The 128,802-nt window shown below is 40.0% G+C and overlaps 4 protein-coding genes and 1 long non-coding RNA gene across 6 annotated transcripts; 3 read left to right on the top strand and 2 right to left on the bottom strand.

Annotated features, from left to right (window-relative positions):
- Window positions 1–9,896: 9,896 nt before the first annotated feature.
- Window positions 9,897–15,449, top strand: LOC124270152. Of its 2 annotated transcripts, XR_006896690.1 has the most exons (5): window positions 9,897–10,001; window positions 12,233–12,335; window positions 12,784–12,884; window positions 14,244–14,391; window positions 15,171–15,449. It is a non-coding gene; the product is annotated as an uncharacterized LOC124270152 (long non-coding RNA). The 2 variants fall into 2 exon arrangements; XR_006896689.1 differs by lacking the exon at window positions 9,897–10,001 and having other exon boundaries at window positions 11,837–12,335.
- Window positions 15,450–18,496: 3,047 nt separating this feature from the next.
- Window positions 18,497–40,291, bottom strand: LOC124270150. Its single transcript, XM_046705178.1, has 6 exons — window positions 38,971–40,291; window positions 33,612–33,761; window positions 26,661–26,795; window positions 21,868–22,013; window positions 20,211–20,359; window positions 18,497–19,393 (listed from the first exon to the last, which is right to left on the bottom strand). Exons 1-6 carry the CDS (start codon window positions 40,248–40,250, stop codon window positions 19,280–19,282), a joined length of 1,974 nt encoding a protein of 657 aa, XP_046561134.1. The 5' UTR covers window positions 40,251–40,291; the 3' UTR covers window positions 18,497–19,279.
- Window positions 40,292–45,630: 5,339 nt separating this feature from the next.
- Window positions 45,631–65,462, top strand: LOC124270149 (proton myo-inositol cotransporter-like). The gene is made up of 9 exons (XM_046705177.1): window positions 45,631–46,258; window positions 47,136–47,295; window positions 48,397–48,608; window positions 54,723–54,834; window positions 57,230–57,414; window positions 59,668–59,779; window positions 61,462–61,703; window positions 63,277–63,429; window positions 64,195–65,462. The coding sequence occupies exons 1-9, from the start codon at window positions 45,784–45,786 to the stop codon at window positions 64,383–64,385; spliced, it is 1,842 nt and encodes a 613-aa protein (XP_046561133.1). The 5' UTR covers window positions 45,631–45,783; the 3' UTR covers window positions 64,386–65,462.
- A 3,339-nt stretch (window positions 65,463–68,801) lies between these two features.
- Window positions 68,802–95,142, top strand: LOC124270148 (serine/threonine-protein kinase TBK1-like). The gene is made up of 20 exons (XM_046705176.1): window positions 68,802–68,845; window positions 70,368–70,440; window positions 74,205–74,351; window positions 74,891–75,028; window positions 75,738–75,864; window positions 76,953–77,043; window positions 77,950–78,040; window positions 78,836–78,996; window positions 79,706–79,816; window positions 81,012–81,191; window positions 81,583–81,788; window positions 82,253–82,403; window positions 83,131–83,317; window positions 85,184–85,287; window positions 86,125–86,241; window positions 86,965–87,066; window positions 89,255–89,351; window positions 89,691–89,755; window positions 91,275–91,340; window positions 94,977–95,142. The coding sequence occupies exons 3-20, from the start codon at window positions 74,238–74,240 to the stop codon at window positions 95,050–95,052; spliced, it is 2,184 nt and encodes a 727-aa protein (XP_046561132.1). The 5' UTR covers window positions 68,802–68,845; window positions 70,368–70,440; window positions 74,205–74,237; the 3' UTR covers window positions 95,053–95,142.
- A 5,179-nt stretch (window positions 95,143–100,321) lies between these two features.
- On the bottom strand, window positions 100,322–103,174 carry LOC124270098. Its single transcript, XM_046705117.1, has 2 exons — window positions 102,389–103,174; window positions 100,322–101,604 (listed from the first exon to the last, which is right to left on the bottom strand). The coding sequence occupies exons 1-2, from the start codon at window positions 103,164–103,166 to the stop codon at window positions 101,045–101,047; spliced, it is 1,338 nt and encodes a 445-aa protein (XP_046561073.1). The 5' UTR covers window positions 103,167–103,174; the 3' UTR covers window positions 100,322–101,044.
- Between the last annotated feature and the right edge of the window lie 25,628 nt (window positions 103,175–128,802).

The following is a 128,802-nucleotide window of genomic DNA, read 5'->3' as shown; positions in this document are numbered from 1 at the left end:
AAACCAAACCAAAACAAAACAAAAAAAAAGCAAACTTCATAATCTCTCTTTCTCTCTCACACAGAACGGTCCGTTAAAACTGAATTTACTTATATCTCACAGGATTACGGCTTTTCATGCATTGATCAAAACTGTAAAGGCAGAGAATCAGAATTGGCACGCTAAAATTACCGTCTTCACCACTTCTGAAACACTGTTTACATTAAAGTCAATACTCGGTAGCGAGTCGGAGAAATACATCATGGCGTTATGCCCGAATAAACACCTTTTCCGAATATTATGTAAATTCATATGTCTCAGCCAGAAACTCAGAAATGAACGGTTTCATTACAATGATAAAGTCAATAAATGTAGTTATAATACAATTGAAGATGAATACCATTATATTTCCTCTTAGTTCGGCCATTTTATTTGGAAAATAGGAAACTGCACATCCCCAGGTCCTAATACATGTATCCATCGCGAGCAAAATGGAATTTGTTATTGGCAACCAAAATGTGTAGCATATTGAATATGTTGGAATATATATATAGAAACCTGCCAGTTTAATGCAATTTAAGTATTATATTAGGATAGCAGAAGATTTGTCCCTCAAATCCTTGTGCACATGTGTGATCTTACGAATTGTACCAATGTGACCTCTAATACTGAATAAATTTGTAATACCCCGGGGTATAGACGGACTTGTTCATGCCAAGACAGCACGCTCATCTCTAAGTGCGATGCTTGGTTTTATTTTCACTGGGCCGTGTGTTACGGATGGGATGAGATCTACGTGGTAAGTGGTTCGATTGAGGATCAGCAGAGGTCAAACTACAGAACTGCTGTATGCAACTTGGAGTGAGTGAGTGTGTTTGGTTTTACGCCACTTTTATCCGTATTCCAGCAATATCACAGCGGGGGACACCAGAAATTGGCTTCACACATTGTACCCATGTGGGGAATCGAACCCGGGTCTTCGGCGTGACGAGCGAACGCTTTAACCACTAGGCTACCCAACAGCCCCTTGGAATTGGCGACAGGGACACAAGTCAACGACTCTAACTCAACAGCGATGAATCTTATGGAGTGGAATGGTCAATATTCTAAGTTAAGTATGCTTCATGTTTAGGCAGGCATTTCTTGTCCGAGCTCAAAATAGTTTGTTTTTCGACAGCTAAGTGTAAAAGTTTAATGTAACGATTGTTTGTGTCCCCGAATCTTTATGAAAGCAGGGGGATATATTTCCACTTGTACAGTTTTAAGTTAACTTCGAAGCTAATATCATTATTGATGAAGTTTTCAATTGTACTGAGGGCCCTAGTGAAAATTGTTTCAGAGGCAGTTCAGCACAGGGACGAGTCGTCTTGGATGTATACGAGGCTATTAATGGATTCGATCCGACATCATTACCGTGTAGAGATGATGACGCTTTCTCGCTCCTTTCCCTGGGGAGTCTGAGGAGTGTAAGATCATTGGCCTTCATCGATATATTGCAGTTATCGTACGCAAATTCAAGGATGCATGAATATTTTGTGAACTGTTGAAGGACATTGGACATTGTATAAAGGACATCATTTGCTTGATAACGGTGTTAGTAGCTACACCGAAACGTCGCTCATACTATATTAAAGAAGTTGTATATCCATAGAACTCTCCTCGTTGTTCATCACACCAACTTCTAAATGCCTCTCAAACAAGTTAGAGGACATCTGATGGGCTCTCGCATTTGTCGCATTTCTTCATCTATGATCCAGACCACGTGTCGATCGATGTATACTTGCAGTGAGTGAGTGTAGTTTTACGCCGCACCCAGCAATATCCCTGGTATATGGCGGCGGTCTGTAAATAATCGAGTCTGGACCAGACAATCCAGTGATCAACGGAATGAGCATCGATCTGCGCAATTGGGAACCAATGACATGTGTCAACCAAGTCAGCGAGCCTGACTACTCGATCCCGTTAGTCGCCTCTTACGACAAGCATGGGTTACTGAAGATCAATATTCTAACCTGGATCGTTACGGGTATGTATACTTGCAACGTATACTTCAGAAATAAACCTGCTCGCTCGAACACAGCACCTTATATTAAGAGTATGTTGTACTTTGTAATTATTTTATGTTCGTTTAAGCGAAGCGAATTAGAACATAACAGTACTGAACTCGTACTGTACTAATTAATGTAGAAATATTTTTGTAGGGCTACATAAAGTTGGTGACAATACCAGCTACACCTTGAACATATAGGCAATACAGTGGCCATCCTATAATGGTGAACATGCCGGTCGTACAGAAAACATGCCTACCACACAGTGAATGTCACTGCCATATAGTCAACATGCCCGCCACATGTGGACCAGTTTGAACCTGAATGAGCAGCAAAGCAGTCTGGTTCTCAGGGTCTGCTGCGCTTCGCTTCGACACTATTGAAGCGTAGTGCAGCAGACCGCGAGAACCAGCTGTCCACAAATCAATGTATAGCTTTCGTTTCCTCTTCCACGACAAATTTCCTACAACTGATTTTCTACAACCCTGTAGATCTCCTTTGGACTGAGGTGTAGGAGTATCGACTCATTATCGAGTAAGTATGTGTATCCAGTTGCTTCTGTCGGTGGTTCGGGGACGCCATTGTGTTGTTTCTTAAATATTTCGATATATATTGATATTGTACTCTAATGGAAGAAACGCACTCTCTATGCACTTCACATATCATCAGTCACTCTAGCCGCGATGTGGTCCTATACAGTTCAAACATCTCTTAAAGATCAGATATACTCTAGGGGGGTACAAATACGTAAATCATTTATTGGCATCGTTATAAATGAAACCCCGTCATTAAAACTACTCATTTCGAAATTTAATTAACTTAAATCGACCTTTTTGACAACATTGCACAATGCTGAAAAACCTTCCTCACATTACATCACATCCGGTTCGCTGCAGATTTCTCTGTTGACAGAGTTACGTAACGTGTCTGTGGTTTCGTTGGCGGGCGAGAGTGAAGCAGGCGGCTTTTTGGCAACTTTTAATCGCTCGGTATTAATTAACCACAAGGTTTTTAAAAATGAATTTGGTGTTCCGCTTAAGAATAACCACAAGTCTTTCATATGTAATGGTTAAAAGTGTACAAAATACAAAGTTTATTCGCTCTTTAACAGGTACCGTCACCGCGGTTCTCGGCTACAGTCACTTCATACAGCACTTGTATCGCCATTTCCAGCGCAAAATCACTCATTAATTTAAGTTCAACCTGGTCTTAAGGTGTACCTGGTTTAGGGTGATATTTCTCTCACCATAACACAGACACTCCAGATTTTAAATATATGAGACGGTCCACTTTGATTCCAACTCGTTACGAATCGATACAGTACAACCAGAAATTATTGAGAATTTAAGATTATAATTTTTTAAAAAAATTTTCACTTATTACTCACGTATTAAATGTGAATATTAGCAGAACATAACACCAGATTCAAAGACAGGTGAACAGTTAGTATTTTGTCAAGTCACCATGGGCAGTAATGCAGGCTTCAATGCGGCGGGGCATACAACTGATCAAAGAAGTTAGAAAGTCGTGGTCCCTGCACTGTCCCAATATCGGACTACCTCTTCTTTCATTTCAGCAATATTTGTCAGATTTTTCTTATTGACACTTTCCTTCACAAGTCCCCAAACATTTTCTATTTGATTTAGGTCAGGGCTATAGCTTGGCCAATCTAATAATGTCACATTTTAGGTCCGAAACAAGGCCTGTTAATGCTTTGAACAATGTTTTGGGTCGTTGTCCTGCTGGAAAATCCAAAAATTTGCATAGAACACGTGAGCAGATGGAAGTAAATGTCCCTCGAGAATATCTGTGTACCGCTCACTGTTCATATTCCCTTCAGATACACAGAGGGGCGTTGCCCCTAACACAGATATGCTACCCCACACGTTAATTCTCGGACCTTACTTTGGGCGCTGATACAAAGGTTTTTCAGTTTGTTTGTTCCAGAATTTCAGTGCATTAGGAAACAGCCACACAGAAATGAGATCTGAGAAAATCACATTGTCCCAGTTAAAATTTCTATGCTGTAAGCACCAGTTCAACCTTCGCTCCTTTTGTTCAGGTTTTCAAGTATGATCGGTGATGGAATTCCTCGACTTTTCTGCCAACCCATTGCATGCAGCTCAGTTCTAATTGTCTCCTTACAGACAGCCACAGTTCCACTATCAATCATATCCAGCCTTAAGTTTTCTAAACTCCTTCGTTTGTTTTTAGAAACAAGAATACCAAGCCGCCTCCTGTCACCGACAGTCAATTTTCTGGGCCTACCTGCGCCTCCCAGGTGCTCATTACCATGTCCATTTGCAAGATCTTTAAAAAAAAAAGATAAACAGTGGACAAAGGCAAAGGCATGCCTGTTCTACTTGAAATCACTTTAGCTGATCTGATGTCCTTGTTATAATACTCTAAAATCAACTTCCTCTTCTCTAAATCATTCACACGGAGGATCACTGAAAAAACCTGCTAGCAAGTAATCAAAGGGGGATAACTCTTCACAAACTAATGAAAAAGGATTAACGGAGTTGTCTCTCTTGAATGAAAACGCGCACTTGATAGCTGGTCAAAGTTGTTTATACTAGAAATCCAATTAAATATATTCCTAAAATTCTCAATAATTTCTGGTCATACTATATGTGTCGAAAAGCAACTCTCTGATTTGTTGGGTATTTTGGTTACTGCTAGCATGTCAGGATAATATATTTGCGGATTTGTTTGTAAAACCTGATCCACTAAGCCTGTATACCTTGAAGACAATTAAAAAGCAAATATTTCCCGTTCAGGTGTCAAGGTGTGCCAAAAGTATGCACTACCATACAACGACTGGTTTTTCCATTATAGAAGCCCGATGAAATAAATTGATTTTCTTCTTTCTTCTGTGTGAATATCCCGATTCCACCTTTGAAATATATTATACTGGTAATAAGCACATTTTGAATGCACACCTACTTGAATTAAATGTTAGTAATGAGTTGCATAGTTCCTAACAAATGCAAATGGTTGGCATGAAATAATCATTTGATTTCCGGGTGCTGCGGACATTGTAGCATTTTATTTCATCAAATGAATGTATTAAATACTGGGAAGAAGGTTTCTGTCCAGTATTTCAGTCTTTAAAATCCAATTTTAGTATTTTTTGTAATTTTTGTAAGCAACCGACATCAAGCATTTACTGGAATTGTACCATCCCCATGACTATTAATTATCTTCGAAATTATTAAAAACAATCATGAATTGAAATTACATCAAAATACAGTCTATATTGTGGGAAAGAGCCACAGTCGTCAATATTCAATACATGACTTAAAATATCTTTATTCACCCGGATTCTATCAATTCTCTAAACTCTAAAAAAGTGTCTTGGCTGTAATCGTGGACATATTGACATACGTCCATATCCGCTTCTGACAATCCAAACCTGTTTATGTTTTTAGGATTATCAATAACATAATCTGTGCTCATGGATATAACAAAAGTGTTAAACGGACGTAATGTCCCCCTACACCTCGCTGCCTAGCATCACTGAACTACCAATTAGTGCGGCGTAAAGCAACAATCACTCACTTTCCACTGCAGCCATCTTCACCATGGGTTTCCAGTGGCGTGTTATCTCTACTATTCTCTATGTTGAAATGTCGTTCACTGTTCTGCTTCTCCTCCCTGGGATTCCGCCGCAGTTGTAAGTGCAAACATTTCTGAAATATACCCTCTATATAACGAACACTCCCCACATACACTGATCACTGGATTGCCTGGTTCAAACTCGTTTATTTACAGACCGCCGCCATATAGCTGGGATATTGCGATGACATGAATAAATTGTAAACAAATACTAGTATGTGATCTTAAGAATCTTTATTTTCTAAATGTAAACACAGGTTAAGGAGTGTTTTCTGCTACCCAGCGGTGATGATGCTGTGGCGGCACTGTAAGGCGAGGACCAGATAATCCAGTGATCAACAGCATGAGCATAGATCTGCGCAACTGGGATACGATGACATATGTCAGCGAGCCTGACCACCGGATCCCGTCAGTGGCCTTTAACGACAAGCATGGGTTACTGAAGATCAATTCTAACCCAGATCTTCACGTGTGGTTACTTAAAGGAAATGTTAATCAACGATAATGGAGATAGGCTACATTGTTTCGATTTTTATAAATATTCCTGAACAAACTGTACTGCAACACAAACATGAGACGGAAACATATTCTAACCTTTATGTAATACATACCATTACGTGAAACTAACTCCTGATGATGGTGTCTCTGATAGGGAGGTCCTGAATTCGATCCCCAGCCGTGTCATATCAAAATGCGTAAAGGGTTGGTGCTTTTTGTTTTCCTGCCTGGCGCTCCAGGTTCTAAAAAAAGGTCGGGTCGTCTTGGAGTCGTGTAGGGTATCCTAGTTAAACTGGTGAATGGGATCCCCCGTGTTGCTCGTTAAGGGCGAGTGTGTGAGTTGGGTTTTACGGCGCTTTTAGCAATATTCCGGCAATATCACGGCGTGGGACACCAGACATGGGCTTCACACATTGTAACCTTGTGGGGAATCGAACCCGGGTCTTCGGCGAGACCAGAGAACGCTGTAACCACTACGGTTGCCCCACCGCCCCTGCTCGTTAAGGGAAATGAACGCGACATTAACCCACCAAGCCACCCCTATACCACATGGGACCGTGATCAGGAACTGCTTGAGGACTGTATCGAATACGAGTTTTTTAAAAAATATTTTCTTTCGTGGGGTTGGGGGCGCACCCCTGCACACACACACACACACACACACGATCCGCCCATGCAGGCTAATGTTTTAATCCAGCTGTTGCCTGGCCGTCAGTTGGCTATGTGGTCAAATCCACACTGTAATGACGTTGCAGTTTGAAAAAAACGTATACATTGTACAAACACACACCACGTAAACCAAGTAACCAAATTGTACGACATTCAACATGATTCGTTCGTCTTTCAACAGTATCGTTTTTCACAAAAACTAAAACGTTTATGCACTATATCAAACTTGCCATCGGTGAATGTGCCGGCATTCTACGTTGGTTACTTAATTCCTACATATATCGTACAATATATTTCCCTCCTCTTCCACTCTCCCCACCTATCGATACCATATCCAAATACATCACGAAGATCAATGCAGTAAGCAGTTTTTAATTCGGTTTGAAATTCGTGTTTCTATGACATCCGCTCAATGTAATGCAAATATACTGAAAATTACATGCACTGTAAATCTGGCCAGTTTTGACACATTACGAAATCCCCATTCACATTCACTGTTCTTTTGCGTAATTTATAATATGTCTTATTCAAATGTCAAATTTAGCTGGGAGAATTGAATTTAAAAGACAGCCCCCAAAAAACAAAACAAAAACAACTACAAAACAAAAAAACAAAACAAAAAACAAAACAAAAACAACCACACACCAATTAACAAAAAAAACAAAAACGAATCATTGTGATCAGCAGTATTTTCGTTGTTGTTTGATCGAATCACCAATGCTCTTTCTGAAACATTGTCGATGAACCGAGAATCGCTGAGAATGTTGTGAATTTTCAGCCATATTGCTGAGTGTTTATAAAATCACGTCACACGCACACAAATACCTGAATTCCTCACACAGTTCAAAATAAACTGACAAATGGTCTTTGTCACCAATACCAAGTGTTTCAGTGAAATCTAACGAAATATCTATCAGATGCCGCGCTGGGAAAGGACCACTTGTCTCAGATTTCACTCTGTGTATCTGTTCCCCTACTTTTGTTGCAAACACTTGCTCATTAGTTTTAGACCATGCATCGGAAAGGTATCGTAGCAAGCGATAGTAAAACAAAATAGGTGTATTCCAATGATTTCCGAAATTCATCACAACATATTGTACAGTTTCTGAAAGCGTGACGCCATGACTGACGCAAACTCACACACACCGACGATAAAAGTTCCTCTCATTTCTGGCTATTTCCCTTGGTCACAATTAAAACCAAAAGAAAATAAGAATAAGCAGACTGTCAGAAAGTTTCGGACTACCTACATGTCACATTTATGGATATACATTGCTTGAAACAACGAAATTTTCCGTCGAAAAATCCGGCGTACTCGTGTCAGTGAACACGCCATTTTGAGAGTGTCGCTTCCCGATAGTGATGTCAATATTTGGTATTTTCATTGACACGAGGTTATGAATGGAAATACACACGATCAATCTGTCCTGCTGCTTACATTTTCTGTTCTGATGCTTCTTTCGTATTTTCACAAACTTTTCTTACGTGACTATTTTTCAGCTTTATTATCTTTTGATTTGGGACAAGACAGGAGACCAGTTTAAAATCAAGTGGCACCAATTATAAGTCATAATCAAAGGGAGGTAGCTCTGGCCTGTTTAGCGCGGCAAACAAGGGCCGCATAATGGCATAACATTTTAGCCCCTATTTTGAGGGTTATACTTTCATTGCAAGAAATAAGTACATCAATCAAAGCTGAGTATCTGTCAGATGAGTGGGATCAGAGCAGATGGAATGCTGTAGTCCGTACTTTCGAGGAAAGGAGGCAATTTCCACATTGTCTCGGTGCGCTTGATGGCAAGAACATATGCATCAAGAAGCCTCCCAAAGCGGGTCCCTTTTCTACAACTACAAGAACTTCTCCATTGTCTTGCTGGCACTCGCGGATGCCGACTACAAGTTCCTGTGGGTCAACGTCGGAGCCGAGGGATCAGCATCATCTTCAGCTGCAGGTAATTGTTCCTTTTCATAACTAAATCAAATTATAATTTACTATCTTTAGGTGTATGCAATATTATATCAAAGTAAATGTTTTTGAATTTTGAATGCATTTGACTTAAAAATGTTTAATTTGTGACTTTTGCAGACTGTCTCGGGCCAGACGAGTGGTGGAGAATACCTTCGGGATTCTGCCAATGAGGTTCCAACATACATACGACCCTGGTTTTAGATCAAGACAAACATCTCACTGCTGTGGCCGAAGTTGTTACCACCGCATGTTGAGAAGGACGTAGAAGTGCTATCAGGTCAACTCTGCCCAAATTCATACAGTGCACGATTCAAGTACCGGTGTTTTTATCTCTTGATTTATGCTGTGATTTCTTAAATATGAGGGGCGGTTTGGTAGCCTTGTGGTTAAAGGGTTCGCTCGTCACGCCACGTCACCCGGGTTCGATTCCCCACATGGGTACAATACGTGAAGTCAATTTCCGGCGTCCCCAACATGTTATTGCTGGAATATTGCTAAAAGCGGCGTAAAACTAAATACACTCACTCACTCTTTAGATATTATGCTGTATCAGTTTCCACATGAAGATTAAGCCAGGACGTACATCGATACTGATCCTGCCATACAGCAGCCAGTTGTCATTCTTTGGTTATTTAAACCTCCAGCCTGAGGGAGGTATTTTCTTGGTTTTATCAAACTTGCAGCCATATCATGGCAAAGATCTGAGAAGTGGCTGCGGACAGTATTCACATGAATAGAACCGAACGCGTGCTGTAGTAAGTAATGTAGAAATATTTACATAGCTTCATAAAGTTGGTGAAAATACCAGCTACATCTTGAACACATAGGCTTCACAGTGACCATCCTATAATGGTGAACATGTTGGTCGTTCAGTAAACATGGCTACCACACCGTGAATATCACTGCCATATAGTAAACATGCCCGCTACATGCATCCTCGATAATCTCCAGGGTATACTTTCGATAAATCTCCACTACACTGGAGATTTATCGGAACGTATACCCTGGACATTATCGAGGATGGCGATATGTGGCCAAGTTTGAATCTCAATGATCAGCAAAGCAGCTTGGTTCTCGGGATCAGCTGCGGTACGCTTCGACGCGTAGCTGTCTACAAATATATTTATAGCTTTTGGAATACCTACTTTCGTTTCTTCTTCCACGAATCAAGACTGCTTTCCTACAATCGTGTAGCAGTTTCCGCACGTCACCCACCATCAGTAAGTACCTTTGAACATGATGATTTATGTGCAAACCCCTCTCCCCGCTACTCCAAAATCATGAATCCGGCCCTGTATATTCTTAATATACATTCACCTTAGCTCTGAAACGTCGTATGAAGAAATGAAAAAAGTATTTATGCAACGTGTCATGTATACAGGCCATTGTGTGGTTTACTTATCAGACATGTCTTGACTGGTTACGTCTTCGCGGCTCATGTTAGTGACCGCTATGTATCTTAATTTAATAATTTATGATGATTTTAAGGGTGTGTGGGGTGGGGTGTGTGGTTCACCCATTTTGTTCTGGGAGCTAGGGGGGGTCAGCAATTTTGTACACACGTACTGGGGGTGGGGGTGGGGGTGGGGTGGGGGTTCTGGTGTCAGGAATTTTGTACATAAAACTATATTTAAAGTTATGCTTAGAAATGATGGGTAGGGGAGGGGGGTCATTGATTTTGTACATGACATGCAGGGGGTCACTTATTTTGTACATAAATTTTTAGGGGGGGGGGCATTCACATTGTACATGCTTCTCCATAGAAATCATCAGCACCCCCCCCCCAGCCATAAATTATGAACGGTCCCTAAGCTATGCAGCTCATGTCAACATGTTATAATATAGTCCGTTTGGCTCAAAAGCCGTCCGATGAATTGCAATCTAACTCGAAAACTACTAAACATATAATACTCAATGAAACACTGATCATAATCAAAACATCAGACCAACTCTGTGATTATATTTTGCAGAAATTGTCCTAAAATTAAAAAAGTTGTTTAACAAACGATCATTAAAATTTTGGCACAGTTCACTATTTGTTACGAGGGAGGACTGCAAAGAGTGGAACAGCCAGGTGTACGCGGAGCACATGCACAAGGGCCGACAAAGTTATTGAATCATTTACTATCTGTGCTGTGCTCTCTCCATCCTTTCTCGCACACTTGGCTGTTCCTCTCTTTGCACCACTCCCTCGTAACAAATAGTGAACTGTGTCAAAATTTTAATGATCGTTTGTTAAACAACTTTTAATTTTTTATATATTTTAATCACTCTTTAATTCATGATCTACATCGTTTAGGGTGATATATTTCTCACCACAACACAGACATTCGATATTTTAATTGCTATGAGCCGGCCCACTTTGAATCCAACACCGGCAGAAATCGAAAGGCAGCTCTCTGATTTGTTGGGTATTTTGGTTACTGTCAGGATAATGTATTTGCTGATTTGTTTGAAAACTTGATCCACTAAGCCTGTATATCTTGAAGACAAGATAAAAGTAAGTATTTCCCGTTCAAGTGTCAAGGTGTTCAAAAATATGCATTACCGTGCAAAACTTAGGATATAAGCTCGACGAATTAAATTGATTTCTTTCTATTACATGTAAATATCCAACTTTCTAATACATTATGCTGGTATTAAGCACATTTTCAATGAAGACCCACTTGAATTAATTTTTAGTAATGAGTTGCATATATACTCATGCCAATAATGGTTGTCACCCCCTTCAATTTTTTTAATTGGAGAGGAGGTGTGGGGTGGGGCTGTGAGGTGTGTGTGGGGTTGGGGTTGGGAGGGGGGTGACAACCATTATTGGCATGAGTATAGTTACAGACACATGGAAATGGTTGGCATGAAATAATCATTAGATTTTTGGGTGCTGTGGGTTTTATTTTCAATTGGGGAAAATGTTACTATCAACTCAGAAATACATTCTAATATTCTATTTCATCGAATGAATGTATTAAATACTGGGAAGACAGTTTCCATGCAGTATTTTAGTCTTTAAAATCCAATTTAAATTGTGTGTTTTTTTTAAAAAATTATTGGAAGCAACCAATATTAGGGCATCTACTGGAATTGTAACACCCCCTTGACTATTAATTATCTTCGAAATTATCAAAAACAATCATGAAATTAATTTTATCACAATATTTCGTCAATATTTAACACTCGACTTAAAATAACTTTTCACCCGGATTCTATCAATTCTCTTAACTTCTAAAGAAATGCCTTGGCTATAATCGTGGAAATATTGACACACGTCCATATCCGCTTCTGACAATCCAAACCTGTTTATGTTTTTAGGATTATCAATAACATAATCTGTGCTCATGGATATAACAAAAGTGTTAAACGGACGTAATGTTCCCCTACACCTCGCTGCCTAGCATCACTGAACTACCGTTTAGTGCGGCGTAAAGCAACAATCACTCACTTTCCACTGCAGCCATCTTCACCATGGGTTTCCAGTGGCATCTTATCTGTACTATTCTCTATGTTGAAATGTCGTTCACTGTTCTGCTTCTCCTCCCTGGGATTCCGCCGCAGTTGTAAGTGCAAACATTTCTGAAATATACCCTCTATATAACGAACACTCCCCACATACATTATCTGTTGTTCAACCTATGATTGATAATTCCACCTTATTCGTTCCAAACCATAGAGCCCAGGGTTAGAATTGGGCTTCAGCAAATTATGCTTGTCGTAAGAGGCGACCAACGGGATCGGGTGGTCAGGCTCGCTGACTTGATCGACACATGTCATCCTATCCCAGTAAATCAAGTCATGATGTTGATCACTGGGTTGCCTGGTTCAAACTCGATTATTTACAAACCGCCTCCATATAGGTGGAATATTGCGATGAGCATCGATCTACGCAATTGGGATACTTACTTTTCAGCAAAATATTTTTTAAAATTTGAAAGTAAATAATACTGATAAGACGAGTAAGTGATGTTTTATTTGCCATTAAGACTTTAAATGTACATTAACATACAGGTGGTGCTACTTCTTGACGTCATTTCCGTTCCAGTGGATCACAGAAAATATTTGGTTTTTCATTTTGAGTGGAGGCTTCACCCTCATTGTTGTATTTGGAGGTGAGGTGATACATTACTAGTGTTGGGAATTGGTTAAAATCTCATAATTGATGATTGGTTCATTACAACCGATCAATGATCGATAATAATTGGTTATCGTCATTTATGAAATGTTCCTGGTTATTTTTGTTAATGCTCAAATAAGGAAAAAAACCATGTAGTTCTTTGGGTATTTTTTGTGCAAAATTTCATATCTTTAAAGGATGACAAGTATGTAAGGAACATAAATTTCTTAGAGTCTTTAAGATATATTCAATCATGACTTGGAACGAGCTTGTAGTGCTTATGAAATGTAACAGACCAAATCAACCTTGTGAAATATATTGTTTATGAAAACAAGTGTTCCAGAATTGTTTGTGTTCGATTATGAGAAAACATGATCGATTGCTTGGTCGTATAGTCACTGCGACCAATCTTCGATTATTTCAATTAATCGGACCGCCACTAGTTAGAACACAGTGTCATTTGGAGGTGAGGTGATACATTACTGATTACGGTCTTAATCATCTGACCTATCACTGTAGTGTAGTGAGTGAGTGTGTTTAGTTTTCCGCCGCTTTTAGCAATATTCCAGCAATTTCACGGCGGGGGCACCGGAAATGGGCTTCACACATTAAACCAATGTGGGGAATCGAACCCGGGACGTCGGCGTGACGAGCTAACACTTGAACCACAAGGCTACGCCTGAGGCCCTGTAGTGTTGTGCTTTTGAAGGACAAAATGCTTCTTAACTACCATCTTGACTGTTTGTTCATGTTTATGAATGAGTAGTCAATATGTAAAAATTGTCAGCTGAAAATGCCCATCCTGTGAAGGATGTTTTTAAATGCTTGTATGAAAATTATCAAACATGTAGATGGCTGCCTTTCCTTCTGCTTTGAGCAAGTCCGAAGTTCGAGACAAACGTTCATGTTCGAACTCGTATTGTTCATCTTGCTGGCCAGATACTTGTTCGTGTTCAAATGCTTCCCGAAAACCGTTAAAATGAGCCTTTTTCTTAATTTTATGTGTAGGATTTATGTTATCATTTAGAACTGTTCCAAAACATGCATGCGTACGTGTTATAGACTACCCGTTGTCAGACTTCATTTTGGGAGGAAGCCTCGATTGCTGAGTGGATTAGATGGCTGAATTTGTGTGCCAGCGACGTGGTGCCTCTCTGTGCCCGGATGTTGAACAATCCCAAAAACGTACTGGAACTGAGTTGAGTGAGTGAGTTTAGTTTTACGCCGCACTCAGCAATATTCCAGCTATACGGCGGGTACTGGAACTGCTTTACGATGACAGTGTAATACCAACTACAAAACGTGTTACGTCTGTGTTGATTTCTGTGTTGATTTCACTGGGTTTCAACCATAGATGCTGTTTGGAGGCACCACAAGTGCAGATCTCTATTGCCCAAGAAGATTACGAACGCACATTAGGAGATCATTTTGTCGACATGGGCCGAAATATTCCGGGCTCAGAGGAATCTCCACATCTCCGGATTCCTTCTTCTGTTGGCTTTGTAAGTTCTGTTGCTGATAGTACACCTTCTGTTTCCTTCTTTCGCTGGCGTTGTAAGTTATGTTGCTGATAGTCTGTACATCTCCTGGTTGCTTCTGCTGGCTTTGTAAGTTATGTTGCTGATAGTCTGTACATCTCCTGGCTGCTTCTGCTGGCTTTGTAAGTTATGTTGCTGATAGTCTGTACATCTCCTGGTTGCTTCAGCTGGCTTTGTAAGTTCTGTTGCTGACTAAAAACAAACACTAACAACTGTGTGATGCAAGCTGATTGTCAAAATTAATGGTCTACAGTGGTTTATCGACCTTCTTGAAAACCGTCAAAATCAAGAATACCACCCCATGCACGTGTATGGGGCTACTGCGTTGTACACGTGCATCCCATGCATTGTGTTTAGGGGTGGTGATAAAGATAAATGGTGATGCGTTCACAAGTTGTCTCTCTTTGAAAAGTTTGTTAACGCTTATAGTGAGTGAGTGAGTGAGTGAGTTTAGTTTTACGCCGCACTCAGCAATATTCCAGCTATATGGCGGCGGTCTGTAAATAATCGAGTCTGGACCAGACAATCCAGTGATCAACAGCATGAGCATCGATCTGCGCAATTGGGAACCGATGACATTTGTCAATCAAGTCAGCGAAACTGACCACCCGATCCCGTTAGTCGCCTGTCAACGCTTATACTTCCTGTCCAAATTGAAAGTTCCCTATCTTTTTTTTAAAAGAGTACACGTTGGAATGATTGAAAGCTATTGATTTCTGCAGCGACAGTCTTGTGTCTTTCAGTGTGAACAAACGCCTGGTTGATCTATTGATATACACGGCCCATGAGACACAAGAAGACGGAAACACACATGGTAGACATCTTCACTGAGGAGGATAGACAGGCTGGTCAAGCCCAGTTATTTGGTTAGTTGCAAGCCGCACCCAGCAGTATTTAAGTCTGTCTCACAGTCCCTGAACCGCATTATCTTCCCTTCCGCCCAGCCCTTTCTGCTATGCTAAAGCCCTAATTGAAACAAGTATAGATGTCCTCAGGTTCTGGAGTGGATTTGATTTTACGCCGCTTGTAGCAATATTCCAGCAATATCACGGCGGGGGACACCAGAAATGGGCTTCACACATTGTACCCATGTGGGGAATCGAACACGGGCCCTTGGCGTGACGAGCGAACGCTATAACCACTAGGCTACCCCACCGCCCCCCTCAGGTTCTGAATCTCCCATATCTCTCGAGGCTCTTGTTTCATTTTAATAGGAGTTTCTCTTTGTTTATATTATACATGTTAAGATACCAAGAGTTATTTTAAGCAGTATTCCAGCTAGATAACGGTGGTCTGTAAATAATCGAGTCTAAGCCAGTGATTGACATAACGAGCATCAACTTATGCAAATGGGATACGTCATGTCAACCAAGTCAGCGAGCCTGACCCCCCGATACCGTTAGTCGCCTCTTACTACAAGCCTGGATTGCTGAAGGCAAGTTCTAACCCAGATTTCACAGGTACCTAGTTTTTTGGGTGACTGGCGTTAATCGGCACCTGGTGATTACGTGGGATAATGGGAATGGCGCCGGATGGACCTCTGGAAGTGGTGTCGTTTCCCTTTAATGTACTGATGTCGTCATACGAGTACATCTTTATACTTCGTTATTACTTTATTGTATATATTACACACCTCTCCTTGTTTCTTTGTGGTTCGGCTCGCTGACTTGGTTGACACGTCATAGTATCCCAGTTGCGTAGATTGATGCTTATGATGTTGATCACTGGGTTGTCTGGTCCAGATTATTTACAGACCGACGTCATATAGCTGTGTGCGTGGTTAAACAAGAAACCAACCCAACCAACCAACCAATCTTATGTCTTTAGGGACCGTTCATAATTTATGGCTAGGGTTGGTGATGATGATTTTAAGTGTGTGTGTGTGTCAGAGAGACCCATTTTGGGGAAAGAGAGAAAGGAAAGAAGAAACCCAGCAACAGAAGGGGAGTGTCATTGATTTTGTACATGCAGGGGGGTCACTTATTTATTTTCTGTGTGTGGGGTGTGTGTGTGTGTGTGCTTCTCCACTGTTTTACATTCTCGAGCCAGAGAAAATACATTATGGCGTTGTGCACACCTTTTCTGAATGTTATGCCTGCACCATAAACTGGGATATGAGCAGTTTCGTTACAATAAGACATTTACAATTTTTGAAAGATGAGGTTTCAAGACATTTACAGATTTGAATATATGAGATTTCCAAAAACTTTCAATTTGGGAAATGTCCACAAGGGGAGATAACTGGTGGGTGATGGTAAATGAGTGTTCTTTGTACACTCCAAGTCCTAATCTCTTGTGTATTGATGAGTGAGTCAAGTCAGTTAAGATTCACCAATTAACAAGGCCTACTGCCTTGATAATGATAAAGTCGACGTCAATTCTGATTTACTTATGAGCAATAAATGTTGTTATAATACAACTGAAGTTAAATACTATTAAATTTATCCTGGCTTGGCCATTTTATTAGGAAAGTTAGAAACTGCACATCCCCAGGTACACATGCATGTATCCATGATGAGCAAAATGTAATCAACTATTGAACCAAAATGTGAAGCATATTAAATATGTTGTAATAAATCTGAAAAGAAACTTGCCCATTCAATGCAATTTAAATATTAGGATAGCAGAAGATTAGTCCCTCCATTCCTTGTGCACATGTGTGATCTTATGAATTGTACTCTTGGCAATGTGGCCCTCTAACACTGAATAAATATCTTTGTCTTTGTCACACTTGACATCTTATCATTTTCATGTTTTTCAAATACATCTTAGAGCAGCAAGAAATCTCACAAACCATTGGGGGAGTGATCATGGTTTTAGCAATAGTCCAGCAATATTATGGCAGGGGACACCAGTGAACGCCTTAACAACTAGGCTATCCCACCAGCCCTAACCCTATGGAGCATATCTGGGACATGATTGGTCCTCGTGTGCAACAAAGGGATCCTCCTGTACAGAACCTGGCGCAATTTACACGAGGAATGGTGTAGACTGCCCCTTCAGAGCATCAGGAGGCTGACAGGGGGTATGAGGAGGAGGGTGCTGGCTATCATACAATCACATGGAGGTTACACTCGGTATTGACCTTGAATCGTGTAAGACATGCAAAATGGCATTTTGAAGGTTCACATTCACCAATAAATTCAACATTAAACATTCCAACACTTCCCCCAATCTCCATCACAAAAATGCATCATTGCTATTATTATTTGTTTGTTGTTTAACACTGCAAACAGCAATATGCTCTGTAAATAATTGAATTAGAGATAACGTCATGTGTTGGCCAATTTCCGGGTGTTATTGAGTATTTGAAGCACGGAATTCATTTGGAACCGACGGCATCAGCCGGAGGTTTCAAATGAAATATTCCCGTGTTTCAAATACTCAATAACACCCGAAATTGGCCAACACATGATGTTTATCGACATTGTAAACACAAAAGTAAACCAAAAGGTCCACACACGTTTTTGTGTCTGCTCTCATTGACATCGAGTAGTACGGGTACAGCAGTGAAATGTCATCAGCCGGACGTTTCGGCTGTCTCCCATGGTAGCATCTGGAACTGCTCATTTGTGATGTCATTCGGACTTTACGTCACAATATGATTTTAATGACGTCATCACAGCTGACGACGTAACAATACAATGGTGTGAGCGATGTTTGTATGTATTAATACGCAAAGAATTTCCGGGAATCAAATACCATTTGATCACGTTTTTCAACCAATCAGATTAAAGAACACAGTGACTTTAATTTTACAATCTGGACTAGACAATCCTGTAATCAGCAGCATGAGCATCGATCTATACAATTGGGATACGATGACATGTGTCAACCAAGTAAGCAAGCCTGACCACCTGATTCCGACAAGCTTGGTTGGTGAAGACTGATTCTAACCCAGACCTCAATCCAATAAAACTGTGACAAGAACGTGTTATCCATTAAATGTATTTTTCCTTATTTACTAACCAATGATGAAGAGAGTCTAAATGAAGAGTGTATTCCTTGTAATTTCATCACCAATCGTACTGCAGAGATATTCCTAGAACAAAACAAATCACAAAACTCATTCACTTTAACTGTTTATCCAATACAAACATTTATTTACATTCCTACTGTCCATCATAAACTTCAATTTATGCATTATGTTACAAATAGGAATTAATTCTGATCATCTTGAGTTCATAACAACATAATGAAATAACAAAACACAGCACAATTATATCTGTAAAAGTTAACAGGCCACCTGCTAAGTATAAACAGAGATAAAAATTTATAATTTTAAAAAGTATAACAGCTTAATGTCATACAGGTGACGTCAAATTAGATGAGGTAAAAGTGTACCTGAAATGTCTGCTTAAGTAGAAAAAAACTCAACATACAGCGGATGTTGGCGTATTAGCCAAATCATCAAAACAATAACATCTAACCCTTTCAATGACATAGCGCTAAAATATATGATTAAACTTTCTTGGACATTTCCGAACATTTATACTTGATGAAAACTAATTCGTAATTACAACCTGGGAATTACTTTTATTGAAATCATACCATTTACTAATTGACAACTTATGACTGAAGATTAGCCTATCACATAGATAAGCCGATGTCCTAACTTGACCCTTAAAATCAGTATGAGAATAGTATGTCTTGTCCAAAAGCCGAACGTCCAACCTTCCTTCATCTTCTCAATATGATTGGTAACTTTTTTCCATGTGCTCCCATCTGTATGATCATTGCAACAAATATAAGATCATTTAAAGCGATAAAAGATAATTTAAACAAATATAAGATCATTTAAACAGATATAAGAAATGGTGCAATACTGGGTGATGTCTAACACTGTTATCAACTAGCTAGCTGAGTTGAGTTCTGTGATTAGTTCCTGAAAGTCTGTGACAAACCATGCAGCTCTGGACTTGACGCTTTCCCGGACCACATTCCCTCCATATCCAATGAACGCATCCTGGAAAGACAAGATGAATGTGACCAGGTGCATTAATAACAGGGAGGGTTCCTTTCTTGAATTGTTTTCATGCACTTTGTACACACGCCCAAACCTTGTTGTTACTGCAATTACACAATCTGGTTAAAAAAAAAGTGTTTAAACTAGTTCAATAATTGTATTAAAAAATCACTCATTACTGTTTGAAATTAATGAACCTGACCACCCGATCCTGTTAGTCACCTCTTACGACAAGCATGGATTACCGGGATCTTCACAGGTCACATACGATCAGGTGTTGAATTGATGTCAATTTTTTGTTTCCAAGCACAAGAGACATACTTGTGTTTTTCACCAAAATGGTCCACAGTTCTACCTTGACGTACAAAGGTAGGGGTCCAAGCCACCCAAGTATATCTGTAGTATTGTGTAACGTAGTGTACTGTAAATATTTCAATGAATCAATGATCATGTGAACTGTGTCCATGACTGATGGATGAGTGAGCATGGTTTTACACCGCTTTTAGCAATATACCAGCAATATAATGGTGGGGGACACCAGAAATGGGCTTCAAACATCGTACCCATGTGGGGAATCGCACCCAGGTCTTCAGCATTTTACCATTAGTCTACCCCACCACCACTGATTGATGAAATAAAAGACACCCATGATCGTTCTTCTAGATACACTGTAGATACAATGACTATTATTATGCATCCCTCAGGACACAGTATTTGTTTTTGTGTTCTCTACATTTTTTCGATGCATATAAAGCTGGTTGTCAATTTCAAACCCAGATCATTCAATCTCTAATCACAAACCTAAGACAACACTTACAGCAGGTGGAGCTGCTTCCAGATCTGTGGCTCCGTCCCCTATCATCACCAGTTTGTTGTCTTTATGACGATCCTTGATCATCTGCATCACGCGGGGCTTGCCGCCTGAGTCCGATGTTGGCTGGTCTTCATCAAATCCTGCATAGTCCCCTGTCAACAGAGTTTGGTCATAATGTTAAACCAGATAAAGTTTGTTGTTTAACACCACACTCGGCAGTATTCCAACTATATGGTGCCTGACTGTAAATAATCAAGTCTGGACCAGACAATCCAGCGATCAACAGCACGAGCATCGATCTATATGCAGTTGGGATACAATGACATGTGTCAACCAAGTCACCTAACCACTTGATACCATCTGTCATCTCTTACGACAAGCATGGGATTCTAACCCGGATCTTCAGCAGTAGGCATTACTTGTGTTGCTAAGAGTTACCGGTAAGTTAAACACATTTATCTCAACTTGCCAGGTAAAACTAAAAATCAGGTGAGTACGGTTTTATGCCACTTTCAGCAATGTTCCAGCAATATCACGGTGTTGGACACCAGAAATGGGCTTCACACATTGTACCCATGTGGGGAATCGAACCCAGGCCTTCGGTGTAACGAGCGAATGCTTTAACCATCAGGCTACTCCCAAGTTATCAGGTACTCAAGTAAGTTAATTTAGCTGGATGGAAAACTTGAGTGCCATTATCAAACCACCCTCAATCTTTCTTTAAATGTTCTGAATGAAGATTTATATTTGACATTAAAATTTGAACTAGTCGATGAACAATTCTGAGTTCATTTCCATCTCCAGTGGCCGGAGTTACAGCCCTTAGGTATGGATTAAGTAAGTAGATGAGTACAGTCACATCAGCAGTGTTTCAGCAAAATAGATACACTGTTGATGGTAGAATTGTAACGAAACTATAGAGGGAATTTCTGCCTGTAGAATGGAAGATCCAGTGTTCCATTACTGGTCATCCCAGAATAACAGTACTTGTTGTTACCCTGCCTGGCTCTTGTCATTTAAGGGACTGGCCAGATCAGAATCAGGATACTGTGTTTCAGAGGGGTATTCGTGTTATACTGTAGCAAGGACTCTGAGTGGGCTAACTCTATAAAACCAGAATTAGACCAGACTAACACCTACCTGCCCGCCTGCTCATCTGCAGGTACCCGCCTGACCGCCCACCCCCTACCTGCCTGCCTGCTCATCAGCAGGTACCCGCCTGACCGCCCACCTGCCTGCTCATCTGCAGGTACCGCCTTACCGCACACCCCCTACCCACCCGCCTGCCTGCTCATCTGCAGGTACCCGCCTGACCGCCCACCCCCTACCCGCCTGCAGACTCATAGCTCCAAATTGATCCAACTGCTGGCCTCCAGCCGAAAGTGTGACTCAATATTACTGTTACTTCCCTAGATGGATGCTCTAGCCCCAGTGGTTTCTGTAGTTATAACATGACTTTGGCGAGATTTACAGGAGATGTATTGGAGCCTACCTTTATCCAAGCTTACGCTAATCCTATCAAACAGCAAATAGCTTTGCTTATTACATCAGTGTAACATACATCTGCAAAGAAACGTTTAAAACCATGAAAAAACAACATTTCACTGATTGGCTCACACAGGTCTAGTCACCAGTCAATGTATAACTGAAAAAGTCTCACCTGTAAAACTGAACTTGAGTTGGTTGGCGAAGATATTTTCGGTGGGAATTGATAAAAGATGAGCTGCTGGTTCAATAATAGGCTTGAACCCTCCAGAAACCAGATACACGATTCGACCCTTTTGTCTTAGAGCACTCACCAAGTCACTGAAAGTAACACATTAACTGTCATTAACATAAGAGTCCAAGGAATCTTGTGAAATGAAAATACAGAAATATATAACACAGCACTTGAACACTGTTAAAGGGGAAGTGTACACGAATAAATCACAGTTATTCTTATGTGAATCAAAGTGAACTGTTTTAATTAGTTAATACCAATGTTTGAAAATATACACTCATTTTTCTTACAATGTAAGTATAACCCTCAAAATAAGTGCTGAAATGTTATGCCAATATGAGGTATTTGTTTGCCGAGCTAAACAGGCCAGAGTTACCGCCCTTTGATTATGACGTAATTGGTGCCACTTGATTTTAAACTGGTCTCCTGTCTGGTCCCAAATCAAAAGATAAGAAAACTGATATTAATCACGGGAAAAAAAGTTTGTGAAAATACGAAGAAGCATAAGAACAGAAAATGTAAGGAGCAGGACGGATTGGTCGTGTGTATTTTCATTCATAACCTCGCCTCAATGAAAATACCAAAGATGTATAATAATGTTGACGTCCGTATGACATCACTATCGGGAAGCGACTTTTTCAAAATGGCGTGTTCACTGACACGAGTACGCCGGAGTTTTCGAAGGAAATTTTCGTTGTTTCAAGCAACGTATATGCATAAATGTGACATGTAAGTAGTCCGAAACTTCTGTCAGTCTGCTGGTTGTTATTTACTTTTTGTTTTCATTGTCACCAAGGGAAATAGTCAGAAATTAAGAGAAGTACCGTCATCATCAAGCAGCGTGAGTTTCGCCAGTTATGGCGCCATGCTTTCAAAACTATAATATGTTGTGATGAATCTAGCAAATCATTGGAATACACCTGTTTTATTTAACTATCGCTTGCTACGATACCTTTCCCATGCATGTTCTAAAACTCATGAGCAATTGTATGCAGCAAGTAGGCGAACGGATACACAGTGTAAAATCTGAGATTGGCTTTGTATACATTTCAAACAAGTATTCTTTCACAGCCCGGCATCTCATATCCTCGATATATTTCATTAGATTTCACTGAAACACTTCGTATTGGTGACAAAGTCCATTTGTCAGTTTATTTTGAACTGTATGAGGAATTCAGGGACTCATGTAAGGAAGATGGTGTTGAATTTTATGGGCGAAACATAACCGACATACATGTGACGTGATTTTATAAACACTATATGTAATATGGCTGAAAATTCACTTTGACATTTGCGTATTTTCCAAAACATCCTCAGCGATTCTCGGTTCATTGATGTTTCACAACGAGCATTGTGATTCGATCATACAACAACAAAACTACTGCTGATCACAATGATCACGCCTTTTTCTTTTAAATTCAATTCTCCCAGTAAAATTTGACATTCGAATTAAGACATACCATAAATTACGCAAAACGCAGTGAATGGTGATTTAGTAATGTGTCAAAACTGGCGAGATTTACGATGCATGTAATTTTCAGTAAATTTTATCTACAATGAGCGGATGATATCATAGAAAAACGAATTTCAAACAGTGTTCAAAACTGCAAATTGCATTTATCTGCGTGATGTATTTGGATATGTACTATCGATATCAAAGTGAATTAGGTGGAAGAGGAGTGACATATCGTACGATTTATGTAAGAACTAGTAACAAACGTAGAATGCCGGCACATTCACCGATGGCAAGCAAGATGTAGTGCATATACGTTTTAGGTTTCATGAAAAAAGACACTGTTGGAAAGGCGACCGACTCAGGTTGAATATGTTATACAATTTGGTTACGTGGTAACACTTTTAGTACAGTGTATACGTTTTTTCAAACTGCAACGTCATCACAGTGTAGAACTGACCACATAGTCAGTCACTTAAATGTCAAGGCCATCTATGGCCGACAAGTGAGCATGATTGCCGATGGTTTTGGAGAAAGTGCCTGCTTACTGTCGAGGAAATGATTTGTAGATGTTGCAATAAGTTTTTAGACCCGTGGAATGCCGCTGCCGATCGAATCTAGCCCGACATAGGTGCTGTCAACGTGGCTGGAATTAATAAACGAATTTAAAAGGTGAGTTTTCGCTGTCTTGGGTGATCCATAATTTTGGCAATGTCATATCAATTACGGAGGTAGCTGTTTTCGGTGAGTCGTGTCGTATAACTTTTGAAATAATGATCCGATTGTGACCATTTATAGCTCATTTTGTAGGGAAATCATCTCGCTTTCGATCCGTAGGCCTTGACGGGGCCTTAAAAATAGTTTACGTGGTGAAATCTAACTTTGATTGAGGAGGGGGTGGTTCCGTCGTTACATCCCTTTCCTTTTATATAGTACTAGGGTAGGGTCTATGTACCTATATGTCTTTCTAACGCTGTTTCTAAGCGTGACACGCCCCTGTGTACGGGTTTGGATATAAAACAACTTGATAAACACTTTTTATGAAGAAAAAGTGCAAGACAAAAAGGTTAATTTTCGTGTACACTTGCCCTTTAAGACTGCAGTAGTAATTGTGATTGTTGATGAATTTTTATTGACATTGCCTTGCAATGACACTGCTTGGCTATGATATGACAGTGCCCAGCTATGATATGACACTGCCTAGCTATGATATGACATTGCCTAGCTATGATATGACATTGTCTAGCTATATGACAGTGCCCAGCTATGATATGACATTGCCTAGCTATGATATGACATTGCCTAGCTATGATATGCCATTGCCTAGCTATATGACAGTGCCCAGCTATGATATGCCATTGCCTAGCTATGATATGCCATTGCCCAGCTATGATATGACATTGCCTACCTATGATATGACATTGCCTAGCTATGATATGACATTGCCCAGCTATATGACAGTGCCCAGCTATGATATGACATTGCCTAGCTATGATATGACATTGCCTAGCTATGATATGACATTGCCTAGCTATGACATTGCCCAGCTATGATATGACATTGCCCAGCTATATGCGGTGCCTAGCTAAGCTATGATATGACATTACCTAGCTATGATATGACATTGCCTAGCTATGATATGACATTGCCTAGCTATGATATGACATTGCCCAGCTATGATATGACATTGCCCAGCTATGATATGACATTGCCTAGCTATGATATGACATTGCCTAGCTATGATATGACATTGCCTAGCTATATGACAGTGCCCAGCTATGATATGACATTGCCTAGCTATGATATGACATTGCCCAGCTATGATATGACACTGCCTAGCTATGATATGACATTGCCTAGCTATGATATGACACTGCCTAGCTATGATATGACACTGCCTAGCTATGATATGACAGTGCCTAGCTATGATATGATACTGCCTAGCTATGATATAACACTGCCTAGCTTTGATATGACACTACTTGGCTATGATATGACACTGCCTAGCTTCGATATGACACTGCTTGGCTATGATATGACACTGCCTAGCTATGATATGATATTGCCTAGCTATGATACAACATTGCCTAGCTGTGATATAACACTGCCTAGCTTTGATATGACACTGCTTGGCTATGATATGACACCGCCTAGCTATGATATGACATTGCCTAGCTATGATATGACATTGCCTAGCTATGATATGACACTGCCTAGCTTTGACAGACACTGCTTGGCTATGATATGACACTGCCTAGCTGTGATATGATATTGCCTAGCTATGATACAACATTGCCTAGCTATGATATGACACTGCCTAGCTATGATATGACACTGCCTACCTTTGATATGACACTGCTTGGCTATGATATGACACTGCCTAGCTATGATATGACATTGCCTAGCTATATGAAACAGTTGAAACCATAATAGGAAGGTGAAAATATGCTCCCACATGCATACCTACATTCAAGAAGGCACACCTGATCATCTTTTTGAGTGTCCTGTAGCTCATTTGAAAGAAACTCAGTTGGGAGACTACCATATTACAACCAGCGCACGGATTACTAGTACCTGTTGACTTGGATATTGTACCTAGTTACTACCCATCAAGATCCAGTTAGAATTTATCTTCAGCAACCCATGTTTGTCGTAAGAGATGACTATAGGATCGGGTGGTCAGTCCCGCTGACTTGGTTGATACATGGCATTGCAATCGATGTTCATGCTGTTGATCACTGGATTGTCTAGTCCAGACTAGATTATTTAAAGACCGCCCAATGTAGCTGGAATATTTCTGAGTGCAGAGTTAAACAACAAACCAACCAACCAACCAAGTTTAGTCGTATACAACATGTCCAGGAGTCATTCGAAGATAGCAGTTGACATCCACGTTGACACATCACCACAAGGATATCAACCATCCTCGCACATGCCATAGTTTGTGAAGTGCAACCTGTCAGTACTGGAGATACAATGATACTCAGGAGCACCAAATGAGGAGACATCATCAATAAATGGACTTTGAAGCAGCTGTGACTCCTGAAGAGTGAGTGAGTGATTCAGTTTAGTTCTACTGAGCTTTAACAATATTCCAGCAGTATCATGGCAGGGACACCAGAAATGGGCTTCACACATTGTACAAATGTGGGGAACTGAACACGGGGTCTTCAGCGTGATGAGTGAACACTTTAACCACTAGGCTACCCCACCGTCCCGACTCCTGAAGAACTTACTCAAGGCAAGACAGTATCTGGCCCTTGAAATGTACCCATCTTACCTCATGCCATCACTAAGTTGAGGGGGATGGTTGGCTATAAAGTCCTGGAGCTGTTGTCGTGATGGTTTCACAATATTCAGCCTCTCACTCAGTGCCACACGAAACGAGACGTCTCCGCCCATGGCCTTTCTTGTCCTACAACAATTTTATGAATGATGCTGTTAGAGCTGCTTCAACAAAATGGCATCAATGGATGTCTTCTAGGTGTGAAATGATACACCAGTGCATGAAGAAAATGATGTGTTTTCTGTATTGATATGATATATAGTTCGGTCTCCTATTCTCGCGGTAAACACGTTTCCTGCCGATTTCGCGATGCAAGACACCGAGTGGTTGTTAACCTTGCAAATTGCCGACCGGTAACTAGGAAGTGGCCCAAGTCTGCCAGTGATCAAAATCTTGTAATGTCATGAATATTGGTGAGTTTATACCAGCTTTGACATATCATAACTTTTTCCCACCCTTTCCGGCAGGATTGCTCTTCCATACACTCCATAACGTTACTTCCTCGTTATACAGCGAGAATGGGAGAAGCCTCGTTTCGTCAATGGCGGATGGCATTGTTTATCGCCGGGCTCACGAGTGGTAATTCACCTGATGGATCTAGCAGCTGATAGATGCAGATGATAGGGGAGAAGACCCTTCATTTAAAAACAACAAGCATTCATACAATAAGACTTCTTTGTGTTATTTTTTCAGCCGATATCCGTAAGTACCATGAGAAAGGAAACGTCTTCATACTAGCTAAATTACTTACAACATCTTTTTTGACATCCTCACTGCTAGTGTTCTGTTTGCCTAGTCTGTCGTACAGACCCTGGCACATATATCCACGCAAGTCTAGAAAATGTGGCAAGTTTAGATTTCCTCAGCTTCAGAAAATGAAGAAAGTCTCAGGGCTCCTTTTCATTTTATTATTTTTTTTTTACTATGAATTTTTTTTTAGTAAAATATGTTCATTTCAGAGACAAGTTGTTAGTCTACTATTTGCCAAATGTTGTAAAATGAATTGTATGCAGCAGTGAATGAGTGAGTTTAGACTTACGCCACACTCAGCAACATTCAAGCTATATGGTGGCAGTCTGTAAATAATAGAGTCTGGACCAGACAATCCAGTGATCAACAGCATGAGCATGGTTGGTTGGTTGGTTGGTTGGTTGTGCGTGCGTGTATTGCAAGAGTGCGTGTGCTCTTTGATGTATTATTTGAATCAAAGGTCTACTGTACAAAGTCACATCAATGTCTGGCTAAGGCCACAAAGTAAAACTAAAACCTCTTTTTGGTTTTTTGTTCTGCTATCAGTGAAATTCAAGCCACAAAAAACATTAAGCATTCATAAAACATGACTTGAATAACATTATATATATTGGCTTAAATATACATTGTATTATATTCAGAAAAGAGGAATAGGATTATCAAACAAGCCTAAATGGCTCATATAAATGCCACACCATAACACGTGAACTGGTTCACATTTACGCATAATGTTGTATAATATTTATAACAAGCTGTGACAATAAGAACAAGTTATTTCTGAATGATAACAATCGGGGATACCAACACATTACGTAGTTTTGTCTCGTGGCCAGTTGATGCAAATAAGTAAATAATAGAAACTACAGAACTTTTATGACTCAAATTATTTTGATGTAATAATGAATTGATGGACTGACCGTAGAATATCGATATTCGTCTGATATGATACTAAGTTATTACCATTTAGCACATCCTGCAGGGAGAAACCTTTTGTATAGAAATGTGATTCAAATGCGATCATATTTAGGACACATGAAGAAATAGTGGAATACATCCTCATAGTCATGCGAGCAGGAACAAGAAGCATTATATTTATCACTGTTTAAGTCACTGCATCCCAGTGTCTAAGACAACAGTGTATTATCTAGTGTTGGAAATTGGTTAAAATCTCACAATTGATGATTGTTTCATTACAACTGATCAATCAACGACAATAATTCATCAGCATCATTTATCACATTCTACTGGTTATGTTTGTAAATGCACAAAAATATAGAAAAAATATGTAGTTCCTTCAGGGTTTTTTAAAGCAAATTTCACAAAATGCATTTGCAAATTTCACATCTTTAAAGGATGATTAGTGTGTTGGGAACATAAATTTCCTGGAGTCTTTAAGATAAATTCAATCATGACAAGGATCAAGCTTGTAGTGCTTCTGAAATGTAACAAACAAAACCAACCTTGTGAAAAATGTTGTTAATGCAGAGCTACAGATAACTTTTTGGATCATTGAGTTATGTACTCGCTTGTGTTCATCTCAATTGGGTATCCTACTTTTCCTTTGAGTAACCAAATAAATTGTACTCGCCTCACAAAACTCAATTGGGTATTTTGCCATTTCCCATTAATTTTTTAAATATAATAAAGTTTAAATGTTAGTCAAACAAGATTTGACATTGAGTATTGACAAAAATTCAAGCGTACTTGTACGCAAATAGACTTAATAGGAATTGAGTTTTCACATAAATATTTGCGTAATTTACGCAGATACGCAGCTTATCTGTACCTCTGTAATGCAAACAAGTGTTCCAAAATTGTTCGTGTTCGATTATGGGAAAACATGATCAAGTGCTTGGCTCTTTAGTCATTCGACCAATCTTGGATTATTTCAATTAATCGGACCACCACTAGCATTATCTGATAGATCAACTAGCAACATCTAGATCGAAGATTGTATTGGTATCAACTCATGGTGTGAAAAGATTCCCGAACTGTCCAACAGAGGAAGCAATTGTCATATTTGTAGGTAGTTATTTCATAGTTAAATTGTATCAGGCAAAACAAATTGGCATAATTAGTAGATTTGAATTTTTGAATGATAATTTTCATTATTCCTAAGATTGCAATTACTGTTGTCAGACATTCCCTGGAACAAGATCAGAAAGATAGTTGGGAACCATATATGGTTTACCATTTCATAAAATAAAGTTAATTTGGAAGTTTCTCTTTGTTTCGCTAAGGTGAGGTGAAATTGGGTTTAACGTCGTGCTTGAGAATATTTCGCTCATATGACAACATGCATGCGTGTGTATGTGTATGTGCAGCTGCTTGTACTAGCCCAGGCTGAAGCTGGTTTTATAGTGCTAGCCCACTGAGATATCATGCCGCAGTGAAGCCTCAATACCCCACTCAGACACATTATACCGACTCCCGAGCCGACCAGTCCTTGTTATACCCATTAATGCTGAGCGCCAGGCAGGGACCAAAAAGTACCATATTTTAACGTCTTTTGGTATGACGCGGTCGCGGATCGAACCCGCGACCATCCGCTCTCCGGGCGGACGCTCTAACCGCTACACCACGGAGGCGGTCGTTTCGCTAAGAAGGTCTGGTTTGTCTCATTATATAGTTTGTCTCATATATTGAATATATTATGACCATACTTGTGATGTGATGCATGTGTATAGTCTTCTATTCTGATGATATTCGCTTCAGACTTGGGGCAGAATATCACCCTCGAAGTAGTGGTCGTAGTGACCAAATCACCAAGCAATCAATCACATTTTCTCATTATTGAACACAAACGATTTTGGAACTTCTGTTTTAGTGCTTGAAACACTTGACGATGGAACATATCTTAGAAGTTGTCAGGGCCTTAAAACATGTTTAATTCTTAGAAAACTCACTTCACTTACTGAAAAGTCATGACTGAATATTTCTTGAAGACCCCAGGAAGTTTATGTTTATGATATTAGTCATCACTTTAAAGTAGCAAGTTGCATCAATTTTTCAAATGCAATATTTGCAGAGTCTAAACAAAAAACAACAACAAAGAACCATGTTATACTTATAGTATGACCAGAAATTATTGAGAATTTTAGGAATATGTTTAATTGGATTTCTAGTGTAAACAACCTTGACCAGCTATCAAGTGCTTGGTTTCATTCAAGAGAGAAAACTCTGTTAATCCTTTTTCATTAGTTTGTGAAGAGTTATCCCCCTTTGTTTACTTGCTAGCAGACAACATTTTCAGTGATCCTCAGTATGGGTGATTTAGAAAAGAGGAAGTTGATTTTAGAGTATTATAACAAGGACATCAGATCAGCTAAAGTGATTTCAAGTAGAACAGGCATCCCTTTGTCCACTGTTTATCGTGTTTTGAAAAATATTGCAAATGGATATGGCATTGAGCACCGGGGAGGCGCAGGTAGGCCCAGAAAATTGACTGTCGGTGACAGGAGGTGGCTTGGTATTCTTGTTTCTAAAAACAAACGAAGGAGTTCAGAAAACTTAATGCTGGATATGATTGATAGAGGAACTGTGGCTGTCTGTAAGGAGACAATTAGAACTGAGCTGCATGCAATGGGTTGGCAGAAAAGTCGAGGAATTCCATCACCGATCATGAAACCTGAACAAAAGGAGCAAAGGTTGAACTGGTGCTTACAGCATAGAAATTTTAACCGGGACAATGTGATTTTCTCAGATGAAAGTTGTGTGTGGCTGTTTCCTAATACACTGAAATTCTGGACCAAACAAACTGAAAAACCTTTGTATCAGCGCCCAAAGTACAGTCCGAAATTTAACGTGTGGTGTGGCATATCTGTGTTAGGGGCAACGCCCCTCTGTGTATTTGAAGCGATTATGAACAGTGAGCGGTACACAGATATTCTCGAGGGACATTTACTTCCATCTGCTCACGTGTTCTATGGAAATGTTTGGATTTTATAATAATGTTAAAATTTGTATAGCGCCTGAATCCAAGGTCTGCTCTAAGGCGCTTGGTCGAATGCTCTGTGGAAAAGAACTGTTTTTAGTTCTTTTTTGAATGGAATTATGTCTGACAAGTTTTTCAAGTTTTCAGGTAGTTGGTTCCATAACAGAGGACCTGCTTTGGCGAAAGCTCTATCGCCATAACTCGCTCTGCGGGTAGAGGGCACTACTGCTTGTTTTAAAGAGGCTGATCTCAGGGTTCGTGATGGCTGATACCATGACACTAGTTCAGTCAGGTATTCTGGAGCTTGGTTGTGAAGGGCCTTGTGCACAAACACCAACACCTTGAAGACAATTCTTTGTCTGATTGGCAGCCAATGCAGTGTACGTAATGTTGGCGTTATGTGTTCATATTTGCCTGCACCAGTGATGAGTCTTGCTGCTGCATTTTGTACTCTGGTGAGTTTGTTGAGAGTTTGCTCTGATATGCCAAACATCAGGGAGTTGCAATAGTCCAATCGTGAGATAACCAGTGCTTGGACTAATCACTGGATAGCTGATCTGTCAATGAAGTGCTTGATTTGGCTGATGTTTCTCAGATGGAAAAAGGCGGATTTACAGACAGTGTCTGCATGCCGATCCATACTCAGGGAGGAGTCAAAGATAACTCGAGGTTTCGAGCTTGATCACTTGGTGATATTGTGCTGTCTCCTATCTTTAAGGTTGGGAAATCCATTTTCCCTGATAGAGACCTTGGCCTCAGGATCAAAAGTTCTGTCTTGTCATTGTTCAACTTCAGATAGTTGGTAGACATCCAACATCTTATGTCGTCGATAGCTTTACTCATTAATGCAAATGTCGACTCAGCAGATGATATTTGCAGAGGCTTGAAGCCTAGGTACAACTGTGTGTCGTCTGCATAAAGGTGAAACGATAGGTTATGCCGTCTTGCAATGGCCCCTACAGGCAGTGTATATACAGTAAACAAGACAGGTCCCAGGACCGAGCCTTGTGGAACTCCGTATCTAAGTTTATGCCTTTGTGATTTACATCCATCTATTGTCACTGACTGGTAGCGGCCAGAAAGAAAGGATTCAAACCAGTAGGACAACGACCCAAAACATTGTTCAAAGCATTCACAGGCCTGGTTTCGGACCCAAAATATGACATTATTAGATTGGCCAAGCTATAGCCCTGACCTAAATCCAATAGAAAATGTTTGGGGACTTATGAAGGAAAGTGTCAATAAAACAAATGTGACAAATATTGCTGAAATGAAAGAAGAGGTGGTCCGATATTGGGACAGCATGGACCACGACTTTCTAACTTCTTTGATCAGTAGTATGCCCCGTCACATTGAAGCCTGCATTGCTGCCCATGGTGACTTGACAAAATACTAACTGTTCACCTGTCTTTGAATCTGGAGTTATGTTCTGCTAATATTCACATTTAATACGTGAGTAATGAGTGAAAAAATAAAATAAAATAACAATCTTTAAATTCTCAATAATTTCTGGTTGTACTGTATTTGCAATAACAAACTGAATAGGAAAATCTGAAAAATGACGCTAACCAAATTTTTTCAATGATTGCTCGTGGGTAATGAACCAATTATCAATTTATAAGATTTCAACCAAATTCCCAACACGACCTCTAAGCAAGTCTACATAAATCTCTGGTACAACTTTCCAACAGATATTTTACAAGCTTCTTAACGTTTCAAATATTCCTACGAGAGCTGGTTTTGCTCACATCATGTAGGTTGATAATCGAAGCTTAACTGATTGTAATCATAAACACCACCTCAAAACTCATATGGTCAATAATGGGACACAATTGACATTGTGCCTATGAATTCAGAACTGATTGATGCCATGATCAAGACGATCGAGGGTACTTCCTGTTGAAACACACAAGCAAGTATGTTGTTTACACTGCAGTTTTAGAAGTCAGGAAACTGCATCAGTTGTTTATGTCTTGATTGAACAAACATAACAATAAGAAACATACTTTCCAAAGTTTAATTTGATGATTAATTATTCATGAATAACGATTAGTCTCCCGAGCTCGTTGATAATTGCTGATGCAAGTGAGATCTTTCGACTGACTGATTATTAGATCAATCACTCCAACTCTAATTCTTACCATAGTTATCAATACAGCTTGTGACCTACTGACCATGGCGCCATGTTATACATGCTGACATGCCATAATCTAAAAGTACTAAAAAGGATCTTTGAGAAATTATATATTCCACGAGTTTACCATGCTGCTACTTGCTCCCCGACACCGCAAAAACCTGCCAGTTCATCCAGACCCTCATCTTTACATACGGTTGAATCGACATCAAAACAAACGATATCAGCCGTCCGCCATGTGGCTTTCACTTCTTCTAAGGACATTGTGTGCGGCTTCCTGGAAACAGAGTGAATGAATACTTTGAACAACCTGTAATGATGATAACAATAGTGAGTGAGTGAGTGAGTGAGTGAGTGAGTGAGTGAGTGAGTGAGTGAGTGAGTGAGTGAGTGAGTGAGTGAGTGAGTGAGTGAGTGAGTGAGTGAGTGAGTGAGTGAGTGAGTGAGCGAGCGAGCGAGTCTGGGCCCTTGTATTGTAAGGAAAGGTAAAAACCTGTAAAGACAATGTTAATTTTGAAAGGGTGTCTAAACTCAGCAGGTGGATATCGGCTTATCATAATTAACCAACTTGTCAGCTTGGTTAAATACTGTAGCCGCAGGAAGAATTTGTTTCACAAACGAAAAAATTATTCTTGGTTTTGAAGGGAAACATAACAATCCATTGAATGTGATCAGTATTATTACCAAACAAAATATCTATAAATGCAGTAAAAAGAAAATCAAACCATGTTTTAAACATGTTAAGAGGGAGATACTTAACTATTATGAGGCAACAAAGATAAATTATTTTCAGAACTGTCAGTTCTCCAACTTTTTCAGTTTCTGGTCTTCTTTTCATACTCTGTTTGCAGACATGACAAATCTTCCCTAGGGGTAAAATTATCCCAAAAATCTCTTCACATGTTTGAAAATTGCAAACACTCTACACAGTTATTAGCATTTTCTGTACATCAGTCTAAAGAATAACTATAAACACATTATGACTGTATAACACTTTTCATGTGCCATGTGGTACATTATCATGCATGATGTAGGTATATAATGTTACCTACTCAAAAAATTATTCTTCACCTGTTAAAACTGACAAATACTCCACACAATTATTGAATTTTCTGTACATCATTACAATTCAAAAGAATAATTATAATATATTACGACATGTATAATACATTTTATGTGCTATCCGTAGTACATTATCATTCATATTGTACATATCTAATGCTATCTTTTCACTTGCTGAAACTGTCAAATACTCTATACAAGTATCGATATACTATGTACATGCACTACATTATCATCCATGTGGTATGTATCTAATGCTATCTTTTCACTTGCTGAAACTGTCAAATACTCTATACAACTATCGATATACTATGTACATGCACTACATTATCATCCATGTGGTACATATCTAATGCTATCTTTTCACCTGTTGAAACTGTCAAATACTCTATACAACTATCGATATACTATGTACATCATTGCAAGTCAAGATAATAGGTACAACATTCTATGATTTGTAAAACACTTCTAAGTGTCATCTGCTGTACATTATCATACCTGTTGAAACTTAGTGCTTTGTGTACATCATAACTTAAAATCTCACTAAAATATCATATACTACCATGCCCCAAAAAATGATGTTATCCAGATTTATACACATTACTGTATACCTACTTTTGTAATATATGAAAATGGGAAACAAAAGACTTATATTATAAAAAAAATAAAAATAATTAACCAAATAGTCAGCTTTTCTCAAGGCACTGAAGACAAAGTTCAGATCAAGACTAACACTGGTCACCTTACCAGTTCATCCCACCGGGTACCTATTCACTGCTGGGTGAACAGAAGCATATTTTCAGCAGTCACTTGCCTAAGGATACACCACTTATGCCACTTGTGCAGAGATTGAGCCTGAGTCCTAGAAACTCCAAGCAGCAAATCGCAGTCACCTGACCTACTCTCTCTACGACCAATATTGTTCAACCCACAAATAGGTGACTTGTGTGCTCAGCACAGTACCATGTGCTACCATGAATATAAATTACATCATTGATAATATCAGGGTATATAAGTCGAAAACTTATGTGAATGGAAAAATTAATGATGATAATACGATAATATATTATGACCATACATGTGATGTGATGCATGTGTATAGTCTTTTGACGCGGTCGGGGATCGAACCCGCGACCTTCCGCTCTCTGGGCGGACGCTCTAAGCACTACACCACGGAGGCGGTCCCAACATTTGTATTCATTACCCAAAATGTATGATACACGTCATGTTCACCTCATTCTGGACTCATTGTTGCCCTACCAATTATTAAGGGTGACTATTGAAGGGGAAACAACTATTGCGATAACGATAGTCAATTGCAACATACTATTGCGACCAACTATTGCATTACTATTACAATAGTGTTTTCTCCTTGAATTGTCTTATTTGAAGTCTGTATAGCTTATATGAAATAATTACAAGTTGAAGTAGTTTCAGTCTCTCTTAATAACTGACAAGAAACTAGAGCTCCATGCATGTTTAAGAGGTAACAGGGGTGGATAACTCTAAATCAAAGTGAACAAATCTGCTACTTCCTGTATTTTGCGCTGTGCATTTATCAATGGAAGTCAATTACTGAACTATCGATAGTCACACATTCTATCGATGCATCGATAGTTTTTTCGTTTCTACCATCCATTAATTGCTATTGGATGGAGACTCAAGAATTGCAATCCATCGATAGTTCGATGCATCGTTACAGCACTACTAATTAGGGATGTAAGAATTGACTACAGCTATAATAATAATACTGAAAATTTACATAGCGCGCTAAATCCAACCACAAAGAGGGTGCTCAAAGTGCTATCCAATAAATATCTCAGTAGGAAGGTGATAAGCAAAGCTCTTGCATATGTGAGTGAGTGAGTTAGTGATTTTAGTTTTACGCCGCTTTTAGCAATATTCCAGCAATATCATGACAGTGGACACCAGAAATGAGCTTCACGCATTGTACCCGTAAGGGGGATCGAAACAATCGAACACTTTACCCACTAGGCTACCCCACCGCACCCCTTGCATATGTAATGGGTGTGGCTCAGAAGAGAACTTACTGGAATTATTTCCAGTCAGTGTTTTGACTAAAAGTGAAATCTGTCTAGCTGTGTCCTAATAATCTAGAACATGTACAAATGGGTAGCCCTTTCGAAAATATACTCAGCAAAAAAAAAAGAAACACAAAAGTAGAAAAATGGCAATTTGACAATCAATCAGAGTTTTCCATATATTCATAGAAAATGAATACCAAATTTGACTTTCTCATGTCTACATGCATCAGGAATGATTTGTGCAGGTTGCATGAAGTACGGCCCAAAAATACGGAAAAGGTGGGGGGTAACGGAAAATCACTATCTCGTGGGACCATGGCAGCCAAACACACCTCCATGAAAAGAATGTGCAACATGAATTATTGGGCTATGAAAACTATGGGGATTCATTTATTGGTCATGGCAATCGTACAGCAAGTGAAAAGTGAAAAGTGAAAATGTGCAACAACTGACAGTAGCCACTGGTGAACTGCAGACAGGAGACTCGACTTCGGCCATGCCCACATCTCCAGTACAGGTAGAACAGACTGGGTACATTGAACACATATGGGATGCTCCAGCACACAATTTGTAATCTGATTGGTTCCATGGAGCGACATTGCCAGGCAGTTCTGGAATCTCATGAGGGCCAAACAAGACATTGAGAACAGATTACCTTCACCTTGACATTTGATTGTTTCATGTGAACCATGATGAACCTCGGTCAGTGACAGTGACTCCAGTCAAATTTCAACAGTTTATTATGGCCTGTTGATTTTTTATATACCAGTAACACATAAATTACATATCTGATTTTGCATTTTTCTTTTTGCAGAGTATAGTTAATGCAAGTCCTTAAAAATTTGAAAGGAGAACTTATATATAATGAGATACATATATACATAAATACTTTATGCCAATATTTATCAAAATTTGGTCATTTGGTTAATTCTTTTTATGCATATTTTGTTGTCATTTAGTAAAATGTGTACTTCTCCATCCCTAGATAAGACATTATGCACTTCGTGTATGAATAAATCTTCAAAAATAGTTTATGTGTAAGATATTTGGGTCAGGAAACCACAGGGACTAGTGAGCCAGAAGAATTGCTTGAAAAACTAAATGTATTGTCAGCATGTCTGGGAAATAATAGTTTTGTATTGCACTGAATGTATCATCACACAAATACCAGACCTCAACTTTTGTCCATCTTTAACAAGATTACACCACAAGCACAATCAGACTGATTATCAGATCAAACCAAACACAACTGACCCTGGAAAACAATATTCTCCCATGGGACAATGACATGTTAAACATCATGTTCATGTTAGACAATAATGACACTTGAGATGAACTGAAGTCCTCTTGTTTTGTTAAAAGTAAATATACAGGGCTTTGTGTTGGCAAATATATCATATTGTAATATCATAGGTACAGATAAGCTGCGTATCTGCGTAAATTACGCAAATATTAATGTGAAAACTCAATTCCTATTAAGTCTATTGCGTACAATTATGCTTGAATTTTGTACTCACGAAAAGGTCAAATCTTAGCTTGCGTACCGGTGGATAGATAAAGTAACTGAGGTATACTGAGAGGTTCTATTTCAGGACATGAACTTGACAACTTGCAGTCTTTATAGTTTCTCATATTACAGATCAAATGTAAATAACAAACACTAACATTTGAACTTTATTATATTTTTAAAAGTAATGGAAAATGGCAAAATACCCAATTGAGTTGAGTGAGGCGAGTACAATTTATTTGGTTCCTCAAAGGAAAATTAGGATACCCAATTGAGATGAACTCTAGTAAGTACATAACTCAATGACCCAAAAAGTTATCTGTAGCTGTGTAATATATTGCAATTCTGGTACCCGTATTCCTATACATATTTTCATATATTGGGAGCTTCAGTGTTTGACAGTGAGTGACATTGATTATACATGCAGAGCCTATTTTGACATACTAAACTTACTAGCCTTAAACTACATGCTATGTTTGTAGATTTACAAAAATCTCTAATTTAGATTTGATTTTGAGGGATTGTAGTTTCTTTTTTTATGAAATTTATGCATGTAAAGAATGCTGTTTTGTCAATTAGTTACCATGTAACACTTGAATGAAAGTCTGTGTAGATCGTAACTTAAACCATAGAGATAATCACAAAACTTCAAATATTTGTATTACTCAATATACCAGTTCTGAGAAAAAAACATTGCATTACATATTGTTTCCAAGATGTGCTGCAATATAGTGGTATACAGGTAATGCTGTGCAGACCCATAAATAAACATCACTGTTAACATGGTTCATTTTCTATCGCTAAAACATAATCTGGAAAATTACTAAGTATTCATAACAGTTTCAATAATGATTTTAGAAGACACTGCATACCCTGGAAATGTTGTTTGTGGTGAGTTTGGAGTACTGGCTCTGTGTTTAGCGACCATATTATTTCCAAGTTGATGGTTTAACTGGTTTCCATGTTGATGGAGGGAGCTGACCATCAGCTGGAACATGTCCATCTCATGTTTCCTTTCTGCCTCTCTATGCCTATTTTCAATCTCTTGTCTCTGCAGTTCAAAATTGAAATGTTGCTGCTGCTGTTTCTCATGGGAGGCTAGGAAACGGTCTTGCAAGTCTTTCTGAATTTGAGATACTTTGTTCAACATCAAATCAAAAGTCTGCTCGAGTCGAGCTCTCTTCCTTCCTCCCCCTCTTCCCCCTCTATGCAACCTATGTCCATGGCCCATATAGGGGTTAAAATGGTGATGCATCATTCCAAAACCTCTATCAAACCCAAATCCTCCTCTCATACAGTCTCCCCGTCTTCTCATTGTCATTCGAGCAGCATTGAGTGGTCCTGTGTTCATTTGTTGCCAAAACGTGGCAGGATCATCTTTTGGCACACTGTCGGTTTTACTGGATGATGCAAATCTACCTGTCCCACTAGGTCCTCCTCCGTGCATAAACATATTACCATAGCTACCAGCTCCTCCACTGTCATGCACTGGGTTTGCTGTTTGTTGTGTTGCACTAGATGATGGCTGAGCCTCACTATATTGAGATGACATTTCCTCGTGGACATAATCATCATCTGATAAATCCCCTTTCAGATAATCATACTCACTTTCAGAATCAGAATCACTCAAGACGGTGCTATTATTGTCATTGCTTATTACACTTGGGCTAAATCTTGATTTGTCATATTCTTGAGGATAGTAATGTGATCCGTGTCCATTAGCCTGATCACCATGGTGGGGATGTGGGCGTGGCTGATGAGGCACATGCTGTGGGTACCCATCCCCTCCTTCCTCGATGTTGTCTCCCAACACAGACCGAAGAATGTCATAGAATTTAAAACTACTCTTCCTGTAGCCCTTTTTCTCTCTTATTCTTCTGTACTTGAACTTAAGTTTCTTGATTTTATCTCGACAACTTATCGCTGATCGATTGATTCCAAGTGAAGCAAGTTGAGTGGAAATTTTTTCGTAGACAGGCAAGTTTTGATGCATGTTACCCAGTTCATTTTGAATATCCTTCTTCGACCATATATTCAGTAAACTCTCAATTTCGTGGTTCTGCCAGTTGGCAGTTTCAGATAAATCAACACTCGTCATCTTTCCATGTAAATTAATCACAGCGTACAGAAGAAACAAACATACTCTTCTCATACAAGCGTCTGCACTTCCGGGACCAAACGCTTTTGCGCAGGTACAAAACTACTCTAAACTGGTTCAACTGTTGGCACACGACTGAATTACTCAGACTGGTACCCTGCCTTTCGACTCCTTAAAAGTGCGTCGAGGAGCGCAAGCGCACCAGCGCAGGTAAACCACTCTACTGATTTAGATAGACATGACCCAGTCAATTAATACTCCCTACAGGGTTATACGGAAACGCGTTTGTGACGATGAAGAAACCGGTCTCAGAATAATTACTAGTTTTCGGGTGTCCACGTCTCAAGAACGCTGATTTAGAGCTAAAGATATGAAGTCCGTTGTCAGTCGGTTTAAATGTGATGTGCATGAATATCACGGTAAACATGTATACGTCATGATAGTATTTTGTGACCTGAAGATATACTGCTCTCTTAAGAATCTGTTCTCACTCACAAAATCAGCTGTGTTCCACAAGGCCGGCAAACTGTTGAAAGGAGAGATCACGTGATGTAAGGAGTGACACGTGTGTACCAGCCCATATACATACAACTTGACAGATGGCACCTACGGTAATGATATGGAAGCAGATGTTTTTAGTGAGGTCTATAGTGCGGCACCGAGGCCAAAGGCTGGGTCAAATCAATTTACAATTGTGCAAGATATATATGCAATCAGAGACCCCAAAAAATGGTCTCTGATGCAATTATGCGGTTAACTTTCAAGATAGGCTACTCGTATTTCTCTGACCATGGCAAAAATGAACATGTCATTAAACTCCACGGTCACCTGATTCAAAGTAATTGAAAAGATATACAGTTTTCAGGAAACCGGCTCCATTTTAGTGTAATTTCATTGAGTATCTTTTTGCAGTATCGACAGGTGCATATCCTCGAAAGAAAGAAACAACCTTTGAGAATGAATTATTGTACTGTTTTTGGCCTACGCCACTTTAGACAATACTGCAACAATACTACGGTGTGGGACACCAGAAATGTGCTTCACACGTTGTATCCATGTGGGGAATCGAACCCAGGCCTCTGGTCTAACGAGGGAAAGCTTAGGGACCGTTCATGATTTATGGCTAGGGGGGGTGGTGATGATTTTTATGGAGATGCATTTACAACGTGAATGGACCCCCCCCCCCCCTAAAATTTATGTACAAAATAAGTATAATTTTAAACATATTGTATGTACAAAATTGATTACCTCCCAAGTATGTGTGTACACAATGGAGCTCGCCAGAACAAAATGGGTGGGGAACACCCCCCCCCACCTTAAAACATCATCACCCCCCTAGCCATAAAGTATGAACGGTCTCTTTAAGTTAACCACCGGGCTACCACACCGCAAAGTGAGTGAGTGAATATCGCTAAACGCCGCAACAGCAATCTTGCAGCTGTTCGTATTTTACAGTATGAAATACACAAAAAAACTGATGATGAAAATCAATACAATCTCAAATATCACATTCATGGAGAACATCTGTTTTTTATAGAGTCTGCATGATTTCATTTAAATGTGTTTGGGTACTGTAACAAACATTTAGTGAGTGAGTGAGTTTAGTTTTACGCTGCACTCAGCAATATTCCAGCTATATGGAGGCGGTCTGTCAATAATTGAGTCTGGACAATCCAGTGATCAACAGCATGAGTATCGATCTGCGCAATTGGGACACGATCACGGGCATCAACCAAGTCAGCGAGTCTGATCACCCGATCTCGTTAGTCGCCTTTAACGACAAACATGGGTTATTGAAGATTAATTCTAACACGGATCTTCACGGGTACACAAATGTTTAGATGAGGTTGGAGCGTCATATTGAAAACGTTGTCTGATATGTGCAAAGTCAACGCATTCAAGCAAAATCATATGTGCTATGATAGGAGATGCATTGAAGTGGATCTTCTCATATTAATGAAATTCGACTGGCTGAGTTTAGTTTTACGCCGCTTTTAGCAATATTCTAGTAATATCACGGCGGGGGACACCAGAAATGAGCTTCACACGTTGTGCCCATGTGGGGAATCGAACCCGAGTCTTCAGCGTGACAAGCGAACGCCTTATCCATTAGGCTATCCCACCGCCCCTTCTTGTGCCAGAGCGGCTAGGAATCCAATATCAGAACACGATAACCTTCGTGAGTGACTTTTAGCTTTACGTCGATCGCTTTTAGCAATATTCCAGCAATATCACGGCTGGGGACACCGGTTGTACCACGTTCCCAGGTTGCAGATAAACCTTTTTTGGTCTCATTACATGTTTAACTGTTTTTTCCAGGGGTGTGTGCGTGTGTGTGTGTGTGTGTGTGTGTGTGCATGCCTATTGATATGCATGTATGCCCATGAGATGCACTTCATTTGGCAATGATAATGGCTATATGAAATGTCAATATAAAATGCAGACAGCTGTGATGGAATGTTGGAATAATCCATGGGAGAACAGTTTGTGTTAACTGACCGTAAAGTGCATAACTATAAGTACTTTTTTATAACAGAAATGTGAAGAATGTATTATCAGTGGTATATATTAGTGGTTTTATTTACACAATGTGTCAAATGCTATAGGGGTAAATACTTTCAGCACACGTGTCTAATGTTTCAGATGTAAATACCTTTATATGTGTGCCAAGCACATTTTCATGATATGCGTGTGACTATTATAGGTCTCTAATTAATACTACAGTGTAAATACTTTTAGCATATATGTCAAATGCTACATGCGTAAAAACCTTCAGAATATGTGTCTAATGCATGTTCAGTGTTACAGACACAACACCTTTCAGCGGATATCCTAAGTTACAAGTATAGCTGTACTTTTCGTATATATAGGCGTCTAATGCTACAGGTGCAGAAACGTTCAGCAAATTCGTATATGTTACAGGCGTTATGAGTGAGTGAGTGAGTTTAGTTGGTTATCATGACTTCTTCGAGTTCAATACATCGGGTCGAATGCTACCTCGTTAGGATGAGAAAGCCACAATAACTCGGTGCGCCTAGTGGCTGCAAGAGTTGTATACTCCCCAGGGAGTCGAGATTGATAATGCGATGTGCCGTTGAGATTGACATCCAATGATCGAGGGAAAAAATACCAGCGCCTTGAGCATGCACTAGTGCGTGGATATGTGCGCTATATAAACATCCTATAATAATAATAATAAAAAATAGTATGTCCTATATAGGTATACTTTGTATACAACCAGCTGTTGTATCAGCAATGAGACTTGTATTATCAGCTGATAGCAACAGATGACTGGGCAGATAATATCCGCTGACAACGGACGGACGCAAAACACAGGTCGTACATGTGTATTGATTAACAGAACATGAAAAAATGTTGGTCTATGTCCCTTAAGAGACGCTGTCAGTAACTGTCAATATTGTTTAATATTGATACATGGAACCGTTACAGGGGCCGATAGAGCTTCTTTGAGAAAGTGGGGGTGCACAGTTACTTTTCACCCGTTTTCACGAGCGTTTCAATGGTCATTTAACAAATCCCCCCCCCCCCGATTCCGCCTATGCATTATATACTAGCATACTTTCTAAACGATTTAACTTTATAAAATTAATTATGTGTATATGGCAGGGGGATTTACAGACCGCCGCCATATAGCGGGAATATTAATTGCGGTGTAAATCTAAACTCACTCACAGCCGAGAGTCCCGCTCTCCGCCGTGACTCAACATTAGGGACGGTCGTTAGTTAGGGTCATGTCTTGACTATAAACATGGCGGTTTTTGCTCCCGAAAACAGGACTATATATCCACGGACATTATCTGCAGTATACTTATGATTCTTTTTCACAGTTCGTATTTTTCGCAGTCGTAATGCAAGTTTGAAAAATAGTCTGGCTATACAGATTGAACATACTCACAGTTCAACTACTTAGCTGTACATGTGTTGTATTCAAGGTCCCCGATCTTTCTGGTCTGTAAACATGAATGCGGCATTGACTGATTGCGGGCGATCAAGGCCAAAGTCACAGTTACGCATGCATACACTGATACAGCTGCAAAAAACCAGTTTGGTGACAATTGTTGCGTACAAGGTTTATTATTATTATTCGTCTGTTCAAACCGCCAAGCTCTTACAAACAGTTCATATCCCGCGGGTAGGTTGTAGGATCCAGACAATATCTGGCCTTTATACCGGCTTGTGTACAGAAGAAAATTAAGGAAAATAAATGATGCGTAAACATACGGTTGCGTAACAGAGAGAAAAATGACCAGTCTTCCCATATGCGAGCGAAGGAAGACTGGTAATTTTTTCTGGATGAAGACTGGATGAAATATCACCCAACAAAAAAACTCCATACCTTTCCCACCATAAAATATCCTAGTTATCATTGAAATAAACCTAATTGTACGTTCATTCCCTTTTCGTGTTATTTTCAGTTACATAGAAAGAAAAGAGAGTATTACATTCATGATTTTTTTTGTTACATCCCATTATTGAATCATTCACAAATTCACAGGAATAATCATATCGTGTCCTGGACGTACACGGAAAGTCGATTACACGTGAAACTGCACCGGAACACACCCAATATTAATTTGTTTCATGGACCATTATAACAGTTTTTCATAGTGCCTACATTTCTGTGTAAATATGGTGCCTACATTTTTATGTAAATATAGTGCTTACATTTCTATGTAAATATATAGGGCCTACATTTCTATGTATATATAGGGCCTACATTTCTATGTAAATATAGTGAGTGAGTTTAGTTTTACGCCGCACTCAGCAATATTCCAGCTATGGCGGCGGTCTGTAAATAATCGAGTCATGACCAGCCAATCCAGTGATCAACATCATGAGCATCGATCTGCGCAATTGGGAACCGATGACATGTGTCAACCAAGTCAGCGAGCCTGACCACCCAATCCCGTCAGTCGCCTCTTACGACAAGCATGGGTTACTGAAGGCCAATGTTCTAACCCGGACCTTCACGGGTCATGTACAGATAGATTTAACTTTCAAGTTCTTAATTTTCCGGGGCGTTGCCTGGTAGCCTAGTGGTCTAAGCGTTCGCCCCTTACGCCGAAGATCAGAGTTCCATTCCCCAGATTGATCTCATTTCTGGTGTCCCCTGCCGTGATTTATTGCTGCAAGCTGCGTAAAACTATACTCACTCACTCTTAATTTTCCCTAAAGGCTCTGTCAATTCACAAAATGTGTACATTATCCATGGAGATTGTTTACAACCATTGAGCGATAAAGAGTTCGCTACGACCGGTTATTGTCTAATTTTTAAGTGTAAGTAATGCAATAGACGTAGCATAAAAATGCGTTGATGAACGAGTCTCTGGTCATATAAACAATTTAATATAGAATAATAAGCCAAACATGCAAAGGGACGTAGCTCTGCAGTGGCACATTCATTCACGCGGAAATAGGCTCAGCCACAATCACTCCGATGAACGAACTAATCATACTGGACGTCGCCTGTTTAATCAGCTGTACGTCGCCTGTTGTGATGAAAAAATGCGATGGCGGGACGTGTTGACAGTTGCGGGAATCGACGTGATTTAGGTCATCTAAGATAATGGACACTGGAGATACAGATATTGACGAGATGAGTCTTGACGATACCTCGGAGACTACAAACTTAGTCGGACGTTATCGCCCGAAGATGGACCTGGCGGAAGAAAAGCTCGAAAATGGCTCTTCAGGTGGCTCTGAACAGCCAAAAACGACACTTTTTATATGGATTCTGGCAGTTTTCTCAGCCATCGGTGGATTTCTGTTCGGTTATGACACCGGTGTAGTATCGGGAGCTATGTTATTAGTCAAAAACGACTTCACATTGACATCCGTGGGAGAAGAAGTTGTCGTGAGTGTGACGATAGGCTCCGCTTTTGTGGCAGCGTTGTGTGGTGGAGTTCTGAATGATAAATTTGGACGAAAGTCAACAACTATTTTAGCTAGCTTCGTGTTCACTGTAGGAGGAGTGATACTTGGAGCCGCACAGAACTTTGCCATGTTAGTGACTGGCAGGCTCATACTCGGGATTGGCATTGGTATGGTGATGATGATGATGATGATGATGATGATGATGACACACTTCTTTGTTGCATATATAATAATTATAATAATAATAATATCGATCAGATGTGTAAAACTATTTGCTATATTGTATTGTACAGATGAAATAAACGTGACTTTCTTTTTTGAATATACTTAAACAACTAATATTGTCTCAAATAATTTATATTTCCAAGTTCAAATTTAAAAAAACAAGTAATTTTAAGTTTTAGATGATAAAAATAACCTGTATGTATGTGAACTAAAACTAACTTCAGCTAATGCTGCTATTATCAGTGACAGTTCTGGAATTAATATATTGCATGAAAGTCCAATTAGTACTTAGATTATATAATCATAAAATTTGATATTAATTTCAGCTTTCGTTGTACCCAATAATATGGTAATATGACCCAGAACATACTGTTTTGCACCTTGAATTTCATCCCTGTGTATATACTGTTTAAAAGAAGTAAAGAAACCAGTGATTCTTTCACATTACCATAGTTAGGCTCCGTTCATAATTTATGGCTAGGTGGGGTGGTGATGATTTTTATGGAGAAGCATGTACAATGTGAATGACCCCCCTAAAATTTATGTACAAAATAAGTGACCCCCCTGCATGTCATGTACAAAATCAATGACACCCCCCCACCCCCCACCCCACACACATGTTACCTTAAAAAGGCTCTACGTTTTTTTGAGCTTTGAAAAGGAACAAATTTCCAAAAGTTTGCCTTGAAAAGGCCCTAAATTTTGCAAGCTGGTCAAGTTTTGATTTTACAGGCCATAAATGTTTTTATTTGATGGCTGGTAATTTGTATGAACCCTGTTTTATCAGTGTAATGTCAGACAATGATTACATCTCCCCAGGTCTTGCATCAATGACAGTTCCGATGTACATCGCTGAGTGTGCACCTTCACATCTGCGAGGTCGCCTGGTGACGGTCAACGTCCTCTTCATCACGGGAGGTCAGTTTGTCGCCAGTGTGATGGACGGCGCCTTCAGCTATGTGGAGAAGGATGGCTGGAGGTAGACCATTCTTTTGTATTTCAAGAAAAATATGTTTGAGACTTTTAAACGATTCCCTGTTAGGGTTCTGTAGTGCATGCCTGTTAAATGGTGATAGATCAGACTATATGACTGTCCTTATTTTCGGAAGTCTCAGGAAATATGAACAATCATCTGGACCATTGTTGTTTTTTTTCTGTTTGTTTGTTTGGTGTTTAACACTGCACTCAGCAATATTTCAGCGATATGTCGTCTGTCTGTAAGTAATCAACAGTCCAGTGATCAACAACATGAGCATCGATCTACGCAATTTGGATATGATGACATGTGTCAACCAAGTCAGCGAGCCTGACCACCCGATCCCGTTAGTTGCCTTTTATGACAAGTATTGTTACTGAGGACTAATTCTAACCTGGATCTTAGCGGGTCTTGTTTTTTTAAAAAGTCATTTGTCCTCTCTGGAATATTTACGGCCAGTTTGAATCAGCTGGGATATTGACAATGGACCATGTTAAGGGTGGAATAAGTGGTCAGGTTCAAAGCAGCTTTGATCAGTATTCTAGTTCTATCACAGCGGGTCAGCTTAATGTGGCAAGAAAGGCTGATGGTGGTCTCAGACATTTACTTCTTTGGTAAAAAACATGGTTTTAGTGTTGACAAACCTGCAGACTTAAGTGAGTGCAGCCGGGATTAGAACTCACAATCACAGGCTCCTGGCATGCCAAAGGGAAGTAACTCTGTACTTCTGACTTACACATCTGCAGCACCCTTGACCCATACTGTTAGGGGACAATATGAGTTGAAGTGATATTTTACAATTTATGCTGCAATAGCTGTTATGGCTTTGTAAAAGTCATTTGTATTACTCTGAAATTATTGAATACAAATTTTGAAAAAAACTCTGAATTTAGGAATATATGAAGCATAAAAAATTCCCAATTTTTGAAGAGCATAACTGCTTTTTCCAACTTGTCTGCCACTGGAACTGAATCCAAGACAAATCCCTGCCCACTACGGTGATATGAAATTAAAAAAAACACCTGTGAAATGTCTAACAAAATTACACATACCGGTAAGTGTATTCAAAATAAGTACCTTTTTGTCCGAATTTGTTTTTTACAGATACATGTTTGGCTTGGCAGCGGTGCCAGCATTTGTTCAGATGATAGGCTTCCTGTTCCTCCCAGAGTCACCCCGCTGGCTGATGAAGAAGGGATACGAGGAGAAGGCGTACTCGGTGCTGGCCAGAATCCGCGGTACCAAAAACGTGGACGAGGAGGTCAAGATTCTGAGGCGAGTCTGTGACGAGGATGAGGAAATCAAACAGCAACAAGGTGTGATATTTGCACAAGTCTTTAATGCAATACTCATTACTTGAATAATTTAGGTCAGTTTAGTTTTATAATTCCTTTATTAAGCAAATGAAAATACAAGATGATGCTATTAAAGACTCGTGTCCTTATTGTTCTCTGGGGTATAGATGTTAGATTAAAGAAATCTGCTTCTGATAGCCAAAACATTGAGTGTATTTCTTAAAGGAATTGAAATACCTGTTAAAACACATGTCACTTGCAGTTTATGGTATCTATTAGTTTTATGATGGTATAAACAGCCACTCTCAATTTGTTTCCCCCCAGGACCCGTGAAGATCCAGGGTAGAATAGGTCTTCAGCAACCCATGCTTGCCACAAAAGGCGACTATGCTTGTCGTAAGAGGCGACTAACGGGATAGGGTGGTCAGGCTCGCTGACTTGGTTGGCACATGTCATCGGTTCCCAATTGTGCAGATCGATGCTCATGCTGTTGATCACTGGATTGTCTGGTCCAGACTCGATTATTTACATACCGCAGCGTAAAACTAAACTCACTCACTCACCCTATGTAAATTATCACATCCATTCTCATTTTTTATGTGAATAGGATGCATTTTTCTGTAAATCTTGTAAAACCCTTAAAATGAATGATATCACTATATTCATCATGTTGGTGAAATTATATAATTAGATTTAAATTGATTTTTACCCATGTTGCATTGATGAGCATGGGATGAATTATAATGCCAGAAAAAAGGTGTGGACAAGTCCAAATTTATTACCCAAGTACCTGAACCCCTGCACCTATCTCTTACCTGGTGCCTGCTGTAGACCTCAAGGGTTGGGTACAAAACCTCTGATAAGGATGTGTTACAGGAGCTCTGGCAAAATGTTTGTAGATGTATGTCTCAAAAGGTCTAATTATGCATACACTGAAGCTGGGACTTTGCTCATACATAAAAGTAAAAAAGAATCCAATCATAGCTTGGTAGAAATGCCAACATTAGAGACTTGTCGTGTAACCATGGCGTTACCTGTATATTGTTATTGTTAGGAAGGTATGGGTAGTACGTCGGGTACCTGGGCCTAGATTTTCGAAGCTCTCTTAGCGCTAAGATAGTCATAAGTTAATGTTAATGTATGGCACTTACGACTATCTTAGCTCTAAGAGAGCTTTGAAAATCTAGGCCCTGGGCTGTATGATCCACCTGTCACAAGTATGTACTTGAGTACCTGAGGTGAGGTGAGGTGAAATGGGGTTTAACGTGGCACTTTAGAATATTTCGCTCATATGACGACATGCTTGCGTGCGTATGCTCTGGCTACTTATAAATACCCCACTCAGACACATTATACTGACTCTGAGCCGACCAGTCCCTGTTGTACCCATTAATGCCGAGCACCAGGCAGAGACCAACAAGTACCATATTTTAACGTCTTTTGGTATGATGTGGCTGGGATCGGACTTGCGACCTTCCGCTCTCCGGGCGGACGCTCTAACCACTACACCGCGGAGACGTTAAGCCCAATTTCACCTCACCTATTTCTGTACAGCCGAAAGTAAGGGCATATAAGCAGATAATGACATCATCACCTAAATTGATTCTGTGCATAGTAAACAGTCTGTCATAACACAACACCGGCATCTAGTGATCCTTCTCAGCTGGTAGTGTATGTTTACATGTTCTATATTGATCTACACAGTGTAGTCCAGAGACATAGTCAATATTCTCAAGTACAAGACTCCTTGAAGTGGCTGTAAAACATACTTAGGGACCGTTCATAATTTATGGCTGGCGGTGGGGTGGGGTGATGATGATTTTTATGGAGAAGCATGTACAATGTGAATGACCCCCCTAGAATATATGTACAAAGTAAGTGACCTCCCTGCATATGTCATGTACAAAGGCAATGACATCCCCCCAAAATGTTAAGCATAATTATTGAATATATTTAAGTACAAAATTGCTGCCCCCATCCCCGTACATGTGTACAGAACTGATGACCCCCCTACCTCCCCAGAACAATGTGGGTGACAAACACCCACCCCTCTTAAAATAATCACCACCACCCCAGCCATAAATTAGAAACGCTCCCTTATATGAGAGCCAGTAACATCACAGAAAAGAATGTTATTATACACGACATCAGCCATGGTCCTACTTTGTTTTAAACAGGGAGTACTTTTTCTTATTTAAGGAAATCTGTATGAACTTTTCTATTTAGTCTGATATATTCCATAACCAAGTACTTCTGATGCATAAGTTAATATTGGCACTTCTGTTTTCTTAAATGACTTCAGTGACAGTACATTCAGATTTCTAATTCTCACATACAGTAAATATGAAAACATTTTGGCCTGTGCTATAAGTGCAGATTTTGCTGTTCGATATCTAACTTCTAAATTACACTTCTATAATAATTATATGAGTCAACAATTTCTGAAGCATAACTGCATAAAATAAAATTATCCCTGGTCTTTTTTTTTTCCAAAGATGACTACTCATGTTTAATTTTCAATTACAGAAAAGTTCCAGGTTTGACAGTAACTTAAAACTTGTGCTGTAAACCTGAAATACTTAATCAAACAGTACGATGTCATCAGAATATAGAGTGGGTGAGTTAGTTAGTTAGTGCTGCCTTTAGCAATATTCAAGCAATATCACAGAGGGGGACACCAGAAATGGGCTTCACACATTGTACCTATTTGGGGAATTGAAACGCTTTAACCATTAGGCTACCCTACCACCCCTCAGGCCGATAATTTTTTTTAAAAAAGTGGTATGAATAAAAAAGCTTTCAGATACCATTGTTTTTTTTCTGGCACCGATGGACATTGGTCATTCTGAAAGTCGACATAATGGCTGCAAGCTTGATTGAATAAACAATTACACATTGATAAATGTGTTATAAGTTCCTACTTTACTTCTAAAAAAAATGTAAAAACATAATCCCACCTACCTACCCTAATCGAACCACAACATTTTTTTATTTCAGAATATAGATGTAATAACATGTTTTTACATAATTCTATAGAACTGTCATCTAATATTTTCCCAGTACATTATTGTTTGTATATACATGTATATATAAATCTTCTAAATCATTCAAATTAAATGCCAACAACATAATTTCATAGTGGAAAAAGTAAAAGATTCACTTTTATGATAAATACTAGAGTTTGATATCCTTTTAAATATTATGCTTCCAAATTTAACATGTTCCTTGTATGTGAGACTTGGTAATTTGTTGCCCTAGTCCAACTTGCTGTACTCATCAGTAAAAGTACAATATAGTTTTCTCTTTCATACTCTTAGACACTGAGGGGAGGTGGGGTAGCCTAGTGGTTAAGGCGTTCACTTGTCACTTGATCACAAGATCCGGGTTTGATTCCCCACATGGGCACAATGTGTGAAGCCCATTTCTGATGTCCCCTGCTGTGATATTGCTAGAATATTGCTTAAAGTGGAGTAAAACTAAACTGACTCACTCTTAGACACTGACAAGACATTAATGGGTTGTGATGGGTTGAATAATCATGGCATATTCTGTCCAGTATTTTGTCTATCGGTTTATTGGTATCCTAGAAACATTTATATTACTTGCTGTGGGAAGAAAATAGCTTCCCAAAACAACTTACCTTGTAGTTGGCCTGTATGACTGACCAACAAGTTTCACTCTTTATACTGGTATATATTGGTTCAATATGCCCTAGGAGACTTGATAGTGGCATTATATGCGTTTCTAAGAAAACATTAAAATATCTTTCATATGTAAAAATGTATTTTAAACTTTCATCAGCTTTCTGTTTAATGCTTTCACCTCTTGCCCGGTTCGGGTGTGTGTATATATTGTTTTAAGTGTTACCATGATCACTATATGAGATATCCCCTCTTAAAATATTGATGAAAATCAGCTCTATTAACATCCTCGATAATCTCCAGGGTATACGTTACGATAACTCTCCACATCGCTTGGGGCGATGATTTTATTACCTCCCTTGGCTGGCTCTGCATTCTCACAGTAGCCAATCAGCTAAGCCGCCGTTACAACCGAGCTTGCCAGTGTCAACAAGAATAGAGGTCGCAGTCGCGAAGGTTTGTTCGCAGTGCCACTCAGATTTTTTGGGAAATAACGAAGACAAATTGAGAGATCTGAAACTTTAAAAAATATATATGACAGAACTCCTTCTACTTCTTTCAGAGTACCTCTGCAAGTTTAAACGGTTAAATAATTTAAGAAGCAAAAGTGAGTTGTGATTGGTACGCTCAACTTCCCAGCGTAGGCACCTGATTGGATAAAAAGCCAGCCAAGGGAAGTAATAAAATCATCGCCCCAAGCCGTGGATGCATCCAGGGTATAGTGGAGAGTTATCGTAACGTATACCCTGGAGATTATCGAGGATGCTCTATTAATAGCATCCCCTTATGCTTAAATATTAAACATATTAAGTTTTGTCCAATATTCTCTTGGTGATTTATTTATCACATTCCAGACTTCCATATTTAATAAATATTTTCTAACGTATATTTACCAGGGACAGAAATGCAATTAATTTAAGGGTGCCATGGGGCACCAGACAGATGATTTAGGTGTGCCCTTGTGAGTATGATATCTTTTGATGATCCAATTAAACTTAAAACATCACAACAATGTTATTTCAATTTATTATTTAATATATCAGTAAAATTCATATGAACCTGTAAACTTGAGAGCTGGATTTCCTGAACACATGCATGACTGCAAGAACAGTCATTTGTCCCAGACCCATAAGCTACCAGTAACCCACAAACTAATAAATCAGCAAACATCATGTAAACCTGTAAACTTGAGAGCTGGATTTCCTGAACACTGTCATGGCTGCAAGAATAGTTCAGCTTCATTTCCCCCCTCACCAAACTACTAGTAACCTACAAACTATCATCCAAAACACGATTTCCTGTTACGCCGCTTGCATTCAAAATGGCCACACCCATGTTAAGCTGTGAAATTGAGAGTGTCACCGATTAACAGTTTTGGTTGGTCGAATCTACTGTATTTTCTATTAATTACGGATGGGAAGTAATGTTTTCATAATTATAGTCGTGTCATTCTTTCAAATGTTTCCTTGTAGCATGCACTAGGCCTATGTCTTCCCCTACTCAACTGTTACCATATCAGTAATGGTACATTAATCGACACGTGTGAAGGTCTGGGTTAGAATTGATCTTCAGCAACCCATGCTTGTCGTAAGAGGCAACTAATGGAATCGGGTGGTCAGACTTGCTGACTTGGTTGACACATGTCATCGTGTCCCAAGTGGCGTAGATCGATGCTGATGCTGTTGATCACTGGATTGTCTGGTCCAGACTCTATTGATAAGTTTTCAGACTGCCGCCATATAGCTGGAATATTGCTGAAATAAAACTAAACTCACTCACTCACTGGTACATAGATTTTATTATTAGATGTGGTATTTTGACATTTCATTGCCTAAGAACATTTTTAGTTATCAGCCAAAATAGGTCAAATAAGCAAGATCAAACCTAACTCTACAATGGATTGCTCGTCTGGCGCTAGATTGTGGATGAAAACTTTATAATTTTTTTGCAATAACTGGAGAAAGTCAAGCATCATGTGACCAAAGGTATATAAAGTTCCGGGTTTTACATCAACCCACAACCATGGAGTTGCAGGGGGGCCCCTAATTATTAGTATAAGGGACCTTGCTGGCAATACGAGGGTCCTGTGAAGTAACGGTTTAAAGAACTGTATGTTGTGATAATTTCTTTAGAGCCTGGATTGAATCATTGATCATGTAGACTGGTGGATGAAATGTTGCACGTAACTGCTCTGAAAGAAACAACCAAACAGTTATCAAAGTCATAGATGTGTTGTGGGTACAATGAATAATATTGTGCATCCCTCTGGTCGGAGTGAATTGTTTTTCTGCATGCATTCTCTACACCAGCTGGATGCACATTGCATGTCACATAAAACCCTGCAGTTATATACCTACTTACAACTGAACACAACTTTACAGTGAGTGAGTTAGAATTTAATGTTGCATCTACAATATTTCAGGGATATAGTGACAACATCTTTATAAGAATTTCTGGTGATTTCTTAATGATTCATGAAATTTTTGTTTTTCAGGTGACCGCTCGACCATTGTCCGTCTGCTGACTACTCCGTCCACTCGGCGAGCTGTCACTGTAGGCTGCGGCCTTCAGCTCTTTCAACAACTCACAGGAATCAACACCATTATGTAAGTAACATGGCAGGATCATCGGTATATCCTGTACACACACTGATATACTGCTTAAAAAATCTTTGTCTGAAAGTAATTGTCAAATAAATTGATAAATATTCATAATAGAAAACATTTTTCTTGTGTTTACTTACTGTTTTAAGTGTCTATGTTATGTAGATGTTGCAACTCTACTCATAGAAACGAAGAATGGAATAACATATACTCATGGAAATGAATAAGGGAACACATGAAAGTGCAAGTATTCCTTTATTCTTTTCCAGGCTTCTTCACAAGGTATGTATTGCACTGTGGGTGAAATTCTGGAATAAAGAAAGGAACACTTGTACTTTCATGTGTTACCTTATTCATTTCCTTGAATATATGTTATTCCCTGTGTTACAGGTATTATAGATCTTACAACTATGTTATTCCCTCTGTTACAAGTATTATAGATCTTACAACTATGTTATTCCCTCTGTTACAAGTATTATAGATCTTACAACTATGTTATTCCCTCTGTTACAAGTATTATAGATCTTACAACTATGTTATTCCCTCTGTTACAAGTATTATAGATCTTACAACTATGTTATTCCCTCTGTTACAAGTATTATAGATCTTACAACTATGTTATTCCCTCTGTTACAAGTATTATAGATCTTACAACTATGTTATTCCCTCTGTTACAAGTATTATAGATCTTACAACTATGTTATTCCCTCTGTTACAAGTATTATAGATCTTACAACTATGTTATTCCCTCTGTTACAAGTATTCCCTGTTATTCCCTCTGTTACAGGTATTATAGATCTTACAACTATGTTATTCCCTCTGTTACAAGTATTATAGATCTTACAACTATGTTATTCCCTCTGTTACAAGTATTATAGATCTTACAACTATGATCTTACAACTATGTTATTTATTCCCAACTGTGTTACAGGTATTATAGATCTTACAACTATGTTATTCCAACTATGTTATTCCCTCTGTTACAAGTATTATAGATCTTACAACTATGTTATTCCCTCTGTTACAAGTATTATAGATCTTACAACTATGTTATTCCCTCTGTTACAAGTATTATAGATCTTACAACTATGTTATTCCCTCTGTTACAAGTATTATAGATCTTACAACTATGTTATTATTTATTCCAACAGGTATTATAGATCTTATCTTATTCCCTCTGTTACAAGTATTATAGATCTTACAACTATGTTATTCCCTCTGTTACAAGTATTATAGATCTTACAACTATGTTATTCCCTCTGTTACAAGTATTATAGATCTTACAACTATGTTATTCCCTCTGTTACAAGTATTATAGATCTTACAACTATGTTATTTATTCCCTGTGTTACAGGTATTATAGATCTTACAACTATGTTATTCCCTCTGTTACAAGTATTATAGATCTTACAACTATGTTATTCCCTCTGTCTTACAACTATGTTATTCCTCTGTTACAAGTATTATAGATCTTACAACTATGTTATTCCTCTGTTACAAGTATTATAGATCTTACAACTATGTTATTCCCTCTGTTACAAGTATTATAGATCTTACAACTATGTTATTCCCTCTGTTACAAGTATTATAGATCTTACAACTATGTTATTCCCTCTGTTACAAGTATTATAGATCTTACAACTATGTTATTCCTCTGTTACAAGTATTATAGATCTTACAACTAAGTATTATAGATCTTACAACTTGTTATTCCTCTGTTACAAGTATTATAGATCTTACAACTATGTTATTCCTCTGTTACAAGTATTATAGATCTTACAACTATGTTATTCCTCTGTTACAAGTATTATAGATCTTACAACTATGTTATTCCTCTGTTACAAGTATTATAGATCTTACAACTATATGTTATTCCTCTGTTATAGATCAAGTATTATAGATCTTACAACTATGTTATTCCCTCTGTTACAAGTATTATAGATCTTACAACTATGTTATTCCTCTGTTACAAGTATTATAGATCTTACAACTATGTTATTCTTACAACTATGTTATTCCTCTGTTACAAGTATTATAGATCTTACAACTATGTTATTCCCTCTGTTACAAGTATTATAGATCTTACAACTATGTTATTCCCTCTGTTACAAGTATTATAGATCTTACAACTATGTTATTCCCTCTGTTACAGGTATTATAGATCTTACAACTATGTTATTCCCTGTGTTACAGGTATTATAGATCTTACAACTATGTTATTCCCTCTGTTACAAGTATTATAGATCTTACAACTATGTTATTCCCTCTGTTACAAGTATTATAGATCTTACAACTATGTTATTCCCTCTGTTACAAGTATTATAGATCTTACAACTATGTTATTCCCTCTGTTACAAGTATTATAGATCTTACAACTATGTTATTCCCTCTGTTACAGGTATTATAGTGCGTCCCTCTGTTACAGGTATTATAGTGTGATCAAAATGTCAGGAATTTCTGACAAGCATGAAGCAATATGGCTCTCGGCTGCGACATCTTCATGTAACTTCATCTTCAGAATCGTTGGAGTTTGGCTGGTGGAAAGGATTGGACGGAAGAAACTCCTTCTAGGAAGCCTAGTAGGTTGGCATCGCTCCATGTAGTGTCGTCTTAGCTTGTATTGATGTTCAATGTTAAATGTGGAAAGTACCAATATTTCCCACCATCTTTGAATGTTCATACCCACAGACCAATTGATCAATCAGTGGAAAGTCATGCGAGTGTGTGCTGCTTCATTTGACGATCAACTGATTGTGTGGCCTGGTTGACTTGTGTCTTTTGTAGGTTGTCCATTGTATTCATTGCTTTTAAAGCCTTTGGCCATATGAAGTTGTACTTCAGAGGCTTTGTCCTAAAGACAAATTATACCTTCATTTGTGCAAGAGGAATCTGTTTTCAATATGGTCGCAATGTTTTGTGTCTTTATCTTTTATTACAAAACAGCCAAAACTACTGATGTCAATGCAAGAGCAGTAGGGTAGCCAAGTGGTTACAGCAGTCGCTCTTCTCAACGAAGACCTGGGTTTGTTTCCCCACATGGTACAATGTATGAAGCCTGTTTCTGGTGCCCCACTGATATTGCTTCAATATTACTAAAAGCGACGTAAAACTCAACTTGCTCATTCACAGCCAGAGGAAGTTTCAATTTTGGTAATGACCTAATCCGTGTTGAAGGAAACTCAGACTTCCATGTGTGATACCATGGATAGTGTTGGTCAGCTTGTTTCATTTGTCCTCAAGTGGTATCACAAGGTTAACATTTGATTTTATTTCTTTATGGTTTCTTCTCATCTGAAAAATGACAACAACTCCATAAAGCACTATTACAGCTTTCTTCCATATGTACAGTTTTATGCTAATAGCAACGAGAGCTGAGTATATTGTATATGAAAAGTAATTAGTGTATCATTTCCCACCTACCAACCTGGAATTTTCACAAAATATTCCCCAAAACAGTAAAACAAATTGTCTGGCCTAGCATATTAGACTGACTGACTGACTGAGTTTGGTTTTACGCCGCTTTTAGCAATATCCCAGCAATATCACGGCGGGGGACACCAGAAATGGGCTTCACTCATTGTACCCATGTGGGGATTCGAACCCGGGTCTTCGGCGTGACGAGCCAACGCTTTAACCACTAGACTACCCCACCGCCCCCAGCATATTAGACATGTGGTTGGTGTGTTTCACACAGCATCAGGTTGGTGCTTCATTCATTGTACTCTTGTAGGAAAGTGTGGATTCGAAATCAATTTGTGGGGTTTTAACAATTTATAATACTGCTCTGGTTAAAATGAAATAACATATAAAAAGGAGTGTATTTCCATGTTTGGCTGCTGCTGCTGATAATTTGATTTGGAGATTTTTTACGCCCACTTTGTGACATGATTAAGATGTTGTCTTATAAATATTTTAAAAGGAATAATCTCTAATGTAGAGACCATTATCTCCACGTCAAGAACAGGTTATTAACAGAACATAGAAACACTGACTAGATTTCATGTGGAGTTGTGTCCCTTATGTATGCAAGGCTCCTGTGATAGTTGTTCATCCTGATTTTCATCCTTCATTTGCTATAGTCATATCTGAGTTCGTGTGTTTCTCCGAAATAGAACTGATCGATTGATTGATTGTTTTTAACGCCGCACTCAACAATATTCCAGCTTTATGGTGGCAGTTTGTAAATAATCAAGTCTGAACCAGACAATCCAGTGATCAACAGCATGAACATCGTTCTACGCATTTGGGATACAATGACATGTGTCAGCCATGTCAGTGAGCCTAACCACCCGATCCTGTTAGTCACGCCTTAGGACAAACATGGGTTGCTGAAGATCAATATTCAGCGTAATATTACGTAAAGAATACGCACGCATGCTTACCTTGTTCAGAATTGGCAAACTCGATATAATGCAAAATACAGTAAGGAGGCAGGGTATGGACAAAACATCCGTTTTTGCCCACTATGTAATTTAAATGCTATTGAAAATGAAATTCGTTTTATTTTTGTTTGTCCTGTTTATCATGATATACGTCTTAAATATTTTCCTTATTTACACGTGGGCACTATCAGTCACAGAGAGACTCTTGTAAGAATGCTACAGCCCTCTGTAAATATTTGCATGTAATATGTACGTGGGCCTGAGGCCTTATTACTGAGATAAATGAATGAAATGAAATATTCTAACCCAGATCTTCACGGGTCCCGAAATACAAAACATGTGCAGCTGCACTTGCTCACTGACTGAGGCTAATGCATTGCTTTATGACAGTGGTTATTGAATTGTATCTGCCATCTCTGTTAATCATTAAGTTGACATTGTTTTATTTCACCAGGTGTCATCCTGAGTCTGACATTCCTTGCCATAGGATTCCAGGTCGCGGCCTTCAACTCCCCACCTGTGACCTTAACTGAAAGGGGAGATAACTCATCATGTTCTTCCTTCAGGTGAGTTGCTGCAGTTAGGCTGTTATGTACCACTAGGTGATGTGGTTTGTATCATGTATCACTGTTATGTATCCCCAGGTGTGTGAGGCTTGTATTATGTATCACTGCTATGTATCTCCAGGTGTGTGAGGCGTGTATCATGTATCACTGTTACATATCCCCAGGTGTGTGAAGCTAGTATCATGTATCACTGTTATGTATCCCCAAGTGTGTGAGGCTTGTATCATGTATCACTGCTCTGTATCTCCAGGTGTGTGAGGCTTGTATCATGTATCACTGCTATGTATCTCCTGGTGAGTGATGTTTGTATCATGTATCGCTGTTACATATCCCTAAGGGTGTGTGGTTTGTATCATGTATCACTGCTATGTATCCCCAGGTGTGTGAGGCTTGTATCATGTATCACCTGTTGCGTATCCCCAGGTGTTGTGAAGCTTGTATCATGTGTCACCCATCGGTATCCCTAGGTGGTGTGAAGCTTGTATCGTGTCACTCGTTGCATATCCTTAGGTGGTGTGAAGCTTGTATCATGTGTCACCCGTTGCGTATCCCTAGGTGGTGTGAAGCTTGTATCATGTGTCACCCATTGCATATCCCTAGGTGGTGTGAAGCTTGTATCATGTGTCACCCGTTGCGTATCCCTAGGTGGTGTGAAGCTTGTATCATGTGTCACCCGTTGTGTATCCCTAGGTGGTGTGAAGCTTGTATCATGTGTAACCCGTTGTGTATCCCTAGGTGGTGTGAAGCTTGTATCATGTGTCACCCGTATGCGTATCCCTAGGTGGTGTGAAGCTTGTATCATGTGTAACCCGTTTGCGTATCTCTAGGTGGTGTGAAGCTTGTATCATGTGTCACCTGTTATGTATCCCTAGGTGGTGTGAAGCTTGTATCATGTGTCACCTGTTGTGTATCTCTAGGTAATGTGAAGCTTGTATCATGTGTCACCTGTTATGTATCCCTAGGTGGTGTGAAGCTTGTATCATGTGTAACCCGTTGCGTATCCCTAGGTGGTGTGAAGCTTGTATCATGTGTCACCCGTTGTGTATCCCTAGTAGGTGTGAAGCTTGTATCATGTGTAACCTGTTGCGTATCCCTAGGTGGTGTGAAGCTTGTATAATGTGTCACCTGTTATGTATCCCTAGGTGGTGTGAAGCTTGTATCATGTGTCACCCGTTGCGTATCTCTAGGTGGTGTGAAGCTTGTATCATGTGTCACCTGTTATGTATCCCTAGGTGGTGTGAAGCTTGTATCATGTGTCACCTGTTGCGTATCTCTAGGTAGTGTGAAGCTTGTATCATGTGTCACCTGTTATGTATCCCTAGGTGGTGTGAAGCTTGTATCATGTGTCACCTGTTGCGTATCTATAGGGGGTGTGAAGCTTGTATCATGTGTCACCTGTTATGTATCCCTAGGTGGTGTGAAGCTTGTATCATGTGTCACCCGTTGCGTATCCCTAGGTGGTGTGAAGCTTGTATCATGTGTCACCTGTTATGTATCCCTAGGTGGTGTGAAGCTTGTATCATGTGTCACCTGTTATGTATCCCTAGGTGGTGTGAAGCTTGTATCATGTGTCACCTGTTGCGTATCTCTAGGTTGTGTGAAGCTTGTATCATGTGTAACCCGTTGCGTATCCCTAGGTGGTGTGAAGCTTGTATCATGTGTAACCCGTTGCGTATCCCTAGGTGGTGTGAAGCTTGTATCGAGGATCTGAGCTGCGGCTTCTGCTACAGCTATGCCAGCAACAACACCGTTGAAGGGTCATGTGTACCCACCTTCAGCAGCTCGGATACATCACATGCTGGCTTAGGCCCCTGTAATGAGACAGAACCTAAGGGCCATATATGGGCAGAAAACTTCTGCCCTACGTCCTATGCCTGGATGTCTACACTCGGGTTGGGCCTGTACCTCATGTTCTTTGCTCCAGGTATGTATGGCTCTCAGAGGATGGCTCTGTCTGTTTTATCTTAAGTATATACCAACCACTTAAAGATTCTGGTAATTTCTCAGACATGACCTTTCATCACTAAAGGATGGTATGGTAAGGGATTTAGAACAGCTAAGTTTTTAAAATGATGAAAACATTTTAGTCTTGTTATAAATGTGGAATTTGTTGAAGATGAGAGTGTCACTATTTTTCCAGTTGACTTTATTTTTTAAAATATAAAACAAATTCCCCCCTTGTATCTTTTGACATCTTAATGGAATACTGGACAGAACAACAGTACTGGTGTGTGTGTTAAATTCCCCACTGTTTTTTATTTATTTTTAGAGACGAATGTGGTGTTCTTTATACTTCTAGTAAAACATGAAATGAGGACCTTTAAAATACAGGTTAATAAAGACTCAAAAAGGACATGGAGTGAGTGAGTGAGTGAGTTTAGTTTTATGCCGCTTTTAGTAATAATTCAGCAATATCACGGTGGGGGACACCAGAAATGAGCTTCACACATTGAGCCCATGTTGGGAATCGAATGCAAGTCTTCAGTGTGACGAGCGAATGCCTTCACCACTAGGCTGCCCCACCACCTCAAAAGGACATGGGGGCGGTGGGGTAGCCCAGTGGTTAAAGCGTTGGCTCGTCACGCCGAAGACCCGGGTTCAAATCCCCACATGGGTACAATTTGTGAAGCCGATTTCTGGTGTCCCCCACCGTGATGTTGCTGGAATATTGCTAAAAGCGGCGTAAAACCATATTCAGTCAGTCAGCCAAAAGGACATGGAAGTTACAATAGCAGACTGAGAACCTTATTAAAACATTGAAAATTCAACTTGTCTTGGGACAGAGATGTCCCAAAATTTCAGAATTCTTTTGCTTTTCTACTTTGGTTGATGCCACATGCAGGGGCGGATACAGCTTTTTGAGAAAGGGGAGGTGCACAGTCCATGTACATCCATTTCCATGAGAGTTTCAGCCCCTATCTGCTGGATTCGCCTATGTTAGGTGTATTGGATGGAAAGATTTATCTTTATAGGTCAGGTGCACACTTCAGATACTTTTTAATGGAACAAGACACATGATTACTAATTAGGGACTGACACAGTTAGACACGTAATGTGTGTGAACACAAACTTTTATTTATTTTATTTATTATTTTATTATTTTATTGTAGGATATTTATATAGCGCACATATCCACGCACTAGTGCATGCTCAAGGTGCTGGTATTTTTTTCCTCAATCATTGGATGTCAATCTCAACGGCACATCGCATTATCAATCTCAACTCCCTGGGAGTATGCAACTCTTGCAGCCACTAGGCGCACCAAGTTATTGTGGCTTTCTCATCCTAACGAGGTACCCATTCACAGCTGGGTGGACTGGGACACATAGTCACAGTACTTTGTCCATGTTCACTGCACGTTGCTGTACCCGCAACTAGGTGTTTGCACGTATTCATGTGGCCACCATCTGGTCATATACCAACGGATTTGTGGGTTCTTTTAAGTGCACAGGGTTGTACCTCTTGTTCTGCTTGTGCTTATTACATATCTAATGCAGGTATGGGTCCTATGCCATGGACTATCAACTCTGAGATTTACCCTCTGTGGGCACGAAGCACGGGCAACTCTCTGTCGGCAGCTACCAACTGGATCTGTAACCTGCTGGTGTCCATGACCTTCCTCACCATGACAGAAACGCTGACCAAATATGGTAAGGCTGACCAAATATGGTAAGGATGTGTACAGTTGCATGGCAATGTGCAGCCTGTGGGCGAAATTATGGAGTGCAGCGTTATCACAAATGTGTGAGCAGATATGATGATCAGCATTCCAAAAGATAAAATTGAATTCAAGATGGCTGACATAGCAGACATGTGGACATCCAGTTTGAGGATTATAATTGGCCATGTTGACAGGGAACTCTGATATATCTGTAGCATATATAGGATCCTAGTTTGTATATTCAGCTTGTATAAATAATATGCTCCATTATACCTCAAAAAGTTTTAAGATTTTGATACCAAAAGTCACCCCCACAGTTAAGGACCAACCACTTGAGAGTTTGTGGAGTGATTTTTGTCAGAGACAGAATATTCTTAGTTGGTACTTTAGGACTTAGAATATACTCTCTCCAGGTTGGAATCAAACAGTTTGGAGGGCATGACACATTTTTTTCAATCATGAAAGCAGATGTTTAAATATGTTTTAAACCTGACACAAAGGTATTTGTCTGTGTCATTTGGGGGAAAAAGGTTGTGTGTTGTAAAACCCTAGAACACATCTATTGTCTTTTTGGGTTGGCGGTGTAGCCTAGTGGTTAAAGCATTGGCTCATCACACCAAAGACCCGGGTTCGATTCCCGGCATGGGTACTTTGTGTGAGGCCCATTTCTGGTGTCCCCTGCCGTGATATTACTTGAGTATTACTAAAAGCAGCATAAAACTAAACTCATTCACACTGTGTGGTTTTTTTTCAGGAACATATTGGCTGTTTGTGGTGGTTGCAGTCTTGGCACTCATCTTTTTCATCATCTTCTTGCCGGAGACAAAAGGGAAAAGCCTGGAGGATGTGGAGAGACTGTTTTCACAGCCATGGTGCTCCTGTGGTGCGAGACACAGCCTTAATATCAACTCACACGACAGAACAGATCGTGGGACATTGCAGTGACAAGGGTGGTGGTGCTTGTCTGTGTGCTAGCTTGCCCTGAAGAGGACCCGAGTTTGAATGTGCACGATGGTACACGTGAAGAACATTTTTGGTGCCTGTTGCCATAGGACTTTACATACCAACATAAACATCACCTCACCTTCTCAGGTAGAACGAACTCTGTGAACCTTTCGTACATGCCTGTGAAATCTGTGCCTTGAAACAAGTCACTTTTGAGTAAATCAGAGTTAGTTGTGATCTTAGGACAAGCATGCATGATTTCATTGGTGAATGGCTACTAGTTGTATCTTTTGGTGACAGTGTATAATAGAAATATCATTCCAGGTGTAAAATAATGTTTTCCAGCAATGTTTACAAACTGGGTCCACTTAAACCAGTACAATGTTTCCTCCAGACAATACATCGGTGCTGTACTTTGTTGCTGCAACAGCCTAATGATAAACCTTTGGTTGCAGCTGATAGTGTGTTTTTTGGGTTTTTATTATAATGTTTTTATTGTTCCCAAAGGTACATCATTAAAACACCAATTCACGTTTTTTAGATTTTTTTAGGTAGAGTTAAAAAATATACAAAAGTTCACATTTTCACATCAAAATAACCTACCGAATATAGAGTCTATTTTCATTGTTAAGTTGGGAATATAGATCTCCATTTTGTGTCATTTTTGGCTATTAAAATGTCTCTGCTATTTGTTGATAGTGTTGATACATTCCCATGTTGTATATCTTTGGGAACAATTTAATTAAAACAGCACTGGTAAGAAGGAGGTTGTAGCCTTTGAAACAAACTCACTCAAGCTTGAAATCCTTTTGATTTATGTGACTCACAAAAAGTTAAGGACCTCCTGATTCTTTCATATTACTGTACTTAATCTGTCTAAGGACCACCCGAGTCTTTCATATTAATATAGTTAATCTGTCCAAGGACCACCTGATTACTATAATTAATCTGTCTAAGGACCACCCGAGTCTTTCATATTAATAAAGTTAATCTGTCTAAGGACCACCTGATTACTATATTTAATCTGTCTAAGGACCACCTGATTCTTTCATATTACTATATTTAATCTGTCTAAGGACCACCTGATTCTTTCATATTACTATATTTAATCTGTCTAAGGACCACCTGAGTCTTTCATATTACTATATTTAATCTGTCTAAGGACCACCCGAGTCTTTCATGTTACTATATTTAATCTGTCTAAGGACTACGTGATTACTATAGATAATCTGTCTAAGGACCACCCGAGTCTTTCATGTTACTATATTTAATCTGTCTAAGGACTACGTGATTACTATATTTAATCTGTCTAAGGACTACATGATTACTATATTTAATCTGTCTAAGGACTGCGTGATTACTATATTTAATCTCTCTAAGGACTACGTGATTACTATATTTAATCTGTCTAAGGACCACCTGATTCTTTCATATTACTATATTTAATCTGTCTAAGGACTACGTGATTACTATATTTAATGTGTCTAAGGACCACCTGATAGTTAATATCTCTATTGATGAATTGATTTTTTCATATTACTATACTTAATAGCCCGACATATTATCTACAGTAATATGACAGAATAGGATGGTCTGTCTCCAGACCCCAGAAAATAAATTCAAAAGAAAGTCCAACTCAAGTCTAGAATCATTGAGCAAGTCCAGATTGCCTTAGCTCTGTAGTTAAGTATTGTTGTGGGGCCCATTTGAAATGTACTATATTTTTTACATGTATATTGTTAAGTAACCTTACTATGTTTCTAGACTCAATGTCAGTCTTAGGATTGTCCTTAACTTGTTATATGTAGTATATATTTTTATTAGAAGCTAACTGCATTTTAGTTCAGAACATTTCACCATGTAAAATATTTAAATTGAGAGCATATATGAGATTATTTATATTATACTGAATATATTTTAACATGCTATCTTTTGACCTTAAAATGGCCACATATGCATCATGAAGAAATATAGTTTTATGTTATGCTCATTAAATGTTTATTCATGTTTATATTGAACTTGTTATTTTTTAGTTTATATTCTGGCATATGACTTGAATATTGTGGAACACCTCAACACATGTCCCAGTTGACTTCCTTTGCATGCATGATATATAGGTCATTTATAATTTTGTGTGAGTGAGTGAGTTTAGTTTAGTTTTGCGCATCTCTTGGCAATATTCACTCAATATCACCCCGAGGGACACCAGAAATGGGCTTCACACATTGTACCCATGTGGGGAATGGAACCCGGGGGTGACGAGTGAATACTTTAACCACTAGGCTACCCACAGGGTCATGTGGATGCAAGCAACACAGAGTACTACAGCTGAATGCTTCGTGATATACACGTAAATTATATTATGTTACATGTAATATTACATATGTGATATAATAAGCATGCTGGGAATAAAGCTGTGACGTGTGACTCTTGGAGGTTGAAAATGCCAGGATTTTTTCTGTCATATTATGTGTGGCACCCTCATTAACCAGGAGAGTATTTTGTTAAACAGATTGATAAATACGCAATGTTCCTGATTGCACACTGAACCACTTACTGAGGTACAAATGTTGAGCATGCTGATGGGTTTTGGTGCCAAACAAATGTACTCCTTGCTAAAAAAGATTGATAGTTGGAAATATCATGGTTGGGAAGAATTACCAACGATTATCAATATGAAAAGTGTGTCATCGGTAATATTGTACTAAACTATTGAGATGAAAAATGGCTTGCATTGTCTACACATATAATATTCAAGGTTATGTCTTTATTCACATCAACTCTTAAAGTAGTGAGTGAATGAGTGAATTTAGTTTTACACCGCTTTTAGCAATATCACGGCTGGGACACCAGACATGGGCTTCACACATTGTACCCATGTGGAGAATGGAACTCGGTGTGACGAGCGAACACTTTAACCTTTAGGCTACCCCCACTGTCCCAACTCCTGAAGTAGGTTAAGGAGGCTGTTCTTGTTGGTGATGGGGGCGGTGGGGTAGCCTAATGGCTAAAGCGTTGGCTCGTCACGCTGAAGACCCGGGTTCGAATCCCCACATGGGCACAATGTGTGAAGCCCATTTCTGGTGTCCCCCGCCGTGATGTTGCTGGAATATTGCTAAAAGCGGCGTAAAACCAAACTCAGTCAGTCAGTCAGTCAGTCTTGTTGGTGATGCATGCATAACTGTATCCCCACTCACCAGTGATGTGAAATATCTTGATTTCTTTCCTTCTTTGCTTCTGTGATTTTAATCGATAATTGATCGATATTTAGTTAACCGATCTCTATGAGCTACATCCATAGTATGCCCTAAAAAATGTATATTTATGATAATTTCACTACTTCTACGTTTTCTTCTGTTTAGATCTCTTAGTGTTTTTTTTGTAACACCATAGGTAGCAGTGTTCTTGTAAGAGGCGACTAGTATCATCGGGCTGTCAGCCTTGCTGATAGGTTGACACCTCATATCCAAACTGCGTAGATCCATTTTCATGCTGTTTTTGTTTGTTTGTTTTTTTTAAGTATTTTTATTTCCCATCAGTATGTTGTACATTGCATTTCAGAATCAAATGCAATTTTTACATGTTATAGAATACAGTTTTTGCGTTACACACCACTTTCAAGCAATATACATATCACATTTTACAGTATTGATTTCTGCTATTTTCAGTTTTGTAAACACAGTAGTATGTATAGTAATAAATCTGCGTAGTTGCAATGATCATGAATCGTATTCATTGCTTAGCTGATACATAATAGGGACACTGTTCCATATACATACATATACTTCATCTATATATACCTTAAGTGCATGTACATATGCGTTCTTATATACTTCTACACACATACACATATTCATCTACGGACACATACATACACATGCATATACACATGCATTTTCATGCTGTTGATCACTTGATTCTCTGGTCCAGACTCCATTATTTTCAGACAACCACCTTATGTATACCTGGAATATTGCTGAATGCCTGTTAAACAAGAAGGAAGAAAGACAAATAATGAAAAGTAAATAAATGTACGAAGTTACACATTCTGTGTGCTATCAGTAAAGTGAGTGAGTGAGTTTAGTTTTTTGCTGCTTTTAGCAATAATGCTTTTAGCAATATTCAAGCAATATCACAGAAGGGCACACAAGACATGGGCTTCACACATTGTACCCATGTGGGGAATCGAACCTGGTCTTTGGTTTCCCTGGTCCTGTCGTCCTATATAGCTGGAGGAGCATCTGACAGGGTATCTCAATCTGATCAGTATGGGTACTCAGTGCTTAGTACTGATGTTCATTATCACGTTTGGACAAAATGTTGCTCATATTGAAAATATGTTTATCGAACACGATTCCCGTATTGAATGCGGCGATAAGTGCTAGAACTCGGCATTCCCACTCTAGTTTCGTTTTCTAAAAATAGGCACACGTAACATGCCTCTACCTCTGCAGTGACTGGTAAGTATATCCACTGCTCTATCACTGCAAAATTCTCACATCTTGACGATATGCAATCAGTTTGTATCGGTGCATTTGGAACTGTAAGATCTAAAGTCAACATATGTGGATCTATTACGGTGTGACAATCGATAAACGCTGCAAAATCAAACTGATCAATAGAAACTAATTTGACCTAGTTAGCAGGTACCAAGGACAACGTTTTACATAAGATACATTAGATTTCATTACTAACCATTCGTGTTATTCTAAGGAACAGAGCCATGAAATGTTAGTATGTGCTGATTATGAATCACTGCAAGGAGCTCGTATCACAGCTGTCATCGGACGGGGCCGAGAAATAGTAGTTTTACGTGTCTATAAAAACTGGGTTAGCGTTTACTCTTGCACCCCGTCCAGGTGTACACTGGTCTGTTCTGTACGGGCGTTCATAGACAGGACCACGACCCTTGCTTGTGATGGCGCCAGTTTGCATGAAATGATCACAGGGATATATGAAAACAACGTCTCAGTATTCCGTACATACCCCTTCAAATAAAATTATTTCCCTTGTAAATTTTGAACTAATACATTTATTACTGTACAACGTGTAAACAGATATCTGTAAGTTTACACTGCTTATAGCAGACGTATGGCCAGACTCGCATACAAACATCACCACACTTATCTCTACGCGGAAGTAAACAAGAGCGGCCGTTGACAATAGAAGCTTTTTGAACATTCAAACTCGCTCCCATGTTTATCACATGTAAACGGATTTGAAAATGTCAAATTCTATTTAACACACACTTATTGTTCAGACGGAGTGCTTTCAGAAGGACACAATGACTCGCTTACAACTAGTTATGTACAAATGTCAATTTATAAACGGGGATGACGTAGTGTAGTTGGTCTATAAATAGACGTATTTGTATGGCGCTGATTGGTTTATAAAGGTTTGTCACAAAATGATATTTCAAAACATTTTTAAAACACAAATAAAGGTTTGCTATGTGGGAAAAGCACATGCAAAAAATAACCCACAAAAAAACCACCCAAAACACAAAACAAATCAAAAACACAAGGAAAGCAAACACACACACATATTGTATTACAGATACGTCACACATTTTCATCCATAACTAAGCACTCTGACTATACATATTTCATATTAAAATCAACACATATTACATTATATCTAAATAGACTTTATATATGTATTTATATAATGTCTATAAATATGTGTAGATTTTAATATGAAATATGTTTATTTTCGGAGTGCTTAGTAATGTGTGAAAATGTGCGACGTATTTAGAGACCTAAAATAACTTAGCCGACTCACCTTTGAGTTATTTGTATTTCGTAGTTCCATTGGATCAATATTTACAAATTATGCTTACTATCAATGCTTACTATTTCTTGGACAGTCTAAATCTGTGTAATTTGTGGAACTAGTTTCTTGTCTTGGTGTATTTTTGAAATGAATGCATGATTATCCCAAAAGCTTACTAATGGAAATCCAAATGTGTCATTTCTATAACAGACAGACGCTATATCTAAACATGATGAAACCCAGGTCTTTCGTCAGTGAACTGAAATGGTCGGACACACAACAGGTGAGTGTAGTACTGTGAAACTGTTTCGAGGTCAGTTTCAGTTTCAGTCAAATTACACAGTAGGACAATCTACTGAGGCTATCGGGACTTGATTTGGGACCCGCCGTCTTATTGATGGAATATTGTTAAAAGCAGCGTAAAACCCAACTCACTCACTATATTTTGGAAATTTACACTGTTGATCGTAAAATGCGAATACGTGTGTACGATCCTATGCAATATTTTGACTTTCGACTTAATATGTTAATTATGCACTTAATATGTTAATTATACACTTAATATGTTAATTGCACACTTAATATGTTAATTATACACATTATACTGAGACATGGATAGGTACATCTGACTGAGACATTGTCTGCCTCGATCTGAGACCTGCATGGTCGATTTCTACTGGATTCACCCAATGGTCCCCGACCGATACATAGGCTACGCCGCGGGATTTTAGAGGTTACGGTACATGTGACCACGTGACAGCCGCACTTAGCAATATTCGGGGGGGGCAAGCGTAGTAGTTGGAACAGTGAAACAAATGTACGTGCGGTACGTGATGAGCGTTAACTTAGACCAACCAAACTTGTTCTAGGTGTTTCATCTAATGTGCATACCCCCTTGTAATACAAACCAATAATAGCGGTTTGAAACCATGATCGTTTGTTAAACAACTTTTATCCTATGTTGAATACAATTCTGAGATTTAAATGTTCAATTGGCAAGGTAAAATTATGAGGATTCGCAATCTTATTTTCACTTTATTCGATTTACTTTTTTGTTTAAAGTGAAATTCATCGGTACGTTTTCCCTGCAAACAGACTATAAGTATGGTTCATGCAGGGACTGTGAGACGGACGAATCAGAAACGTCCCGATAAATTAGGGTCTAATGGCTTTGTAAGCGATTAAGTGAAGACCGCGCTGAAAGCTGATTGGCTGGTCGTTTGGAAATTGAAGGTCGCCGCTTCCTGGAAAACGGGGGCTGGCCCTTTCGCGGAAGTACAATCTCTCTTTCGTTTTGGCCGTACCACATGCTCTTTGATACTGAATAAAAGGGTTCAGTTAAGAGGTGGTTCTATGAGCTATATGTATTGCCGTGACAAGGTGACATAGAATGGCAAGAAAGAGGCCCGCCGTTCATTGAAGACACTCCAATTAGGTAAAGACCCATCTTTCAGACCACTGATCCACGCGAAAGCTATGCACTTCTCAACGCCTCTGGTCAGTCATCGTCAACAGCAGACAGGCGCTCTACAAATTGTTGTTATCTTTTTACCTTTATGTTTTTTTAATTATTCCATGCGTTTTTATACTCAGGGACTCAACTAATATTGATATTTATAATTTATATGCTTATATTTTACCTACGATGCAGATTTGGGTTTTCGTGTACTTGCGTTTTACATGACCTTCAGATTGTAGCTATTCCTTGAAGAGGAGTATTCTTTTTCGATTTTAAGATAGGTTAAATCAAATGTCAAACGCCCATTTCTCAGCGTCAATAGCTTGATCTATCTCAACACTGCTTCTCGTGTGAAAGTGTGTAGTAAACAGCGCACAGGAAGGGAGGAATCCGGAACAACAGGCTTATTCCAAGAAAGTGGGAATTCCCAATTTTCTTGTGATCGTCATTGTAGAACTATAAACCCGAATTCATGCCCATGCATGTGTAGGTATGTTCGACACTATGAAGGAGAACTCGCAAATAACAGGGTGAGAACACTGAGATACCGTAGATAGTCCTAGACACGTAAGTAATTTATAAAATTGATTCGAGTAAGTTTTTGAAGGATAACTTGAAATAATACAGTGAGGTACCGTAGATGCTCCTATGCACGTAAGTAACTTACATATGCATTGGTTTGGGTACGATTTTGAAGGATAACTCGGAAATAACACAGTGAGATACCGCAGATATTCCTAAACACGCAAGTAACTTATATATGGATTGGTTCGAGTACGTTTTATGAAGGATAACTTGGAAATAACACAGTGAGATACCCCAGATATTCCTAAACACGCAAGTAACTTATATATGGATTGGTTCGAGTACGTTTTATGAAGGATAACTTTGAAATAACACAGTGAGATACCGTAGATATTCCTAAACACGCAAGTAACTTATATATGGATTGGTTCGAGTACGTTTTATGAAGGATAACTCGGAAATAACACAGTGAGATACCCCAGATATTCCTAAACACGCAAGTAACTAATATATGGATTGGTTCGAGTACGTTTTATGAAGGATAACTCGGAAATAACACAGTGAGATACCCCAGATATTCCTAAACACGCAAGTAACTAATATATGGATTGGTTCGAGTACGTTTAATGAAGGATAACTTGGAAATAACACAGTGAGATACCGTAGATCTTCCTAAACACGCAAGTAACTTATATATGGATTGGTTCGAGTACGTTTTATGAAGGATAACTTGGAAATAACACAGTGAGATACCGTAGATATTCCTAAACACGCAAGTAACTTATATACGGATTGGTTCGAGTACGTTTAATGAAGGGTAACTTTGAAATAACACAGTGAGATACCGTAGATATTCATAAACACGCAAGTAACTTATATATGGATGAGTGACGTCACGCCCGGATAGACACGCTAACAACCAAATCACCACGCCTGGCCAGCGATACATTAAGTCAACACGTATCACCAACACTGGTTCTTAGGGACCAGTATTGTTCCTGAATCTCCAATGGGTCAAGCGTTCGCTCGTTACGCCGAAGACCCGGGTTTGATTCCCCACATGGGCACAATGTGTGAAGCCAATTTCTGGTGTCCCCCGCCGTGATATTGCTGGAATATTGCTAAAAGCGGCGTAAAACTAAACTCAGTCAGTCAGTCAGTCTCCAATGGGTCACGCAAACACGATCCGAACTTGATTTTACAGTGAAAGGACGTACAAAGGATATATATTGATACTGAGTTTCGCGATCCGGATTAGAACCCATGCTTGTCGTTAGAACTGCGTGATTAGGCTCGCTGACTTGGTTGACTCATGTCATCGCATCCCAATTGCGTAGATCGAAGCTCATGCTGTTGATCACTGGATTGTTTGGTCCAGACTCCATTGTTTACAAACAAACAAACAAAACCCACTCACTGTCACTAGGAATATTGTTGAGTTCGAAATTTACTGAATTTAACACAATTTTACCTAGAGGTCAACTGTGACACCGTCATAACTGAAGAGTTCGGTAAAACATAGTTATTGTGGAAATAGTTCGGTTCCTTAAACGCGATGAAACTTAATGACAGTCGTAGTTTTAACCAGGATACTGTTTTGGTCAGGTTTTTCCATGTCATGCCTCTATCACCAGCCTGCAGATCGTTGTAGAAGCAACACACAAACTTGGCTGGGCATGATGTCACTGAATCTGGTGCTCGCGATATACACATCCGGTGGAAAAGATGTTTTTGGGCGGGTTTAAAAGTATCCTGAACCAATTCCTTGCGCGCTCTCTCTCTCTCCCTTCCTCCCTCTCTCTCTCTCGCTCTCTCTCTCTGTCTGTCTGTAACTTTATCGTTCTCTCCTCTCCCCCTGACCGACTGTTTGTTACTCTCTCTCTCAGATAATAAGGTGTTTCAGACTTCTCTCTCTCTGATAATTTTATTATACGTGTTTTCAGACTTCTCTCTCTCTGATAATTTTATTATACGTGTTTTCAGACTTCTCTCTCTCTGATAATTTTATTATACGTGTTTTCAGACTTTTCTCTCTGTGATAGTTTTGTTATACGTGTTTTCAGACGTTTGCATCACGGCAGTGGCAATGCTAGGTGATGTTTACTTCGGCAACTGATCGTGACGTGGAAAGAACTACAACACATGTTTATCAGAAAAAAGATCAGCTTGGAACAGGGTCGTCCTGCGATGTGTATATAGGGTTACAGAAGGTAAACCCGTTTGTCTGGTTTTTATTGCATGTATTTTCAGAAAACTGGAATTATTTATGTGGGAAAATCAATTCCCTGTCGTCATAGAACGACCAGGATGCCTAACACAGGAAGACTAACACCAGCCTTCCCCGTCATATCTTTAAATCAATTATTATATGAAAGGAAGAAGTAAAAAAGGCAGGTGTTTTTGAGAACTAAGTTCATGTTGTAAAGAAATAAAATCGTCAACAATTTTTTTCAGCTGAAATTAGAACATTTGATAAAACGAACTGAGACGTATTTTGTTCATCGGTTTACTTTAGACATGGTATATCAGCAGGTATCCTCTTAGTACACACCTTTAGGATTTGGGACAGAATACGTCTCTGTGACTTAAAAATCGTCTCCAATGATACACAGGTGGTTATAAAATGTGGATCGGTTGATTGTGTGGATCTGTTTAAACACCCTGGTCTGTCTGAGCCAACTCAGCTCTGTACAGTTTGCGGTGATACCTCTGGAATATATTTTTATCTTTAATATTTTGCTGATGACAGGGCACAGGGGAACATCACGCTTTGAAAATCTTTAAAGACGCTCAGTGGGCACGATCAGAAGAACGCCGACGCGAGGTAGTTGCACTTCAAAAACTGAAGCACCACAACATCATCAAGTTCTTTGGCGAAGAGGAAGAGGTGAGTTGTCATGGTAACACCCTTAAAGACTTGGCACATTTCCTAGGCTGCATTGGGTACATTTGATTTAGGGTCTGACAGACTAATGTTTAATTCGAGACATGATAGCAGTCACATTTTCAGAATATACACGTTTTACCCCTCAGAATATCAGAACAATCTTGTTCTATGTAGTTCAGGGTTTCAAGTGAACATTTGTTTTCTGTGAAAACTTGTCCGTTTGCTCTTGTTTTTTCTGGAACAATTATGTTTTTTCAAATCTTGTCCCGACAGAATACCAAATACCTAACCGCGACGGTATATGGTATATCTTCCAGTAGGTTGTCTCGCAACGCAAACCCGTGAAGATCCGGGTTAGAATTGCTCTTCAGTAACCCATGCTTGTCGTAAGAGGTGACTAATGGGATCGGGTGGTCAGGCTTGCTGACTAGGTTGACACATCATCATAACCCATTTGTGTAGATCGATCCTCATGCTGTTGATCACTTGATTGTCTGGTCTTGACTCGATTATTCGATGTAGCTGGAATATTGCTGAGTGCGGTAATAAAGAACAAACACAACTCAAATCTACAATCATTCGACAAGTCTAGATTACCTCAGCTGAAGTTATGCATTGTTCTTTTGTATTATATTTTCTTAGTTTGTTACATAGATTATGAAATAAAACAACTTTATTTCCATGACAAAATGATCCCCTGATGTTGTAGGCGAGTACGGGGTTGACGCTGTTGGTGTTGGAGCTGTGTCAGGAGAGTCTTCACAACTTCCTCCAGGAACCCTCACAATCCCGGGGCCTGGGGGACTCCGAGACGCTGTTGTTGGTGGAGCATCTCAGTAAGTTGATCTGGGCTTAGCTGAACAATTGTCACGCTGGGTCCGGTGACCAAGACGAGTGAGTATGTTTTTACGCCGCTTTTAGCAATATTGTAGCACTATCACGCCGGGGGACACTAGAGATGGGCTTCACACAGTATACCCATGTGGGAATCGAACCCAGGTCTCGGGCGTGACGAGCGAACGCTTTAACTACTAGGCTACCCCACCGCCCAACGGTGGGCGAGTCCGCCCCAGCATTGCAATTTGCTGTGCAGTAATGCGTCTCGTCGGCATGCCAGATGTGTGATTGTTCATTATAACCCAATTCGTGCTGATCATGTTTTTGCTTGGTCAGCACCATTCCTGTCTTCAGGAGTTTCACCAGAGTGGTAAACGTCCAAGATCTGCTTTGGGCTCTCCTACATGAAGACCTGCGACCCATGAAGATCCGGTTAGAATTGGTCTTCAGCCAACCATGCTTGTCGTAAGAGGCGACTAACGGGATCGGTGGTCAGGCTCGCTGACTTGGTTGACACATGTCATCGTATCCAAATTGCGTAGATCGATGTTCATGCTGTTGATCACTGGATTGTCTGGTGCAGACCGCCGTCATATTGCTGGAATATTGCTGACTGCGGCGTTCAGCAACAAACAAACAATCATGAAGACATGACGTGATGTAACTAAAATACTGTTCACTTCCGTGTTAAACCAAACTAATGCGTTAATTTCATGTCTTCTAATGATGTTTCGGGGCCAGACCCAATATCTTCATGGCCAACTGTTATGTGACCGTAAAATAGTATACACATTTTATGATGAGGATCGACACGTGTGATGAGTGAGTGAGTGAGTTTGGTTTTACGCCGCTTTTAGCAATATTCCAGCAACATCACAGCGTGGAACACCAGAAATTGGCTTCACACATTGTACCCATGTGGGGAATCGAACCCGGGTCTTCGGCGTGACGAGCCAACACTTTAACCACTAGGCTACCCCACCGCCCCATCATGTGTGATGACGTTATGATGCTGATTGTCATGGTGTAATGAGTGTAACATTGTGTGTCGGGAATCGACATTTACATTCCGTTGATTGTGTTCCAGGTTCGGCAGTTCACTATCTCCATAGAAAGAAGTACGTGCACCGGGACATCAAACCCGGCAACATTCTGCGCCACATCGACAACGACGGAAGGTGAACATATTACATAGTAAACCTACTGCGAATGGCTATATAATCACTTCCGCTCTTATGAGGTTATGCCGACCATCAGTGATCACCACACTTGAGTGGAAATACTGTGTTTAACATCAGGACTTAGTGGATCGGGTCCGTGGGTGCTTATCCATCCGAAATTGGCTGGTAGACTGATGTGATGTGCATGTCATCGTGCCCCAATGGTGTACATTGTTGCTCATGCTTTCGGTCACTGATTTTTCTGGTCAAGACTCATTATTAGACACGCTGCCATGATATCGCTCAGAATAGTGGTGGTTGGGGCCAGGTATCTCATGTAGGTGTCGTGAGAATAACAGCCTCGTAAATGAACGGGTCTCTCACAGGGGGCGCTGTGTAGCCCTATGCGTCACACGTTTATGCTTCATAGTAGCTGTTTTAAGTGAACATTATGCACGCTTTTTACCACGTTGCTGTTGGGGCGGTGGGGAAGCTTAGAGGTTAACCTTTAAGACTGCTGTGTTAATTTCAGCATAAGGCGTTGTAAAGAGGGTGGGTGATTTCAAACAGTCGGTGTGTCATTAATTAAGGGACAACTGAAAAAATATTTGAAAAATGAACATTATTATCTAAAAATATCCTGATAATTTCAAACATAGAGAGTTTAATGATAAGGCAAACATAAATAATGTAATATTTGTCTGAAATTACCTGAATTACTGTTTCATTTGGGGATGTCATTATGCTGCTGTCCTGTCGAATGGGTTCGACAGTAGCATTGAGAGGGTTAAAGTACTTGCTCGTCACACAGAAGACCCGGGTTTAATTCCCTGCATAACAATAATTTGACCATTTCTGGTGTACCCTGTTAAAAGATGTTTGGAATATGTTCAAAACCATATCCTCTCCTCACTCATTTTGCAGCTGCACATACAAGTTGTCCGACTTCGGCGCAAGTCGGTTTTTAGAGGAGGAGGATTTGTTCTTGTCCTTGGCTGGAACAGAAGAATACCTGGTAATATAATGATAACTTCATATCATCCACTCTTTGAATTGTACTAGACCGGCACTTGGCTAAAGTCTAAGCTATTACCCCTTCAATATACATGTCAGTACAATACATAGAGCACTTGAGACATGTCAGTGATAGCCATACATTCAAATATAAACAAATTTACCCGTGAAGATCCGGGTTAGAATTGGTCTTCAGCAACCCATGCTTGTAAGAGGTGACTAACGGAATCGATGATCAGGTTCGCTGACTTGGTTGATGGAGGTCATCATTCGGTTGTCATGATACCATGCCATCAGTGGGTTATCTGGTTCAGGCTCGAATTTTACACACCGTCGTCATTTAATTGAAGTATTGTGGGTGCAGCGTTGAAAAATAAAACAAAACAACATTGGAACTAAGTACAGACGTTGTCAGGTCAACTACAACCTCCAGCACAATACATATAGTTAATAGAACTTTCCAAGGATTGAAATCAATGTGTCTTTTCAAAAAGAGTGTTACTTTAAATTATGGGGGGCGGTGGGGTAGCCCAGTGGTTAATGCGTTCGCTCCTCACGCCGAAGACCCGGCTTCGATTCCGCACACGCCCGAAAATGTGTGAAGCCCATTTCTGGTGTCCACGCCGTGATATTGCTGGAATATTGCTAAAAGCGGCGTAAAACTATGCATCACAGAGTATTTTATATCCAAACTTGTATTTCAAATTGGATGATCAGGGATTGAATACTATGAATGTTGTCTAAATGACGCTTCTTAGTTCATGATATTTATTCAATTGTGTTTCTTCTGGCTCAGCACCCCAAAGTGTACGAGAAGGCGTTTGTGGACCGTGGTGCTGTCATCTGCTTCGACTCATCTGTGGACCTGTGGAGTGTGGGCTGCACGCTGTACCAGGCAGTCACCTGTCAGATCCCCTTCCGGCCCCACGGGGGAGTCCGATCCAACAGGACAATAATGTCAGTCACGTTACTGGGAAACACTGTAGTCTAGTCCTCCTGCTACTCCTCCTCCTGCTCCTACTGCCACCACCGTCACTACTACTACCATCATCACTACTGCTTCTATTACTACTACTACCACCACCGTCACTACTACTACTTCTACTACTGCTGCTTCTATTACTACTACTACCACCACCGCCACTACTACTACTACTACTACTACTACCACCACAACAACTACTATTGCTACTAATACCACCACCACCACTGCTACTACTACTGCTACGTCCACCAGTGCTACTACTACTACTACTACTACTACTACTACTACTGCTATAATTACTACTACTTCTACAACTACTACCACCGCCACCAGCACTGCTACTGCTGCTACTATAATTACTTCATCCATGTTATGCCCGTTGCGCCCGACTGGGAATCGTTTTCTCTCTGCATTATACCAGTGCTTGGTTTTCCCCCTATATATTATTGTCTCATGACGTTTTCCCATAATATACTGACAGGACCTGATATACATGTAACTGAAATACTATTGAAAGAGATAAGTGCGCAAATCAGCAAGCTCACTGCAACTGGCTTAACGATACCATAACAGTCTATTAACTTGGAAAAAGAACACATTCGAGAGAAGTATGGAAAACGTTTATTCTTTAATTCACTTGCAAATCAGGATCCATATTTTGATGTATTTTCTTCCTTGCAGGTTTCAGATGATTGCTGAGAAGCCATCCGGTTCCATTTCGGGTTACCAAGCAACGGAACATGGGCAGATCATGTGGGAAAGACACATACCAAACACGTGCAAGCTGTCACAGTAAGAGTTCTTATCAAAACAGAACTTTGTCCGAGCTTCCTTCCTCACGATTCCCTGTTCCTCGATTTACTTGAAGTAACATAAATAGTGATTTACTCAAATATAGCAGCGACGAAAATGTTTACAGATATATATATTTTGGCGCAGTGGTAAAAGTCTTAGACCTGTTATAATGTGGTGTTATAAAATACTGTTCCCAGGGGCATGAAATACGAAATACTCACAGATATATGGGTCATTTGCTACGTATGTGCCGTTGTTTCTAACCACATTTGGACGGTTCGCTGTATTTCTGCCTGTATATGTTATATCATATATATATATTTAGTCCACTGTATTGTTACACTTAAGGGGGCGGTGGGGTAGCCTAGAGGTTAAGGCGTTCGCTTGTCACACAGAAGACCTGGGTTCGATTGCCCACATTGCAACAACGTGGAACCCATTTCTGGTGTCCCCCGTCGTGATATGGCAAGGGTATTGCTGAAAGCGGCGTAAAAGTAATCTCACTCACTCTAACCAAATGTTAACCAAAAGCTCCAGATTTGTTATTACACTTTCGGCTAAATTGTGTTTTTCACCAGCTTCATCAAAACCTCTCTTTTCTGAGCCGTAAGCACCGTTACAACGAGCTCTCAAAGGGACCACTATTTTTGGTTCGTTATACGTGACATTGTACTGTTAAATAAGGTGACAACTGGTTGTGGTTTCGTATAGTGTTATGTTTCAAAACAGTTACCGTGTTTCGTTTTCCATGAGAAACACATTAGTCAAAGTTTCAATATTTAATAACACGTATTTATAGTAAGTTACTGGGGAAATATTGTAGTATCTACGGTCGTACCTTAATGCGTAATGATTAGTAATAATTTTAAATGTTCAGGTTGAAATACGTTCTATCCCGGGGTTATCTTTGGGTCCTCAAGACTTTGTTCCCCTGATGTTTTACAGCTAGATCGATGATAATATCACTTATGGCATTAAGGTAATCGGCGTTAGAGCAGCCAACGTCTTTAGCCTAGGGTACAATGTGTAAAGTCCATTTCTGGTGTCCTCCGCCGTGATATTGCTCGAATATTGCTAGAAGCGACATAAAAGTTTACTTAAACGTTTTGCCCAGGGTTAATGGATTACTGATACCATGATAGGATGAGTGACAGGGTAATCTCAGTCCACACTCTTTTCTCTTTTATTTAAGGCCATTGAGAGAGCAATTGAGGACATTGATTGCCCAGCTGTTGGAGAAAGACCAGGCCCACCTCTTGTCACATAACGAGTTCTACCAGCAGGTGAAGGTCATCACGCACTACGTCATGGTCGTTGTCTTCAACGCCGAAGACGTCACATACGTCATCATCTACATCAAACCAGACTCTAGGTAGGTACCTACCTAAGATGAATGAAGTCTCCTCCCTCTTCTACAGTGAATGAGTGAGTTTAGTTTTAAGCCGCTTTTAGCAATATTCCAGCAATATCACGGCAGGGGACAACAGAAATGGGCTTCACACATTGTACCCATGTGGGGAATCGAACCCTGGTCTTCGGCGTGACGAGCGAACGCTTTAACCACTAGGCTACCCCTCTTTAACCACTGTTATTCCTTTGGGGCGTTAGAGGTAAAGCCGACCCCGAACGTTGATGAAACCAACGAGCATTGATAACATGCTTCAAACAAACGCTTAACATCACAATTCCACCTTTCTATATGTATTGCATCAGCGTATGATTACAAACCTGTAATCGAACTGTACTGATTTTTATGTCCACAGCTTGGCAGAGTTTAAAGACGACGTTGCTGGAAGGACGGACATCATGGCGGGGGATCAGCTGCTCTTTCATAGGGGCCTCAGTTTGACAGATCTCATCGGGGATGACGTGATCACCGTCGCTTGTTTGTCATGTGACTTCCGGGAACCAGTTATTTTGATATCAAAGAACGAGACAGACAGCGTGATGAGAGAACCGAAACCTTTGGGTACCATCGTATTTCTAAGGAATTTTAAATCTGTTTATAAGCATTTACAATTTCTCTCCTGTAAAGCGACTTAAATATGAACCGTAATATCTATTGTTGTTAAGTGTAGGTGTATTTTACAGCGCATTTCTTACAATAAATCTATTATGTCACGGCGTGTTTATTTGGGGGTAAAAGCCCGTAGTTACGCAGGTCTCAAGCGTTCATAAATTACGACGACTGACATGATGTTAATATCCCGATGATTTGAACGTGACGTCGTGGGAGGCGACAGAGGCTGAGATGACATCCGGGGTAATAATAATGAGGGTGTTAGCGCAACATGCTTTGTTGCGTGGAGATTAGCGCATTATAAGACTTCTCATTATTATTATTATTATCACGGGGCGATTTGAAGACAATGAGGGCAAACAGTATTCACTGAGTTTTTGAAGATTCAATCAGTATATTAATGTTTCCTTCAGAACCACCGCCCACGTTCCCGTCAGGCTCAGTGCTGGAGAAGGACATCCACGTGGCCCACAAGATGGCGGTTTTTCTGTCCGGGGTGAAGGACAGGATAGCCTCATTCGTTGATACTGAAGAATCCATGGGAAAGGCTGACGTATGCATGAGGTGAGTTTCATACGAGTACCCATTTCCAGGCATATAGCTTTGAGTTCGTTCATTTATTTACTTCTGTTTTGGTTTTTTTTATCGGTGAGTTTGATTTAACACTTGTTTCAAACTGTTTTCCAGTTACATTTTCCGAAGCAGCAAAATTCTAATTGATGCAGATTTTGGGCGCTTGAGTTGGGTTAAATGCCATCTTTAAGGGTTATCGTTTGTCTTTGGCGTGGCACGTTCACATCATTACTACAGAGTCGTGCAAAAAGTATTCGGACGCTTGACGTAATTTCCATAGACTTACATGCTAATTTAGTGTAGCATAAGTCATTTTCATGAATTGAGTTTTCGTAAGATCCAAGTCACGTTTTGCACATTTGTGAGGAATCATCTTACCTACATAATTTCTGTTTAATTTTCCGTTGCTTATTTATCGAATGACAACAATTTAACCAACATATTTTACAGATTCTGTCACGACTAAAGGATGACTTTTCTGAGAAGATTGTATCACCTTTGACCATAAAAAGGATCGAAATAGATAATCCCCTGATTTTTATTATTCGTTTGTTATAAAATGAATTCAAGCTGAGAAGAAAGCTCAAAGAAATGCTGACCTTGCAGCATTCAGTAGTAGCGATAATTAGGAATTTAATCGGGAAGAATTCTGACACAAGTTACCACCAAATGTTTAATGACTTTTAATAATTAATATTATCGTTCTGCGTTCTTGCAGTGACTACTTAAAGAAACACGAGTCAAGGCTTGAGCGGACTGCAAGTAAACTCAGCACCAAGTTACAGAACACGAGGGGGAAACTGGAACTCATGCTGGACACGGAGAGGAAGCGGGTCCAGGTGACCTCGGAACACAACTCGTCAATATCACACAGGTGCAGCCGGGTCCGGAGCTCGATACCGAAGGTAAGACTGTATGACATTACCTGACTGAGTTACTGAAGAACAAGACTGTATGGCCTGACTGAGTTACTGAAGAACAAGACTGTATCACATTACCTGACTGAGTTACTGAAGAACAAGACTGTATGACATTACCTGGCTGAGTTACTGAAGAACAAGAATGTATGGCCTGACTGAGTTACTGAAGAACAAGACTGTATGACCACAGGCCCCCACCGCGGGTCAGAAAGTCGATAAACTAGGCCCCGGTTTAGTATCAACACCCCCTACTATATAATGCATAAAGGTTCATCACAGAAATACGGTGACATGATCGAAAACCGGACAATTACGCACATGTCAATGAATATATCGTATTTTAAAGGTCTCACAAGTATCAAAAGCTTTTGTCCATATCTCCGATGTATGTAGGAGGCATATACATGCGCTTTCCGTGGGGATGCATTTGATGGGTTTTATTAAATCGTCAAAGACCGAGTTGCTGTGCCGGAAGTGTACAAAACTAGGTTAATAAAATGACAACAAATGCACGTGCGAAAATGAGAGGGAAACTCAAACGTCTATCATCCAAGATGTCACTATCTGATGTTTTATCTTGGTAAGAATAATTTTAAAAACGAGTACAAATATTTTTTAAAGAAACACATTCATTCAGTGTAATGTGTTAGCCAATCAGATCGCCGGAGGTAGTGAAGTCAAGCGCTGACGAGCTAGTTTTGTATACTTCCGGCACAGCAACTCGGTCTTTGGCGATTTAATAAAACCCATCAAATGCATCCCCACGGAAAGCGCATGTATATGCCTCCTACATACATCGGAGATATGGACAAAAGCTTTTGATACTTGTGAGACCTTTAAAATACGATATATTCATTGACATGTGCGTAATTGTCCGGTTTTCGATCATGTCACCGTATTTCTGTGATGAACCTTTATGCATTATATAGTAGGGGGTGTTGATACTAAACCGGGGCCTAGTTTATCGACTTTCTGACCCGCAGTGGGGGCCTGTGTGTATGACCTTACTGAAGTTACTGAAGAACAAGACTGTATGGCCTGACTGAGTTACTGAAGAACAAGACTGTATGACATTACCTGACTGAGTTACTGAAGAACAAGACTGTATGACATTACCTGGCTGAGTTACTGAAGAACAAGACTGTATGACATTACCTGACTGAGTTACTGTAGAACAAGACTTGGCTGACTGAGTTACTGAAGAACAAGACTGTATGACATTACCTGACTGAGTTACTGAAGAACAAGACTGTATGACATTACCTGACTGAGTTACTGTAGAACAAGACTTGGCTGACACATGTCATCATATCCCAATTGCGTAGATCAGTGCTCATGCTGTTGATGACTGGAATGTCTGGTCCAGACTCGATTATTTACAGACTGCCCAATATATAGCTGGAATATTGCTGTAGTGTTAAACAACAACCAACAATATCTTAACGAGAGAAAAACGATGCAGAAAATGGAACGAAAAATGTTTTCAGGTGAGCCCAGAAACGTCTTCTTTTTGCTACATTGGGTGACTGAAAGCTGGTACACGTGTGTCGCGGTTGCAAATGTTACACATGTTATACATGTATATTTGGGATTACACTTTCTCAAGCAAGTACAGATTCTAGTACTTGTTTGGGTTGAGTCCCATACGGGATTCGTACCCACACTCTCAGAGTCAGTCACCTAATGGCCAGCACACAAGGTCAGCCATCTAACCCACTCAGCCATCACAGCTTCCACAAAACTGGAAGTCGGACAAATGGCAGTCCAGATCACGGATTTTGTGTACCCCTCTGACAAGTGTAAATTGGCATGGGTGAAATGATTTTATTTTATGTTCTACCTGTGTTACAGCTCAATGAACAGCTCATGAAGGTGACCAAGGAATTGTCCACTTGTAAACAACACACGTCTAATCATACTGTGCTGATGGTACACCACAAGTGTTCGCCCAAATGGTGAGGCTTCGTGCTAACGCTGCTGTATGCTAGTGACGTTTCATATCATATGCTTCTGTTGGGGAGTAGATACCACGACAGTGGTGGCAGCTATGAGTTGAGACTCAGACATCTGTCTCATTTCATCCACAGCTATTGAATGACCTTTCAGGAAGACACATCTCTCACATGACAGCCACTTCCGGTACATTAAAAATGTTGACGTTCCTTTAGTCAACAATGTCATTTTTGTTACTGGGAATAATTCGCAACTATTTAAAAAAAATATCATAAAATAACTACATTGCATTCTATACGACAGATGTACGAATGTTTGTCGTAGCTGACAATTATTGATATCTTCCAGTGGTATGCTTCCTACGAAAACGTAATTCGCAGAAACTTCTGCATTTGAAAACTTGCTTGTTCGAGATACACACGGTTTTCGGCATGTGATGTGTTGCCTTGACCAGGTGCCAGGATTGCGTAGGTATAACATTAACTAACATGTTGTAAGAGGTGTCTGGTGGTCAGTCGGTCACCATGTCCAGATACAGTCTACACAAATCTCCCGAGAAGCCCTATTGTTTTTGCTCTACAATACGTATTACCTATCTGCTGACTCGTGAAGATGCGGGTTAGAATTGATCTTCAGCAACCCATGCTTGTCGTCAGTGGCGACTAACGGGATCGGGTGGCCAGGGTCGCAGACTTGGTTGACACATGTCATCGGTTCCCAATTGTGATGAAGGCTCATGATGTTATCACAGATTCAATTATTTACAGACCGCTGCCATATAGCTGGAATGTTGCAGAATGTGGCATTAAACAAACAAACAACGTATCTGCGTGTTTCAGTGTCGAGAAAGCATCCGTTCTGTCGGTGAAAGGACGTGATAGTTGGCGGGGGATGTACCAGAGGAAGAAATGTCGGCCCATGTCCGAGTTTCAGCAGCTGCAACACACAAGAGACAGGTAAGGTCAAGGCTGTTTCCGTCAGGTCAAAGACAGGTGAGAGGTTAAATGTCAGAATTAAGTTTTCAGATGTTTATGTAATCCAGGAGGTGCATAGGTACGTTTAAGTAACAATGTGTTAGCGCAGCTCAGTTGGTGAGTGAGTGAGTTTGGTTTTATGCCGCTTTTAGCAATATTCCAGCAACATCACGGCGGGGGACACCAGAAATGAGCTTCACACATTGTAACAATGTGGGAAATCGAACCCGGGTCTTCGGCGTGACGAGCCAGCGCTTTACCCACTAGGCTACCCCACCGCCCGGCAGCTCAGTTGGTAGTATTTACTTATTCTCTGGTCCATGATCGCGGTCCAATCTATACATGAGTACATGGTGGAGCATCACGTACGGTACCCTTCAAAACGAAGCTGTGTTCTCTTTGCGACTGGATTATGGCAGTTTTGAAAATATATCTTATCTTAAAGTTACCATAGCCTATCTTTGAACGTAAGTTCTTAAGATTAATGGTAGGTCGATCGTTTCGAGAAATCAAAACCCATTACCGTAGCTTCCTATTTTTTTAGTTGTATTACCACATCATATGGAACAATTCCTCTCTGTACATTTGTAAATATCTGGAAGATTTAATTATTACCCCTTCCATCCACAGTATTTATTGTTAGGCTTTTTAAAGATAGGAATATTTATTACACATGGGTGATATATTAATGGTTTCGTTCTGCAGGACTACTATGGCGGATGTGTGTGCTACCTGCACGTCTCTGTATCAGGGTCATTGCCTTCCCAACATGAAGAAACACATGGCGGCTTTTGGAACCCGCATCCAGTAGGTACATTTATAACATGCCCATGGCTATATCGAGGCCGTTCCTTTCAACCTTGGACGAACACGTGGATTTGTAAACCAGCCAGTGTTAACTTACTTCAAATTCTTAATGCTGGAAAATTATTGAAAGTATTCTTTGAGTGTCATTTTAGAAGTTGGGATGTATAATTTTGAACATACTTTATGGATAACAACTTCTTTTATTTCGTGAGTGGGACGTTTCGATACAGATTCTTCTACCGCAGTCAAGCTTGAATTCCTGTTTTCTTCCTTCAATTTTTCTCGCCAGTGTGGAAATTAATGGCCTTGTGTCGAAAAAAAAAGAACACTTACTTGGTGCTAACTTACAAAAAACACACGGTCGCCTTGATCTTTCTTTCATATATGTTTATTACAAAATTGTTGGCGGAGCCAAGTGGGGGTTCAGGGGGTTCCAACCATAGGCCCTCGTGTTTTTGCGAAGATAAAAGATTTAAAAAATAATTTTTTTGAGATGACCCCCGATTCGAAATGCCACACAATACAATACATTATGACATATGGGGTTCTAAACACACACACACACCCGAAAATTCCTGGATCCGCCTATGAAATTTTTGCCGAAGCAGAGTGTCGATCTACAATCTAACGTAATTAAAAGACGATTATGAGGTGATATAAATATTAAAATGTCATGGAATAAGGTTGAGGTTTAAGATGAAAAACGGATGGCCTTAAAATACTTTAAAACACTTTAAAATACGGATAGCACTCGTTATGAGGTCGATGAAATGGAAATGTTGACGTAATGTTTGAACGAACGAACTCAGTGGAATGGAGATATTATACTCTTAATAAACGAGAATGATACGTTTCGGAAAATGGTTATGTAAACTCTAAACAAATGAATTAAATGATGGAATGACACATGATTGTTGTTATCCCCCGCAAAGCGTTTTGCGGGGGGTATTAAAATGGACTCCGTCCGTGCGTCCGTCAGTCCGTCCGTCCGTGCACATTTGTCTTTTCCGGAGCATAACTCTAGAACCCTTCAATGTTTCTTCACCAAACTTGGCACATAGATAGATCTGGTGGTGTACTGGTGCCTTTTGGTAGTTTTGGAATTCTGAATAAAATATTTTTGGCGTTTCCATGGCAACAAGTTTGACTTAGACTAAAATTGGTGGTTGTGCTCTTTTCCGGAGCAAAACTCTAGAACCCTTCAATGTTTCTTCACCAAACTTGGCACATAGATAGATCTGGTGGTGTACTGGTGCCTTTTGGTAGTTTTGGAAATCTGAATAAAATATTTTTGGCGTTTCCATGGCAACAAGTTTGACTTAGACTGAAATTGGTGGTAGTGCTCTTTTCCTGAGCTGAACTCTAAAACTGTTCACTATTTCTTCACCAAACTTGGCACATAGATAGATCTGGTAGTGTACTGGTGCCTTTTGGTAGTTTTGGAATTCTTAATAAAATATTTTTGGTGTTTCCATGGCAACAAGTTTGACTTAGCCTGAAATTGTGGTAGTGCTCTTTTCCGGAGCTGAACTCTAAAACTGTTCTCTATTTCTTCACCAAACTTGGCACATAGATAGATCTGGTGGTGTACTGGTGCCTTTTGGTAGTTTTGGAATTCTTAATAAAGTATTTTTGGCGTTTCCATGGCAACAAGTTTGACTTAGCCTGAAATTGTGGTAGTGCTCTTTTCCGGAGCATAACTCTAAAACCGTTCAATGTGTCTTCACCAAACTTGGCACATAGATAGATCTGGTGGTGTACTGGTGCCTTTTGGTAGTTTTGGAATTCTGAATAAAATATTTTTGGCGTTTCCATGGCAACAAGTTTGACTTAGCCTGAAATTGTGGTAGTGCTCTTTTCCGGAGCAGAACTCTAAAACCGTTCAATGTGTCTTCACCAAACTTGGCACCTAGATAGATCTGGTGGTGTACTGGTGCCTTTTGGTAGTTTTGGAATTCTGAATAAAATATTTTTGGCATTTCCATGGCAACAAGTTTGACTTAGCCTGAAATTGGTGATAGTGCTCCTTTCTGGAGCAGAACTTTAAAAGCTTTCAATACTCTCCTTCCACTTTTCTATATACACACCTAAATATTTGACATAATCATAACTCGTAGACATAATCATGAGGAATATTTTGCCATTGCGGGGGATATTGATGACTTTGTGTTCTTGTTTTCTCTGTAAGGGTGTTCCACAGTGTGCAGATGAACCTGTTGGACATAAGGAAGACCCTGTCTTTTGTCAAGGAGCAAATAGATGACCTGGATGCAACGCTTATTCAGGTGAGCTAAATGGCAAATACGATGGTGGCGTTTAATAGGAGTCTTGTATGACGTGTATATAACATATACTTAATTTCAACCGCCTCTTTGGTCTTGTGGATAGATCTGCTCAGAGTGAGTGAGTGAGAATGGTTTTACGTTGCTTTTGGCAATATTCCATCAATATCACGGCAAGGGACACCAGAAATGGACTTCACACATTGTATCCATGTGGGGAATCGAACCCGGGTCATGAGCGTGTCGACCAACACTTTAACCACACCGGTATTATGCTATGTGATTGCATATATGGTTAACATCTTAACCATGAAGTATGTAAGACATCACTTTCGGTTTCAGGTCGGATCTTTCAGCGGGCGGGCATGGAGTGGCGTCACAAGTCAGATCAGCAGTCTGCGTCATGGGTAATTATCCTGTTGCGATGCCCCCTTAGGAAGTCATAGACAAGATCTTCCTTTGTCAGGGTATGAAAGTCCCACAATTTCAGCCAGACCACAGGGCTGGTTAGATGTAAAACTTGCCAGCCCTGACCAAAACTTACCTGCTCACAAAAAATACTAATATACATGTCTAAATTTTAACCCCACCGGGCAGGTGAATTCAGAATCTGGCAGTCCGTGTTGAAAATAACCCGTCCCGGGCGGTCTGGCAGGCAGGTATTTCGAAGCTGCCTTTGACCTTTAAGGTGTATAGTTGCATAACAGTTGACTGGACGTACAATGGACCCTTGGAGATCCGGGGTGGTTGCTTTAGGCTTAACAAACAAACAAACAAACAAATGCACAAACAAGGAAACGAAACTGTCGACGGTCGATCCCGGACCGTTATTCAGTGGTCCAAGAACTGATGAATCACAACTGAAATGGATGGTTGCTGATGCTGTCAGACACTGGCATATCTCATCCAGATTGGAATGTTTACAGAATGTCGTGGTTCTGCTGCGACAACTGAAACTGAGAGCTCACCATCGTGTTCCGACCGCGTGGTTCTTTGCCGATAACGCCAGTCACTAGTTTGTCTCGTTCAGACTCGAATGATTTAAAAGCGACCAGTAGCGTACCTGCCATTAGGCACGTGTCTACACTTAATAATGTTCGGCAATTCACCACTGTGCGTGTGACATCAGCAGCAAGCGAGAGATCCTTTAGTGCAATGAGGAGGATCAAGACGTACCTTCGGTCCACCATGGGTGATGTCCGTATGTCATGACCTGCAATTATCCATGTCCACCGAGACATGCCAGTAAACACACCGTGTCATGGAGCAATTTGCTGATCGGAAGACGAGGCGCATGGATTTCATTTAATACTGTACATAACGTGCTGACAGCAATATTACTCCCCAGAATACAGACATCTTTTCTTATTGACCCACATAATTGTCAGTTGTTCAAACTAAGTTTATACATTAAGTAATCATGAGGTAGCATTTAAGCGTTCAATATGTATTCACAACACTACATGCAACAATTGGCTTCAGCCGATATAACCAGCACTAAGCTACAGATTTTTCTATGTGCATATAAATTGTATACTGACTTCTTTCCCACACACATCCATCTCCCACACACCCCAACACACACACAGACACACATACCCACACCCAAGAATATGCATGGAAGGTAGTTGTTTTTTTTATTATGATAAAAAGTAAATCAGTCGATACATAACATTGCATGGCCAAATTGAATAGTGACTTTTGCTGAAGGACTATTTTGTCATTGCTTATGTCATAAAATATTTGTGAGAGTACTAAATTTATTATTTCAGGAACTTCACTATGAAAATGTATTTTATGAAAGGTTTGAAGTTTCGCACGTCCAGTTGAGCCTACACTTCATTTCTTTCCTGGGTACGCCCCTGGCGACGTTTAGACAAACAAATTATGGTTCAGAAATAAACATAACTGTCATGTGTTTTCCAGTGTCCCTTTGGATGACGGCAGCGCTTCACTTCGAGTCATGAAGGAATCTGCTGAAAACAGGAACAGGTAGGATCATTCGTGACCAACTCGTGTTATTCCGGGACAAGGAGGGAATGGTCCAATGTTTGTCCAGTTGTGTTCTTGGTGGGGAAATAAATAAAACATCTTCCCCCGTTTCGCTTATATTTTTAGAAGAAAAAATAATAAAAGTCACGCCCCTTACTTTTGAGAACAGAGGTGTCAAAAACATTTAAATGTGCTTGTTAGTTGTGCAGATTTACAAATATCTTAATTCCATTCTATTAAGGGGTAGTGTGGTAGCCTAGTGGTTGAAGTGTTCGCTCGTCACGCTGATGACCCGGGTTTGAGTCCCAACTTTTTGTCGAAATTTGTTAAATATATGCTACACATATGGATTGTTCATTGTTAATGGCAGAGTACCTGGCGATGCTAAAGGTGAATTTACGTTCATAAGTGCACAAGGAAGTAGTGTAAATAACTATTTTATCCCTTCAGTTTTTCGACATAATAGCTATGTTAAATGTGGGTCAACGTCTTGAATCTGACCACCAGCCCTTGGAGCTTTTTTGTTACTCTCCTAAATCGCTGTCAGATAAACAACCAGGCATTACACTTAATCTCGCGGAAACGTACAGGTGGAACAGTGCTTTATCAGATCACTTTATAGCTTGCCTAACAGGCAAAGCTAATGCCTTTTTTCACAGTTTAACTGAATATATAGATACTAATCTAGATGGTGCTCTTAGCCAGTTCGTAATTCATCTACTGGATGCAGCCAAATGTATGAAAAGACCAGCTTTTAGATGCCAGACTTTAAGACGCCAACCCTTAAACGACGAGTGTAGGTCTGCAAAGCGTGAAGCGAGGAGGGCGCTTAGGAAATTTAGACTTACACGAAACGACTACAACAGAAAGACTTTTTGTACTTTGAGAAATAAATATAAAGAATCATGTCGAAAATAAAAGAGCAAAACAAGAGATCTCCGATTGAAAAAACTTAGCACTTTCACTCAAAATTCTGGTAAATTTTGGCGGGAGATTCGTTCCTTGAAAAGTAAAGATAATGTGGTTTGTAAGATAACAACTGACCAGTGGTTGTTACACTTCCGTTCTGTCTTTTCCCATTTTCATGAAGAATATGAATGTAATGATACAGCTAGCTTGCAGGAATCTAAGGCTAGTTTGGAGACCAGTGGTTATACAGAACTTGATGCTGAAATCCTTGATTCAATAATAACCGAAACCGAAATTGTCGATGCCATAGGAAATCTTAAAAACGGAAAATCACCTGGTCCGGACAAGATTTTAGTGGAGATGTTAAAAGCTTCCCAAGACATTATATTGCCATTTTTTACATAAATGTTTTAACTATGTTTTTTAAGACTGGATACTTTCCTAGAACCTGGGCACAGTCTATCATAGTACCTCTACATAAGAAGGGTGACATCAATAACCCTGACAATTACAGAGGCATATCTCTGACGAGTAGTATTGGTAAATTGTTTACTTCTATCCTCAACAAAAGATTAAACATGTGGGCTAATATTAGAGATAAAATTCCTGAAATACAAGCTGGCTTTAGGAAAGGTTATTCCACATCTGATCATATTTTTACATTGAATGCAATTGTGCAAAAGTACTTAATAAGAAGAAAACGTAAGTTATATGTAGCATTTATTGACTTTAGGAAAGCATTTGACTCTGTAAATCGACAGAAATTGTGGGCTTGTTTAAAGCGGGCGGGATTAGATGGGAAAATGTTATTTATGTTACGAGGTATTTATGCCAGCGTAAAGGCTTGTGTGCGTAGCAATGGGAGAGAGATTCACTGACTATTTTGAGTGCCCACTGGGTGTGAAGCAAGGATGCTTGTTAAGCCCTATTCTCTTTTACTTCTTCATTAGCGAATTGGAAAATGAAATAATTCATAAAGGCAAACATCTGCTTTCATCACTATATCCATTAGCGCCAATAACACCAAAGATGTTTTTTAAACTTTTCGATGCACAGATACAACCAATGCTTTTGTATGGGGCAGAGATATGGGGTTTCCCGACTTTTGAACCGATTGAAAAGATACATCTATTGGCATGTAAGAAGTTCCTTAATGTTAACATTACAACACCAAACTATATGGTATATGGAGAATGTGGAAGATACCCACTTTATATAAACTCGCACCTTCGCTGCATAAAATACTGGTTCAAAATACTGAAAATGCATGAACAGCGTCTACCAAGAAAGTCATATAACATGCTACTTAATTTAGATAATATTGGTTATGTAACATGGGCATCAAATATAAGATATCTGTTATTTTCGTATGGATTTGGATATGTGTGGATTTTCCAAGGTGTCGGTAACGAGTGGCTGTTTATGAATGAATTTCGCCAAAGAGCCGTGGATATGTTTCGCTAGAATTGGATGAATACCCTTAATCTAAGTTCAAGATTTGATGTATATAGATCCTTTAAAACATTGATCGAACCTGAGACATATCTATCAAACATTACAAGCAAGAAATTTAGATATACAGTTATTAGATTTAGATTTGGCTTGACAGATATAATGATCAATACTGGCCGTAACAAGTCACTCGCCAAACATCTCAGATTTTGCCCTGTCTGTATGGCGGATATCGAAGACGAATATCATCTGTTATTTATATGTGACGCTTATGCCGATTTAAGAAAGGAGTACATTCCACAAAAATATCTGGGTCACCCTACAAGGGAAGCACTTATAAGAATTTTATCATCAAAAGACGAATCTGTCCATGTAAAATTAGCCCTGTTTTTAACTCATTCGCTGTCTTTAAGGAAGAGTCTAATTTCTCCTGTCAACTAACCTAACAATGTTATGATGCTTTCCACTGTTTGCAATGTCCTTACTGTGCCTGTCATTACAATACTATGTATACGGACCAGAGGCCTTATGTACAATAAACCATATTGATCTTGATCTTGAGTCCCCACATGGGCACAATGTGTGAAGTCCATTTCTGGTGTCCCTGGTAGTGATATTGCTGATGTATTGCTAAAAGCGACGTTAAACTAAACTCACTCACTCACTCCCTTTCTATTGCATGTCTTTCTAAAGGTAACGGTGAACTCTCAGGCATTGTACCTTCTGTTTGGTTATATTTGTATAGTATATTTTGGAACTAGCTTTGAGTATGACAATATGGTTAGAAACACATGGGTGCCGTCGTAAAAAGCGATCTTAGCCCTAAGATAAGCTCAACACCTATATCTTAACATAGGCTTACGACAGTCCCAGCGTTTGTACAACATCTATATGTAAAATCAAGACAATATGTAAAAACTATCGCAATATGTAAAACCTTAACGCAAAACGTTTTTACATATTGGGTCGTGCAGCGCCAACGGCACTCAGAACAGTAGCAGTTACATACGCAGGATAGCCTCCTCTAAACTGTGTCACAAGTGACTTCATTGTGACATGTTTGGAACCTAGCCCCCATGTAACGAAGTCAGAGGGACCTACAGTAATAGTTCGAGTTAGAAGAGGTTCGACACAACCGTTAAATGATTAATAAGAAGACACAGACCAAACGTTTTGCGTCGAGACAACGGTGTTTGACTGTCTACCTTTTTTTATTATGTTTATTAATATAATATTTGGTTTGTAATTCATATTTTTGTTTGAATTATTTTCCAGTATGGAAAAGCTCCTGAAAACGCTGCCTGACCTAAGAGCCCTGCCGGATGTGTTCAACAAATTTGAAAACGGCTGATAAAGTTGTTATTCTGCGAATAGACGAGGAATGTCTCTACCTCACAGCCGACATAAAACGACAAAGACACTGACACTTGTTCCCAGATTGTAATCTACACGAGTGCTTATAGCTTATAGCCATTGTGACCACTGACAACGCCCGATGTATAGACATATCGGACGCCGTGTTAGCGCTATCTATCCCTGTCATTTATTTCAATACAGTACATTTATTGCGAATCATGGTAATATGAGATATCACAAAGTGTATCCTCATTCCTGAGAATCAGTTATATGATCACATCTAATCTTGTTAATACTTAATAGGCGCTCTTGTTCAGCTGTCCCGTCGCCGCGAATAGCTGTAATATTGTTGATGCGGTGTAATATAAGATTTGGTTACTCAGCAGTTGAGTGACGTCAACAAGCACGCTGATATCCTGTGCTAAATGTTGACATCATCATCACTGGGAATACTTCATCCACATATGTAAACTAAGCACATGTTATATTTCTTTCGTTATTTTGAACATTTTCGAAACGAAAGGAATGTTTCAGCAAATCTTACAGTCAGACTTGTAACTTGTTTGAGTGGCATTTTAGAAGTTGAGACGTACAATATGGAACAAGTTTTTATGGCTAACAACTTCTTTATTTCGTGAGTGCGACGTTTCGATACAGATTCTTGAACCGTTGTCAAGCCAGAGTGACTCTTGCTTGACAACGGTACAAGAATCTGTATCGAAAGTCGCACTCACGAAATAAAGAAGTTGTTAGCCATAAAATCTTGTTCCATATAGTCAGACTTGTGTTTGAATATGTAGAGTTACAGACACTTTTTCTTGTGGCGATATACAAGACCCCTTTTCTTCTTCCTTTCAAATCTTTGAGAAGACTGTTACGAAACCAAATAACAACCATCTTACATCAAATTGAATATTATGATTACAGTGTCATTCAATTTCGACTGATCTACAAAAAACTACTACTCACCCCAAGGGGGCGGCGAGGAAGCCAAGTGGTTAAAGCGTTCGATCGTCACGACGAAGATCCGGTTCGATTCCCCACATAGATGAAAGGTTAAAGCCCATTTATGGTGTTCCCTTCGTGATATTGCTGAAATATTGCTGAAAGCGTGGTAAAACCATACTCTATGTAAAAAAATCCCACATGAAAATGTTTCAAGTGAGGACTTCGTGAATATGCTATGAAAAGGTGTTGATGTGAGGGAAACAAGCATTTGATTACCTGGTGTGTGTTATAACCGTATTAAAGACGTAGATACTTCACCATAATGCTGTACATACCATCACTTTGTATCCATTTGCTACTGCAAGGGTCCGTGTTCTTCACTAGGGAACACTATTTAGTGCAGGCCTGTTCACACTGGATTTATCTCAAGCGTAGAATGGATAATGCATGTTTGTATAACTTGAGAATGGTTGAAAAAAATGGTACAATCTGGTTTATTGTTCTTTCTTTTGTACACTGTTCTTGTCAGCAATCCTTCAATTCTTCACAGGATTTGACCGTAAATATCACTCGGACCTGCCAAGATGGAGGAACCTGTCACAAACCCTGAATTGGTAGTGGTTGGTGTGTTGGTATGTTGGATTGGTGGTGGTATGCAGTGAATTACAGCTTCAGTAATGATCTTTGGGTTTGTGGTCTGTTTGTCCCGAACAACGGGTAGATTGAGTGAGGGTTTTACTGCATACGTATATAGTGATGTTGATATTATTGTTTGTATTAAAGAACAAAAATCTTTTATTTTGTTTACTCTTTTAACCATTACATATGAAAGACGAGTGGTTAGTCTTAAGCGGAACACCAAATTCGTTCTTAAAAAACTTGTGGTTAATTAATACCGAGCGATTAAAAGTTGCCAAAAAGTCGCCTGCTTCACTCTCGCCCGCCAACGAAACCACAGACAGGTTACGTAACTCTGTCGCCAGCGAAACGGAAGTGACGTCATGTGAGGAAGGATTTTCAGTTAGTTGTATATAAAGTGTGTAACAAGCTCGTCATTTTGCTGATTTCTTAACGTCAAGAAGACATGCCGAATCGTTGCGTTGTCGTCAATTGCTCCTAGGGGTCGGGTGATGGTGTCACTATGCACTGATTTCCACAGGACCCCGTAGTTTGTGCTGAATGGGTTATGTTTGTGAGTGCGAAGCGAGCGTTGTGGAAGCCTGGAACGATATCATACTTGAGTTCATATGGCTTCACGGAAGTTAAAGAATCAAAACTACTTCCTGGCTGTAGTAAAAGATGTATATGATTGATGACCAAAAAGATTTTCCATGACACAACTGGTAACATCAGGATTTCTGCCTCAGAAGCGAGGTTGTGGTCGAAGTGACAATAATATTGTAAGTAGTGTTATATCGACACCCACCTCGCTTCCACGAGAGAAATTGTTATGTTATAAGCTATGTCATGCAAAATCCTATTGGCCATCAATCAAAAACATATTTTACTACCAGTAGAAAGTAGTTTTGATTTTGTAACTCGGTGAAGAGAAATCTATTCTCAGACTTTCGGATGTTCGCAACAGGGCGCCGCCATTTTTAAAATTCGTGAAGTCACGGGGTAAAGTCTGTTAAAGAATTAATGAGATTATGGTTTGTTTTCATCAAGTTAGAAAACCAAAACGACTTTCTACTCGTAGTTAAATATGTATTTGAATCATGACCAAAAGGATTTTGCATGACACAACTTCAGCCATTTTATAGTTTGCCAATGTGAATCATAATTCGCACACACGCCCTTGTGTATGTTGTCTGTCTCATTACACTTCACAGCGAAAACAATGGTTCTGTTGAATGCTACGACAAATGAATGAAAACAAAATGCAAATATTAAAATTGAAACAGATTAAAGTTATAGGAACAATGTCAGGATATTACCTTGTTCGAGGAATGTATCCATTGATATCCACAAAAACGAGTGATATGCCATTCATCTGCAGCTGTTCCAAGTGGTGTGTCTTTTAACAGTCTAATATGCGAAAAAGTGATACATCGTTTCAGGTTTTTCACTTTGGTGTATAGCCCCTCTGATTGGTTGAAATTTCGTTCGCGGATACCTAGGGTATATGTACGTATTACCTAGATATATCCTTTGTAGTATGGATGAAATGTATATTCGGCCTATTCTAGAATATGCATCTGAGGTATGGGATAATTGCCGTACCTTTATTTGTGATAAACTTGAAATGTTACAACTTGAAGCAGCAAGAATTATAACCGGATTGCCTAAATTCGCCTCAAGATATAGAATATACAATGAAACAGGTTGGTTACCATTGAAAGTTAGACGAACACAAAGGAAACTCTGTACATTCTACAAAATTGTTAACATGCAAGCTCCATCATTACCTGATAGATTTGCTTCCACCTTTTACTGAAACCATTTCCGGATACAACTTGCGTAACAAATCAGATTTGGCTATTCCTAATATACGCACCTCAATTCTCCAAAGGTCATTTATTTATGATTCTGCAAGTTTATGGAAAGCTCTCTCCTCTACAACAAAATGTACAAATTCATTATCATCGTTTAAATCAAAGTTATCTGAAAAAAATGACAAAGTTCCAAAATATTTTCTATTTGGTGAAAGAAAGACAAATATACTCATGCCAATAATGGTTGTCACCCCCTTCAATTTTTTTTATTGGAGAGGGTGTGGGGTTGGGGTGGGGAGGAGGGTGACAACCATTATTGCCATGAGTATATATTACACACAAAGTTAAGGCATTCGTGTAGTTCATAACATGCACATCTTTTTCGTGTTAATTTATCAGAGAGTAAAGCTTGCAATTGTGGTGCTCCAGTGGAAGATGCAAACCATTTCTTTTTAAAATGTCCAAAATTTGTCAGCTGCCGTTTTGATCTGAAGCAAGACTTTGAACTATCAAAAGTTCACTTAGACATTGATACCATTCTTTACGGCAACCCTGCTCTGCCAAATAGTATTACTGAAAATATCTTTAGACATGTGCATAAAACATTGTACGAAGTAAGCGCTTCGATTAATGAATAATATATCTAAATATTATTATGTCCATTCATTACGTCCATGTTTCTGATGGGAGCGGGCGGTAATAAGTTACATAGCTTGTGCCCAATCCCTTTCAACATTGAATACAATATGTTCAAACAAACAAGAGTATATGTGATCTTTAAACCAATAAAGCGGTATAAATAAGGATATTCTGGTGTTTCTTTTCTTTCTAAAATACAGCTAAAACATTCAGTTTTTAATGTTATAGTTGCAATAGTTATATATGTTCTTTGTCGTCAGTGGCGGAAGGGTAGCTTAGTGGTCAAAGCGTTCGCTCGTCACTCAGAATGTGCGGTTCGATTCCCAACATAGGTACAATTTGTGAAGCACCATTTCTGGTGTCCACCACCATAGTATTGCTGGAATATTGCTAAAAGCGGGGTAAAACCCGCTCACTATTTGTCGGCAATCGTTGGTGCGGTCCCAGTACTTCAAGGGGGAAAAGATCCAACCTAATCGTCAATCATTAGTGCTGCCCCAGTACTTAAAAGGGGCAAGGTCCCAGCAATTGTCAATCCTAGGACCGGCCCCAGTACTCAAACGGGGGCTAGATCCAAGCGAATTTAAAAATTAAACGAGACTTACCTGGAAGGTGAAGTTTAATTCTAATTCCATCGTTGTATGGATGTGCGCATGCGCTAAGTAATCAGTCTTCATAGAAGAAATTTGACAATCCTGGGTGCCCCCACCCCTAGTACTTTAAGCGGGACATGGTCCAAGCCATTTGTCAGTGCTGGGACCAGCCCCAGTACTTAAAGGGGAATAGGTCATCGTCAATTGGCAGTCCCCGATTCTGACGAAGGTATATCTGCTTCATATGATCTTCATATGATCTGTGTCATGAACAAACCGGAAATGTTGCCGCGAACAGAAGCAAACAATCAAGCAAAGCCATCTTGCGGAACTCAGCTAATAATCGTAAAGAAACTTTTTCAGAGTGGAGCAATTGCTTAGTGGACAACTCAGTATTCAAGTTTAATTTCTTATTAACATTATAAATATAAATACAACCCATGAATGCTGAAGACAAACTGAGGCTACATCCATACTAGAAGCATACCGTATACATCTGGTTGAGAAAGGAGGGGTGCACAGTTCAATTTCACCCGTTTTCGCGCGAGTTTCAATTGTCATTGTATAAACTTTCAGGACAAGAAAAAGGGGGGCAGTAGAGAGGGGGAGAGAGAGATGCGCACCCCTGCAGCCCCCCACTGGATCCGTGATATGTACCTATTGTTTACCAGCATACACTTGTAACCTGTGGCGCTCAAGTGTCAATATTAAATAATACTAAGATAAAAGGTGTTCTGTGTCTAAATAAGACAAGAAGCGCTCTGTGTCAGTACACAACATAACATACAGGCGCTCTGTGTTAATACAGAATGTGTGGCATTTTATCTACATTTATACACCCTAATGTTTCAAAAATCGATGGTGTGTAGCACATAATTACGACACCAGGTGCCGAGAATAGGTAAACCGCCTATAGATACCGTATAGGTGTGTAACCCTACACTATGTAAACGCCAAGAGCGTCCCGTGATCAACAGTAAGAAACAGTGCAAACACAATTAATGGACTAGACAGTCCGGACTGAACCATTTACTTTCTGTGTTGGTTGAATTAAATAACTCGTTCGGAATATACTGGTAAGTTATAATTTGCCCCATGTTCTATAAAAACAAATTATGTTTTGTTGACTCGCTAAACATAAACATTGTATGTTTCATCTCTCAGAGAAATATAATGTATATTTTGAAGCACTAAACGATAATTCATCTCGTTTCCGACAAAAATACCATCCCCTCTCCTACCCCCACATAAAATGGTCTCATCCATGTACATGTATATATAACATTAGAACACTTTCAGAATGGAAATAACTATGTTACACTTACATATCGTCATACCTTAATAACTGAACACTGAAATAGCAGACGGGCTGCTATAGCCACTCTCCCTTCCGTTGTAGCTCTTCAATGTAGTTCAACAGAAGATTCGCCTTTGCGATGTTAATCCCCATCCCATAGTGCTCAGAATCAAAACTACACATCCCGTCAGTTAAATGATACGTTCTGAGTATCGGGACAGACCAATCTTTAAGAAACGGTTCCATCTCTGTATTAAACCTTTTTGCCTTCTCCCTGCTTTCAGTCAGATGCCACGGAGTCTTCATTAAACCCGGGGCGTGTTGATCCACCCACAGCAGTTTAGGCCATGTCAGGGATCTATTCCTCTTCGCCTTCAGAACGGGGCTAAGGAACCCATCTTTAACTGTGTTGGAATTATGGGCGTCGTGGGTTGCTATTCCCATTACTAGCATCGTCCTCGACGTCTTTAGCTCCCTCAACGTCTCGTCCTTCAGCCGCATGCCTGTCCCGCTGTTGAAATAGTACTTCATGACGACGCGCACATTGCCCCCGCAGCCGACGTAGTTGTAGTTGAGATGATGTCGGCAAGTCTTCTCTGTGAACATGTACCAGCCGGAGCACTTGCCAAGGATATCTGGGAAGCGAAATGATTTTAAATAGGTACTAGAAACTACTTAATAGATTATATGTAATCCCAAATACAACACAAGTTATATTCATATGTGGTACAACATTTTTATATAATGTTGGGAAAATAAGAGATTCTGATGTTTTTATGTAAAACCAGGGAAAATCTACAACATTATATAGTCTCCCTGGTAAAACGCATGTAACTTTTTATTATATTTATGAATATATTTTGGGCCAGTGGCCTATTACTGAATAAATGTCTGTCTGTCTGTCTGTCTGACAACCTCTACGTTCAGTTTAATAAAGGGTCAGCGCCATAAGAGTGATATGTAAACATCTTACTTTGGAAACGCACGTTTCACTGTCATCAGTTTGGAACATAATACGTAAAGGAATGGTTATTTCTTTCTCATATAACGTCATTCGTAAAATTAATGTTTAAGCCGATTTTACACTCATGGACCAACTTTATTTTACATTGTTTGAGGGCAACCACCTAGGTCTTCAGGAGCACGTACACTAGGAAACTCACTCAAGGAATCCAAGTGTATTGTGGACTTCGGTCAGTCAGTCAGGAAGCAGCCATTGCATCGATGCACGGACGTTGAAACAAACTTGGATATTTAAGGAAGGATAGCAATACAGGGATGTACAACTTCGCTGTAATAAGAGAGTTGTTCATCCCTATATTGTTATCCTTCCTTACATGGATATTCCTCTGATCGTGACACAAAGTTTTGTTTTTAGAGCATCAATAACAAACATTCGTTCATTATATATGTACGTACCCGTTTGGACACCCTTGTTGAGAGCACCTGTCTGAGGGTTCCCGCTCAACAGCAGCAGCATCGCTGTGTGGAGATGTCGGATAAAGGAGTCGCCGACAAAGTGAAGGACACTTCCGGCCAATAGTCGACAAGCTTCCTTGGCGGTAAAGGTCTTGTACTTACACTGCGGGTCCGAGGGAACCCACGTGGAGAACTCAGCATGTTTCTCCCGTCGAACGTCAATGCAGTTCGGACACAAACACTCGTGGATGGGTTTCTCCTCACAGTGATTGTCGTAACAGCATGGCGTCTGACCGAGAGGGTTGCACAGAGCTCGGATCCACGGTACATATTTGGGATTTTCGTAAGACACGTTACCACATTTGCCGTCCACGCGCTCGTACTCGGGAGGGAAACGATACCGCGCTTCCGGGTGGGTAAGAAACACAAGAATCGCATTGCTTTCCTTCCTCGTGAGATACGACGTCCGCCATCTTCCCTGGGTCATGTGACCCAGTACATCCGGGCAGTGTGTCGTCTGCGTCGGGTTCAGCTGTGTTCCTTTTATCGGTGGTAGTACCACAGTCCTACCTTTGGAGGTTACAATGATCCTGTGTCTGTGTGTCAGTTGGACTGTGGCTCCTGGCGATAGGGGCCGGCTTTCTGGGGTCGTTACAAACACGTCCATGACGGCCCATCGTTGTTGAGAGAAGGCGGCCATTAAGGACACGATGATGAGGGCCAAACATGCATAGATGACTGACCGTCGATGCCGGACGATGGCTACTGCTAAACCCATCTGCGGTGTTCAGAGGCTCTACTAAAAATCGAAAATGTGTAATCAAGGTTTGCTACTGTTCGCAAATGAGCTTGTTAAAGATATGATTCTCATTGAACAGAATATCAATCTCCATCTTACATCAAGTGAATGGTGTATCAGTATTTGCTTTGATCAAATACATGATTCTCTTGGAATCAAACTAGCGATCTGTACTTACGTACCCCCATCCCCACCCTCCAAACACATGCACACAAACCCACAATCATCCACCCCCGCCCTCACAAAAGGTCCTACCACCCACTCCTACCCCGCATAGATATTTACACACGAGCGATAGACAATTTCAAATTCAATTAAGTGCCATCGTATTTGGAGATGACCTAGTTCTGCATTGACATCACGGTGTGTTCGTCTTCTAAATGAAGTAGATTTTTATTGCATTATGATTATATATACTTACATACAAAAGAAAGTACACACTCGGTGTTTTAGGAGTATTTTTCCAAATGTAAAGTCTGGTTCAAGACATGCTCTGTAATGGTCGATGGGATGGGGTGCCCACAGCACACAGTCGTTTTATCACAGTGTTGCAGCTGATGCAGTGACCCACACTGCTGATGCTGATGGCGGCACTGTGAGCATCCGGTTGCGCAGATGAGGAATGCGCAGGTGATGGTCATTTTGCGGAGTAATCACTCTCATCTTTCCATTTCTGGGACTGTCAGATGTTTAAGCAGTCTGGATGAGGCGTCTCATTGGTCTGATGATGGCCTGCCATGTACGACCGAGCGTTCTGGCAATATGGCTATCGGAGACCCCCATCTGCGACATTCCAATAGCTCGTCCAATGTGTGCCTTTAACAGGTAGGCCACTTACACTCTCAATCGATTGTGTATTTATAGTGCTGACGCATAACATACACGTGTGATTCAACAAAATCATGATTTTCATGATATTCCACTGACAGCCTTGTGCACAATGTGTGAAGCCCATTTCTGGTGTCCCCCGCCGCGATATTGCTGGAATATTGCTAAAACCGACGTAAAACTAACTCACTCACTCACAGTGTTGTGAAGGATACTTGAGGTGTTGCCTTGTAAGTCACCATTAAAACTCTTTTGAAAATGTCCACTATTTTCTTTTGAAATAACCCCCAAACACCACGTGTGTACTTTCGTGTGTGCGTCAGTTTATTAAATACAGATATTGATACCGTGTTCCTATTTCACAGCTTGTCATACAAAAGAAATAGATAGTGGACAACTGTTTCATATCACAATCATATTAATTATGATCCTTTGAAAGATATATATCAATATATACCATACCATTATAATAATACATCTCTGCAACAAGCAGAGCTTGTGGGACGATTTCGACTTTACCACAAGCTGGTATATGTGAATCCTTGTGAGATAGTGATACCAGGTGTTCAAGCATAGGTTAACGTATCCTGCGCCCATGGTGGCACCCGTCAGAAACACATGCAAAGGCAAGGCAAGTGGAATTACATGCTGCAAGTCAAAATTGGGAATTGCATCCTGATAGCTAGTAGCGGCCATAATGTGTGTATAAAATCGTCAGCAAAGAGGGTTTATTATTTGTTTTCTCGGGCGAATGAATGAATTAATGCATCTGAAAGCACCACCCCAACTGCTTTCCCCGTCCTCGGTGAAATAAATTAATGTGTCTCCACTAGTTGCCAATGTGTCTTCATTGGTGGCTATTGTGCCTCCTATGGTGCAAATGTATCTCGACTGGTGGCTAATGTGTCTCATATGGTGGCTTATGTATCTCGACTGGTGGCTAATGTGTCTCCTATTGTGGCTAATGTATCTCGACTGGAAGGTAATATGTCTTCACTGGTGACTAATGTATCTCGACTGGAAGGTAATATGTCTTCACTGGTGACTAATGTGTCTCCTTTTGTGGCTAATGTGTCTTCACTGGTGGCTAATGTGTCTCCTATGGTGGCAAATGTGTCGTCACTGGTGGCTAATGTGTCTACTATGGTGGCAAATGTGTCGTCACTGGTGGCTAATGTGTCTTCACTGGTGACTAATGTGTCTCCTATGGTGGCAAATGTATCTCTAATGGTGGCTAATGTATCTCGACTGGTGGCAAATGTATCTCGACTGGAATGTAATGTGTCTTCACTGGTGGTTAATGTATCTCTAATGGTGGCTAATGTATCTCCTATGGTGGTTGATGTTTCTCGACTTGTGGCTAATGTATCTCGACTGGAATGTAATGTGTCTTCACTGGTGGCTTATGTGTCTTCACTGGTGGCTTATGTATCTCGACTGGTGGCTAATGTGTCTCCTATTGTGGCTAATGTATCTCGACTGGAAGGTAATGAGTCTTCACTGGTGGCTATTGTGCCTCCTATGGTGCAAATGTATCTCGACTGGTGGCTAATGTGTCTCCTATGGTGGCTTATGTATCTCGAATGGTGGCTAATGTGTCTCCAACGGTGGCTAATGTATCTCGACTGGAAGGTAATGTGTCTTCACTGGTGACTAATGTGTCTCCTTTTGTGGCTAATGTGTCTTCACTGGTGGCTAATGTGTCTCCTATGGTGGCAAATGTGTCGTCACTGGTGGCTAATGTGTCTACTATGGTGGCAAATGTGTCACTGGTGGCTAATGTGTCTCCCTATGTGGCAAATGTGTCGTCACTGGTGTCGTCACTGGTGGCTAATGTGTCTTCACTGGTGACTAATGTGTCTCCTATGGTGGCAAATGTATCTCTAATGGTGGCTAATGTATCTCGACTGGTGACAAATGTATCTCGACTGGAATGTAATGTGTCTTCACTGGTGGCTAATGTATCTCTAATGGTGGCTAATGTATCTCCTATGGTGGTTGATGTTTCTCGACTTGTGGCTAATGTATCTCGACTGGAATGTAATGTGTCTTCACTGGTGGCTTATGTGTCTTCACTGGTGGCTTATGTATCTCGACTGGTGGCTAATGTGTCTCCTATTGTGGCTAATGTATCTCGACTGGAAGGTAATGAGTCTTCACTGGTGGCTATTGTGCCTCCTATGGTGCAAATGTATCTCGACTGGTGGCTAATGTGTCTCCTATGGTGGCTTATGTATCTCGAATGGTGGCTAATGTGTCTCCAACGGTGGCTAATGTATCTCGACTGGAAGGTAATGTTTCTTCACTGCTGGCTTATGTATCTCGATTGGTGGCTAATGTGTCTCCAACGGTGGCTAATGTATCTCGACTGGAAGGTAATGTGTCTTCACTGGTGGCTTATGTATCTCGACTGGTGGCTAATGTGTGTCTTCACTGGTGGCTAATGTGTCTCATATGGTGGCTAATGTATCTCTAATGATGGCTAATGTATCTCGACTGGAATGTAATGTGTCTTCACTGGTGGCTAATGTGTCTTCACTGGTGGCTAATGCATCTCTAATGGCGGCTAGTGTGTCTCATATGGTGGCAAATGTATCTCGGCAGGTTGCTAATGTGTCTTCACTGGTGGCTAATGTATCTCTAATGGTGGCTAATATATCTCCTATGGTGGCTGATGTATCTCGACTGGAATGTAATGTGTCTTCACTGGTGGCTAATGTGTCTTCACTGGTGCCTAATGTGTCTCCTATGGTGGCAAATGTATCTCGGCTGGTGGCTAATGTGTCTTCACTGGTGGCTAATGTATCTCTAATGGTGGCTAATGTATCTCTAATGGTGGCTAATGTATCTCCTATGGTGGCTGATGTGTCTTGACTGGTGGCTAATGTATCTCGACTGGAATGTAATGTGTCTTCACTGGTGGCTAATGTGTCTCCTATGGTTGCTAATGAGTCTCCAATGGTTGCTAATGTATCTCCAATGGTGGCTAATGTGTCTCCAATTTTGGCAAATGTGTCTTCGCTGGTGGCTTATGTGTCTCCAATGGTGGCTAATGTATCTCGACTGGTAGCTAATGTGTCGTCACTGGTGGCTAATGTGTCTCCTATGGTTGCTAATGTGTCTCCAATTGTGGCTAATGTGTCTTCGCTGGTGGCCAACGTGTCTCCAATGGTTGCTAATGTGTCTCCACTGGTGGCTAATGTGTCTCCACTGGTGTCAGATGTGCAGCCGGTGGATACTGGATAACACAAACGGTCCAGCCATACTGGATAACACAAACGGTCCAGCCACACGTGGATGTTGGATAGTGAAAGCCAGGCAGCCCATACAAGCCATTGGATAGTTGTTAGTACAAACGGGGCAGCGCATACAAGCCATTGGATAGTTGTTAGTACAAACGGGGCAGCGCATACAAGCCAATGGATAGTTGTTAGTACAAACGGGGCAGCGCATAACATCCGTTGAACATTGGATAGTAAAAGCAGTGCAGACCCTAGCGACCAGTGGACATTGGCAACTACAAACGGTGCAACGCTTAGGATACTATGTTGGACCGTAACCAGGGAGGTGCACAGCAACAACTGAATGTCGGGTAGTAACAGTTTTGCAATACGTAACTATGACTTAGCAGCTAACACACACCAAGCAAAACTCAATAGCACTCAGTCAGTCACACTGTGTATCGCAAATACAAAACTTTGCGTAAAAACACTACCTACCTGTAAACCTATGCAGATCCAATGAAGTCTCTTCTCGACACTTACCGTCGGGTCATCTACATGTAAGTTGACGTGTATGAGCTAGGATGTTTACCGTGGGCAAGACCTGGCTCTTACACCCCTTTGATACCCGCACGGTCACTAAACAGTTAATGACTGACGTACGTTTAGATTTCCTGAATACATTCAGAAGAACTTTGTTCAGAATAAACCCGAGGTAGCAATCAGGCTGTTTAGGTAGACGAAAACAAATGTTTGTCAATTCCGTGGTGACAAATGTCAACAAATATTTTTGACTGATCTGTTTATGGCTCACAAGCCGACTTTATTTCTCCAATTCATATAGCTTCTTACCTTGAATTGGTCAACTTTTCCGTAGTACATGTTCTTTGAGTTTTTATTTGAGTTTAAATGACAACAAAATGTCTGATGCAGTTACACGTATGTGCGCCTGTACATTTTATTTTATTGTCAACTAAAGAAGATGTTTAACACTACATATTACTGTATATTGTGGATACAACACATGTTACAACAGAAATCTCTGATGGTCAGGGTTAAAGAATTTCAGGGGTAAACTCCTCACCACCAGAATCAACGATGTCTGAATCAGAAATTGTTGTTTAGCGCCGCACTCAGCACTATTCCAGCTATATTGCGGCGGACTGCGAATAATCGACTCTAGACCAGAAAACCTAGTGGTCAACAGCATGAGCATCGATCTACGAAACTGGGATGCTATGACATGTGTCAACCTCATGATCTATCTCACTACCTATCTGGAACATTTTAGCCTCTATGTGACTTTTAGGTAAATGTGTGGAGGAAATATCAAGGACATGTTTCTACGTTTAACATTTGTATCTTTTGAGGAAGTACAGTCACATACGTTTGTGTCGAATTTGAAGACAATTACGAATTACCGATTATAATAATTATTTGATATTTGTTTTGGACGCTGAAATTTATTCACCGACTGTTGTATTTTATCTAGGGTTTAGGGACTTTTAGTATGAGAAGTAAATTATCGAGTCTGGGCCAGACAATCCAGTCATCAGCATCATGTGCATTGATCTAGCCAGTTGGGATACGATGGCATGTGTCAACCAAGTCAGGGAGCCTGAGCATCCGATCCTTACGACAATCATGGGTTGCTTGATGGACACTGAATGTGGTTGGACTCATGGGGAAGGTGGTAGCCGCTCTCATTCGTCACCACTCGCCCCTTTCCGTAACCTCAAAGAAGACTCGTCCCCGCACTCGATACTTGTTATCATTCGTGACTAACTCGTGTTATTCCGGGACAAGCCGAATAGCGAGGTTACGGAAAGGGGCGAGTGGTGACGAATGACTTGTTATGTGCGAAAATACGACAAACCAATCAGAACGCGCGTAAATGAGCGCGGTGCTTTCATAAAAATAATCCCGAGTACTTAAATCGTTTATGGCATAATGTTTAATGAAAAATATATATCGTCATATTGAAAGTACAAAGAACATAGCTAAAAGGATTTTGCTGCCTATTATGACATTTTTAATAAGAATCATGCGAGTGACGGTGAGAGATTCAAATACACGCACGTGCGTTTGTTGACATAACTGCTCTCATGGGTCCAACTGAGTGTATTTCTGACGATCTTGCGGGCTTGTTATGGAGATTGTACGTGCGCTTCGACCGATTTTGGGAAATGTAATTATAATCGCTACCAGTTTCAAAACAATAATATCGTATTTGTATGTAACTAAACAACCTTAATTTTTAACATTTGGGCTTATATGTCATATCTCTGGGGATATTGTAGTCTGACTGTTTTTTGGTCATTCATATTTGTTTCAGCGAATTCATTTAAAATTCCACCAGGGGTGTGACAGCAAGGTTACACGAATGTTCAGTTTGAGAAAAAAAATTAAAGTCATTTTTGAGTATCTGCTTGGGGTTTAATTTAGCTGAAGTTTGTTTATTTTATTTGTATATTCAATAAAACAATTCCCATTTGTGATGATTAAACCCTATTAAGAACCCTATTAATTAACATAATTGGAAATATAAGGTGAACAGCTGGTAATAATTACATATATGTCTTTAACAAATATGTTTTTCTCCTTCTTTTAGTTGTATCAAAGAGGTTTAATTCTTTAAAATAAATAAGTGTAAAAAAACCAAAAACAACAACCTAGCAATACAATGTACATGTGCTCCGGTGATTTTGAGAAACATTGGAATCAAACAGGGATAGAGTTATCGTTCTTGTTTAAAGTAGTTCTGATGTTCATGCGCCAATATGAAATCCTTCCAGAGCGGCACGAGTCGCTATTCGGCTTGTCCCGGAATAACACGAGTTGGTCACGAATGAGCCGCTCTAACTGGTAAATTAGTGGAGGAATCGTATAAACATTTTAACAGTCTTATGTTATGGAAGCGTATTAGGGATATATAGTTAAAATATCAATTAACGTATAAGATACTTTCATATACATACATGGTACTAACATCTATGTCAATGATCCTTTCTGTATCGGCAACAGTAGGTGTGTTTATAATAGTAGCAGTGTCATCTAAGTATCTTCTAGGTGGATGTAAGTATCGTCAACCCAGATATCTTGTGGCACTATAGTTTGGCATGAAATGTATGTGGACCCGGGTTTTTTGTAAATATCTCTTCATCCAATGACCCAATCGATCTCAAACTGTGCAAGTGGATGTTTTGTCAGACAACCTAATCACATTGTAAATCACCGATTTTATGCATTTGTATTAAAGAATCTGTCTATGTAACTGTCAACAAAATAAACAGCAGACCGCAGACTGCTTGCAGAGGAAGGGAGCCAATGACCTGTAACAGCGGCAGTGTTGGGTCATAAAGGTCAACGTTCGTCAATGTAGGTCAGCTATGTACGTTTCATGTAATCCGACACCTTATAAATCGGTTTGCTACGTTTGCTCTCTTTTAAAAAAAAATCAACACATTTCTAATTAAACGTTTAGCATCATCTGAATTAACTGTCATGATGACAGCTAGAAGTAGTCAATGTGAATGATCCAAACGGTCTATCACTGTGCAGTGCACAGGTAACTATCATGAACTGCACGTGCATTTACCTTTGGTAATGCGTCATGTGTCTTCTGGGTATGCTCTGTATCAATGTGTTCGTGTCTTTTGGGTATGCTCTGTGTCAATGTGTTCTGTGTATACTGGGTATACTCTGCGTCAATATGGTCTGTGTCTACTGGTATGCTCTGTGTCAATGTGTTCTGTGTATACTGGGTATACTCTGCGTCAATATGGTCTGTGTCTACTGGTATGCTCTGTGTCAATGTGTTCTGTGTCTTCTGGGTATGCTCTGTGTCAATGTGTTCTGTGTCTGTCGGGTATGCTCTGTGTCAATGTGTTCTGTGTCTACTGGTATGCTCTGTGTCAATGTGTTCTGTGTCTGTCGGGTATGCTCTGTGTCAATGTGTTTACTGGGTATTCTCTGTGGCAATGTGTTCTGTGTTTACTGGGTATGCTCTGTGTCAATGTGTTCTGCGTCTACTGGTATGCTCTGTGTCAATGTGTTCTGTGTCTTCTGGGTATGCACTGTGTCAAAGTGTTCTGTGTCTACTGGTTTGCTCTGTGTCATGTGTTCTGTGTCTTCTGGGTATGCTCTGTGTCGATGTGTTCGGTGTTTACTGGGTATGCTCTGTGTCGATGTGTTCTGTGTCTACCTGGTATGCTCTGTGGTAATGCGTCCTGTGTCTTCTGGGTATGCTCTGTATCAATGTGTTCGTGTCTTTTGGGTATGCTCTGTGTCAATGTGTTCTGTGTCTACTGGTATGCTCTGTGACAATGTGTTCTGTGTCGTATGGGTATGCTCTGTGTCAATGTGTTCTGTGTCTACTGGGTATGCTCTGTGTCAATGTGTTCTGTGTCTACTGGTATGCTCTGTGTCAATGTGTTCTGTGTCTTCTGGGTATGCTCTGTGTTCTGTGTCATGCTCTGTGTCAATGTGTTCTGTGTCTACTGGGTATGCTCTGTGTCAATGTGTTCTGTGTCTACTGGTATGCTCTGTGACAATGTGTTCTGTGTCGTATGGGTATGCTCTGTGTCAATGTGTTCTGTGTCTACCGGTATGCTTTGTGTCAATGTGTTCTGTGTCTGTCGGGTATGCTCTGTGTCAATGTGTTCTGTGTCTGTCGGGTATGCTCTGTGTCAATGTGTTCTGTGTCTGTCGGGTATGCTCTGTCTCAAAGTGTTCTTTGTCTACTGGTATGCTCTGTGTCGATGTGTTCTGTGTCGTCTGGGTATGCTCTGTGTCAATGTGTTCTGTGTCGTCTGGGTATGCTCTGTGTCAATGTGTTCTGTGTCTACTGGTAATGCTCTGTGTCAATACGAGTAGACACAGAACACATTAACACAGAGCATGCCCAGTAAACACAGAACACATTGACACAGAGCATACCCAGTAAACACAGAACACATTGACACAGAGCATACCCAGTAAACACAGAACACATTGACACAGAGCATACCAGTAAACACAGAACACATTGACACAGAACACGCAGAACACTTTCAGACAGAGTGTGTGTGTCTACTGGGTATGCTGTGCGCTAGTATGTTCTGTGTCTTTTTGGTCTCTGTTCTGTCAGTGCGTTCTGATTCCTAAGGCTCTCCTGTTTAGTGTGAGCTTTGTCTCCCAGGCCAGACCAAGCAGGAGGAACTAACGACCCTAACGAGGGGTCATGGATGGTCAAATCGTCTTATTCGCCCTAATTTGCAGCGCATATGATTCCAAGATTCACAATGATAACGTTTCCTCTCGTTCCTGGATGTGTAAATATCTGACCTACACGAATTCTGACTTTCCTCCAATATCAAATTCACACTCCTGGATGACTGAAATTCTTTTCCAAGGAGCGTGAACCACGATGACTCACTCCACCCATCGCAAGGGAGAGTATATCACCTTTGACCAGACACCTTATTGTAAGTCGGCGAAATACTGGCGAGGAAGGCTTTCAACAACCGGTAATATGATTAATCAGTATCATTACCGATCAATATGCATATATATCTCATCTGGAGGATATTCGGATCCGTCGTCTGAGTATGTCATAAATATGATTTCCCTCTCCAATTCTATATTAAGGTTCTGTCTTTGAAACAGAAATTAAAATTAAAATAATACAAAGAACGCTGTGAATTTGACAAAATAAGATACATCTGGCTAGAGGCTTCTGAGACAGTTCTTTCACGTTGCCAGGTCAAAAACGTCTCTGTGGTATATTGTGATTATTGTTTGTTTCTGTGCTGATATGAGGATTCCTGAAATCCGAATCAGGTGAGGTGAGGTGAGGTGAGAGGTGAGGTGAGGTGAGGTGAGGTGAAATTGGGTTTAACGTCGTGCTTGAGAATATTTCGTTCATATGACGACGTGCATGCGTGTGTGTGTATGTACGGCTGCTTGTACTAGCCCAGACTGAAGCTGGTTTTATAGTGCTAGCCCACTGAGATACCATTCCGCAGTGAAGCATGAATACCCCACTCAGACACATTATACTGACTCCGAGCCGACCAGTCCTTGATGTACCCATGAATGCCGAGCGCCAGGCAGGGACCAACAAGTACCATATTTTTTATCGTCTTTTGGTATGACGCGGTCGGGGATCGAACCCGCGACCTTCCGCTCTCCGGGCGGACGCTCTAACCACTAAACCACGGAGGCGGTCTCCGAAGTAGGGGAAGGATGCGATACAAACACGTCTGGTCAAAAAAGGTGTACACAAGGTTCGAAATACACAGCACTTAAGAAATCGTTTGGAAAGTACGACTCTCCATATTTTGTCTATGTTTTCCCTCTTCCGCCTGCCCTGAATTTTCATTACGATGTGAAATTTAGAAAAATATATCTGATTTCAAATTTTTTCGCCGCTCTGGTTATGCTTTTAACGCAAAACTGTGTATGCAAAAATACTCTTAGCTTTCAACGCTAATTAACAGCTGTAGTAATATACTTAGAGATTCAAAACACTGTAAAAACGAAAAACAAACAAACAAACAAACAACACACACACACACACACACACACACACACACACACGGGCACTTAGAAGGGGTCCCATTTGTTATCATTTTCGTAAATCTACCATTCCACCTGTTTGTAGGGATAATGTGTTCACGCAAATTTGGAATTTCACTCTCACAAAGCTTGTTTCAAACCGGATTCGTTTCAGAACTATTACGTACGCTTCGCAAACGACGTATGCTTCAATTAAACGTTGAGATTTTGTTTGTTGCATCAAGTCGCACGCAGCAGTATTCCCTGGTGGCAGTCTGTAAATAATCGAGTCTGGACCAGACAATCCAGTGTTTGACATTATGAGTATCGATCTACGTAATTTGGAATACGATGACATGTGTCAACCAAGTCAGCGACCCTGACAACCCGATCCCGTTAGTCGCCTTTCACGGCAAGCATGTGTTACTGAAGATCAGTTCTATCCCGGATCTTCACGGGTCAGTCGTTGACAACCCGTTGTTATTTTTCTTGATAGTGTAATAGGAAGTGTATTATTGAAAGACATTCAGGAACTTATTCATGTCTAAACACACACTGTATGATCTCACACAGTGCAAACCGGATATAGTGCGCTGTACGTTCGTGCTTTGGTTGATAGAAATGTTGTAATGGGCTTTTTTTCTCGTTTTTTATTACTATGAGTATAGTTCAAGTACTAAAATAAGCGAAATACTTCTTCTTACTCTTATAAACTATAATTCATTGCCAATTTGAATAATGACCTTCTAAATTCTCTCTAATGTTAAAAGCGCATAGCCGATTTTGCTCCTTCGCAGAAAACATTGCAAATAAAGCCACACTGTTCCTTCATTTCGCAGTTTCTTGGTAAGACTTGACAACATATGAAATATTTGATAAATAAGCTTTCAAATGGTGTATAATATTCCTAACATAGAGTATTGGTTTCTTTACACGAGAGTTAAATATACAACAAACACCCACCCACGCATCATCGCCGTACCAGTTAATAGCCGCTAATACAGGTGGTTGATAGAGCTTTCAAAATAAACACTGTACGGTTTCTAGTTAGTTCATGTTAACATTTCTAAGTAATTGAAGTTCTTAATTTAATATTTTGCTTCGTTTTCTTAAGGTACTGCTGAATTCAACACAAACCGACAAAATGAACACTTCCGTTTGCTATTTTTGTGATTTTCTGACACATTTTTTCAACATTATCAAATTATTGACCACTGTATTATCGGTCACCCATCCAGTGAATTCAAATACAAATTCGAATATCATGACGACACAACCCAAAATCTTATCTAGAAACAAACAAATTCAAAATCATACCAGAAGTATTAAATTCTGAATGAAAGTGCACTGTACCTTGTAATGACAACAAAACAGATATCATCAAGCATTCAAACAATGAAGTATTCAGTCCCCTTAAGAAAAGATCTAAATGTGATATGAAGGAGGATGTGTTTGGCCAGATGCAAGCCTTGTCAATGAATGATATAACAGAGGAACTAGATTGGAATACAGAAACATTTTCCTCGCATGAAGATGGCGAGGTTATTACTTGCCTGTGAGACATTTGATCGAGGTTCTATGAAAGAAATGATAGCATGGCTTCAGCTTGTCTTACTAACTTATAGGAAGTCAGGAATGTTGATATGTTTCTTAACTTCAAACGATTGGTTGCTTCAGATTCATTTCCCTTGGATACTACTGCGTTCATGTTGTTTCCTATTCACTCGATAGCACCGTACTGATGAGTGAGTGAGTGAGTATGATTTTACTCCGCCTTTAGCAATATATCAGCAATATCACGGCGGGGGACACCTGAAATGGGCTTCACACCCGTACTGATGAGATGCAGAGAGGTTCCAAAATGTTTTCGGAGGATTGGGCTAAAATTGTTCAAAGGGAAATTTTTGAAATTCATGTCAGGCAAAGTGACAAAGTCCCTAGAGGTGTGCATGTTCCTAATGATTCCAAAATACACTTCGTAGTTCCTGATATAGGACTGTTCAGGGCAGAATGAAAGGTCCTCTTGAAGACAACCAACTTGCACCTGCTTGCATTATGCAAATGCTGGACATGATTGCTAAAACTGACCCAGAACAAGTTAACACTTACAATATGTGTATTACTGGAATCAACATCAATGCCTGTACGGGTGGAAAGTTAGGGGATGTTGATTTATGGGGGTTTGAGGAACATCTGACTCTCATCGGAAACTATCACACGAAACTGGTATTTTGGAAAGTTGTGAAGAATGTGTTGATTGATTGGAAATTCGTGGATTAGAACAGGTTACCGAATGTTCAGACGAACAAAAAAGAGTAGCAGCTCAAGTCGTTGATTCATGGTGTCATTAGGGTTTGCAGTGGTCACGTGAGAACTCAAAGTTGGAAAACCTCTTGCACTTGACAAATTTCTGAAAGCTGTAACTGGTGATTGGCGACAGGCCAAATATGCTTTCGTAATCAGTTCTCTCAAAACCAGCATGTACCAGATAAGCTGTGCCATCGAAAACTTCCTACACGGCATAGAGAAACCCAGGCTTCTTGTTGCAAAATGAAACAATACATCACACTTTATATTGCAAACTGTATATTGTTTTCGTTATGAATAATAAGGAAAACAAACACATTTGCATCACACCATAATGACTTGTGTATGCATGTACTATAAACTCGGTCAATATATCATTGATTGTATAAACCTATAGTTACAATTTAATAGCGATATTCACCAAAGTTAGAATTATCCAATATCGAGTTTGTTGACATGTGTCTGAGACAACAATCTATGAACAGATGGCTAAGATTCTGTAAAATTGCAGTAAATACATTGTTCGAATTTTAAGCAATTTCATGTATAACAAACTTTGAAGATATACTAGAACTATATGTACATACGTTGAATGTGTCCAAAATGCCAATAAAGCCCGCCTTTAAATAAGCTCTCAGTCAGGACGTTATTCAGATACGCGCTATATTCCATACAGAGAAACAAACCGTTTCGGCTACCAACCCAGTACAGTGATGCTGCATTGTTGCGAGTGAACTCATTGATAACGTCATAACTAAACAACTTTGGAACATGAAACTTCACACATACATTGTACAATCCATTACGAATATAATACTGGAAGCTCTTTAGGCTAACATGATGGTATATGTGAGTAAAAGCGAAAGTGCACAAGCTGGTCGAATTTGGCTCGATGCGCAAGAGGTGAAAACAATTGTGTTTTCATTAGCATACAGATATTTCGCTAATAATTAATGTAAATGCTATATCCAAGTTATCTAATGTTGTAGAGTAGCCTATCTGCATGTGAAATTATACTGTACTTTGCCTTTAAATCAACTTCTTTGATCGAGCATACCTGTTCAGACAACATTTCTATCGACCAAAGCACGAACGTACAGCGCACTATATCCGGTTTGCATTGTATGAGATCATACACTGTGAAGCAACCGCTTCATAGTATTCGACATTATGGGTTGAGTGTTGAAGATGCCCACATCTTACACTGGACGTGTCCCCAACCAGATATGTTACATAGATGTTATCATTGAGGAAGTCTTGCATTTCGCATATTCTTTTCTCAATAAAGTTCATATGGCACTTGCTTTTAGGTTTTGACAAATTGTCCTAAGCCTGAGAAAATAACTCTAGCTATGGTTACTGCGCTTAGTAACAACAGCCCCCAAATTCAAATGTGGGCGAATGAACATGGTTTTACGCTGCTTTTAGCAATATTCCAGCAATATCACGGCGGGGGACACCAGAAATGGGCTTCATACATTGTACCCATGTGGGAAATCGAACTTGGGTGTTCGGTATGACTAGCGAACGCTTTACCCACTAAGCTACTCCACCGCCCCCAAGGATAAAAAAATGACAATTTGATATGTTACTTGTGCCAAGTTGATCAAATATATGGTTATGTCATCTGAAGCCTTGTTAGAAGATAAAAAAACCCAAAATACTTGGGGGCTGTGCATGACAGCAACTGGTTTGGAAAGAACAGCCCTAACTGACTAAACCCACTGTGAAAGTCATCCAACAGGGCTCCTCCTCTCTTTTGGTCCGTTTGTCGGCATACTCTTCCACAGCATCCATAATGATGAGATACCCGTGAAGATCCGGGTTAGAATTGGTCTGTAGCAATCCATACTTTTCGTAAGAGGCAACTAACGGGATCGGATGGTCAGGCTCGCTGACTTGGTTGACACACCATCGTATCCGAATTGCGTAGTGCGAAGCTCATGCTCTTGATCACTGGATTGTCTGACCCAGACTCGATTTTTACGGACCGCAGCCATCTAGCTGCAATATTGCTGAGTGCGGCCCATATGAATTTCTGACGAAAGGTGTTATCATCACAGATAGAGACGTCGGTGATAATATGACAACAGGTTGGTATGGTTGGTGTGATGAGTGTTGGCAGGGACGGGTGCCAAGCTTGACTGGAACGTCATCATCACACAGACAGAAATAACGCTGGACTAAGTAGAGAACCTTGACGGGACATCATAAACCATCTGCCTGTTTATTATTAATGAGCTTGCAGTGCAAATTACCTTGTTTATCCTGTTATTGTTTACACGCGTCTGTTTCGCGACGGCAATAAACGCGACTTACACATGATGAATAATGACACCTCAGCGGCGACGTTAATCCCACGATGTACAGGAACTACTGGTTCCAGGGTTGCTGTATCACAGGCCGCTGAAAGTAGGGCAAGTGAAGATTCACCGTTATGTCGACATAGCGTCTGATGAGGACAGGGCCTATTTCAGCCTGTATTTGATACCTATTCTAGCGAAGTAGGGCAGTGGGGTAGCCGAGTGGTTGAAGCATTCGCTCGTCACGTCGAAGACCCGGGTTCGATTCCACGCATGTGTGCATTGTGTGAAGCCCCTTTCTGGAATATTGCTAAAAGCGGTGTAAAAGCATACCCACTCACTCACTCTAGTGATGTCGAATCTCGGTCAGCGAGTGAATGTTGTTTCACGCCACAGCGAACAATATCTCAGCTATGTACACTAACAGACAAAGCTGACTATTCAAAACTGTCTGTTTATTAAATAATTAAAACAAATTCGATATAACTAATGGTGGTTAGTAGAAAAAGCCACCGTTCATGCTGCCTCTTCCACAAACAGTTTGACCCGTGAAGATCCGGGTTAGAATGAACATTCAGCAAACCATACTTGTAATAAACGACTAAGGGGATCAGGTGGTCAGGCTCGCACATGTCATCGGTTCCTAATTGCGTAGGTCGATGCTCATGCTGTTGATCACTGGATTGACTGGTCCAGACTCGATTATTTACAGACCGCCGCCATATAGCTGGAATATTGCTGAGTGCGGCGTAAAACTAAACTCACTCACTCATCCATAAGCAGTTTGGCTATAGTAGCTCCTCGATTCCAAATACACCCACATCGGCTAAAGTGCTAAGACTTTCGTACCTACTAGATTTAACACACATCTACATCAGCTAAAACTTTGAGATTTTCGTAACGCCTTTTAAATTTTACTTTCAACAGCTAAAGCACCACTCCTAGATTTAACATACAACAGCTAAAGTTCTAGCAATATTTAACACACATACATGTACTATCAGTTAGCCCTAAGATTGCTTTGTGGAGTGGGCCAAGTTGGACTTTAACAGATATCAAACATCTATAGTGCCAAGTTCACCTGTCGACACTGGTAAAGTATTGTCACCATCTAAACCTTCAGACAAATCATACCATACGTCAGGGATATCGGGATTCCTGGTGAGTGGATCGTATATAACTCCAAACCGTGAAGGTCCGGGTTAGAATATTGGCCTTCAGTAACCGCTGACTTGGTTGACACATGTCATCGGTTCCCAATTGCGCAGATCGATGCTCATGCTGTTGATCATTGGATTGTCTGGTCCAGACTCGATTATTTACAGACCGCCGCCATATAGCTGGAATACTGCTGAGTGCGGCGCAAAACTAAACTCACTCACTCACTCACTATATAATTCCGTTGAACTGTTTGTGCTCGGAATTGCGTGTCGAACATAATAGTGAGTGAGTGAGGTTTTCAGCTTCTTTTAGCTATATTCCAGCAATATCATGGCGGGGGACATCAGGAATGCGCTTTGCACCCATATGGGAAATCGAACCAAGGTCTTCGGCGTGATCAACGAAGGCTTTAACTACTCAGTAACACATGTATTATTTAAAACGAATTGGGGCGGTGGGGTAGCCTAGTGGTTAAAGCGTTGGCTCGTGACGCCGAAGACCCGGGTTCGAATCCCCACATGGGTACAATGTGTGAAGCCCATTTCTGGTGTCCCCGCCGTGATGTTGCTGGAATATTGCTAAAAGCGGCGTAAAACCATTCTCAGTCAGTCAGTAAAAACAAATTAAAAACACCATTTTTGTCTTATCACCCAATAGTCCGATTGTTTACACGTCAACCCGTTCTGGAAAAGAAATTCAAAATGTGACTCACATTTCAGCATACCTTGTTCTCGGACAGACAACGTATTAGCCCTAATCTTCAGGATTTTTTGTTTAGTTCGTTGGATGGCCCGCTCTTACTGAAGATGAGCAAAAACAGCAGAAACACTTACAGGAATGATTACAACCTGGTTCGTCTAATTGTTAGACCGTGAATATACCTGGATTGTCTAACCACGCATGAGTGATTTCTCCATGGTGGATTGGTCCACATGCCTACTTCGTCTAACGAGCAAAGTCACTCAACCCTGACTATGGCTGGATTGTCTAACCACGCATGAGTGATTTCTCCATGGTGGACTGGTCCACATGCCTACTTCATCTAACGAGCAAAGTCACTCAACCCTGACTATACCTGGATTGTCTAACCACGCATGAGTGATTTCTCCATGGTGGATTGGTCCACATGCCTACTTCATCTAACGAGCAAAGTCACTCAACCCTGAAGATACCTGGATTGTCTAACCACGTATGAGTGATTTCTCCATGGTGGATTGGCCCACATGCCTACTTCGTCTAATGAGCAAAGTCACTCAACCCTGACTATACCTGGATTGTCTAACCACGCATGAGTGATTTCTCCATGGTGGACTGGTCCACATGCCTACTTCATCTAACGAGCAAAGTCACTCAACCCTGACTATACCTGGATTGTCTAACCACGCATGAGTGATTTCTCCATGGTGGATTGGTCCACATGCCTACTTCATCTAACGAGCAAAGTCACTCAACCCTGACTATGCCTGGATTGTCTAACCACGCATGAGTGATTTCTCCATGGTGGATTGGTCCACATGCCTACTTCATCTAACGAGCAAAGTCACTCAACCCTGACTATACCTGGATTGTCTAACCACGCATGAGTGATTTCTCCATGGTGGATTGGTCCACATGCCTACTTCGTCTAACGAGCAAAGTCACTCAACCCTGACTATGCCTGGGACGTCCAATCGCTACTGTTCACCTGTTTTAAAAATTAGACGCAACAGGTTGATACCACAGGAATATAGGTTTTTCTCAGTAACATACGTTGGTGAGGGAGCACCAGCGCCAGTCGTGCCTTTAGGTGACACACTGGACGTGTGACCACTAGCTGGCCGGCCTAGTGTGTCATTACACCCCGACAAGATCATGTACATTTGATTTGTTTTCGCTGCCCCTGATAACACGTGACAGGCGCGTGTAATGTCTTTTATATATTTACTATGAATTAGATGAAATCGGTTCAAATCTATTCATCACACGTAAAGATCCGGGTTAGATTTGGTCTTCAGCAGCATATGCTTGACGTGAGAAGGAACTAACGGAATCGGGTGGTCAGTCTCCCTGACTCCGGAGATTAAGTTCGTTATTTAATCACTTGACTGTCTGGTCCAAACCCCATTATGTACAGACCGCCGCCATATATATAGTCGTACTTGAGCCAGACCTTGAAATATGTAGTTGACTACCAAATTGAGGGGCAAACAGCCATTATGATTTTCATATAGCTTAAGCTATACATGTATAGTGTATGGAATCACGTAATGGACACCTCCCATGCCCAACTGAATGCGTTTTTGACGGCCATTTTTAAAGATATTTACTTGAACCCGACCATCGGTCTACAAAACTGTGCTACAGCTAAAACTATAAGCTATAGTTCTATAATATAATATTGTTGATTGAGCCGTTAAAAAACAAACCAACGAAGGAAACGAATGAGAAGTGGTACATCACACGGGGTGTAAGTTTATCCAGCACTCCTGACCAGATCGATCCTCGGTAGCCGTAGTACTGCAGAGGTAAACAAAAAGCAAGGACCCCAAACACCCCCACCCCACCCCAACACCCCAAAACCAAAAACAACCCAAACAAACAACAACAAAAAAACAACAAAAGAACCCAAAGAAAGCAAAACAAAAAAACACTCCCAAGCATCAGCGAGAAGGTTATAATGTTAATTCTACCCAGCAGAGTGCGGGCTGTGACATACACTGAGAGCTTATACCTGGATGATGTATTGATACAACGCCCACACGTACATCTGCCGCCAGGTATACAAGGACATGTCACCTACACAAGGAAACGAATACACAGTGCGAATGCACTATTCCAGCAATATCACGGTGGGGGACACCAAAAATGGGCTTCACACATTGTACCCATGTGGGGAATCAAACCCGGGTCTTCGGCGTGACGAGCGAAGGCTTTAACCAGCTGGGCTACTCCACCGCCGATAAATACTATTGTTACTACTCGCAACGTTTTGTGGAGTGAGTGAGTGAAAGAGTGAATGAGTGAGTGAACGAGTGAGATTTTAAGCGCAATTTGCAATATCAACCGGCACTCGCGAAATAGGTTTACACATTTTTTACTAGCTACCCAACTGCCCCGTGACAGAATGTAGACAGCCTAAACCTGGCTTATTACCCGTTGGTTTTAGTTCCGGAAATGTTATTGATGATTTACTACATAGTCAATACTTACTTCACTGCAAACATGTAGGCTTTGGGGACGTACAGTTTGTTGGAGACTAGTACTCTTTTGAAGTCAACCCTCCCAGACTAATTTAGTACCATATCTGAACATAACGTGCCTATTGAACAATGATTATTTGGAGTGACACTTAAGGACAAATTAAGGACATTTTCGGGATCAGTTTATATTTTTCGACACTTTAACTCAATTTGAAAACCGTAGAATGGTCTCAGTCACAGCGTACATGTCAGTGGAATTCTTACCACGGCAAACTGTTGAAACATATTATCCTCAACAGGCTGACTGCTCTCAATTACAGATATGCACATATTAAACACGGAACCAGGAAACTCAAATGCTGATAAGTTTAGCTGAGCTGTTTACGTTCAACCCACGTGAAATATGGACGGCACATGTCAATCGTTGAACTTGTCAGAAACCAGATATGTGTTAGAAGTAAGTGTTCATGACCAGAGGCGACATATGGTTAGAGTACATGTTGCAGTTTTAGTTTTAACCTTTGTAGCGGTGAGTGTGTTATAGTTTGCATGTGAAACTCCAGTAGTGGCAAGCTGCGTTCTGTGCCAGTGTTGTCTGTGGGCGGTGGGGTAGCCCAGTGGTTAAAGCATTCGCTCGTCACGCCGAAGACCCGGGTTCAATTCCCCACATGTGTACAATGTGTGAAGCCCATTTCTGGCGTTCCCCACCCTGTTATTGCTGGAATATTGCTAAAAGCTGTGTCAAACCATATCCACTCACTCACACTGTGTTTTGCTGTCATTAAAGGATCAAAAACATTCTTCTTCTTCTTACAACAACAACAACAACAACAACAACAACAACAACAACAACAACAACTACTACTACTACTACTACTACTACTACTACTACTACTACTACTACTACTACTACTACTACTACTACTACTACTACTACTACTACTACAACTATTAGGGCGGTGGGGTAGCCCAGTGGTTAAAGCATCTGCTCGTCACGCCGAAGACCCGGATTCGATTCCCCACAATATATGAAGCCCATTTTGCTGTCCCCCGCCGTGATAATGCTGTAATATTGCTAAAGGCGGGGTAAAACTAAGCTCACTCACTCACAACTACTGCTACCACTACAACAACGAACATCACTACTACTACTACTACTACTACTACTACTACTACTACTACTACTACTACTACTACTACTACTAGAACACCAAACATCAACCTTACTACTACGGGTCCTTACTACTACCACTGGTAGTACTACTGCTACTAATAGTACTGCTGCTACTACCACCACCACTACCCACTACTACAAGTAGTAGTCCTGACGCCGTGCTCCAAGGTTTGAGTTATCAGCTGGTTCACGTTTTATTACTAGCGAATTGGCATCGATGGGATAGATGTAACATTGTTACCCGTCAAACCCACGTCCACTCAACCTACTTTTGGGAAGGTACTACCCATTTCAAAACAAACATTTCTTTCCTAAGTCACACGACATCTGATAGAGTCTATACATATTCATCAATCTGTCCTTGACAGGGGTGTCCCATCCGTGAGTCTGTTTCTGAAACCTAATCAGGGGACACTGGTTCCAGCGTCATTAGACGTGCCATTCCAAGATTGACTGATCAAAAAACGAAGAAAGCTGAAAGCAAAATTGTTGTGGTTCTGTTTAGACAATCCGTGGTGAAATTTCTGGAACAGTGCTAAAAGCGGCGTAAAACCATACTCACTCATTGTATGGAAAGAAACGACAAATATGTACACGCGTCAAGATAAATTAGTAAAAAGGCCTCTGTTGAAGGTTTGAGAGATGCATGTGTTTGTGAAGGGTGCCACGGGTGTGGAGGGCAGCTCACCTTTTCGCGAACACCTGGTGTCATCACTGTTTGATAGTAAAAAAACACCTGATCGTAAGGGGCGAAGCCTAGTGGTTAAAGCGTTCGCTGGTCACACCGAAGACCCGGGTTCGATTCCTCACATGGATACAGTTTGTGAAGCCCATTTCTGGTGTCCCCCGTCGTGATATTGCTGGATTATCGCTAAAAGCGGCGTTAAACTAAATTCACTCACCCACCTGCTCGTAATGTAGTCGAAACCGTCCAACTGACTTTTTGCAGCTAGTTCTTGTGAATATGTAAAGTGTTTATCTACTTCAAATATGTTGATAATCTTTTGTTCATCAACGAAGCCAAAATACACATTCCACGTTACAGGATGATAGTGGGAGATAGTTGTACAGTACAATATACAATAAATGTGTAATTTACTACCTTGCTATATAAATAAATGTAGCTCCTTTTTTGAACAGTGGAAACCATCAGTTATTAAACCTATATAATTCACCTGATGAAGGAGTAAGGATATACTCCGAAACGTTGTGTTCCTCACAATAAAGAAGTAGACATCCATAAACCTATCTTCCTTATGCTTATCACTTCTAAATGCCATTCAAAGACCTGTTACATAATGTAGGTCACAAATAGAATTTATGTTGGATATAATTACTTCTCAGATGGTGATATCGGCAGCAAATATTTACAAAATGATATCTATCTTATACCTGACCTCGGCTACAAGCCTAACAATCCTTAAGATTTTATCCGTTTTGGTCTCTTTATGTAGGAAAATAAGAACTTATATTACTGAAATTTTAACCGAACACACTTCAGAGACAAAAGATAATTTTTCAAAAATCCACATGTTTTGTCTTCAACACTAACCTAATATTAATTTTTCGACAAATTCAAGGAGTAAGCATACACTCCAAATGTCGTGTTATTCACAATAAAGAAGTTGACATCCATAAATCTTGCTTTTCTTCGACAAGTTCAAGTGAAACAATCGTTTAATACGGTGCGTTTGTGAAAAAATATCAGTTCAATTTCGTATATGTGTTTATTATTCCAAGAAGAAAAGCTGCATATCCGGTCACGTGAGTAATATTTATCGATTTAGGAAGGGCAAACAAACGAAAGTTGAATTAATTATTGGGAAAAATGTAAAACTACATTTTAATCGGAGTTAGGCTGTTACTAATCCCCGCCTGAGGACATCAATTCGGATTACCTGTTCAGGTAGATATGTAATCACATGACGCCAGTGTTTATTCTTCGATTGCTTGTTCGCGAGCGCGTTTCAACCTGTAAGCAATGTATCTGCCGGCAAACTGTTTTCAAGCCGACGCCATAGAGACGGGGGGACCCATTGTGTCTATATATGTAAAACTGGTAGACTTAGGGGATTAAGCCTGAGGAATAATGGCAAACGTTTTAGAGATTACGTTGTGTGAGAAATACATGGCTAATCCTAATACACGGTGTTGACGCTTAGCACATCAAACGTAGACCAGTGACAGAAGTTGGGGCGTCTTCCCCCAGGGTCCCTCAGTGGGGGTCGGGACGGGATTGCTACCAGTCCCCTGGGCCAGCAGTCTTAAACGTCTCCCATCATATGAACTGAATCTGATTCATTGATTCATGCACACCTGAAATACCGACTGAAATATATAAAAGAACAAATATACAGAGCAGAACAAACAAGAAAAAAGAAATATCGAAAAAAAATGTAAAATGTAAAAAAATACACCACCAACAAAAAACTTAACTTGTTTGAGTGGCATTTTAGAAGTTGGGAAGTACAATAACGACATTTTTGTGAATACAAAGTTGTGGAGTGCGACGTTTCGGTACAGATGCCTGCTAGACAACGGTAGAAGAATCTTTACCGAAACGTTGCACTCAAAAAAGAAAAGAAGTTGTAATCCATAAATTTGCCATTAACTAAAAAGCATTATCCTAAAACAATACATAATATAAAAGCACACAAAACAACCAGAATCAACAGGAAAACAGACCAGTATTGTTTTCTGGTGATGGTTTTCATTTTAAAAGCAATTTGTGAGCATACAAAATGAATTGTATTGAGTGTTTAAGTGAATGAATAAATTAATTAAAACATTATTACACGACAAATACTTTATATCATTCTGCTACAATATGAGTATCGATGTGGAAACGTAGTATGAAGCCAGAGATGATTATAAAGGGTTGAAATGTACGGATGTCAGTTTCTGCAATACGTGGATGTGGAACATTTTTGGGGTACTATTCAGACCTCAAAAGGAAACAAGCTCCGTTCGAGATATACAGTTTCAAAAGTCGACATCACCATGATTTTTTATTGGACATGTCAATTAGTATGAAATGTTTGAATGGCATTTAGAAGTGATACACATAAAGTGTCAAATGCGTGGATGTCAGTTTATGTATTGTGAGGAGCACAATGTTTCGGAGTAAATTCTTACTCCATCATCTGAACACGTCATGCTCTTCATCTCATAATACTGAAGGTGACATTCATATATTTCCCCCTATACGTGTGTCACTTCTGAAAGCCACTCATAGACTTCAAAGATGATTAGATTACAGGTATGAATTCCTCATAATATATTATTTGTTTTTCGGAAATACATTTTGTTGGTTGTCTCGAACCCCACATAAGTCGAACAACACATCCATTCGAAATTTTTACACACATAGCAACATCAATGAACCGTAGTTTTTGGGGCTATCCAGCTCGGGTGCCAATGTGTTACGTTGCAGTCTGTAACAGCATATTCCAGGCATGTGTACGACAATGTCGCTCTTTATCTCCTTTCTTTTTGTGTACGAGGAATTTTCTCAGGTTTGAAGTGCGAAAAACAACGCGTTTTCACGGCCATAAATTAGTGTTAAAGAGTAACAGGAATACGAAATTCAATACGTGGTGTTTCACCAACAGACCACCATAACTGTAACAACAATCAGGTCTCATTACTGCAGTATATCGTGTTCCATTACAACAGTATATCGTGTTCTATAACAGAGCAATTATACATCATGTCCAATAACAGCTCAATTAGGGTTATATTGACACTATTGCTGCAGAAATTCTGCGAACGAAATTATTGAATTTTGTTTGAATACTCTGTCCTGGTGTCCCGACTGGCTTTACAGGCTGTGATTATCGGCTACATAGAGGTGAGTCGACTCAACGTTGCCACATGGTCTGAACCAAAATATTCAATGACTTAATGTTGATCAAAGCCGCGTGGTCTAAACAAACAATTCAATTACTTTTGATGGAACAATGTTTATGACAGGCGTTATCTACGCATGTATGTGGCACAATTTATATAAATCGCATTTAAATGTTAAATGAGACACAATTCCTTAACGATTGGACCAGTTTGATTCAGGTTCAGTATAACCAGGGCACAGTTTTACAAATCTATTGTAGTGTCGTAACTCCCATATTTTGTGTTACGACAGTCTTGGCACTAAGATTGTTTGTGAAACCGGGCACAGGCTCTGTGCCCTGGTTGATGCATACCATCATATCCCGAATGCGTGGACCGTTACTCATACTATCAATCACTGGATTCTATAGTCCAGGCCCCGATTTCTCAAAACAAACTCAAGTCTTGACTTGAGTTTTGACTTAAGTTCAAGTTTTTACTCAAATTTGAGAAAAAGCAGGAAACTGCATTTCCCAGAATGAACTGTAATCGATATTAACTTCAAACATAGTAGACAATTTGAGTTTGGTGGATAGATTACTTAAGTTGTTTGGGCTTTTTTTATTTTAAAAATGCAGTTGAGTTCAGCTGTTTCAAATTGTCAAACTCAGTTTGAAATTTGAGCAAAAACTTAAGTTTCTTTCGAGAAATCGGGCCATGGTTATGATATACAGGTCGTAGTCTTGTAATACAACAAGGCCAGACAACATACACGGTCACGACATATCAACATAGTATATGGTTCTGTTTCATTTAAACGTCTAGTGGCGTTTAAAAGTTGGGGCACTAAGGAAGGATAGCAATATGTGGCTGAACAACTTCTTTATTACAGAAATTGCGACCTTTCGGTGTAGGTTCATCACTTAATAAAGGTGTTAGAACCTACACCGAAACGTCGCTCCTGCTCCAATAAGAAGGTGTTATCCATATATTGCTACCCTTCCTCATCAAAACTGCCGAGCAAAGGAAAATATCTAATAAAGTTCTTGGTGGTTAAAAATAAGACAAACAGTAAAT

This window comes from Haliotis rubra, unplaced genomic scaffold, assembly GCF_003918875.1.
Source record: "Haliotis rubra isolate DU_JTF1 unplaced genomic scaffold, ASM391887v1 Scf15, whole genome shotgun sequence".
In the NCBI taxonomy this organism is placed as follows: Eukaryota; Metazoa; Mollusca; class Gastropoda; order Lepetellida; family Haliotidae; genus Haliotis; species Haliotis rubra.
Note: the sequence above shows the minus strand (reverse complement) of the source record. Positions and strands in the feature narration are given on the sequence as shown.

Coding starts and splice junctions, on each gene's coding strand:
- LOC124270150 (XM_046705178.1), bottom strand. CDS start 40,250: ATGAGAAGAGTATGTTTGTTTCTTCTGTACGCTGTGATTAATTTACAT. Junction 22,014..26,660: donor CAACTTAGTGATGGCATGAG/GTAAGATGGGTA, acceptor TGTTACTTTCAG/TGACTTGGTGAGTGCTCTAA. Junction 19,394..20,210: donor TGGAAGCAGCTCCACCTGCT/GTAAGTGTTGTC, acceptor TTGTCTTTCCAG/GATGCGTTCATTGGATATGG.
- LOC124270149 (XM_046705177.1), top strand. CDS start 45,784: ATGGACACTGGAGATACAGATATTGACGAGATGAGTCTTGACGATACC. Junction 46,259..47,135: donor CATACTCGGGATTGGCATTG/GTATGGTGATGA, acceptor ACATCTCCCCAG/GTCTTGCATCAATGACAGTT. Junction 54,835..57,229: donor ACAGGAATCAACACCATTAT/GTAAGTAACATG, acceptor CCTCTGTTACAG/GTATTATAGTGCGTCCCTCT.
- LOC124270148 (XM_046705176.1), top strand. CDS start 74,238: ATGTTTACTTCGGCAACTGATCGTGACGTGGAAAGAACTACAACACAT. Junction 75,865..76,952: donor GTTGTTGGTGGAGCATCTCA/GTAAGTTGATCT, acceptor ATTGTGTTCCAG/GTTCGGCAGTTCACTATCTC. Junction 89,352..89,690: donor TGGATGCAACGCTTATTCAG/GTGAGCTAAATG, acceptor TTTCGGTTTCAG/GTCGGATCTTTCAGCGGGCG.
- LOC124270098 (XM_046705117.1), bottom strand. CDS start 103,166: ATGGGTTTAGCAGTAGCCATCGTCCGGCATCGACGGTCAGTCATCTAT. Junction 101,605..102,388: donor CAACAAGGGTGTCCAAACGG/GTACGTACATAT, acceptor TTCGCTTCCCAG/ATATCCTTGGCAAGTGCTCC.